General features: G+C 43.9%; 1 protein-coding gene across 4 annotated transcripts; it reads right to left on the reverse strand.

The window, feature by feature from the left end:
- Positions 1-5396: 5396 nt before the first annotated feature.
- On the reverse strand, positions 5397-119593 carry NFATC1 (nuclear factor of activated T cells 1). 4 transcript variants are annotated; one of them, XM_053946963.1, is made up of 10 exons: positions 119461-119593; positions 109545-110643; positions 100269-100428; positions 76167-76369; positions 72878-73050; positions 70784-70924; positions 55654-55709; positions 54284-54416; positions 37878-38564; positions 5397-7935 (listed from the first exon to the last, which is right to left on the reverse strand). In XM_053946963.1, the coding sequence occupies exons 1-10, from the start codon at positions 119591-119593 to the stop codon at positions 7886-7888; spliced, it is 2835 nt and encodes a 944-aa protein (XP_053802938.1). In that variant the 3' UTR covers positions 5397-7885. The 4 variants fall into 4 exon arrangements, with proteins under 4 accessions (XP_053802938.1, XP_053802950.1, XP_053802929.1 ...); XM_053946975.1 differs by having other exon boundaries at positions 38185-38564; positions 119461-119565; XM_053946969.1 differs by lacking the exon at positions 5397-7935 and having other exon boundaries at positions 37949-38108; positions 38185-38564; positions 119461-119565.
- Positions 119594-121896: the final 2303 nt, after the last annotated feature.

Consider the following 121896-nt stretch of genomic DNA (forward strand, 5'->3'; position numbering starts at 1 on the left):
AGAGGTCCCTGGCACTGGGAGGCAAACACAGATACCCTCTTCTCTTCTGAAAACTGCCCTCAAACTGGGGAGGGCCGAATGAAGCAGATGCGAGAGTCCAGATAAAGCACCAACTTTATGTAAAGCACAAACCCCAGGGCCAGGCTGCCTCAGTGTCTTTCCTTTCAAGCTGAGCAATTCAGACACATTAAACTGATACATATCTGCCTCGAAAGAAATGGCCTCTCTGTGTTTTCCATCACCCAGCATGGCCAGCCGGTGGAAGTGACACCCTGCAAAACCATGCTGTAATTGCATCAGGACTGAAATGCATCAGCAGACACATGTGCAGCGTCTGTTATCCCACACTTCACAATGCCGGCTGTGAGGAAAGGAAATGGGGGGTTTTGGGTCAACCACTGGACCAGTACGGAGCAGTGATGAGTGATGTGCTACTCCTGGGCTTGACCACTGCTTTAGATCTCAGACTGTGTGCTTGAGTCACTTGAGTCACCAAAAATGTGCATCCTTCAGCCACAAAAATGTTTTAAGGAGCTCAGCAGCTCCTTAAACAGTGTGTTATATAAGAAGTTATTTAACTTTATTTGTCAATCAATAACTCCTTAGACCTGTAAAGCTCATACAGCTCATGTGCAGTAACAAATATAACAATAATTTCCAATTATTATTTTTAGCACCAAGTTTTATTTCTTTAATTACTGTTTGGTATACACACATATTTTAGAAAGGGTAGGGTATACTAAACATTTTTTGCTGGATCTAAGCCTTTATGATGCTCTTTACTACAGGACAACCTGCTTCACAGACACATCCTACTAATGCAGTGGTCCTGGCCCTCTTGGTCACTGGCAGCAATACCAAGGGGTTGGTCTGCTAAAGGCAGCATCCCCCTCTGCAAGCTGGGATCACTGCTAGAGATGCCTTGGCACCCTGCACCTACAAACATTGCCAAAGGTCTCTGGTGCCTGCCAACTTACATTGAAGCAAGAAGAGTGCTACTATTGAATCATAGAATCATAGAATGGTTTGGCTTGGAAGGGACCTTAAAGCTCATCTAGTCACAAACTTCCTGTCATGGGCAGGGACAACTTCCACTAGACCAGGTTGCTCAGGGCCCCATCCAACCTGGCCTTGGACACCTCCATGGATGTGTTCATGGATGGAGCACTGACAGGTTCTTTGGGCAACCTGTGCCAGTGTCTCACCATGCTCACAGCAAAGAATTTCCTCCTAATAACAGGGAGGTTCAAGCAATCACCTGCCTTGAGGGTGGCCCTGGGACAAGCCAGGTGCTTTTCTGCTGTGCTTCAGAGGGCATGTAGTGCTCGAGGGGAGCAGCCCTCAAAGTATTGTCGCATCCCTCTGCGCCACCCCCTCACATTATTATGGATTAAACCCTGAAATTACTGACTTTCTAATTTGTGAGTGAGAGTTTTCTCATCTCACTTGCCTCTGTTAAAACTGGCTTTCTAAAGCGTCAGTGGCAAAGTGCACTGCAGGGAAAACTGAACCAGAAACTCCTACATGGGTCTGAGTGTTTGTGTAGTATCTTAGTTGTCATTTGCATGGCTGGGGTCACCAGTCATGGGAGGGGTTGCACCAGAGCACACCTGAAAAAACCCAGTGCCTCCTTCTCCCAGGGGCACTTCCTGAAAGAACTTTGCTCTTGAAGACAAAGAGGGACAGGGAAAGAGTGCTGGGGTTCCCCCCCTCCACACCTCCTCTGCACAGACCACACTGCTCAATTGGAAAGTTAAAGAAAATAGATGAATTTTCATACACCCACCTCTGCAGACTCATCCTGCAAGTCAGGCAGAGTTTTTTCTCCCTCCTTCCCACGCATCGCCTCTGCGGCTCAGCCTTGGCCCTGGAGCCCCTTCTTCCATCTCCCCCCTGCTGCTCCTGGGTGGAGAAGTCACCATAAACCCACTTAATTGCTCTGACCAGCATGGTCTCCCTGGGGCACGTCCCAGGGGCACACTGGCACCGGGTTTGTTTCTACAGATGGGCTGAATTGTGGCTGTTCTCAGCCCACACTGAGCCCCGGTGGGGCAGTGCAGCCCGGGCCCCATGGGCTGTGCTGTGGTGGGTCTACCCTCCCTGCCTGGCTGACGGTGCTGGGTAGGAAAGGCTACGGCTCCCGCTGCCTTCTCAAGAAGCTTGCTGCTGGAGCCATCACGATGTGCTGGCAGGGCACATCGGGTTCAGCACCAGAGGAGTGGCTCTCAGTGTGTGGGGTGGGGAAAAAGCACAAGAGTAACTCACTATATACACCAAAAGGTGTAGACTTAATTTAGTGTCCTCATCTGACCAGGGCTGATTTGTTTTGTAAAATAAAATGTACAAGAAACCTGTGGTAAAAAAAAAAAAAAAAAAAAAAGAGAGAGAGATTGCCATCACGATGAGAGCTGGATCAGCTTGGCCCAGGCAGGAGCCCTGGAAAGGGTCCAGGGAGGCCAGAAAGATCCATGAGGAGTTTCCTGCAAAGAAACTGTTCAAGAAATTGGTCAGAGGCAGTGTACATGTGACGCCTGTGCGGCTCTGCTTGGGTGGAGGGGGAGCCATTGTCTGGGAAAGCAGCCCATCCTGGAGATTTAAGGGGGAGAGAGTGGGAAAGAAGGTGCAGTCTGGATCAACCTGATCCAAATAATATGTGGTTTGTGTTTTCTAAGTAGAAAATTAAGAAAAAAAGAACCCCAAAAAAGTAAGTAGAGCAAATGATTTCATGTTGGAGGAAATGTAATTTTTCCTATTAAAAACCAAAACAAACCAGACCAGGAAACTCCCAGATTTTACAGTTAAAAGATTTGTGACATGCACTGAAATATTTTCTGGCAAGGCCCAGAGGTCTCTCCTCCCTCCAGTACCATGAAGCTGGTGTTATTGGAATGTTCCCTGCCTGGATGGGAACACCATCACACTGAGTTTTGAGACCCCACACCATGTGTATTCTTGGAGGTTTTGCAGCTCTGACACCAGTACCCACTGCCAGTGTTTCCTTTGTTACTCTGGTCCCAAAAGCTCTCCATCAGCAGCACTGGAAACAGGATGGGTACAGGACCTGAGTGTGAAACTAATTCAGAAGAGGTGCTGGAAACTGACGCTGATGGCATCTTTGGAAAATCTTTCAACAAGCTGAAAAAAAAGGGATTTCCTAAAATGACTGAAAATGAATTTGCCACGTCTGCAAAGAGTGGCTTGTGGGTTATTTGTCCCTGAAAATAGCTAAGGAAGCACTACAGTCAGCGAATTTTCAGTTTAAATGACAGCTGCTAATGTGCCCATGAGTGATGGCAAGTTCCAGGTACACTAGCAGTTGTCTTAAATCCTGAAAACATAACTGTTTAAATTGTTAAGGCTCTACTAGTTTGCACAAGTTTTGGTCTCTTTGGCCAAAAAAAAGCTAGTTTTGGATTCAAGGACAACCTGAAATTAAAGCCAACAGTTTGAGAATCTGTAATTGATCTGCTCAGAACAAATTATTTGGATACCTAAAGAGAATTAAAACATTTTAATTTTTTTGAAAGAAGCACAAAGAAGAAAAATATTAACTTGTTGAGAAAGAGGAAACTGTATGGGCAAACTAAAACAAGCAAGAGTTTGACCTCCATATTGGGCAACTGTGTGGAAAGGTGGAGAACAGATGACTCAGTTTAGTTTAATGAACAATCCAACTACTGCTTATGACATAAAATTAGACTCTATGTTTGAAAAAGAGCTACAGAAACTAAAATTATTTTATGCCATTGACCTTAACACTTCTCTGTAATGTACTTGACAAGAGGGATTTTGTTTTATTTTTACCGACACAAATTCAATAGATTTACAGTGATGAATTCAATAAAATTATACACATGGTGAAGGAAAGCTTAGCTTCAAGGCAGTAGAACTATGTCCAAGAAACTTAACTCCTCGAAATTTGCCATTTTCAGCTGGAAAGTCTCAAATGCATGACTCCAGCAAGGCTATTTAGTCAAACAGTAACAGATGGATGTGTGGGATTCACCTTCTGCTTTGGTTATGAATGAAAGTAGTCAGTTAGGGGTTTGCTGAAGGCTATTTTTCCTGGAGAAGTCTGGTCAAGATAAGGTTAATGTAGCCGTGCTTGGGTCTGCTGTGCTTTGAGTGAAGGATGTGTGGAAATGGGAGGGAAAGGAAGCTCACAGGAAGCCAGGTAACACAATGACTGAAGTACGTTGCTTGAGTGAATTCAGTTTGTGACATTTTGCTGGGATACAAAATGTCATGGTCTCCAGGAGAATTTGTGACTGAGTTTTCAGTATTTTCCTTTTTCCAGGAACCTCACCAACAATACAGCTCATGCTGTCCATGAGGCATAAATATCACTATTTCCACCCTCCAGACTGGGAAGCAGAGAAAGAGTTCTTTGACTAATCTCTGAAGAGCTGGGCCCTATCTGGGTTTTGATAGGCTTGGAGCATCTGCCTCTCTTTAAATGGCCAGGGGTTAGGTACCAGCCCCTGGGAAGCCAGGTGTGATGGACTAAGCAGGGAGTGACACTTCATATTTACAGGAAGAGAAACCCTAGGCAGAGAGAGGTCTTTCAACATGGACTTCAATGTTATTTGTGTCTCTTTCTCCTTGAGGAATTTTTAAATGGTTTTTAAGTGTTTATGTAAACTCAGACTACTGTGGTAGGCATGCTTGTATAATTTCCAACATGCCTTTGGTCCTGAAAAATTGAAGCAGCTCAGGTTTTCAGTATTTCATGGCCCATGAGGTGTCAGATGTTGGTACATACAGAGGGCACCACCTGATGAGCTGACAGAAGCCCAGAGCTGTGTTCAGCCCAGCTTTGACTAAGCTGACACCCTCTTGTCACCCCTTTACCACTGGGGCAGAGCAGTGAGGAGGTTCAGGGAGTAGGACACATCATACAGAGCAGATCCATTGATCACATCATAGACAGCTGGTGGCCAGAGATTCCCCCCCTGCCAGCCCTGGCCAGCTCTTCTCTCTCAGGGCTACTAAAGCCCTCATCCTAACAAAAATGTCTCTTCTATCTACTCTACTGAAGGCCACAGATCCTAAGCCTACCCTTAGCAACCCACATGTTTCAGAAATAGTTCCAGGGAGGGTAAAAGAAACTGCTGTCCAAGAAATGCGTACAGATGCCAAGTACTTTGTTGCGTGATCTGTAAGGTAGCTTGTTTCACCACTTAAAATTCATCCAAAGGGCTCTTTTGAACAGTCAGAATCATCCATGGCAAAGGTATTTTTGAACATACCAACGCTCCAAGTTCAGAGTGCTGTGGCTTTTTGGTTTTGCTTTGTTTTCAAAAAGGTTGATGAAAATCATTTTCCTAAACTGACAGCAACAACCATAACACATGTACAAAAACAAGATAGCAGTCTCATACAGGAAGTATTTCTGCTTTGGTTTTTATTTTATGAATACATATACAATAGATGCATAATCTTCCATTATCCAGGCTTAAAAGTAACAGGTTGGGGTCTTTTTTTTTCCCAAAATAGCTTAAAGAGGAAAATAAAACTCAGAATGAAGGAGCTGTGACATAGCCAAACCATACATTTGAAAACTTTGCTAAAATAACTGCTGAACTGTGCCTCTGTGTGTATGTGTGCATTGTTCTGCACAGTTAAAGCCTCACCCAAGATATTTAGTAAATGAATAAAAAAATGCTGATTATGCTTTGGCATAATCAGAGATTCCTCCATGCACAGTTTATTGACATTTCTGAAATAATAAGAGAACAAAATCGGAGGACTATATCATATATAATTTCCTCTTATTGGGAGCAATGTCTTTAAATGCAATGGGGAAATGAAGAGGAGTCTGTTGACAAGAGACTTGGTTATATGGTGCAATGGTTATATTAGCAGGATGCAAGCAGCTTCATATAGAAGAGATGGAGAGATATATGTATATAATGTAAAAATGCTATTTTATATGAGAAAAGAAAGTTTTTCAAGATAACATAAAATAAACCACTCTAAGACTAGCTTCCAGCAAAATATTTTGCTTTATTAGTTCTATTTTCTAGCTACAAGTCAAGCTAACATCTGTTGAGCTTTTTAACTTTTCATATGGCAGTCTATAAGAAACGTTTCATGCAACGTCTACAACGCTAAATACAGGGTAAATAATTGGGATTAAACACGTGAGGAATAACAGATTATTATAAGGACCAGTAACAACATATTATGTACATAGAGCCATATTATATTCTCATGTCTTCACAGTAATGTGCAAATGCGACAAATATGGCTTTCATTTTTTTTTTCTAAAGAAAGTAAGACATAATTATACAGAAGAATGTTTTAAAACACTTAGTTGGATTTCACCATTTTGTGAAACCTGTTCAGTCTTCATTGCATCGGGGTTAAGGAGCCACCCCAGTTCGGGGGTGTAGTTCGGGTGTGTTTCCAGGAGGGGGCACAGATTCGTAAGGCACAATATTAATGTTAAACATTTTTAATTTAGTCATGCTATTTTATTTTAGTTTTGTTTTTATTTTTAATTTTTTTTTTTGGTTATATGAAGTAATAGGTCTTTGCTAGTTATATAATAAGCAGTTGATTGTAAAAAATACAATGTTGAAGGCTACACTACATGCCTACCTGTAGCTCCAGGAACATTAGCTAATCTGAAAACACTTTATACAGCGCCGCATGTGAAACCAAGGTGGATTTTTGGTAACATCCTTTTCCATACACGTAACAGAGATTTATAAGGCTTCGGCGGAACAATAATATTATAACTGAACAAATATTTTACATTCTTCCATAATAGTATTTACAGTTACTATAACTCATATTCTGACATTTGGTAAATAACATGTATCTTGTATGCATCCTTCTTGCCTATCTAAAGTGCTTGCTTAACTGCATGAGGAAAGAAAATGCATATCTGCTTTAGGTGCAACAAACCCTCAAAAGAAGTAGCTGAAATATTTGCTGTGGATTTGAAATGCATTCTTAGAAATTGAAATTATTGCTAAATTCAGTGCCCTTACTAGGCAATCATCTATATTATTTGTCATATATAAATATATGCATATATACTAGTATGTATGTACATGCATACACATTCATCTATCATGTAAAAGATAGATTTCAATTTTTTGTCCATCAACCTTTTTTGTTTTGTGCTATTCAATTCGCTTGTGCTATGACAGAAGCTGGATCAAAATCAGAATCTTACTATGTTACTACTACCAACCCTATGATTCATTAGCACGTAATAAAGTCAATATGCAAAAAGAAAGCTGAGATGATGATGAATCAGGAGGCTTTTGAAATGCACTGAGAATAAGGCAATAGGCTGTACATTACAGCAGAGGAAAAACTGAGGAAATTCTGGAATTCATAAACGTGTCTTACTTGAGTTGGGATTGCTCTCCCTACTCTGCTGCAGGGTCCTATGCTTTTTTCCAGTATCATTCTCCAGAATTCAAGCTCTAGAGTTTCTGCATCTACCAACACTTTTAATGGTAGCAAATTCAAAGCTTATTAAAAATGCCCTGATGCCACAACCTGGTAAAATAAGGCACTTCCAGGGCTGTATTCCAGCGGTGCCATGCCAAAAGGATCAGCAATGGGAAGAAGTGCTCAGATTTTGCTGAGTTTCCTAGTTTTGTCCCATGAAATGCGCCGTCTTGGAGTGTACTCCTTCTTCTCTCTTTTGAGATGATTTTATTTAAAAAACAGTTGTTTCATCAGTTGAAATTGAGGAGCAACTTCTTTGTAAGCAAGAGGTAAATCTTCAGTTACTGACATTCATTAAGGTGGAAGATCAGAGTGGTACCAGGCAAGGTCTTCAGTTCATTCAGTATCTCCCAACTCGAGGTGATGTGCCAGCCAAGTCAAAAGTGTGTATTTCATACCAGGCCCACACTGAAAGCTATGAGTGGACGTTGGTACTGGACAGGTCATTCCTTATAATTTCATTTACTGCAAAGAAAGAAGACAAGAAAAGGAACCGATTAGCATCCTGCTGCTGCAGGCAGTTGTCCTCAGTCCACAACCCCCCTGAACTTGCACTCATTCCTTGACAGCTTCAGTACAGCTCTGAACAGTGAGTGTGACATCACCAGGTAGCTTGTACAGGCTGATCACAGTGCAAACCCAGCAGGATTAACCAAGGTTATTAACATGCCAAATACCATGTAAAACCAGGCATCACAAAACCAGCAGCATCCTGGATCCTTGATTGCATCAAACATACTTAACATTTCAAATTGGTTACAGATAAAACATTTCATTTGCTCTAGAACTGCCTCAGAAATGCAAAGCCAGGAACACTACAGGAAATCCTAGAATAACCTACTCCTTCCACAAAAAGAGCTGCTTGGAAAGTATGTTAGCCATGGTAGGTACTGGTGGCAGAAAGCTGCCAGTCACTGAATCTGGGTATGTGCAGCTGCGATGCCTAGATAGAATACAACTTCACATGATGATTTTTTCCACTGTGGGTTGATATTAGGGGGAAAAAAAAATAAAAGAAGAGAGGAAACTGCTGCATGCTTGCCCATTCCCTGGAGCTGGTAACATGTTTAAATACATATCCTCCCATCATGGTGACCAATGCATATGGACATGCACTCTTTTCTTCTTATCCACACAAACAAATGAGAGGAACAAATAAGTTAAAAAACTCCCCTGGCAAGAGTCAGAGGAGACAATAAAAAAGGTCTGCTATCTCAGCAACAGCCAGCCAGACTGCATCTCCACTGATAAAGAGTTGTTTTCTTTATTCACGAATCTTCTTTCTTTCTTTTTCTCCTCCCCTGAAGATCATCAAGCAATACAGTTTCCCACACTCCAATTATGTCCATGTGATTTTTGGCAGATGGACAGGAAATGACTGAACCTGGCAAAGGTCATCAACACAATATCCCTTTTATTTCCACTCCACCTCCCTACAGCAACTGGCACCACCTGATTTACATGGAGATAGACAAAATGCCATCAACAGGACTATCACTGCTTCTGAATTTCTCTAACATTGCCAGGACTGGAAAACACATGCCCACGTCATGGAAGCACCAGGGAAAAGCCTGCATTTGCCTTTCCTTGTGGGCTGCTAAGTAATCCAGATAACTTCATGTGTTTGCTGGAGAAGACCAAGCCTGTGTAAAACCAACTTCCTGAAGCAATTAGTTGGGTACGTTTGGTGTTGGTTTTTATGGCTAGTTTTTTTTTTTTTTTTTTTTTTTTTTTTCCTGCAGACCTATTGCCCACTTAAAAATTGCAGCACACTAATCAGTCAGGATTTGTGTCACAGGTCCTGGCCACCAAAACCAATTCTCCCAAAGGATACACACACCATACTTCAGAGTGGAAATATCACTTGCATTTGTAATTATCTACTTACAGCAGCAAACATAAGAAGTATGGAAATGAGCTGTGAAAAGACAAAGCAGTTCTTCCCCTTGAGAGTGCCATGGAGTTCATCTTTAAGATTACCAAAGAGCAAAAACAAATTCAAGCGGCAAGCCCTGCACTGAGGCAAAGACTGCTCTGCACGCATCCAAACCCAGCCAGAAGTGCCACCCCATTTACATCTGGCCAGACTCCAGAGAGCTTTAGGGACTGAGTCTCTGCCTTGAATGCAAATAGCATTCAACTTCTGTGGAATTCTGCCATGATGCTTTTGAAAAGATCGCTTCTGTGATAAACTTCTAAAGGCACTCTCAGGTCTGCAGCAAAATCACACAGCAATACCTTTGTGTTTTTTATGTTTTAATGAAAACAAACCCTCCTACCGGCCAGAGAGCATCATAGTTTTGCTAACTTTCCCTCAAAGCTTCTGTTAAATCAAATAAAATTAAGACACTAATCAGAACTATTCTCACTCTTTGTACAGTTATTTAGTGATTAGAAACATTAAATAATGAATCTTCACAGTGCTTCTGTAAAATGTGAACATAAAAACCTCACTGGTATTTCATGGGGACAGGGAGGTGGAAATGTGGAGGCCTTCCCCATCTCAATCAGGATTAGCACCAAGGCATCTCAAATCTCTTACTAATGCTGTAGCACTTGTTGAGTTACTGTTGCTTGATTGTTTCAGTAAAACTTTCAAAAGCAACATCCTCAGACTGCCAGCTCACGCTTTCCCCAACTAAAGAATGCAGCAAAGGTATTTTGGAAGCAACTTGATGACATGAGCCAAAGGTCCAACTCCAAAACCAGCTTACACACTCAAGAGGCTGCCCCTTCCAGTCACTCAGGTACCTTCAGCTGATCCTGTCACTTGAGCGCTGTAGGACACGTCTCACTCCAGATATGACACAATTTTTCCTTTCAGCTGGGAGCCCACCTGCCTTGGCTCAGGCCATGAGACCACAGTGCTCCTTGAGTCACACTCTCTCAGTCTCTCAGCAGCCAAATCAATTTGTCCCCAGCTGAAATCACTCATATTTTGTTACTGACTCACAGCAGTTTATTGCTTGTTTTTATTTTATATTACTTTCTTAAGAGAGGTGGACTTCTGCTACCTTGATGAGTAAGTCTGAGGTCCTCATGCAACAACATCTGACAGCTGTTCAACAACAGTCACTAGACAATGTCACCATGTTCTTGGGAGACAGCTGAACCACAACCCAAGTGCATCCATTGCCACCAGACATCACAATCAAACAGGGCCAAAACCACCAAAAGGACACTCAACATCTCTCTCCTCCACAGTGGTCTGTGGACAGTGTGGCTCAGACACAGCTCTCTTTATTTCACTATCTCACTTGCTGTTTCACTTGCTGTTTGTAAAGACCCACTGCAGTGTCAAAAATGCAAAATATTCCCAACAATGCAGTGGAAAAAACCTGCAGAGAAGGACAAGGGTGCATGCAAAAGGCCCAGGTGGGGGAATATGTGGCAACACAGCTGACCTTGCACCAGCAGACTGCTAGCAAAGATGAAAGGGGAAGTGTGATTCGAGCGGGCTTTCCCTCACTGCCCACCCAGACACCTGAGGCTGCAAGGAAAACCCTCTGGTGGGTGGAAATGGGGGAAAACCAGGAGGCAAGCCCATGTGAAGTGTGCTGGTTGATGCTGGCTGGGTTTGCTAGAAGGATGCTCCCCACTACCCCCAACTGCATGGTCCAGCATTCCCAAGAGGACTCTCCACATTTTTTGTTTTTGATTTCTGGAAAATTTACTTCCTTTTAATACTCCAAAACATGTTAACATTTCTGTTGCATGCTAAGAAATATTTTATTTTGCATCAAATGGGATGTCTTGGAATATTTTGTTTGACCCCAAACTAATTTTTCTTTTGTTTGGCAAGAAAACATCAATATTCTTGTTGTAGGCTGACCCAAGACTGTCCTTCCCAACAGCAAATCAAACCTCTGCTACTGAAGTATGGTTCTGCTGAAGCATTTTGTGTGCCCATCCACACCAGTGTTACAACTCCACTACTGTCAGTTCTTTGGGAAAGAGCATAAGATCCAGCACACCTCAGTGGTGCTGTCTGTAGTTTACCTTTGCTCTGTTGGAGGACTTTGTGAGCCAGAGATCTGCATCCTTGCTTCTAGTAGACTTTGGTGAACTTTCTTCCATTAAGTTTTCTAGCAACCTTCTGAACTTGTTCTGGCCTTCAGAGTTTACTATAGCAATGGTTCCGCAGTGCACATATGTGAGGGTGGAAAAAGATTTTTTTTTTCTGTTTTAAATTTGTTTCTTGTAAATTTAATTTATGTTTCAAGTAAATGAGCTGACTGTACCCTGTTCACTATCTCCTCTGACATCTATCCCTTTGGTATCCTCAGAGCTCCACTTGGTCCTGTAAGACCACTGCAGAACTTCCCAGAGAGGCAAGATCTGATCATACAGATAAAGTAATTGACACTTTTCTCTTGGCTCTCACATTTGTAACAATATATTTATTATATAGTTAAGGAGAATCAGCTAGTTGCAGTCTTGAATGTTCAAGTTTTGACTTATAAACCCGCTACTATTACAAGAGGATTGTGCATGCTCCACAGAACAGCATTATTCAGTGCAAGCAGTATTTTGGCCCAGGTTTGAGTTTCATTCCTAAAGCAAATGCTAGTCTTTGATTCCCCAGCTGCTTGGATACACATCCTTTCATGTCTGCAGTACCATTTCAGGAGTAGCTGGGTTTTGAATAAGCACAACATTCTTCAAAGAAAAGTTGCAATGGCTTTACACTAATTCTCAAAACAACATAACCTGAGTACTAACAAAGACCTGTTTTATAACCAGGACAGAGAAGATCCAAATGATTACCTAGCTTGTTGCAGGCCCTACATACAGCTTAGCAGCGGATCTGGGATAGCATGTGAGATGTTTAATCTTCAGTGCCTAGAGTAGCACAACACTTCCCTTAAAGCACCAGGTTGATCCCTATCAGATCAAAGAGCTGAGTACTATGATTTACAGTGCCTTTGTCATCAGATTTTTTTTCACTGTTTTTCTGCTGGCTTTGGGGGGGGGGAGGCCACTGTCACTTTCATAGTTAACACCTACAGTTCCCCACAATGCCTTCTCTCAACTGATATTTTCCATTGTCATGTTCAGCTTTTCCACTAACAGAAAAGTCAAAAAATAATAACGCTGAGAAATGCAGGTAACACGTGACCTCTCTACCTGTCAAGGCTTCTGAAAGAGGAACCTTTCCTTTGCTAAACAGCAGATGCCACAGCAGCAGGATGTGGTGAGCTGTTACCCCACATTTTAGTTTAATAAGGAGATTTTTTCCTCTTGTATTTAATTTTGCTTTGAAATGCCCTTGCGATGGAAATTTCTGCTTTACTAATTAGCAAAATCAGTGTCGTACTGATGCACCAGTTTGGGCTCCTGCATGGAACAGGACAACCAGATATATCTGTACAAATGTGGGCTCCATATATAGATGTGAACTTCATAGGAAATGTAGTATTTTTAACATTTGGTGGCTATACATGGATTCCATCAACTGGCAAGACTTTAAATTTCTGCAGATTTTTGCTTTCCTTGCATCTGACTACTATTGTGGATAACAATGCGCCCTTATGTTTTAATAAAATGCCTGTTCTTCTGAGACAAAGTTCTGCCTTCCAGCTCAGACACTGATCCTGCTCAGAGCAAAGAAGTTGCAAGGTCAGTGGTGCAGGGAGTTGAGAGAGGGTACATGCACAGGGTTTCCCCAACTGGGGAGCTTTTTGCAGATACAAATAAGAGAGTCTGGAAGACTTCATACTCCTAAAGGTGAATGTCTCCCAAGAGTCTGAAAAAAATCAGAAGTGAGCTGAGAGCCATGGTCAAACTCACAATTACAAAGAGCTGAGTCTACAGTTTTGTAGGTGAATGGTAACAGTTTGAAAGCATCCCATTCCTTTTCACATTGCAAGCAGCAACATTAAATCTCCAGTTTCTGGCTAGGTGAAGTTGCTGTCTTGTCACACATGTGGAATTCAAAGACCAGTGTTCCCATGATTTCAATCCATGTCAGCAGGAGCCCAGAAAGGCTTGCACAAGGAGATTGAGTAACTGAACTCTAGGTTGTATTTACTGTTGTGCCCCTTTATGATGCACTCTTCCACAAGGGCACTTTGTGGCTCTTCACTTCAAATCTTTTTTAATACACAGAGAGGTGAGATAAGAGTTTAGGCAAAAGGACACTCAGAGGTTTTCCACTGAGCTGACATGTTGTGATTCACATGCCCCTGTTGGCCTCTAAATAGCAATGGCATCAACTCAGCTTCTTCAGGATGGTTTTTGGTTTCCTTTTCAATAGAAAGTGCCACATGGCATATCCCAAGACATCCAGGCATGCAGGGTCACATAAAGTTTCTATCCACAGCTGACTAGCCAACCTTTGCTCGTTACTTCATGTCCACCTGTGTCTGTTGGGGACCACTGCCTCTAACATGGAGCAGAACTGAAGACAAGAGGCTGAGATGTCATAAACGCTCTCTTGATGAAAATGAACGAACGCAGCCTGCTCTGACTGGTTCACATGGCATGGAAAACGCAAGTAATACCAGCTGCACCTTTCAAGCTATGTGTGTGGAAAACCTGTGGTAAATCACACTCCAATTCTGCCATGTCCAATGGCATGTACAATAACACCTCATCTTTCAGATGGGTGTAGCTGCCCAAGCAGTACGATGCCATGACTGGAGACCTTATTTGGATAGTGTTTGACACTGATCAGACTGCACAGCTTCTGTGTCACAGCCTCCAGAAGGTCTGTGGAAGGTCTGAGCAACCTCCAGAAATAAGTAGCAGTCCTGAAAGAAAAACTGCTTTGGTTTGCCTCTTTGTTTTTGCCTCCTGGCAGAGCTCATTAGCTCAGGTCAAGCTTTACATAAGTACAATTACAGCAACACCCAGGTCAGGGATCTCTCCACACAGCTCATTACACAGTGGGGATGTACCCACAAGTGCTCTGAATTTCTGCTGTCACTATTCAGCACACAAAGAGAGCTGGGGACACATAGATCTGGAGTGACTGTGAGTTTGACACTGACACCACGCTACCTGCAGTAATGCTTTCTAGTATGATGTTCACTTTGCTGCCTATAATTATTGCCCTCGGATTTTTTCCACCAGCAGTGATGCCATATCTTGCTCCATCAGGCTTCTGTGCTCTTATATACGCCCTTCTTTTAGATGAAATGCCACATATTAGAATCACTGAAGAGGAATTCAAAGTTGCAAATGAATGCAGAGGAAGCCGAAATACAGGAGGAAAGTTTTTTTTATTTCCTTATCTTTATGTAGAGATTTTATTTTAAGAGAAAAATGGCTAAATATAGATGCATATACAGTGACTATAAAAATTACGATCCTAGTATAAACCATCCCATGACTAAAATGCTACAGTTTTTATCAGGGTACCTAATTCCTCACTATTAATAAGCATCACTACTTTTTGACATATGAAAGCTGCAGCAAACACCATAGAATTGGCACTCAAATCCCAGAAAAAAATAGGTTTTTCCTACATAAAGTCTTTTTTCAAAGCTAGTAAGCATTGTCCTGTGAGTGAGGCAAAACATCAGAAAAGAGTGATATAAATTCCTGAGGCGCTAGACTGTAATGCAAAACTATAGATCACATGAAAGCTTACTGAACTAAAAACCAAACAAAACAAGTCTTGTGAAGCAGTGGAAAATATAATTTCACACGTTCCACAAAGAAGTCAGATCTTGTATTACCTCAGGTGTCCTGGATGTGTTTAAACCTTAAACTTATTTTTATCTGTTTAATCATAATGAGCCACTACCACAGGGCATGCTATTTTTGAAGACAGAGAATAGGACAGTGGAGCAAGTGAGTGACAACAAGTAGCAGGTTTGAATAAAACATGATCCTCCCATAAGAACATCAGCTTGGCACGATGGAAGGCATTGTTGTGCATGACAGCCATTACCACAGAGTCATTTTCCTACCTGCTTTACCCTCTGCCTTATTTAGTTAACCAACTCCAAGTCTTGCGGGGAGGCTGCACTGTGGAGGGCTAATGGGAAAGGTTCCTTGTAGTATGATGACAGCACTGTGCAGCTGCAATTTAACTGGGACTCTTGAATAGGTGCCCAGACTAAATGAGTCCCATCCTATTGCACCAAAATTTCTGGGTTTCAACTTTTCCCTCCCATATGCAGCCCTGGAAACGCCCTGCATCTCTTGCTCTGCAAACACTTAGGGATGAATTCCTCGGCTGCTGGAAATTAGCTTAAGGATCAGCAGAGCTGCAGTGATTTCCAGCATACTGGAGTCTAAACTTTAGCTTGTTTTTACTCTTAGTCTGAGGATGGCTGCACTCAAAATGATTTGTTCTTTTTACCAAAGAATCAGAGACTCAAGAGGAATTTCAGGTAGCCCTCACTGAGGCCAATCTTGCCTGGAGAGGTGGGATTTGGGCTGTGTGGAGGCTGCAGGATCTGCCCCAGTATGATGCAAGCCTCATCTAAAACACACATACACACACATGTGAGGGTAAGGCTGGGCAATGAACAAATAAACCACATTTTAACCAAAATGATGTGTTTACGTTCCTAAGAGCATCTGTAAGGGAAACAAAACAGACATATTTTATGTTTTACACAAAATTTCCACACGACAGATAAACTACGCAAATGTTACCTAAGGCAGCCAAAACCTGAGGTCAGCGCTGCTGGAAGCTTTGCGGGTACCACTCCGGAAGGAGTAAGGAAGACCATGCACCCCTTTGCCATAGACAACAGGAATTTGCCCCTGTCACGAGCAATACAGTAATGCAAATTGATCTTGGTGAAGAGTTCTCCTTTTCAATCTGGTGCCCAACACTGAAACAGTACTGTCAGATCCTGGCATTCAGAACTCATGATTCGTGCCCTGAAGCATGACAAGACTAGATTCAAAATCAAAACAAATTTTAAGCAATTCTGCATTTGCCTATTTTTCTAGCCTCCAGACTAGACAATGCCTCTGGCATTGTTAAATCCTGAATGTCACCAAAATGAAGCTTCCTTTTTTTGTCTTTTTACTCTCATTTTCCTGATCCCATCTCCCAAGGTTTGCCGTACCTCACAACTAGTTGTCAACTAAAGCATAGATAACACTTGTGACATGAGGCTCTCAAAGCATCCTATGGTTAGAAAAGCAAGGTTAAAGCCCACCTGATGACCCCAAGGACTGGCAGATTCCAAGATTCACCAGCTGTGAATGGAAAAGGGGGAGTGGAACTGGACCGTGTCACAAAGCTCTGGGCCTGATGATGAAGGCTGCAACTTGGAGATTTCATGCCCTGCCAAAGGAGCATCCCATGTGCAGGCATCCACAGCTTTTCTGTGGGCAGCTGACACCAGCCTTTCAGACCTCACATGACCATCAGGCCAGACCTTTCTACATAACACAAGAAAGGGCTTTTCTCAGCATGCTGGAAAAGTGATAGATTAGCTTTGGGAAAAAAAAATATAATTCTGGGGATACAGGAGGGAAAATAGGGAGCAAGAAAAGGTCCATAATCTCTATGGCTTACTGATTTCAGAGTTTAAAAAAAGCCTAATAAAACTGAATTTCTCTATCAATTATACAATTATTAGTCTTTTTAGAAGCTTTTCCAACATTGCACATAATGAGCAATTCATCAAAGCATACTAGGTGCCACAGAAGTTGCATTCAATATAAAGGGGTCATTAAGTTTCTTGTAATTGCACATTACTGAAGGTTTCATTAGTTCTAAATCAAATCAACGGGATGTGCATGTATGCTCTTTATGTCATAATAGTGTGGCCCATAGTGATCCTCAGAAATCCTCCAAAATGAGCCACCTTGCACTGCTGTTCATAAAAAAAAACAGCTTGTGTGCAGCTGGGCATATCACGTAAAGCAAAGAAACAATAAATGGAAGCAAGAAAGAAGCACCTTAGGTCACACAGCAGTATTTGCTGAATGCCCTTTTCTATCCATGGGTAGAGAATGGCCAAGAGACTTCACTCTTCTTCTACTCAACCAGCCTTAAAGTCTGATGGACTTGAGCAGGAGTAACATGGTCTCAAGAATGGAAGCTTCTTGGAGATAGGTTAAAAAAAGGTCTATATGATTTTTTTCTGAGCAAGAAGTGTTTGGTTGTCTTTTTTATATTTTCTGTTTTTTGTTTTAATGGACGCAGCTTGCCCTATTATCATCACCACCTCGTACCTTTATAACCCTTTTCATCAGTGAAGTGCATGCCAAACAGAAAAGATCAGTGCAATTATTCACATCACCCAGCAAAGTGGGCACCTACGCAGGGACAACAGGAGGATGCCACTGTGTAGACCATACACAATGTGCCTATGGCACAGCGGGTGGCCACTGCTGGAACACATCTGTGCCTTGCCCGTGTGAAGGCTGAATCTTGTTTGGTAACCCCTAATCCACAGGGGGTTTGCTCAGATAAAATGTGAAGATGGCAGATAAAATGTGAAGTGACATGAAGTGACTCAGTGAGTGGCTACATGTTGCTGAATGGAAGAGAAAGGCTGGGTGGGGCTAATAAAATTATGTGTTTGATAAGGGAAAAGAAATCCACCTCTGAGCCTGCTGGGACTAGACTGGGAAAGGTCACGCTAGCTGGGGGAAATCCTTAGGTGGTGGAACACAGCTGCTAATCTTCAGCAGTGGGCAAGAACCTGGGCTGGCTCTGGGAATCTGAACTGGTGGCTGCGAAGAGATGGCAAAAAAAATGGCTGCAATAAAAAGCTGTCATGCAATAAATTTGCTTTTGGCATGATGGCCTGGTCACCATCATAATGTGAGCTGTAAGCAATACCACAGGATTTCATTTCAACCACACCAGCATCTGTTGCTGGAGAACACTGCAGTTCAAAGAGAAGTATATGTCCTCTTCCTCGTGGCTCCTTGGACAAGAGCACTGGCAGTGCTTAACGACACTTATGCATTGGCTTTGTACCACCTTAACTAGGGACAGACCTTTTCATAACAAAACCCCCATCCAGCTTGGCTGGGAAGCTTTGATCCAAAGGCTGATTTCAGTGGATTCGCACTGGAGACATACCAGTGCAGCTTGGGCCATGATGTAGAAACTCCTAGGGTGTTGGTGAATGTTGTCTTCAGTGTGGAGACGTGGCTGTGAAAACTGCACCCAGACTGTTCCTGGATTCCAGTACTCCTTGGATGCTAAAACCACCTACAGCAAGCATCTCAGATTATAGCAGCTGGAAGAATACTCTTATTCGTATGTGGTCCCAGTGTGACAGAGCTGAAAACATGACAAAATGTCTTTTCCTCTTTTCTCCTCTCCCACATGCTGTGCCTAGCTGCAGAATGGCTCAAGCTCTGGCTGGACTGACAGAGCAATGTCAACAGTAAAATCACCACATGCAGTTGCAAGAATTCAGTAAGAATCACAGCTGGGCTCCCAGGGAAGACAAAACCTTCCTCCTTGCAGTTCAGTGATTGACACAAGAACCCTGCTGATGCTCAATGCTCCCTACCAGAGAGGAAATTTATTCTGCCCCAAGAATGAAGCACTGTTAAATCTGCAGCCAGCACTAGAGAACTAGGGAAAAGGCAGGTGTACAACACTCATCTCTCAAACACACTTAAGGACCTGAAATTTTACTCAAAAAGGTTGCATTACACTTTTCAAACAACCACTTGCAATGTGCAACAGGCTTCTTTTCTGCCTCGGTTTGAGCACCTGGACTTCAAAACCCTTGCTTCTCAATAGCTGAGCAATGACAGGGTGCTTCCATGGCTCAGGCTGCAATCTCACAGCACATCCAAACTCCAGCAGGAGTTGGCCTGCACTTTTGAGAGGTGCTCCAGGCAACAAAATGAGTGGAAGAACTTTAACAGTAATTCAAGAGGAGCTTTAAAAATTTAATAATGCTTCAATGAAGAAACTGGCTGCTTTCATGAGATTCAGTTAGGTCAAATCAGCTAATTCAGAGCAGGAGGTAAATGCATGGAGACTAACACAGCAGCTTTGGAAAATCCACACAACTACACATTGCTTGAAGGGGCAGGCAGGTCCTTGCTCCCTGGGGAGCTCAGCCAGGACATGCAGACCACAGGACCTAGCTGTGGGCATACAGATGTGCAACATCTGGCTCTCTCTTCAGAAGCAACCCAGCAAGGGACAAGTCTTGCTGAAGACTCTGTGAACCAAGCACTTTTTAGTCTGGAGATTTGGGGACATCAAGGACATTCTACCAATGAGATAAAAGAAAAAAGTGCAACAAAGGTTTTGATGACAGGCTGCACAAATTGATTGTTGTTTGCTCCACATAACAGCCCTTCTGGTGCACCACACCTTTTGTAAAACATAGTTCCATGAAACAAATTATTATCTTCAGTAGCTTCCATCAACACACATTTCTGAAATATTTTCATTCCAAACTGTTTTGAGGGGAAACATTAAAAAGAATGGAAACCTGGCAATTAATCAGATGGAAACCTTTGTTTCCATTTTACAGAATAAGAAAAAAAGAAGAGAGAATTATAAAAAGAATACCCAACACTAACTGCTAAGTAGGGAAATGGAAGATAAGCAGAGGCCAGGGACTCGGACCAGCAGACTGGTGTGCTGCATGCATTTACCTGCGCTCTGATGTGGTTCTAAATGGTGGGTCAGATCTGTGTTTGCTGTTCTCGTTCAAACCCACATAAATACCTAATTTGAAACTGTGTTTTGACAGATGAAAATTCTATTTCCTTAAAAACTCACAAAATAAAAACCTTGAAATTTTTTTTTTAAAGCATGGACAAAAGGCTCTCCTGGTTAAGACACAGAGCAAATATTTACAGGTGCTGGGGAGACACCATTTCCTCCCTTTAGGCTTCAATCTGGTGTCTGCCACATGATTTTATCCATTCAATGAATTTTTTTTCCAGACATCTGCCAAGAGGAAATAACTTTGCTGTATTGAGAGTCTGGGAATCCTAGAAAACAATCTTAAATCCATAAAATAATTGAAGTGCAGTTTTACTGAGCTGTTCAGTTCGATTCTGATTTTTACTACAATGTCAACAGGAGTTTAATTTGTTTTTAAGTTTAGGTTCTTAAATCTGAGTGATATACGGTAGTTTACAGCTTGCTGGCAACAGCTACTGTGGAAAAGAAAAATGGAAAGTGCATATAAAGGCGGTTCTAACTTTGACATTGTGAAAGTAGGGAGCAGTGCCAAGAGCAGCAAACAGCATGGCTTTCCCAATCCTGGCTGGCTTTAGGGACTGCTTGCTATTGACATCAGTCACTATGGGATACATTTCCCTGCTCTAACAAATTTCATCTGGAGCCTGTAATTAAAAAAGAAATGTCTCAAAGTGTAATTTATTTCCCTAAAACATTCACAGATGTTAACTAGATTGCTAATAGTGTGAGATGTCTGTGGGTGGACATCTTCCTCCTTATCTGCTGTGTCAAAAGGGACAATTTATTTATTAAAACTAGTCCTAAAGGTAGTAATTTTTCTGCATGCATTTTTGTGTATGGGGGCGGTGGTGTCTTCTTCCCTAAAATGCTTGCCGAATTAATGATTTGGATGTGCTTTTCTGTATAGTTTTTTTCTTTTCTTTCCTTTCCTTTCAGAAGTTATCTCCACAGTCGGCCTGATTTAAAAGGTACTCAGAATGTCTAAAAACGTCTTTGTGGAGCAGATTAGGAAGTATCCTGTCTGAGCTGTAAAATTATAATAAAAATAAAATAGTTGTAATAATAATAATAATAATAATACTAGTGATGTAAGTTTCCTGCCCCAGTGACTTTCCACCAGTGTCTTTGGCTGGCGCCCCTTGGTAAGTGCTGCTAAAAGCATTTACAGGAGCTGCCGGAGAGCCAGGGTAGCTGATCTGCTTCAGGCACACACCGGACATGCAAGGGGAAGAACATGAAAAAGGGATGAGAAACACGTGTCCCTGGGGAAGCAAGAAGGGGTTTTCTTGGCTCTTGGAGAGGGTGGCAGCCCCAGCTCTGCTATGGAATGCTGCTCCCAGCCAAGCACTCCCCATCCCACATGGCCTTGTAGAGTATCCCACCGGTACCCCGCAGGAGGTGATGGCTGAAACTCTCCTTCCTAACACATGCAGCCCAGACGCAGTTGTCTGCTTGGGCCTTTCTCTCTGCCAACTTCCCCCCCTCTCGCTTTTCATTTTCTTTTTTCAACCAGCTTTGATTGGAGCCAGAGCCTGGGGTAAATCAGAGGAATTTCTAGATTTTTCTGAGTGCTCTGAGCTCTTGCTGTTTTCTGATACCTACTTCCTGCCATATCTAAAATAACAGCAGCTGCAGGGGCCTGATAGAGAAGAGCTCCAGGAGAGAAATTCTCACAAAAGGGGTGGGAACGAAAAAAAAAAAAAAAAAAAAAAAAAAAAAGACTTATTAGGGAGACGATAACACTGAGAGCCAGCATCAGATTAATTGTTGGAGTTGATAGCACCATGGGCTGTGGATGTTGTTGTCAGACGCAAACAAATCCTGTAAAATGGCCATGGGAATGATAAGTCTCTGTGTTTGCTGGGATAACAGAGGTAGCTTTACAGCACTTGTCCTATTGTATGGAGTAAAATTGTATGGAGTAAAATGTCTCGATTAACTAACGTCTCTTAGGGCCAGATAAGCGAGGATGAATGTCCTGCCTTAGAAGCTTTCATGCTTTCTCTTTGGTGTGGCTATCTATGGAGACTTGCAACAGAAATCTTTGTACACATACAGAAGGCCCCCTCTTTAGAGAAAAACATCAGAGAAAATGGAAAATTGTTGAAATTACATTGTTTTCCATGGAGAACACATAGTGCAGTGTAGTGATTGTCTCATTACAGACCACATGAATGAGTACAGCCACTCAAGATACTTCCAAAAAGGGACCTTATATATTTGTATGAGACCTACTCAAGGAGAAGAATGTCTCTGTCCTACTGGCATAAAGGGTGACAGAAACAGACATGGCGCACTCATACAAAATATACTTATGCACCATTCAGTGTGCAAGAACACACTGAGATCTCCTTGAGATCCCTTGCAACTAACGCAAACATTACTTTAAATATTAGCACATCCAAAGAACCAAAGTGAGTGTGCTTGAAGCACTGCCAATCAGTGAAATACAGGCAGCATTTCAGGTTATTGTATCTACCACTCAACTTAACATATTAATGTAATTCTACAGTTACTCTGAGAGCTATAACTTGTGTCTGTATCAAGTTTTGGGTCCTGAAATTTTCACCCAATATTAGAGATTTTCATGCATTTTCAACGCAGGAGTTTTTAAAAGAGTATTAAGTGAAGGTTATCGTGATTGTGAATTGGAGCCTGATCCAAAGAGTGCAGGAGACAAATGAAGAATTCCTATTCGCTTCAATGAGCTTTGCATAAAGTTCTTATTAAACAGACAGACATCTGCAAAGGTAGTCTGCAAATACGCAATGTACTGGTCTGATGGCTTGGCAGGAAAAAATTACCAGTCACTGTATTGTAAACACTCTATTTTGTTTATTATTCCCAAAAGATAATTTGAAATGTTTTAATGTTGATATGCAAAAGCGGCAGGTAGGTGTGTTCTCTTATTTTGCCTGAATTTTGAAGCATGCAAAACTTCCCTGAGGTCAGCAGACTTCTGATTTCCACCACTCAAACAGGGCAATCACATTTTTGTGTCTATTTCAGTGCGTTGTTTTAGAGCATATGCACGTGGGTAAAGTGTGATCCTAAAGCCCTAACCACTTTCTCGGGAATAGTGGAAAACCATGCACAGGGTTTTAGTAGCAGCATGGAGTTTTTATTTTCTAGATTTTAAGCCATTTCTCTAGAACTAAAAAACTTTGCTTCACTTGAGTACACAGCACAGCTGCCAATTTTTAGTTGTTAAAATAAGATCATGTTAAGGTACTTGGTTCTTCCCATCCTCAAAAGAAGCTCCTTAAGATATGAACCATATTTGGTTCATAATCAGGTAATTAAACAAACTGGCCAAGTTTAGACAGACTAGACAATATTCTGGCAAAAAATCATGTAACTGAAACTAGCTAAACCATTTTTTAAAAGTTACTCTTGACAATACAAAGAGAGTGAATTTGTATTCCTGTAGAAGTAGAAATAGTTAGAAAATATGAGGCATTGTCTAATCCTGTTTTAAGCATTGTTATGGCTGTGCTGCATTATGTACGCTTACAGAGCAGTTCATTTACAGTAAACTGAGTAAGGAATTTGGGAGTAGGATTAACAAGCTTTCCTTTCACACTAGACTAGATCAGATCACAGTAGGAGATCAATCTGCAAAAATTCCCAAATTTTCTTCAAGAAAAGCGAGCATAGTGAAGGTCAGAGACAGTCTAAAGAGCAGCATGGCAATTATTTACTGACATGAGACTGGAAAAAACATCACATGGAGCACATCTTGGACTTTAGGTACATAGGAAAGAATGGTTCATTTTATGCCGCTAATCATAGCCAAGGATTAAGATATTTTGGAAAAGCCCTATTATTTCTCATTCTGCAAACCGAGATTTTATTACTGGTAAATCATGAAGTTTATTAAGACCATTCATACAAATTAATTTCCTTTCCTGATTTCCATTGGCATGTGAGACACAGATACATAACAGAAATAAAAATTTGCAAAGGAAAAGAGAAAGATACACAGAAACATCTGTTAGTACTTAAAAGCAAGGTAATCTCAAGTAAGGATGTAGCTAGAAGAATCGTCCCTGCAGCTAGTACACTCATTCTTAAATAAATTGGTTTTGGGTCTGAACAGGTAAAAATCAGTGCAGCTGCACTACAATTAGATGGATCTATGCTGAGTTACTCCAGTTGCCTCTATCAAAAATACTCAATGGTAAGTTCTCCCATTCATAAGATTTTCATTTTGCAGCAATGTAAAATCTAGACGTCTTTTCCATATTTTGAGAAAGATTCCCACCAACACAGAGAAGAATTCTTACAATCATTTTAATGTCACAAGATGTGGGGTTTTCCCCCTTCAGTGGTGCTTCCCCCCAATGAAAGTTTTTCATATGAAATGTAAATCCGTCTTCAGACAACTTTCTGAACACAAATATTTTTCCAAAAATAGGCACAGTGAGGTGGTGGCCACATCCCTCAGGGGATCATGCATGACAGAAAGCATGATACAGCCTCATCTGGCGTCACAAGCATCTGCCAGCTCCTCCCTGAAGCAGGCTCTTAATTTACAGCAGAGAAATTGCATTGGTTGCTGCAGAAATTTAGATTTTATTATCAGAGAAACCATAAAAATAGCCCTGAAACATCAGGTATACATCTGGCTGACCTCTGGCTGGCTGACCAAACGTTTTTAGAGTCACAGCTCACACCATGAGATGTAGCCAGCCCTGTATCTTATCCTCTTCCTCACAAAAATAAATGACAGTAGGTTTGCTGCAAATTTCAAAAGCAGATTTTTTTTCCCTGAATATTCATCTAACAAACAAAGAAAAGGTCCATCCATTTGTAGATTTCTTGGCAGGAAATCTGGCATCTCTATCGAAGTCTGCTCACTTTTCATACACTCCTCTGTGCTAAGTGCTTGAATCCAAAATATTCCTTATAATAATAAAGCCTACCCTACAGTTAGTTAATGGTACTGTTATGCAAGGGCAGGCCATGGTTGCAGCAAAGTAGTTCATGGCAGCAGAAGGTGCTCTGTTTTAAGACGGTGATGTTCCCCATGACAAAATTCAGTGGAAGGGAAGGGATTAGAGAGGAGTTTTCTCTTTTACTTTAGTAGATGATTTTTTTTTTTTTTTTTCAGAAGTATCCAAGAGATTTTGGTCTGGAAACACTTAACATTTGTGATGAGACACCATTCAGTCCAGGTGCTTGTCCTGAGATAATATTAAATATAGCTTTGGAAATCTCAGCAGATGTTCCAATTTTTTTCTAGTTCAAAATTTCTTTTGCTAGTATTCTGTCTTTATGTAAATAACTGACTCTAATTGACTCTTTAATACAGTGATAATCTGTTGTGAATCTTCTGTTAATTTACTTGAGAGTCTATTATTATCTTCCCTTATTTAACACATCCTGTTTTAGAACATCCATCGAAGTTGATGGAAAAAAATTTCATGGCACTTGGATGACATCCTAAATGTAACATGAATGCCATCTTTTGAAAGTTGCAAAGTAAGGGGATTTCCTGTTTTATTCTTCAATTGAATATCCTGAAAGTGAGCTTTTACAAATCCTTAAATGCCTTGTCAAGGTCTGATCACTTCTACTCCTTCTAGCACTACTTTTTCTGGGTAGTTTCCAACTGGGGAAAAGTAAATAGATAATATATTCTTATTTTTCTCATTTTTACTGAATGCCCTGCTACACTCTAAGTCTTAAAACTGATATGAAAATTTCTCACTAAATTCAGGTGATGGGACTATATTTATTCAAAGACTACTTCCCACATGTCCCAGATTGAAAGGCAAGATATATTCCATTTCATGGGAGTCTCCTGCCTTCCTTGCTCCTGCCTTCCTTAGCAGATACCTGTCTTTCCAAGCCTAGACACCACCCCCTTCATTTTTACCATATTTCTGAGGTTTTTTGGTCTCCCTATGGGAGCTTTCTCTCCACCCAGTGGCAGCTCTGAAGCCCTTTCCTTGCCTCTTCGAAAACCTGTCTATAGAACATGGAAATAAGCCATGGGGTTATTTGAAGGTCCTGCCCTAGGGGAGCTGCTCACCAAACCTTTCCACTTGCAGGCAATGCAGCCATCTCACTGCAGATCAATACAGACAGAAAGGCTCCTCTACCCTCTGTCCTTGGATCTATAAAAGTTTAAGGAGCACAATGCTCATTTCATCATCTCCTCTCATTTTTCTCTGTAGTTAAATTATGTTGGGGCTAGGTGAGGTATTCTTTAGACACACTTTTCCATGGCAGTCAAATCCTGGGCTCTTACTACTCATTTGTACCATTTCACTTTTAGACAAACTCCTCTCTCTCACATCCACACTCATCCTTTCCCCTCTTCTTCCAAAATTCATCTAGGGCTTTTTTTTTTTTTTTTTTTTTTAATGTGGATATTATATTTAACCCTCCTCTCATTTCTCTTTTTCTCAGGCCTTCTTTCACTCCAATTACACCATCAGGTAGTTTCACAGCCATACACGAAGTCTGAAACTTTAAAATGCTTGCTGATGGTACTACAGCTTCATGAGGCAGCTGCTATTTTATTTTCCTTACTAAGTTTCCCAAATGGAGTAAATGTATATACACGTATGCACTTGCCTGTACTTGTCACAAAGGGTCCCATTCCCCCATCCTTTCCAATATGCTGAATCCTTTGCAGCCCCAGCTTTGACTGGGGGTCTTGGAGTCTTGCAACACAGATCTGCCTCTGCCAGCAAGCTCACACCAATTAAGCTGAGGGCTGCAGCTATCTCTGGAATTGTGAATTAGCTACTAAAATAGCACCAAGAAGCTGCTTTCATACTAGCATGTCCTTCTAGCAAACCTCAAACCTTTCCTTGACTTCAGCATTGCTGGTTCCTCTTTAAGGCTTTAGTTTACCATTGAAATGGCATGAAATATCTGGGATAACAGATTGCATAAACATAAGTCTGAACCCTCTAACCCCAAAGGCCATGGTCACCTTTATCTCTACAACTCTGACTATGTGCTGGATAGGGCAGAAATCAGTAGCTTGTCTGGTAACAATGGAGGTTTGTAGGTTCCTACCAAGTGGTGACAGCTCATCCAAATGTGAGTCTGTGGTTTAAATAGATGGTAGTGTACTTTTCTGGCTTGTAAAGATCCAGCAGATGTTTCCAGAAACAGTGGGAGAATTCCTGGAAAGTTTTTGGAAGCAGCCATTGCCCCTGGGTTTGTCTGCTAATGCAAAAAGCAGAATCTTCTCTCCGTGGATGATGGCACTTTCTGCCCTAAAATCAGCTTTTCTTCTTTTTCTTTTGTAATGAGGTCTTTCCTCATCCTAACATACTCTCTGTGGGGAAGAAAAAACTAAAAAAAAAATGCCTGAGAACTCTTTCAAAGTTACCTAGGAATTCAGGGTCTGGAATAGAACAGCCATCTCCATTTCTGGTGGCCCTTCCAGAGAGATCTTGTGCAGTGTCTGGCTGAGGTACAACTTGCCAAAACTTGGACTCATTACAACACTCTGCAAAAGTGGAATTTGTGTGGCATCAATTCTAGGAACTTCAGGAAGTTCTAGCCTTTGACTGCTGGGACCGTGCAGTGGTTAACAGCTAATAAGTCAGGGAAGCTTTTCAGAACAAAGAAAACAAAGACTGCAATTGAAAAAAAAAAAAAAAAAAAAAGCAGAACCAGTTTCTCTTTTTATATGGCAAGTTCATACAAAATCATGTTAGATTGAGAAGAACATTTGAACTTCCCAGTACTACTGACCCAAAGACATTACTATAAGGAGAAGATGCCTGGAGAAGTTGTTAATGCCTCATGCAGATAGTCTGAGGTGAAAGGCCTCAAGCCAATAGATAAGTACAAATGCAGCCTGGAGCTTGGTGGAACACAGTGATCACAGAGGAAAAAACATAAGTCAACTAATAGCAAAGAGATTGCCAGTCACTTCAGCTTTCCAAAAGAATAACTGGATAGCAAAAGCTCAGATGCCAGCACTAGTTACAATCACAGCTCAGAGGTGAGCAGCAGTATGGAGCAGCAATGGTTCAGGAACTGACTGTGCACAACAGAACCTCCAAGGGATGGGCTTCTCCACCTGACCTCATGTTTCTAAAAGATTTTTTCAACAGGCACCTGCAGGATTTTTAGAAAAATCAGTCAGGAGTACAAGAGACTTAGATCACTCTCACTCACCATAACTACAAAGATGTAAAAGAATTAGAACGTGAAGCCTTATAAATAATTTCAGACACTTTATCTGTGTATGGATTTGCATATGCAGGATAGAAATAAAGGTCAAAATAAATATTCTTCAGTTTGTTATTTTTGGAGGCTTCTCTTGTGACCCAAAATAGCATTTTTTCTACTTCTTAAGTAATCTCTAGAAGATTTTGCTTATGAGGTGGCACTGAAACACATATTTTCCCTGAAGTACTAGGAAAGGAACTGAGTGCTATTCCCAGGATATCAAAATGGATTTATAATATCTACAGCAATACCTATTCTGCAACCCCAAAGGTACTTTCAAGAGTTATGAAATGGAACAGATCTCCAGCCCTAGCTCCCAGAGAAATCTAACCTCAAAAGCAATCTGGACAGTACAGACATGAAGAATAAAATCTTATCTTCTGCATTCTCTGCAGCAGTATGGCTGCAGAAGAGTCAAAATTAAGTAGAGAGATCATGTTTTAGTTGTGCAAAGACAGGCAAGTGAGGAACATTCTTGCATTTACATGATGCTTAGATAACGAGCTGTAATTACGTAAGGATCAAAGAATTAATCCACTAATTATGGATTTAGATAACCTGTAGCATTGCTTTTTCAGGACTGTCCCAGTGCTCATATTGCAATTTTTGTGTTCAGGAGCAATGCGGTTTGGGAGTTTTGACACACTTGCAGCACTGTCTTGCTCAGCTTTCTGCTATTTGTCTTGCAGTTGGTTTCATGGTGTGCAAAATGTAGAAGACCTAAAAGTGAAGCCTGTAAAGGAGATAGAGGGCTGGTCCAGCTCCCTGGTTTGCTGCCAAACCCAGCCAGGCTGGCCAGTGAGGAATAGGACTGCAGTTTTCCTACTGTATTTCTTACTCACTGATTGTTCCCAGGTATTTTCAATGCCCAGGCTTTGCCGACGTCCTTGGTGACAGAGGAGGAGGGGAACATTTTGAGGGTCTGCTTTTTTTCATAAGCTTCCTCCCAACCTGGTGATAAGCCTGTTGTGGAAGCCTGTGCCCCCTTTGGTTGCAATCAGCATCAGCTCCTCAGAGAGGAGGAAAGACCCAGAGCCAGGTTATCAAGCAGGCTGCTCTCTGCAGCAATGGTCAAGCCACTATCAGGCCCCTGACCCAGTCCCCAGCTGTCCAGCAGACACAGATGAAACAATGAGTGGTGCCGTGAAGAAATCTGCTTGGAAAAACTCCCTCTCTGCCTGTCTATCAGGGACCAGGCTTCCATGAATGCAACTATTATGTGTGCTTTAACTACCAGCCACGCGCTTGGTCCTGTTCCCAAGGAACCCAAAGGGAACGGTGTTACTGACTTAAGTGCGAGCAGGGGCAGGCCCTCCACAGCTTGGGGATCCAGCAGCTTGCCAGTGCCTCTCCAAGAGTGCTGTACGTGAAGTCAAGGAGGCTGCTCCCTCTGACATGGATGTGTTTGCTGGGCTGAGCCTCCAGCCCAGCTCTGCGGAGGCACTGCAGGGGCCCATGCTGTATTCTGCTCCCTTGAGAAGAGGGGCCTGCTACCACAACTTCCCCAGAAATGTTTTGACAGAAGGGGCTCAGGACACGAGAGCACAGAGGCCAAGGCATGAGGCCACACCTGAGCAGCTAATATTGCTCAGCTCAGCAGAAATGATTCAAACAAACAACATATTCCTAAAATAATTTGTGTCGGAACAAAGCTTTCTCATGAAGCTTGTGCTTCTGCAAGCCATGTATTTTCCTTGGCACTGCTCCAGGCTTAAAAGCAGATGTAAATGTTACCAAGGCTCAGATACAGCAACTTCTTCTCTCCCAACTGCCAGGGAAAACTTATGGGAAATAACCACCAAAACCTTAACCATTTGAAATGGCAATGCCAACAGTCATTGATACAGAAATGGAAGAATGAATCGGGCATGTGAGTGAGAAGTGACTTCTTCCAAGCTGCTCTCAGCTGGAAAGAGGGGGAGCAATGTGGCTTCAGACAAACACTTAATAACTCCAAATGTTGACATGAAGGTGCATGTGCAGATGCACATCAACCAAAGGCTGCTTTTTCACCACTGCTTTCTGCAACTTTCCTGTCCCTTGGTCAGCCTCTGTCTCCCTCCACCAGTGTCTGGCAACACTGAATGGGGCTGGAGTCACTAAAGGCTTCTCTGAAGGCACTGGACACTTTCTTGAAAGCCTGAGACTCAAAGAGCTCCCTGGAAATATAAGTGCTGACGTTGAAAGAAAGCAAAGTTCCCTACTATATTTCACAGCATACCACAGCTAAGAGGTAGGCAGGTCTGCTTTGTGGGCACTGCACACCTGGGGCTGCAGAAAACCAGGAAAGACACCTAGTCTGGTCATCTGTGCTTCTGGGGGCTTTCTTCTGGCAGGCCTCCTGGGAGACCCAATTCATCAAGCCTGCTAGAAACAGCAAAATGCATTCCCGTGGGTGTGTGGTTTCGTGTAACAGGATCCCCCTCCAACCCAGACGTGCAAGTCCAATGAAGGTCTGACTTGAATGCATAACTTCAGCCCTCCCTTACTCATCGCCTACAACCCAAGCCCCAAATGTTAACGACTCAGCATGTTCTATCACAGTAGCATGTACACTTTCAATCATCATCAGAGACGAGGAGGGTCTAGGCTCAGGCACCATGCCAGGTTAAGTAAAACTTTCCATGAGGAAAGCTATTTGTTTTCTCACAGAGTTGTGAGGCTTGGCCAAGAGGGAGGAAGGGAAAAGCTCACCCAAGCCAAAGGTGTAGACAGTGTTACTGGACTTTACAGACTACTTGCATGTTGTTCTAATGACATTTGGACTACTGGAAATCACTGGGTGAACTCAGGAGTTTTCAAAGGTGTAATTGTGGCAGAAGCAGACTAAACTTAATGCCTTAAGAGCCAATCACTTTAATCATGAAGCTGAGATGTATGAAAAAGGATACATTTCAGCAAAAGAATAATTCTGTCTGCTATGGTTCCTGTTCAAATAAACTATATCACCAAACCACGTGCATTTCCAGAATATAGAGGAGTAAAAAAAGAACATATGGTTTAGACGCAAAAAACTTTCATATATACTGTATAGGAGATATATGGACTTGTCAGACATCTAACAGTCCAACACTGTAAGCAATTCATGGGAATGACATTAGCAATAGCTCATATTACATCCAGGAGTTACAGCTTTTACTGCAAAAGTTATATTTAAAAGAGCCACGTTCAAAATGAAATGGCTGGCAGGACTGCAGCTTTCAGTAACACTTTACCTGTGGTTTTGCCACTTTTACATACTTATTGGGGGCTTAATACTCTCAATTTACCTTTTCAGAGTAAAATACAAGTTGCAATGAGTGCATTCATTGGCATGGTGCTATAAAACTCACAGCTGTGCAAAGACAATCGCAAGAACAAAAGCCTTCTTGTTTTAAAAAAGATGATTATGTGGTTCTGATACTTTCTGCTAGCCACATATCCAAACATCAGATACCTTCATTTATGGCCTGTGTATTTTCATCTTACTATGCAAAGATTTATACATTTGATCAGGAGGGAGACCTTTATGAAAGAATTCATGTGGACAGGAGGAGGCTGAATTAATATACAAAACTTCAGACAGGAGATCTGTCTTTCAGATGCTGTTATTTCAGTTCTGGCTCCTACACAGGATTCAGGACATTCTGGAAAATTTTTTTTCAACAGCATGTGGAACCCTGGCCTCATGGCCAAGCAATGAGAGTGTGCTTCTGATTTCAACAAGGCTGCCACTGCATCTCAAAAGTTGAGATTAGAAACCAGGCCTTCAGTATTCAAGCACTGAGTAATCAAGTACCTTGATTAAAGAATCCTCCAGGATGCTGCTTTGCTTTCAATTACAAACTGCTTTTGTAAAGTTTTGTGCATTAATATAACAAATAGGATTACAGAATGTACAATATAACTTGAAATCTGCTGAGAATATGTCATACAATTTTTCCTGCTGGTACCAATGTGTTTCCCCCTTGCTTTTTCAAAATAGCTTCATTTTCATCTGTAATGAAAACTACATTCTTTGATGTTTCTAAAAGTAGGAAATAATTTCACAAATGAGTGTCATTCTGCTGCAGGTAAAATATCTAATAGCTCGTGGGAATGCCAGTTACAACCTGAAAAATATTTCTTGGTTGTAGGCAGGGCTAGTGTCCTGGGCATTTGGGACAGATGAAGATGAGAGATCTCTGAAGTCAGGTCTTACAATACATGGTTTATTGCAAAGGGCGTGGGTGTGAGGGCCCTGCTTGGAGCTGCAGCTGCAGCTGCAGCTCCAAGCAGGGCCCAAGGAGTGGGGGCAGGGAGAGGATTCCATGAGAGCATCTGGTCCCCGGGCAAACCTTATCAGGGACTTCAGAGTGGGCGTGGAATAAGACATGGGTCAATGGGGTTACAGATACCTGATGCTTCAGGGGAGGGTTACAGATGTGGGATATACAGACATTTTTGAGGGGTGAGACAGAACATTCCATTTGACCCTTGGATCTGTCTGTAGGTAGAGGGCATCATTTAATCAAAAGGGAGATTGCCTTCAACTGGCTATGCTATTGTTTTCTAGTCGTTTAGCAACAAAGGTTTGGTATCTCAAAGCTTGTTCTCATTTCAATCTCGCTTATAGTTCCTGTATTTTCCAAATCTTTTGCCAGGCAATCATATTTATAAGGCTTTCCTATTTTATCTTCCCCAACACTTGGCATCATCCATCCTGGTGAAATGAAAGACTTGGAGCTCAGTTCTGTGCTTCACACAGGCTACACTAGGTCCAGGAAAGGGAAATAGGGATGAGGAAGGTGATTTCAAGTCACCTACAGCATCTCCTGTTGTGACCCTGGCCAGTTCCCAGCTGCCTGGACATCCAGAAAGCTGTGTGAACTTCCACTCTCCTGCCTCTGGCTTCGGCTTTCTCCTACCACTAAGAAAGGCAGTTAAAATTCTGAAAAATTGCCTGAGCTGCCCTAGTCAACAGAAAAAGAAGATTAGTTCAAGAGCAGACTAGCATACCTTTTGATCCAAGTACTAGTTAGATAACTGCAGAGACAAGCACACTCAAAAGACAAAGATCTCAAAGATATGAATTAGGTAAATTTTCACATCTGGTTCAAGGAACCAGGAAGAATTCTCATCAGTTTGTAGCTTCCCAAACTATCCATCTCTTTAGACAATACTAATTCCACTTCATGTCTCAAAGGGCTGTATAGCAGACACATCAATACCTAAATAACATGTATTTTCTTATAAGAAATTACAGCATGGACTTGTACTAAAGAGGTCCCTCAAGCCTGTCTGTCTAATGACTTTCCATGAGCTCCAGCACCCTAGCACCCCACACTCCTCCCAGGTTAAATCTGAAAGGCAAACATCACTTAACCTTCACTGCCTAGGGCAGAAGTGGCACACGCACATGGAGAGACTGTCAGCCCCAGCATCACCTACCAGGGTGCCCCAGTGTCCTGCAGGTATCTGCAAGAGCTCCTGGTGCATAGGACAGGAGACACTCCCTCTCCCCTGCAAAGGACCATGAACTCTCACAGAGGACCAAAACTAGGCATAAATGTCACAATTTCAACTGCTTTTAATCAAATTTTCCTGTGAAAGCAGCAAAGGTAGTCAGCCATAATCTTTGTTAAGAGGCTGAACTCAAAATTATTTGAAATGAGTGCTGGTATCCAAGCCAGATACCTTTCAGTATCAAGAGCATAGCCATAATATATCAGATATCACTTTACAGCATGAGTTTTAAATACATTCTATATGTGGAATCACATACTCACATGCTGAAATGGACAGCACATTTAATGAGTAGCCTAGGTGGCTACTGTAGATTTTGATTTAAAGTAAGATTGCCAAGACCAGAACTTACTTGCCAAAATGGAATTCTCTTCATGTGCTGCCTTTATGTTACTTCAGCTACCCACCTTTTACCAAAGCAGAAAAATGTTATATAAAGGATCTCTATTTATATAAATTCATTGACTGTTTTTTTCCATCTATACTTTGCAGTGTAAATGGTCTATATTTGGACATATTCCAGAACTAAAGAAATGAATATTACTTTGAACCAATAAACTGAAACCAAATTATTTCAGTTTATACTGGTCCAAAACTGCTCTATGTATATTAGATATACGAATCAAACCTTCCTAAAGTGATTAACAAGCAACCAAAATTTTATCAGTTAAAATCTGGGAAAATCAATTGGATATTTTATTTTTCTGGCAGTCCCCTAAGTATGTTAGATGTCAATAGCTCCCATTTCTTAAATATTTTTAGATAAAAGTGGAGGTATTAAATAACTACAAGATCCTCTGAAGAGATACTTGTTAAAATGAGTGATGCTTTGAGAATTTAATTTTTAATATCATTAAAATATTTCATTAATCAGGGATGAAGAAAAGAGTTTTTATACTCGGAGTAGCAGGCAAGGGAAGCAGTTAAGTACACCTGACCTGTCTCTGGTTTTCATATTGGTCACAAGTACTACAGATATTCCACCCACTCCTCCAACAAGAAAAAACACTTAGAAGTGCATATACTAGTAATTAAAATGGTGATACCTTCAAAAAGCTGCTGTTTTAAAAAAAAGTCAGGTACATGGAAAAACGAGTTACTCCTATCTAGTATGAGCCACTCGCCAAAGCTCATGGTCCCTTGTTCCACTGTTATGGTCAGAGGTGAATGAATGAAACAGTACCAGGCACAAAGGTGCTGCTGCACACGTGCTTTGCCTTTTCCCTGCTGAGCTCAGTGAGCTGCACCTCCTGGGACACCAGGAGCAGTCACTGGTGGTTTCCAGGCATTTACCAGAGTGGCCAAACTGCCCTTTGAGACTGTGCGACGGAGCCCAGACGTCACCCTACCGGAACTGACAGGTAAAGGGGATTTTTAACCAAAACAGGATAAGTGTTTAGATAGTTGCTGGGGAGGATAAGATCACACCAGAAATTACTTCAACTCACACTTGCTCTGGCCTACTGGTGGGCTTCTGCCACCCAGAGTGACCCAGTAGCACCCCTTGACTCACAGCACCAGGCTTCTTGCCCTGCTCTCGAGGGCTGGATCCAGCTAGTAGACATGGTTCCATGAGCTGACCCAACAGAAAACTGTGCAGATTTTGCTATTTCGGGCAGGTTAATTTTCCATTATCCTGCTCTGCTGCTCCATAATCAATTGATATGACTTGAAGGAAGTAGCAAGAACATGTGACAGAGCAAGACAGATGAGACTACCTTTTCCATAGGAGCCTGCAGTTCCATCAGATTAAATGTAATGTGAAACCAATATCTGCAGTGGTGGTGAAAACGCTGCCTTCACTAAATGCATATAGCATATACCTAAACAGGCTTCCAGCCTGACTCAGAGCTTCATGCTCCTGTGCTACGTGTCTGAGGCATACCAGAGATTTGCATGGTTTGAACAGGGCATCTTGGCCAGCACAAATCCAACAAGAAACACTTCCTCCCTTTAGCCCCTCATTCAGGTACTGAGACAAATATAAAGAGGCTGGTAGTCCACTTCAGATATGCATAGAGTGGCTGACCTTTTCTTCAGGCAGTGAGATAAGGTTTAGATAGGAAAAGGCTGCTTATGTGGGTTGAGCTCCATCAGTGTGATCCCTGAGACAAACCTAAATAATCTTTTAGCCATTTCTGATTGACCCCCTTAGAGGGAACTGGTGGTATTTAATTCATTGAACTACAAAGGCTTGGGCTTCTTCCTATTATATACTGTTACCAGGACTGTTAATGTCTTTCTTGGTCTACAGTTGTTGTGGTCAGCCACTAAAGGATTTTGAAAGCTTGCTGGATGCCAAAGGGAAGTATATCTGGATTTGGCTAGCTGAAAAGATCTTCAAAGTCAACCTTGGGTATCAGTGCAGATGTACATGGTGGCTTCTACAATTAGTTCTGGTCATATGTTTGAGGACTGGTGCGCATGCATGTCCAGAGGGGAGTGATGGAACAGAGATGAGGTTAAAGGCAAACCATTTGAACTTTGTCAGAGAGAATGAGCATTGCTGAAGATACTAAAACCTCTCTCTCAGACCACATGGTAACACAGTTCCTCTGTTCCTCCACAAGAAACCTAAAGCAGACATGGCTGAAGAGTTTAATTCATCCTTCATCCCTGAGATATATTCCCATGTCTCCAGTAGGGACCAGCCAAAGGTAGCTTTCATGCTTCTGTCTGAGAAGAGGCTGCTGGATTTTTGAGAGGTAAGCCAGGAAGGCTGCCTCTTTCTTGCACTTTTCTTCAAAAGACAGCTATACACTACGTTTAGATTTATCTAAATTCTCCTCCTTACATATATAAATTCTGTTTTTTCTCAAACCCAAAATGCTGGTAAGGCTTTTTTTTTTTTTTTTTTTGTGTACATTTCTCATTTAGCTTGTTGAAATCATGTTCCTTGCAGCAGAGGTAAGAGATAAAAATGCACTCTGTATGAAGAAAACCTTGTCAAAAAGATGTGTTGTGCAAAACTAGTGACCTTATCTCCTAATTAGGAAGTTCCCTAGACCTCTATCCTGTAACCAGTAACAACTTCTGTGAAGAAAAATAATTTTCCTAGAGTTGAAAAGCAAAGAGCTGCTACTCAGACTCCAGAACATTAATTTGCAATCCTAATTCAGTGAGTAACATGCTGTTTAAAACAGAATGAGAAAATGTCCTTTAAAAAAAAAAAAAACCCAGTGCAATGAATTGTCCTTAAATTCTCCCTAAAGGACAATAACATTCAGATGTTCCTTGGTACCAATTCGTTTCAATGCAGCCATTTAAGTGGAATTTCTTCTTCAACGAGCATGGTATGTTATATAAAGTTTTGTGGCTATTGGAAGGAAATTCCCATCCTGCATTAAGGTAAGGGTCCAGAGTACTACTGGGATACTTAGCAGCAAATGCTAAATCGCAGTTCAGTAAGGTCACATAAGCAAATTCCGTATTATCCCTTTTATTACATTCAACGAATAAGTATTTGGGAACTAGGGTCTTACAAGTTTATCACAGCAATTCAACTTTTCAGTGCTGCATGTAGAATATATATACATACAGAATCTTACAAAACTAGAAAAAGGAAAAAAAGAAAAGAAAAAGCAGCAGCAAGGCCACAATAAAAATGGGAAAAAATGTAGTCTTAAACATCAGATGCAAACAGACTGAAAAGTAATGCTGAAAGATACACCTCCATTTTTAATTTGAACCTTCTCAACTGAAGTAGAGCAGTTTAACATTTAGTTTCAGTGAACAGATTTGCACATCAGACATTTCACTGCATTATGAATGGGACAATGTTAAATATGTTTTCACTGCAGCTCCACGGGTCACTGGCATAGATGTAAGCAAAGAACATACAGTTAAGATTATTACAACATAGCTATTGGTCATGCAGCTAGAGCTCTATGCTAACTAACAACATTTAATGCTTAGATAATGCAGTTTCATTACTGCAAATGAAATTAAAGGGCCTTTTCCTGTATAAAGACAATCCAAGTAAAGTCCACACCTTTCCACCAGGCTATTAATGGAACTTTTTTCCACAAGGATTCAAAAGAAGGGGGCTTAAGGAAACTCATTGATAGAGCGACATGGTGAACACAAACCTGTGCCGTGGAAGACTTACCATCATCCAGGTACATCTGGTCCAATTCCTCAGGTTCTCGCTTGATCATTACAGGAATAGGGGCCAAATTATGATTACTTTCCTCATGCAACTCTGGCAATGACAGTGGTTGGGTTGTTGGAGACTCATTTCTGTGAACCTTCGGCAGTTGCTGCTGCTGTTGACCCATTATGGATGAGTGAGTTGGACTGCAGGACTGCAAATAGGTTGGCTCTTGGGTAACAGATGGAACTGGAGAAGAGGGACTGTTGGGATAGAGTGTTTGTTGATAACCAAGGGGACAGCTACTGCTCAGATGTTGACTCACCTGCGGCTGCAGCATGACGTGAGATGATTGCTCGGGGGGGCTTGGGTGCACAACTATAGACCTTGGCACTTCCTGTATGGTGGGGACACCTCCAGTGGGCTGCTGAAGTCCGAGGTGACTGTGGCCCGAGTTGGGGATGCACTTGTAAGGAGAGGACGAAAGGTCGTGCAGCTTGGGGCTTGCATTGGGTGAAGGTGACATCACAGCGTTTCTCTGCTGACAGGAGGCAAAGCCGGCCACGAGGCACGAACCAGGATCAGGGGGCATCATGATCTGCTGACTGTAGTATGGTTTAGAGAGAGGGCTTAAGTCTTGGTTCATTGGTCCACAGGTTTGAGTAGGCTCATAGTCATCTGTGGGTTCTGTTTTTATAATTGGAACTGTTAAAAGAAAAAGGGTTTTAAATAAACATGAGTTGCGTATTGGTATGACCAAGTTGGCTTGTGGCTAGGATACCCTTTGCAAAACAAACAACGTTGTGAATAAGACTCTGTGTGTCTTTTGCCTAGTTCTCCCACCCTATAAAAAAAGAATGAATGAGTCATCAGCACAAGAAAGTCACAGCTGGTTCTAATATTGAAAAGGACTATTTTCTTTGGACTCTCCTCCAGCACTAATGTGCTATAAAAATCTATTTGCAAATAGCTGTGCTTCAGTGGAAGCTTTGGACCCAAGGGCTCCATGGATTTGTAGTAATCAAGGCAAGAATTTTAACTTGGATAGACTACTGCATTTCTACAGCTACCGATGGCCCATTTGATAAATGTCTGTACATGCAGTAAACTGGAGCATAATAAGGTAGAGATGGGGCTTTTAGAGTTCAATGAAAATAAGGTTGCAAAGATACATGACAAAGTGCTACGTACAAGAAGTTTTCAATTATGAGGATATTTTTGAAAGAGTAGGATCTGATTTGTTTAGTTTTTTACATAATTGCATTTGATTTTTGCTAATAACAGCTCCTAACAAATGTTAGTCAGTCTCTGGCTACCAAGAAAAACTGATTCCTGTTTTAGACCTCTGCTTGCTCTACCCACTGTCCCAAACAATGCCCTAATCGAGCTGTCACGTCTATAAAAACTACCAGAATGTGGACAGAAATGATTGTCAGTGAGCATCAACTCAGTCATGACAAATGCAAATATGCTTTCTCCAATCAAAGAAAGATGCTTTCTCAAATCGAGGTGTCTTTTGAACATTTGCTTTCTTTCTCAAATCAAAAGAGATGTCTTTGAAGCTTCTCCTACAAGAGATGCAGTGCACAGGCAAAATTGATCCACTTTCTCAGGAAAATTACAAATAATAGAACCAAGCTAGACTGTAGATGTATTTTTTTCTAGACAGATGCAACTCTAATGCATACAACGATCATGTATGGATGCATAGTGGCATTTATGTTCTTCCTAGAAAAAATTCTGGTGACACTAGAGAATATTTTTCATAATATTCTAATAACCAACCCATTGTGGCACAAAGTTAATAATGAAACATCTTTTCACAACTGAGCTCAGATACATGTGTGTTGCACGAGGGTCTCTGACTGTATTTTTATTTGCATGTGTTTTACAAAACACACATTTTTCCGCCATTTATTATTTTTGTGTATGAGTCTTTTTGAGCCCCTTAAAACGCATGTGTCCATCTGTACATATAAAACCCTCTTTTAACACTCATGGATTTTGTTGGTGGTAAATGCACTTCACTACCCTTGTTTTACAGTCCTCGAGCCCCTTGTTAACTTTGCTCCTTTTATGTTCTTTTACATGTAGATGCTTGCAACAGTTGTTTCAAGATTTCTAGCACCCCAGTAAAAACAGGTCTATATATGTAACAGATGCACAGGTACTGCTCAAGACAAATAGGCTAGGTGTGATGGACAGTCATTGGATTTCTCATAATCTTATTTTCACCAGCTTGTGTGCTGCACACTGGCTAGCAGGGCTACTAATGCACTTGGTTGGAGAGAAACAGATTCCACTTTCAGACAGCTTTACAAAACCACTATCACACCCTTTAGGAAAATGCAAGACTGAAGAAACCTAGATAAACACAGCAACTCAGATATTGTAAGAAAATACCTTTAACAAGTTCCTGAGCTAGCAAATATTCTCACATGTTTTATATTAGGTTCACTGTGTTAGCACTAACCATAGCACAGCTGGAAATATGATGGTTGTTGAACACTGAATTTTCCCAATAACCACTGTTATAGAAACACCTGTGCTAAATAATTCCACGCTCAGCCACTGGCAATACGACTCCAATAAACCCTAGAGTTGTGTGACTTGTTATAACCCAGGGAAGTATTATAGCCCTGGTGGCAGGCAGGCTGGAGGCTTTACAGAAGGCAAGTTCCTGATCTCAGGCTGGCTTTTCATTGTAGCTCTTCTGCAGCGCACTATTGCACTTTTTTGTCACTTCAGTCTGAGTTTGTCTTTACAAAAGCAATGCCATGGGGTGCATTTGGAGGTCTGATTAGTGGTCATGAATATTGTGAATTTTTTTTGTGTGTTGCTACACTGAAATACACATACTGCAGCCAACGGAGGACCACCAGTATGTCCTGCTCTGCACCAGATGAAGGACTGATGGGTGGCAGGGACTCTGTTCCACACCTGTTAGTCCAAAAACTCACTTGGAGGTGTTGACAGCAGCCAAAGACACTCCTGGTGCCTACAAATTCAGAGGGAAAACAGAGACTGGTCAGGGCTGGTCAGTGTTGCTTTGCTTTGAAAGAATACTTATGGGCATCAGTTAGTTCATGTAATGGGAAACAAATTGTCTTTCAATGGACAAATACTATCTGCAGTTATGCATAGAGCTGCCTGAACTTGTTCAACTGAATTGTCTTCATTACCTTTTTTAATGTGTTTTATCAACACAGTAAAGAAACACATAAAAAGAGCCCTTGCTCTTTTCATATATTTTGTTTGTATGTTAATCTCATGAGTAGAATAAGTATCACACTGGAAGGCAGAAAAAGTATTCCTACTGAAATGGTGAAGAGATTTGTATCTGACTTTTCTGTGTTTTGCCAGCTGCATAGCCATTAACCCTGTGCAGAGTGAGTGCAAGCATCATACAGACTGGGATGGCAGCCACTCAACCCCCTTAAAAAAACAGCAAACGTCTTCATGAGGTACCAGTTTGGAGAAGGGAGGTCTGTAGAAGATACCATTACTAATGATCCAGATGATCAGACCTGTAAAGCTGAGCATGTCAGAAGAAATGAAAGATATTAACATTCCCCCTTCTGGCAAGATCTCAAATTTAGTATTTTACATGAATAACTGTAGCACTTGACTTGTGGAGGACTGTTGTGATGCACTAAATAGTAATTTAGTTGTAGTTTTGCACTGGGTGATTGGGAATTTGCACTGAGTAGTTTTTCTACTGCACTATGTCACATTGGTGACACATCTATTCCAAACACCTTTCCCCTCCCCCTCCCCCCCCCCCCCCCCCACCACCAAGCTCAGGTGTGATGAGCTCTCACTGACCTGCTCTCCCCTCCCCTTCTCCTCACCTGTGTCCCATTGGATGTGGCCCCTCGGCTCTGCCCCACACATTTTTCCCTGGGCTCAAAACACCCCGGGAGAACACTCTCTCTCTTGGACGCCATCGAACACCTCGGCCTCTGTTACCCCCTGAGGTGTTGCCTGGATCTGAAGCGGCTCCTGACAATAAACAGGATTTAGTCACGAGGAGCAGAGCGCCTTTCGTCTTTTACTTGTGTCCATGTAGGATTCCCACCCCGTGATCAGAGGGGACAAAAAGGGAATTCCTACAGCTGGCCCTCCAACGTGGGGCTTCAGGGACCCACGCATAGCAGCTAGAATTCCACCCACGCGTGGATTTCATTAGCTTTTGGACGAGTCAGCTTCCTCGAGAATTCTTGTCGCTTTTTGGACGACGCGGACTCACGAGGGCAGGACCGGCAGCCCGTTCTAGCCCAGGAACGGGTCGGCTCCGGGCAGAGGACTTCCTTGCAGCTCCAGCCAAACCCAGGTCCCAAGGAGGGGTGAGTATACCCGCGGGGACCCCGGAGTGACTCCCGGGAGGAGGGGGTTCATCCCGGCGTGAGGGAAGAGTGCTAGCCCCGGGTGGAGGGGTTTGTGTGTTGAACGTGGTTTTTTGCGGGTTGGCGCGGCGGCGGCGGAGCGGCTCCCAGGCTCCGGGCGACGCGCGGCTCCGAGCGTCGGTTTTCCGCGGCGCGGCGGGAGCCAGGGCAGCGGCAGAAAAGCCGCGGCTTGTGCTTTTTCCTCCCGCGAGCGGCGGAGACCGACGCTGGTCCGCGGGTCAGCCCGGCGCGGCAGCCACGTGGCTCGGGACAGCGCGGCAGCTGCCGGTGGCCATTTTAAAAACCGCGCGGTTTTGCACGCACACGGTTTCGCTCTTGCCTCAGAGTTCGGGGAGGGGAAACTGCAGACACTTCCCTAGTTTAGCTGTGGACATTGTTGCACCTTCAGTTTCTGTTTGTGCTTGTGTAAGGAGGGTAGATAAGCGTGCAGAAAGGATTTAACATCAGAAATGGGTACAAACTTTTCTGCAACACGGAGAAGCATTTATATCCAAGTTAGAGATACCCTAAGTAGTGGAAATGTTAGAATTTCCAAAAGACTTCTGAAACAGTTTGTTCGCTGGGTATCTTTTAATTTCCCTCAGTTTACCCAGGAAAATGTGAATTCTGTCTCAACCTAGGACAAAATCGGAACATTGTTAACAGCTAAGGCGGAACAGGGAGACAGGACAGTGTCTCCATTTTTCCCTGTGTTCCTTTTGACTCGGAAAGAAGTGCTAAAGAGGGAAGTGAAAGGACAGCCACACAAGCCTCCTTTTCTGCGGCTTCCCCTATCCCGTCTTCCAAACCCTCTGCCCCTGAATTGAGAGGGACGTGCGAGGCACCCCGAGAATCGCAGGGTTCCTGGCACAGCCACTGTTTCCCTGGCCTCCCACCTCCCACTCAGTACCCTGGCTCTGACAGTTGTGTGCAGGCTGACAGAGCATCTTCCCTGCCCCCCTTTAACCCAGTTGTGGCTTTCCCAATCTCGCGTTCTGCTCCCCCCTCCGACTAGGTTCTCGGGGGCCACAATGGCGCCGGCCACGTGGCGACCCCTCCTGACTACCTTTCTTCTTCCCACAATCCCTTTCGCCCCCCCTGTCCCCTCCCCAACCCCTTTCCGGTCCCACAACCCCTTCTTTCCCTCAGACACTCCCCCTCCTCCCTCCATGTCTGCCCTCTGTGATGTAATCCTCCAACCACGCCCCTGTTTCCCACGGTTGCTCCGCCCCCCTTTTGTCACTGTTTCCCACGCCCCCCCCGCGCGGGTCCCGAGAGTGTGGGCCTGGGGGAGGGTGTGGGCCCCCGCCCAGTTACCAAGGGGGTGGGGTGCGGGGTGGGCCCTCGCCTGGTCCCCCAGAGGGTGGGGCCGAGGTGGGGGGTGGTTCCCCTGCTAGTCCCCAAGGGGAGTGTGCTACCCCCACCGGGTCCCATGGGGGTGGGGTCGTAAGGCAAAACCCCGGGGATCAAAACCGGAGGGAGGAAGCAATACCCTTCGTAGCTCCTGTCCAATACAATGGTAGTAGAAGTGGCCCAGAAATTATGAGCCCTCCTACCAAACAAAATGAGAAATGTGCGAAGCCCAATTAGATTTTGGAAGATATCGTGAAATTTTTAGAGGCATGCTAAAATCTGCTTACACATCCCTTGAATTTGTCCCAACTGACCTCCAAGATCTCTTCCGGTGCCTGCTTACCCCGACAGAGTTTGATCACAGGAGAGCTCCTGGAAGAGATCTTTGAGGGGACTCCTAGTAGAACTTAAGCAAAGCGCACAGGGTGCCAAAGATTTAGAAGATAATGGTATTACTTATGAACATCTATGTGGTGAGGGGGCATGGGCTAGGCCTGAAGATCAAGCTCGGGTATTATCAAAATGTGTCCTAGATAAGATCTCAAAGGCTGCAGAAAAGGCTTTTTACCAGTTGCCGACTATTGAAGTTAGGGGTAGTTACCTTAACATTAAACAGTCTCCTTTAGAGAGTTTCTTGCAGTTTGTCGACCAGCTCTGTGCACAAGTTGAGAGACAAGTGCAGGACCCCATGGCACAAATGGAGATAGTTAAAGAGATGGCGCAGAATAATGCCAATGAGGTCTGCAGCAGGGTGCTCCTGGGACTGCCCCTCAACCCTCCACCCACAGTGGCAGAAATGATCAAAGCGTGTGCTAAGAAGGCGGAACTGTTTGCTGCACTAGAGGCGTGGGCAAAGTTGATGAACTCAGAGACTGTGGCAGCTGTATCTCCAAGAGTGAGGAGGCAACAGATGTCACTGGAGCAGCCCCAACATGTCATCTGCTTCCACTGCAAGAAGCCAGGACATTTTGCCCTAAACTGCCCCCACAACCAGCCACAAAAGACCATCAAAAAAAAAAAACTGGGACACGAGCGCAAACCCACCCCGCACCATGACATAAATGCAGCGGGCTTCCCCATGAAGAAAACCTCTCTCAAAACAGAAAAGGGGGAGGAAGGGAGGCAGGGTGTGGGACAACAAGGGATTTCCTACAGAGGACACAATACTACTACTTACTACATTACATCAGTTAATGGCTTGTTTATGCTGCTCTGTCCCATTACCTGCTTCTCCCCAGCCTGTGTATCTTCAACAAACAGAGTAACCAAGGCCAAAAATCTTTCCCAATGTTTGTATTTGCAAACTCAACTCAAATTAGCTGTGGGTCTGATCTGGTCATTCTGAAAATATCAATAATAATAAATATCAATAAAATATAAATTCTGATTGTGTCAGAAGTTGGTGTAAATCACCTTATAGTCTTTCTTTGAAAGGGCAACTGTTTTCTTCCACTTTTCAAAGGACTTTAGAGGGCCCAAAGTAAGAGGTATGGGTATTTCAAGGTACACCTCCCCAAACAAATGCAGGAACAGCCTGTAACTGTATTCACTGGCTACCCACTGACCATCTTGGTGTCTACGGTGTTACTCAAACACTGTAATGAGGCTACAAGGAACTAACACACCTTCACCCACTGTCTTATTGATTTCTGGGGGACTGGGATGCTCAGCTGGGCTGGGCAACTGCACCTACCTTAGAACAGGATACAAACCTTAGTACCCACCTTCACCGTTTTCTCCTAGATAAGAAAATCATAGAATACCCTGACTTTGAAGGGCCCCTCAAGGATCAAGTCCAAGTCAGAGCTCTGCACAGGAGAACCCTAGGCAGTTTACAGGGGCACAAGACAACATAGTGAACAGCACTGTTCACAGGCCAGCTGGGCACTCATGTTACCATTTATCTACTGACTCATGCTTGATGAACTGCTGGTCTTTACAAACCCAAGACCAAAGAAGGGGTTTTGAGCCCTGTTATACATCTCTGTTGAGGCATGGTAAGCTAGCTGCTTACCACATCCACTTCCATCATAACTGACTTCCACAAGTGAGTATTTCACAGAGGGAGATGAAATGTGATATAGACAGCACCACTAATTTTCTCAGGATTAATATTTAACAGAGAAAACACTCTTAGTCTAACTTCTAGCTTGAATATTTCAAATCTTGAATGACTTGGTGAAACCCTGTCAGCTAAAAGAGACACTCCTAGTCAGTCACAGAGCAGGCCTGGGGCTAGCAATTAACTGCAAAGCCCTACAGCTTTTCAGAACCTGTGAGCACTTACAGCAGAAACAGTCACTTCTTAAATCCAGCAGAGCCATACCAAACAGCAACAATTGTGCTGTCTCAGAACTGCTCTGTGGTGCTGAGGTAGTGCCTAGCCTTGCAGACTCCCAGCTGGCTAAAATGAAAAACTGTGACTGAATTTGCAATACACTGATATTTGCCTATAATAAACTGCAGCAATGAAGCCAGAATTTGTGAAATTGTAAACAAGAAAGATGAGACTCAGAAGCCACATTATTCATTTAAGAGTGCTGAAGGATCTGGTCCTTGCCGAAAAAGATAAAAAAGAATGCAGGTTTGGTACAGTGAAATTTTAAATGCCTGTTACTTCACAATGCATTAGGTCAGCTGACAGACGGTTTTAAACAGTCCTTGATTTTGAATACTGAAATATGACAGAGGTCACTTTTCTAAATTAGTCTGATAAGCAAATTAAGTTCTAATTGCTTTTCAGTAGTTTGGTGATGCCTTCTTAGACTCTGAACTCATGTCATTATGTCATTTAATTTAATATGAAGTTCTAAGAACCAAACATTGGCAGCAGCCCTAGCTATAAATCAAAGCTTCTTACTCAGAGAGATCAGGGTTATGACATCATACCAAGGCACTGGTGGAAGACAATGGTCCTTCTGTGTGTGTCTGAATCTGGGAGAAATATTCCAGCCAGTTCTGCAAGCCCACATTTAAATGAAAGGCCTTACTAGCAGGTAAAAAGTTAATATATCAAACCTAGAAGAAAAATAATAAATCATGCACATTCAGTAAAGGGAGTCAGAAAGTGCTCAGATAGAAACTATATATATTTTTTGACAATTCTAACAAGTGTGTGTTTGCTTTTGCACTTCAGCAATCCAGATGGGTTTTTAAACTTTTTTTTTGGGGGGGGAGGAGGAATGTTATTAAAATATGTGAACTGAAAAAAAAATATTATCAATTAAACAGATGTTTATCCTGATTAACATTCAACTATTTAATTCCTGTTTCCATGTAGTATTATCAGTGTAGACATTTATGGTACTAAAATATATTTATTTTACCCTTAAGTTTGATTGAACTTATCCAACAAAATAGCTTCCTTTCATGGTGCAGACTATGATGTAGTTCCCTGGCACCTGCACACAGATTTTAGTTAAGAGCATGAAAATAAAAACACTACATTTTTCATCATGTGCACACACACATTTCTTCAACTTCTGGACTAAATGTCTGGCAATTGGTAAGAATTTGGGATGAAAGTTTCAAAGAGAGCTGAGGAGTTAGCTATTTAAATCTCCATCACTGAGTTGAACTCCTTTGAAATCCTTCCTTGTCAGTTCAGGTGGCAGCACACCTTCAGAAGACACTGCACTGGTCACCCCAGCTCCCGTCACTGCTTTCCTGCTGGTTGACCAGAGACTAATTTGGGATGTGGACACATGTCCATGTGCAGTTTAGCCACTCTGAATTTGTGCAAAGACAAAATCCTGGCTGCTGCTGCAGCACTGGCTGGATCCAGCATACTTGAGGCTTCTCCCCTTGTTCTGACTGTGGAGCAGCTGGTGTTGGGGAGAGGCAAGGGGCTGGTTGCCCTCACAAAACATAATCCCTGCTTCAGTAATACCCCAGCAGCATGGCTGAGCAAAACTTTCTGAAATGCACAGCCAACGTATGTGCAGCAGTGGCAACCTCAGCGACAAGGGATAAGCACTCAGTCCCAGGGATCTTGTCAGACAGTCAACTACAGGGACCTGTGCAGATGCTGTTTGTGAACTTGGTATTTTCCCTAGGCACCTATTAAACCAAAACATTTTTAAAGGTCAAGCTGCTATCAAGCCTTTGCTTTTTAGTTAATAAATCCAGCGCATGGTGACTCAGGCACAAAGGAAGCCTCCTGCCATCAAGACACTGCAGGTGCACGTGTGTGTGCAACTTTTATCTGCACAAGTATCCAAACTCACCCTCTCTTGCTTGTACACTACTACTGGTGCTACTCATCAGGAGGGCTAACTCTAAAACATGCCTGCCAGCCCTTTTTGGGTTTTATGTATAGATTTTTACTGGTTCAGATGAATATGTACAGTTTCATACAAGAATAGCTCTGGGGAGATGGCAACCTTGTGCATACACCTCACCACATAATCTCAGACAGTGACATTATCTGATTTGGAAGTGCTTTCCAGCTAACTCATTTGCTAAATGCTTTTCAACAGCTGCTAAACTATTAGGTTATTCTACACATATTTATGAGACAGAAGATTACAGCTTGTTGCATGCCCTTCTAAACCAGGTGGGGAGAAGTAGAAAGTAGGTGGAGGGCATTTTGTGCTGTGCTGGTAGAGAAGATTATTCATTAGCTTTCTTTCAAAAGAAAGACATAAAAATTCTTAAAATGCACAATTTTTCACCATAACACTTTGTCCAATCCTATAGTGTTGAATAGGAAAATCAAGTCCTGTGGTATGTCCACTTGGGCTGCTCTACTGCTGCTTCCACAGCATGGTGCAGCACCTGGCTCCACTGCTGCTGTCAACTGGATGTTTAACTGTGCACAATACCCAGTCTGCACTGGCCAGGGCTTCCTATGTCACCTCTGTCAGATGTTAAAATCCACCGGGCTGAGGTCCTTTTTGATGATGCTGCACAACATTACACCACTAGTGCTGACTTTATCCCTGCTTGCATGTGAAATCACTGGGAAGCAAGGCAAGGAGTCCTCAAAATGCTCATGCAGAGGAATTCAATGACCAAAACTACAGGCTGGGTTTTTTTCACCTGAAGGGGAATATTTGAAAATTGAGGTACTGACAAAAGATAACTTTATGCACTGGAAGTTAACTGTTAGGAGTGATCATTGATGATGGTCAGACATGACCAGGGGCTTCTACAGAGCACTTGTCCACCCCTGCCTTTCTCAGGGCAATCACACAGGTCATGCTTTTTCCTGGCCTTCCAGGTGAAGATGGAGCACCACAGAGAGGCAGTGTTCTTCATATGCCTCTACACAGATCAAAACAGACTCTGCAGGTCAAATGCAGCTGGCTGGGCTCTGTCTGACTGCTGAAAATGGATGTCACCTAGATGAAGTGTGGGCAATGCATGAAGCGTGGGCAGCTCCAGTGGGTACCCAGCACCTGAGGGTGTAATGCTGGTGAGTGCAACACGTGCCTGCTCTGCTCCTCCACAGTCCTCCCATGGCTCCTGGATGGAGTGGAGGGGCTGATATACCCAGTGATAATGAACTTGTGATTGTCATAAATGAGAACAGGACTGACAAAAACTCACCTGCTTTTAGTTACTCTGCTAAATGTCAAAAGTAACAATCAGCCACTGAGTAGCCAAAACAAAATAAACTGTATCAGTGTATAGTATAAAAATGAGTAACTGTGATTCCTATTTTCACCAAAAATAAAAGTCCCCTGGGGCCAACCTTTCACCCCATCCCTTCTGTTGCCCTGTCCTGCTATGTGCTGGCTTTGCAACTGTCCAGATGCTCCTGGGGATGAAAACACCTCCAGCAGGTCCAAGGCTCCAGGCCTGACTCAGCCACGTTCCATCCCCTTGTTGAGGTGCTGCTGAGGGCGTATTGCACCAGCCACCGGTTACGGTCCCTGCACAACACAGGCCCTGCATTGGCCCTGCTCCCCCAGCAGCCCCCAGATCACCATTGTTTTGCATAAAGGACTAGGCTAATAATTTTGCTGACCTCAAGGAGGAAAATTCAACAAATACTGAGAGGTGAGAGGCATCAGGAGACAATCAGCAGAAGCCACATGCTGTGCCACATTAGTTGCAACACTTTGCATCCTCATTTCTGCTAAGGGGGCTGATGTCATCTTTTAACTTAGGAAGTGAGGTGTGGGTGGAAGGGCTAAGGTGGAACAGAGGCATGGCTGCTCAATGCAGCCATGAGAAAAGTGTTGTTGCACCCATCTGTATGGTGGGCAGGGGATAATTTTAGAGCAGAGGCAGTAAGTCAGGAGAATGCTGACAACAATGTGCCCTGGGCAGCACTCACCCTTTTCAGATGTACAGCAAGGGGTGGTCCTGCAAGGAGTGGGGAGTTGGACTTAATAATCCTTATGGGTCCCTTCCAGCTTGAGATATCCTACAATTCTATTCCACAATGTTAAGAGCTTTACTTCTGTGCCACTGAGCTGAAAACCACAATACTGAGGCACATCTAGTCACCATCTAGCAGGCTCTCAGCACAGCTCCACACCCACAGATTCAAAGGACTTCCATCCCTACCAAGTCACTGTGACCAGGTTTTCAGAGGAGTTCAACATCTCAGAGACTTGTGCAGATGACTGCAGGGAGGCAAAGGAACTGCAGAAAAGCTGTATCTATGAGTGAAGGCTGTGCAGTTGGAAATCTGGCCCTGTGGGTAAGGAAAAGCATCTCAAAGTAAAAGTTACCCAGAATATCAACACCATTTTAATAAATACCAGAAGCAATGAAATGGTCTTTTAATAATGCTTTGACAATTAAGAAGCCTGACAGAAACTGGAAATACTCTACCATCAAGTCTTTGCAAAAGTGTATTTTTCATTCTAGTAGAAGCAGCACATCAGCTTTCCTTTTTCCTTTTTATTAAATATTTCCTGGACAAACTAGCCTGTCTTTGGTTAGTCAAATATCACTAAATTCAAAGAAAAACTTTCCTGTGTTCAACATTCTTGATATCAATACTTGTTGGATAACAGAAAACATAGACAGCACTCGCTCCTATCTGCAAAAATAAGTTCTTGAAAACATTTCCTCTATTTTTTTGCACCTACTTAAAAGAAATCTAAACAGACAGAAATCTTATCATTCATTGTTTAAAGTCTTCTGAGCACAAGAACTCCTTCAGCTTTCTTAGATGGAAACACAGGATTTGGAACCACAGCACACACACCTGTGTTCTTCTTCAGACTCTCCGGGTTAGTTTAATCCTGAAACATGGTTTTCCAAAATGTTCTGCTGCACGTAATGGAGCTGCAGGGACCCCTGCATGGAGCCACAGTACTGGGACACTTTAGAAGCTAAACATCCAAGGGTTTGCTCATTGTGCTCTGCTCAGACTCCTGACTGCAGTGTCTGGTCCAGAGTCTTCCTCCTCAAATTCTGATGGGATGTGGCAATGCAAAATGTATCAGTAGTTACCATATAAGCTGCAGGAATTCACCTATGCCAGAATGGTATGGAAACTACTTATATTTCTGTGTCAGACATGTCTGTGGAGGAGTCTCAAGAGCCTACAGCCTGCAGGCTCCAGGACAAAACTGATAAACAATTGCTCAGTGATGCGTATCATTGAAGTAATACTAAAAAAATGACATTACAGTCATTTCTGTACAATGTAAGCTAATGCAGGATTCAGGAGTTGCTCAATTTTAGCAGAACAGTAAATCAAAATTTCACTTAAAAATGGATTATGAGTACTTGGGTTTACAATCTATCCCAAGCCAAAGACTTAAGCATGCCCATTTTCAAGACCTTGGCTCCTTTTGTGAAGCATCTACTTTCTGTTTTGCTATGTTATTTAAACTTTACATTTACAGATCAGTAAGATTTTCATTTTTACAGTAGTTTTTTTTATTTCTGAAGCAGAAATTCATCTTCACCAAGTAAGTCCCTGCTCTGCCAAACACTTGAGCTAACAGAGGAAAGGTATAATCCTGCCACATCTCTGCAGCATGGGAGAAGCCCTGTGGCGGCAAAATAACACTGCTGGAGATGGCAGCTTGTGCTGGCTGCATGTCACAGAGCTGTACTCCATGGAGATGCTATAGGACCATCCATGGGAGGTGGGATGACCAAGGTCACATGTCCCTGGATCCACTGGCTGTTTTCCCCTAGGGAATGAGGAGAAATAGGAGCTACAGGAAAAACCCCCTACTGCCCTGCTGTGCAGGGTGGGAGCTGCACAGCGAGCCCATGGCTCTCCCACTGGTCTGTGTGTGCTCACACCCACCCCAGGAGCACAGCCAGGGGGTTCACACAGTATTTAGGCTTTCATCCACATTTGGTATTTTGCTTTGGCACAGTCCAGTTGAGCTGTAATATATATGTCTGATGTGCATCATGAAGCTTTTAAAAGCTCCCTCACACAGAAATACCTGCAAAACTACAGTAGGCACTGAAATGCAGCATTTGATTAGTCCTAAAGCACAGAAGAAGCAGCAGCTTACAGGATACCATTTCATTTGTGTAAAACCACATCTTATACTTCATGATCACTCTGACATTCGCTTGTCAAAACCCTACACCTTCTCTGTTTGTGGAATTTGTTTAAACAACAAAGTGTTACCTGGGCCAAAATCATGCTTATCTCATCTACATTTTTGTACACTGACCACCCAGAGGTTCTTGACTCAGGTAATTTTTTCTGCATAAGCTAAACTTTGCTCTTCTACAATGCCTTGAAACAGTAAAAGAATGTTGTGACTGAAATCAAGTGAAGCCTAAAATGACTCCTAGAAATACAGCAGCATAAATGACTGATTCAATCACTGTACAAGGTTTCTAAATACATAGTGGAGGTAATTGTATCTATCTTTGAAAGGCATGATGGAAAAAATACCAGCCATAGAAGGGCAAAACCTTACAGCTGTAACAAAGGCATTACAACACAAGCATAATAAAAATATACTATACTATTAATTCTGATGATTGCAGAAGCACATTCCTTTTACCACTGTTATGGGAGAGGCTGCAAAGAATGCAACATGTTTTTCAACTACCTACATGCACATATATATATGTATCAAGAGAATGTGAATGGACAACCAAATAGGAATGGAAAGAATATTTACTAGGAATACCTGCTTTTACCCTACTCTGGTGTTACATTTTTTCTTTCAGTTTTCCTCACGCTGAAATGAAAAGATTTCACTTGAATTTAAATTGGTACAGCAGACTAAACAAGATTCCTAATGTTTTCAACAATTACCATAATTAAAGATGTCTTTGCCGAATAAAGCCTAGGCGGTTCCCTGTTGTCACTAAGTCTGCCGTCACTAGGTATGTATTTCCATCTCTTCACATCAAATGTTCCAAACACAGAATAGCAATAGCATAAACCAACTCTGCAGGAGCGCACACTATTGCCAGGGTTTAGAATACAATGGTAAAAAAAGGCCTATTAAAGGTTGGAGGAAGATGCTGCTAAATAAACAGCAGCTAAGAAGAGGCCTGAATCTGAAATATTTACGAGGGTAACTTGGGTGACAAGGCAATACCTGATTGACTCTACAATGGATTTTAGTTGCTGAAAAGTGTTATGGAAGAGAATAACAACTCTTTTTCTTTCCAATTTAAGAGATGAACAGTCTTTAAATGTACGGACATCCCCGCTGGGAATGAAGTTCGCATAAGTAGGCTGATTCAGTGAAGCATAGCTACACAGAACATATGCAATAAGCACTCCGTTGCCATGTCAGGTTTCCTGTACTCTTCTTTTTAATTTAAGTCCTGATAAAAGTGCACACAATCATAACTGGGTGAAATTCCAAATGTGTACTTTATGGGATTTCACCTACAAAAAGTTAGCATGTCTCTTCAAGTCACGTGACATGACTTGAATATTGCTTTGTTGGTATTTCCCAGAGAAGGATTAATTTTGCTTGGAAAGTCTACAAAAAAGCATAGCTTAATAATTTTTTTCTAATTCCTCTTGCTTCCCAAACAACAACAACAAAACAGCCACTCTTCTTTTCCTACTTTTCCCCAAAGAGTGTTCTTGGTAAAAAAAGCCATTTCAAATAATAATAATAAAAAAATCTAAATTTACTAGCTATTAAAATCTTCATACAAGCCTGCTTGGAATTCAGCTATCATGAGTGACTTTATTGTCTCTTCACAGCTACCCATATAAGCTCAAAAAAAAAAAAATTGTCACATGTTTCTGAACATTTCCCATCCATGAAGCATTTTACTTGGAGCACTCCGATCTCTACCCACATTTTCCATCTCAATTTTCACCCTGTGCAAGGCAGCAAGGTGTGAGATGACTGCAAGGGGAATCCACACACCACCTCCAGCTCAGAACCCAGCATGCTAAAAATATTTTGGTGTGAATTTAGAAATGTTATTTGAATGCAATTTACCCTCTGGGGTTAGAAATAGGGTTGACAGCAGCTTAGCAGAGAGCTCAGTGCTTTCACAAACATCTGAATTCGTGCTGTGGCTCTTCAGCTCCCAAAAGCAGACGCCCTTGTTTCAACAAGTCTCTGCCACCAATGCAAATGGAAATAATCTGCAGAGGCGGTCTCTTGTGTGGGCAGCAGAGACAAAGGCAGCTCTCCTGGATTTATTCTCACTCTCACAGTACCATGTATACTTCCAAAATATTTGAATTACTAAAGAATTATTAGAACCATGTATCATCATTATCTCTCACTTTTACTAGCAGAGATAAGGAATTTGTTTTGTTACCATTAGCAGGAAGATAGGTGAAAAGCTGGTACTGGCTTCTCTTTCTTTTCCCGTTGCAGACATAGAAGTTGACCTGAACAGGGCTGGTAATTCTCTGATTGCGGAAAGGTGGTATCTCAACCACCAATGAATTCTGCAAAAGCAACAAATCAGAAAGTCAAGGCACAACTAAGGCAGTCTAGCTGTACAATAGTATTGAAAAGTTAACCCCAAGAAGGAAGAGAAACATTCTCTGTAGGGAAACTGGTGGGCTTTGTGGGCAAGGATGGCTTCCCACCAACCCCACTGTCCTTGCCAAGGATTCTAGAAGAAGGGAGATTATTTTAGCATGGCTTAGATCTTTACAAAATCACTAGCCCTCACTTCTTCCCTTTGGACAGCAAATATGATACTGCATATGGACAAGGCTCTATCCAGCTTGCCTCTGTCAAGAATCTGGGACAACAATCAAATTGTGGTCTCTAACTCAGCAGCAGAAAGCACAACAGCTCAGTTGGCAGGTCATCCCTGATATATCTGAACCTAACAATATTTCCTTTGAAAGGCATTAGGACCTCATTAGTCAAATATTTCCATTTTCCACAGTAAAATATATTTTTATATAATAACTCAGGGAGTTTTAAGCATGGTAGCTTCTGTGGATGGGAGATTCACTGTTGCAAGCACATCTAGCAACATGAAAAAGGGCTGGAGAATGTGTAGATGATCTTCCACTGTCAGAAGCCAAATGCTCCAGCATGGGGCTAAGGAATGACTTAGCTTCTAGGGCATCAGCTTACACATATGCACAGTGAATCTGCTATGACCATCAAAATCTCCCTTGGTGCTTTTTGAAAGAGTAACAGGGAATTCTCTTCTTAGCATTTGGCCTGAATTCAGCTGAGATCTTTAAATTGTTTGCCTGCAGGTTTGCAAGTATTGCATATTCCTGCAGATGTGGAATAGTAGACGTACTTCCCACTCAGAGTCATGGCTGAGGGAGCCACACTTCTCCAATGTGGAGCTGATCTCCTGTGAGGGAACTCATGTTTCTCCTGCTGAAGATAGAGGAAAGCCAAGGAAAATGATCAGAAATTGCTTTGGGAGCAGAGGAAAGAACTGACCCAGCAAGACAAAAGATCAGCAGATGGAACTGGCCCATCCCAGACAATGAAAAAATATTTTCCAAATGGTCTCTTCTCCTTTTGGGATAGCTTCCAATGAAGGCTTTTTACCCTATGCTCACATTAAAGAAAGATTTCCAGGAGGGGAGGCCTAAGTACTTGTTCTGTTTCTGTGCCAAAGCCTTGGAAATCCCTCTTTAGTAACAGTGCTGGAGAAGGCAATATATATTTTTCATCTTGATGTTAAAATATTTAAGGCAGACTTACTGGCTTGCACATTTCTTTGTCGGTTTTGGCTTCCATTTCCCACACATGATGACCATCTAAAAGACAAAAGAAAATGATATCTAGTTATTTCTTTTTTTTCCTTTCCCAAGCCAAGAAAGGAACAACTTTCACAAAAACAATCTCTTTGAAGGGGCATTGCCTATGTGAAAAGGAGCTCTCACAAGGCATTGCCCAAAGTGTTGCCCAACTAAGAGACCATCTGGGTTACCTGTGACAGGAGCCCCTTCTGAAGGGAAGAACCACAATCTAAAGTGCATGACACCGTGATGGGGGAGAGCCACTGGGAGTTTGCTCTGCCACCTGCCTGGACAAAATATGCAACTGTTTTCCATCTCAATACATTGAACTTTCAGACAACAATACTGCTACTTATGATGCCTTTTGAACACTACCTAGGCTGTAAGTCATATTCAACATTAATATTAAACAATACAAAAAGTAAGGTAGTATTAAGGAAGCTACTCAGCCATGCAGAATTTGATTTTAATATACTCCTACTCTGGCTTGTCATAATTCTGCTACTTGGGTCAAAAGGCAAGGCCATAGGCTGGGAAACACAGCTTTAGACTCCATTTTGAAGATGGTTTTGCTCAGCTACAAAGTGGTCCCACATCTGGAGCTGCTTTTAGTGGTGTGTTGGGTCCTCCAAATTTACCAAATTTCTGTTTTCAAGCAAACATAGATTTAAGCCACAACTGTAACTTTTTTTGTGAACATGTCTTTTGGGAGAAACTGGCTTTATCTGGTCATTTTTTCTGCACATTTCTGATACAGAAATCACTGGAAAACAAGGTGGGCTTTTATTTCCTTGCATATTCAGACTTCAATAGGAAAGAAATGAGAAAAATAATACAGAATGTAAGGTTTCCATTCTGCAGGCCTAGAAAAACTGCTGGGTAAGCTGGGCAGTGGAGACACATGCAGCTTCACGAGTCCCACCGTCAGATGTTACCAAAATGAAAGGGAAATGGAGACTTTACGTCATCTCTTTTGTTAATTTATTGCAGCATTGGGACATGCAAATGCAAATATTAGTTATTTTGAACTTCATCACGTGGACGTGCCTTAGAAAAACAGCCCTCTGAAAGGTAAAAGAGTCAATGCACTTTTTCTTTTCTCTTTGCTTTCATGGCCAGGATGGAGGTGACACATTTAGAACTGCCTGATTTATTACAAATGTCTGTAAATAATATTTTTGTGTACAGCTGTCCTACTGTGAAAGGAATGTTGCTGAGGGACTATTCCTGGCGATTGTTTTAATGTCCAAAACCCCTTTCTTTTTAATGTATGGAAAGAAGCACAACATGAAGGCTTCAGCACAAATACCACAGTGGATTTGGCAGGTCTTTCTATAAGAAAACAATTAGCAGATCTACCCTCAGTTTCTTCCTACATTTTAACTTGTGATGCTGGAAGAGGAATCCTTTTAATTAGTACTGCCACGTTCAGCTGCAGGGAGAGAAGGAGCAGCCAAACTGTGCTTGACACTCCTTAACGATGCCTTTGGAGAGTACCAGAATTGAAGTAGGCTTCTTGGGAGGACTGGTGATCGCAATTTATCCAACAGATGCTTCCTCTGGGCTGTCAGTAGAAAACCCTGACCAAAATTCAGCAAGCCAGGACACATCCCCTGTCTGGGAGCAGCCTCCTTTATCTCCAGCCTCTGTAGTACTCCCTCCCTGCCCCTAATTAATTCAATCCGCTATAAAAGCAACACAATGCTGACACTATCACACATTTTGCGAGTGTAGGAACTTCTGCTTTGGAAGGGGTTGCTTGGCTGTTTTTTTTTTTTTAAATCTACAGACGTCCAGACCAGTAGTTAACATGTGTTCAATTTGCCTTTGTAAATGGATTACCAGAAGTTCAGGTTTTTTGCTATGTTTAATTTGTGCTTTGCAAGACGAATGATCTGATTCAGGTTTCTGGTTTTTATTTCCTGCCGATACTTCAGGAAAATTCAAAATTACTCCCGCTCCAGCTATTCTTCCAATTATTTCATGCAGCACTGCCTTTATGCATTTTTGAAATTTTCATGATGTCAAAAGGAGTTTGTTCAGAAATATTTTAGATGTTGTAAACTAAACTATTAGAAAAATGAAAATCCAGAGCCATGGCTTGTCTTTGGAAACTAGTAAGAACAATATGGGTTTTGCTCCAAGAAATCCCCTTGGGACTGTCCAGACCATCAGCAACTGAGGGGAGAGGGAAGAGAAGGAAGAAAACTCATTAACAGCTAGAGCTAGTGACATTTCATTTAACAAAAACACAGGGAGCAAAAGTTGTTACGAGGCAAGAGACTAAAAAAAAAAAAAAAGAAACCATAAAGAAAGACAATCCCTCATATTATGTCTGGTGAACCAAGAGGGCGGACTGGGACCAGCTCCAGGAGGGAAACCTTAGACCACTACGTCAACCTTTTACAGTAAACATGTTTTTCAGGTTTAAACAGTTCAGCTGAAATTAAAAAAAGAAAAAAAGGGGAAAAAAAGGAGGATTAATAGCTTTGGAATGGTTTGTGGGAACCCTAAGCCTCAAGATGGTCTGCCTATGCTGGAGAAAATGGTTTTGCCCCAATGCCCATCTGCCAGGGAGCCTGGCAAGCAGGCGGGATGCCGCCTCCTGTCAGCATGTGCTGGAGGAATGAGGGCTGCTCACCCACAAAAGTTTCCATTGTATGCCTGCCACATCTGCAGCAATGCGCCTGGTCTGGGCCCGAGGCAACTCCTTCCTGGCCGCCAGCCAACCCAAGTACACCAGAGCAATTTATACCTTTCCAAAATGCAAATAATTCAAATTACAGACATAACACAAAGCTGAAGCAGACACATTTCAGGCATTCCCGTTAAAGTTTGCTCTCTGGAATTACTGTACCCAAATGGGCAGTTGTTATACAGGGATGGGGGGAGATGGAATCAGGAGAGGAAGGAGAGGAGGAGGCACGAAGGAAAAGGGAGAAAACAGCTTTTCCAGAGGTCTTATTTCATTCCCTTTCATTTCACTATTTACTTTTACAAAGTAATAAGAAGTGTCTTCTACAAACAAAATGCCTGGCTTTGTTTTGGCGTTTTTAAGATTTATAGTGCAATATTTTGAAGAGAAAGACAGTTCTTTATATAGCTAAAAAGTTGGGTCAAGGTATTATACTGGTGTCTTATGTTTTGTGAGGGTTTTTTTACCAAATGGAAATAAACCCAAAACATCCATGTACAGAATGGCAGGGCTGAAGCCCTGCAGAGTCCCTGGTGGAGTGCCCTGCTCCCTCACTGCCCGCAGCAACCTGACAGAGCCAAGTATTCAAGGGGGAACCACGCACGAGCTGGATGAATGATCCTCAAATCCCTCCTCCTCCAAAGAGACAGTGGCAGTGCTGGGGAAAGGTGAAGCTGCTCCCACCCGTTCTGCACAGGCTGGAGGCTGTGCTGACAGGTGGCCATCAGCACTACTGCCAGCAGAAGACACCAGGTTGGTCAGGAAGCCTGACATTTACAGACCCATCCCTGTTATTTATAGCCATCCCTGCTCTGTGTGTGCTTCACCACTATCCACTTCTGCCTTGTTTTCTTCATCGTCGTAAAACTCGAAGCACCTGGGATTGCTAATGATGAAAATGCTGTGAACCTACATGCTATGAGGGGTGGATTTTCAGCTCTGCAAGGCATAAACACCCTGTTTTAACATGGGGTAGCTGAACGGTGAATGGGCCTTTGTAGCCTGCTCTTATCGGCCACTCGCTCCGACGTTGAAGGAAACTGCGCACAAGTCCAGAAATAAAAATACTCTAATTCATCAGGGAATTCCCTGCAGTATGAGTCACCAAGTGGCTTCCCCACCACACCCAGTTACAAGATTTCCACATAAAAAGGCACTGTAAAGGTCTGTTCTAACACAGAAGCAGGGCTAAAAAGTAGTTGTGTAAATCTATCAGATTCAGTTATTCACCCATAGAGCCTTGCAGACCATGACATACAAATGTTCCTTATGGAAGAGCAACTCAAAGAGCTGTAAAGACTTTCCAAAGATATTTTTGTAGCATCTCCCCCTCATCATTGCACATCCAGAGAGATCCCCTGGGGTTTCTAGGGCTGGATTTACCTTTGTATCTCAGGGAACTGCAAGCATAGTGTCAGGGGTTTGCAAGCTCAAAACAATCAAACCACCAGCATAACTTTCCAAAATGATGGATTGCAGAAAGGGGGAAGAATATACAAATGCAAAAAAACCCCTAAGCTTGGAAACTCAGGACGGTATAACATCTGGCAACCACTTAAATCTTGCCTCCATGAAATGGGCATAATGGGAACGTTCAGATATATTTAAGTGATTTACTACAGGAGATTAAAACAGTCTATATTCTTTAGTGGACCTGTGTTCACTTGAGATATGAGAAGAAAAGACATTATCTAGGATTTCACTGCCTATACACAGGGTACATTTTATATTCTTCCAGTCTGTGCTTCAACACAGTTTGACTTCACTGGCTGCACTGTAAATCTGTATTTGAATTCATATATTCCAAGTAAAATGGTGAAACAAGCCCTACCCTCCCAAAGAAACCCACTACTTGATTAATGTGTTGTGAGATTACCCTGAACAATAATTCCTGTGTTACAGCCCAGATTACTTTAACATGTCCACAGCAGGCAGGGCACGGATGCAATGCAGTGTCACTTTGAGGTGCCCTGCAAAGGCTGTCTGCCCTCCTATGGGCTGTCTGCCCTAACAATGCATCTTTAAATCCCCGAGGAATGAAGAATATGAAAGCTTTTGACTTGCACTGCTACCGTTCTCCTCTGGTGAGTGCCCTCATAACACTGCAACAACTGATCTGTGAAGATGTTCAGAAGGAATGGATAGGTTTTTGTGCAAAGAAGAGGATGAAGACTATGGCAAAGTCTCATCATTTGGACTTAAGAGTTATTCAGTTCTCTGCAGAGATGACATCAGTTTCCAGGGGAAGGGCAAGTTGGACTGGCAATGAAAGAGGTGAGGAGGAAGCTCTGTTGCTTGGAGGACAGCACTCCCCAGGGCAGTCCTGGGCACGACCCACTGGCACCGTCTCACCGGCTGGCACTTATGGGTTGGCATGGGTGTACTGCAGCCAGATTTTGCAGGGGCAGCAGCCTTTTGGATTTGAGGATACCACATGCAGTCAGGGCAGTTTTCTCAGCTGGTCCTACAGCTGTCTTGCTGGAAACAATGTTTCCCCAGCTGGACACCAGCAAGGGAAGGGGATCCCACCAAATGGGTGGGATTTTATACCTATCCTGATACACTGGTGTACATCTTAAAGACGTTTACAAGGGTCAGGCACTAAGGAGGAACCAACACCACTCAAGCAGTCTGACATGGGATGTACAGGGAAGATGGGGCAAGAGAGCAATGAAACATTCAGAAATACAATGTGTGCTAACAGAAAGCAAGTATCTGCATTGTTAGTGGCCAGGACCTTTATTTGATCTCCTCATTGGCACTTTGCTCTCCTGAGATCTCAGCCTCTTAGGGACCTGCGAGCAGCAAGATGTCTCCTAGTCCCAGAGCCACCTTCAGAGCAGCTCTACCTCCTGGTGCAGCTCCTGCTGGTGCCATGGCCTGCCTACTGCCCAGCATGTTGCCTCTCCAGCCACCCTCATCTCTACTCTTTGCTCTTACACCACTTTTGCTATGAGACCACACAGCTGGTCTGATTTTCACTTACTTTATTTCCCTCTTCCATGCCAGGAAGTCCCCCAGATCTTCTTCTGCCCTCCTCACAGCCTACTGTGCTGCTACAGAGACTTCCCCACAGCTTTGCTCCCCATCCCTGGCATGCCTTGTGGCATGCCGCTGTCCATGCATGGCAGGGCTCTGGCATAACTGACCTATTTTTATTTCCACATCAAAGGTGCTGTATTTGTTGGTGTCTTCTCATAAGCATTTTTGCAGCATTTGTATTTTGTCCACTTCTTCAGCTATACATTTTTGCAGTATTGAGCTGAGTGCCATGTAGACTTAGGTCTCTTTGCCATCAATAACTCTCGAGTTACTTTTTCTCTCTTTTTTACCTGGAATTAACAATATGATGCAGCGAGCAGGTGTAAAAATCCAGCATAAATGGATCTTACCATACTTTGGAGTCAGTGCCAAGTACATGCTTCCTCTCTGGTTGCTCAGCTGGGCAAGCCAGAAGCTGAGGGACTCACTTTGCCTGAATGGTGAGGCCCTTTTAGCTGCCTTTTACCACAGTATGTCTAACAGATGCAATTATTCGGAGTTCCAGTGTTTGCAAATGAACTGTAATTTTAGTCCAGGTAATTAAAAGGAGGCACAGTGCTGACAACTGACAGATCGAGGTTCGTTTTGAGCCAAAACCATTGGAAATACCTGCCAGATACTATTTTCAGCAGAATGGAAGCTGGTTGTGCAATTTGTGCTCTCTGGCACCTCCCCCTATTCAAATTATCGTTGGTCTGAGGGTTTTATTTAATAACTTTAAGTAATTCCAGGTCTAAGACACACAACTTCCAAGTAAAACTGCAGCTTGACATCCCTGAAAAATTTCTCTAGAGCAGGCAGGTCAAGCAAAGCCCACCCAGTGCAGCCACCCACCAGCAATCATGACAGCACTTCACTCTGGTTTTGATTACATTCACGTCATCTCCTTGTCTTCACAATTTTACTTTCCTCTGGGACACTCTAGTAGGCTGAACCTGTGACTCTGCAGCTGAAATGGAGAAAAATATTCCTGGTCCATCTTCTTCAGTCTAATCTGTCTCATATTTTCTCAGACTATGGGAGTAATGAACCTCACAGCCAGTTTAAATCAAGTTCCAAATTTTTCTTTCATGAACAATTCTTTTCCTCTACTTCTGTGCTGGATGCCAACACCACCACCTGTACTATAGCTACTTCTAGTTATTTCTCATCTTAAGATGTAAATTTGATCCAAATGCTTTTAAAGTCTCCTTCTTCATTATTTTTTGAGACACAAACACTTCAACTGTATGACTGCAACTTTTTTCTCAACTTCCAGAAACTTCCCATCATGGCAACTTCTTGTGACTTTTTGGCAGATATTTTTGAACAGCATTTTTACTTTTTTTTCCATCTCATTGTCCCCCTCATATCCCTTTTCTTGTTTCCCTTGTCCAAGAAGGTCAGTCTTAGAGGTCCCTCCTGCTATCCCTTGATTTTCTGCCTTGACATCAGCATCCCAGCAACAAGGCACACTTCGGAAACAATTTATCTCTCTATTCCTCTCTTAAATGTCATTGTATTTTCTTCCACATTGAAGGTGCAATCTTACTTCCTCAACAGACCTAAAAGGAACATGCTCCGCTTCCCTCAGCTCTCTCCACATTTTCTATGCTACCCATCTGAGATATGAACCAATTCTTAATGATGTCACGAAAGCAACACGAGACAAGTTGTCATTTTGCAAAGGAAGTAGGCATTCCCTCAGAAACGGAAGACTTTGAAGGCATCCCATTGTATTGTTTTACTTAGCAAGGTCTGGCTAGTGGTTGTGCTGCAGGTGTGGAGAAGATTCCAGAAGCTGCCCCCATGTCTGATAAACCAGTTCCTGATGGCTCCAGGATGGACCCTGAGCTGCCAAACCTGCCAATCCATCAGCAAAGCTGGTGGAACCTCTCTGCCAACATACATAAGGGGAAAAAAAACTGCAGCAGCTGTGAGAGAGGAGTGAAAATAAGTGAGAGGAACACTCCTGCAGACCTCCCCCAGCAGTGAAGGAGTGGGAGGAGGTGCTCCAGCAGACAGAACAGGAGGTGCCCCTGCAGCCTGTGGGGAAAACCATGGTGAGGCAGCTGTGCCCCTGCAGCCCATGGAGACAACCACACCAGAGCAGAGATCCACATTCAGCCAGTCAGGTCCCAGCAGGAGCTGCAGCCCATGAAGGGGAGCCCAGGCAGAAGCAGGTTTTCTCACAGGAACAATGGCTGCAGGGCACCCATGCTGAAGCGGGCTGTTCCTGAAGAACAGAACCTTGTGGAGAAGACTCATGCTGAAGCAGTACATGAAGGACTGTCTGCCATGGGAGGACCCCACACTGGAATAAGGGGGCAGTATGAGAAGGAAGCAATGGTAAAGAGGAGCTATCATGGACTGACCAAAGCCTCCATTCCCTGACCCTCTGTGCCACTCAGGGAGAGGAAATAGAAGTCAGGAATGAAGGAGAGAAGTTGAACTTGGGAAGAGAGGCAGGGGTAAAGGTGGTTTTCAGTTTTACCTTTGTTTTTCATTATCCTACTCTATTTTTAATTGACAATAAATTATTTCCCCCAAGTGGAGTCTGTTTTGCCTGTGCCAGTAACTGATATGCAATCTCCCTGTCTTTACCATGACCAAGGAGATTTTTCATCTTATTTTCTCCCCCCTGTCCTGTCAAGAAGGGGGAGCGAGAGAGTTGCTTGGTGGGCACCTGGCAGCCAGCCGAGGTCAACTAACCATACTTCTTTCCTCCACTGTCTTTAGGCACTGATTGCTTCATTAGACTCTCAGATTTCTTGTAAGGGCTGTGAATTCCTGTGTGTTTGGACAGACAGTCCTACTGGAACAGTAACAGTCATAAGTATTTGAAATCTTGTGCTAGTTGTAAAAGTTCAGAGACAAAGCTTTGATTGCACAGATACAGCTGCTTGAAGTCACTTAGTCTGGAAGACATGAAAGAATAAACTTGAAACATTCAGCCACATTTTCTATAATAATAAAAATTTTTCAGGATTACTCTGACAAGTGACTTTTGAGACCATGTGGTTATTCCTTATTTCTTTGTTGTCCACAGTAAGTATCTGTGATTGATTGATCTCATTCTTCATTCTGAGAGCAATACCCTGGATGAGACTTGCTGCTGCTAACACCATCTCATGTGTATGGCTGCTGTCCCACTCTGTCTTCACCATTCCCTAGACTAAACAACTAGGAAAAACTGAAACGTGCTGACATTTCCTACAAGCTGCATCACTACTCCTCTGTGTGCGTGAAAGGGTTCCACCATCAAATGACTCCAGCATCTGATGACACAATTTGCCTGAGGATATCTATTTCTGGGCAGTGGCCAGAAACCCCTTCAGCTATCAATACATCTCCAGGATCTAGATTCAAGTGACCTTCACATGAACTCCATGCTTCCAACTTGTATGCCTTTGAAGTTTCCAGTTTATCTAGTTTCCCGAATTTTTAACCTCACTGCACATGAGTCAGCATGCAATTGCTTACTGCCAACTGGAACGTGTGTCCTGAACTTGGATAAACAGAGAGATAAAGACAAAATTAAGTAGTATCTGTCTATCTGACTAGAGGGGTAAGGAGAGTTTTGCCACTTGCTTATTTATTACGTGAGCTACAGTATGATTACTGGTGTGAAACATGACCCCTTTTTGGCCAGTTGCCTGCAAACTGCTACTGGCAATGGAAAGAGCAATGGAAAGATCTCTGAGAATGTGAGATCTTTTACCACGTGAAGCTCTGCCAAGACTCAGGTCACCCATCTCACCATCTCATCACATCACATTAAAACAGACTCCAAACCCTAAGCTCCACAGTGTAACTGAGTCAAACCAAAAAGCCCACATGCTTCCTCAACACATCCGTTCCATTCACATGCCACTCAAATGTTTTGTCAACATATCAGTTTCCAGAACTTTTTGTAAGTTTTGCTGAAGCTAAAGGACTGTGTTTGAATTACCTGCCACATTACAAGGTAAATTCTGCTCACACAACATGTGGGAAACAGAACTGAATTTTTAAGATTGACAATTGTACCTTAAGGCAGCAACTGATTTACTCTAGTTTTGCCAGAGACAGAGAAATTTGAGAGGAACAAAAAACCTGTGAAATGCTAGAGTGGACAGTTACATTCATCCAGCTTCCTTCTTTTCTGTATCACATTTCTCTTGTGCAAAAATTCAGCTGACCGAGCTTTACCACAAATCTAACAGGAGGCAAACTGTTAAGTTTTCCCATCTGAAATACTCACAGAAACTTATGATTTCCTTTGGCATATATATATTTTAAAAATATTGTATTATATTTTAAAAAATATGTATTATTGATTTCACCCAGTTATCTTTCATCTGCTCTAGTTATAACTACTACACATCAACACCTTCATGTTCTAAGAGCAAAACCTGTTCAGCAGAGAGGAGGAACAGTTTTGACAGAAAAATCCGTTTAACAAAATAAAAACAACAGCAGAATGAAGAATTTGAAGCAATAACTAAATCTGAAAAGCTTCCTAATTGTTTGATAATATTCAAAAAGAAAAATCCCTGGAGGAAATGTTTCTTACACGTGGTTTATTTCACCATCTTTCAGGAACTTTGAGTGTCAAAGACTTTGGGTACAATAGCTGAGGATATTATGCCATTAGGTTACAGAACTGTGTAGGTGTAAGGATTACTGTTGAAGTCTGAGTAATTAACAAGTTGTTCAAAACCACTCAAGTTTCTATGTCTGGAATTACTCAAAGATATTGTGAACACTGCAAATGTCCTTCAAAGAGAGTAATGCATCTTCAGGGAGGGGCATTTGTTACAGAGAAGATTAGACACGGCCTTTGACCAGGACAAAATGGCCCTCAACATGAACAGCCCAGAGTCATTAGTATCAAAGTCAGTGTTATTTGAGAAGCTAATCTCACAGTGAAGTTGGGAATTATATTTCTGCCTTTTCACTCTTTAAAACCCTTGCCCTGATCTCTTGTCACTAAGCACAAAAGCAAAGAAATGGCTTTGGAGCTTGACTTAACTAGTGGCAACTCAACCCTATGATAATTAATAATAACACATCCAATGCCCATTTCTGCCCATAAGTCACAAATTGATTATAAAGATTTCATCAGTTTAACCTGCTATTTTAGGTATGCATAGACTTGGCCAAATCTGTGAAGTCTGGAAATACTTGAGCTAGTTCCAGTGTTAAAAGCTACAGGAGTGAGGAGCAATTTTTGAGTAAGGAGGGATTTTCAGGGTAGATTAACTATTTCAGATCTCAATATGAGACTTTTCCTAACCCCCAAAATACTCTTTCTATCCCAAAATATCCTGCAGCATGCCAAGAACTATAATCCGTAATTTACCATAACATACCCATAATTTTCCTGTGCACTGTCCCTTGGGATACTGGGTTCGTGTCTCATCACTAAGCTTTCACTCATCAGTTACAGGATACATTTTGTGAACCAAGGGATGAAAACCAGGATTTTTTCAGTGCAGTGATCAGTTTTATAGATCACTGATCATAATCTGATATGCTAAGAGCCAGCGTCTGGTCATTTCGGTTAGTTAGGGTTTTGTGCTGCTTTGTGTTTAGTAACTCATATTACCTTTAAAAAATTAGCTTTGAAAAGAGTGTTTGCAGAATGCGTTATCAAAAAAAGTCTGCTGATAGATGTGCAATCCCTAAAACACACTCTTCAAGCATCTCTACTTTTTTTGAACTTCCCTCAAGACTTTTGTTGCCTGGTACATTTATAATCTACAAATAAAATAAAAAGTTTAAAAATTTTAAGTAACTAAATCAGTCTTTTGTTATAATTCCACGATCATGATCCATGCAGATGCTCATGTTAACAGGAAGCATTTTCACTCCTAGCCAAACACTTCCTGCTATAGCTAACAAACACCAATTTCATTTCACCTACTTTTGTAAATAAAATGCACACCTTGCTGCCATAGCAACCCCCAGCCTACAGACATCAAGGGCCCTGGCCAGTAAGAAGTTGCAGGCTTTTCAATATTTCACAAAGTACTAATTCTTCTGCTGACAAACAGACAGGTGTTGGCCATCCTCAACGTGGCACTCAACAACCACAACATGCACAAGACACTTTTGAACCTCAGGAAGAGAAATGCATGACTACAAAGAGAGACAGAAAGTGAAAGGAGATAAGAAAATAATTATTAGTGTAATTTTTAACCGTTAGTCATTGTGGGACTCCCCAGTCTAAGGAAATTCTGAATTTAAAAGAATTTAGAATTTGAATTGAATTGAACCTCTTGAAGTACATTTAATATTCATATTTTCACTACTGCTAGGTGTCTTCGACAGTCATTTTATACCACTGCTCATCACTGGAAAATATGGTGTGATGTACAAGCTACAGAATATTGCCCAAAATCTGGCAAAATAAGGCCTCATATCAACACGTAAGAACTTTTTTATGGTACTGTAGAAACTTGAGCACATTTTAGTCCACTTCTGAACACTCATTATTTATCCAAAGGGGTGTCTTCTTCCAGACCTCACCATGAGGGGTTCTCCTTCCAGAGAAGGTCCTCACAGCGCTTCTCCTGTGGTGCTTTCAGTATGTCGTGCCTTCACCCCCTGGATACCTCATTTTCCCTGTGTGATACACAGAGTCACAGGGCTGAGAAGTTTGTTTTGCCCTGTTTCATACGCTTCTTGGCTGAACAGCAGCTAGCAAGGGGTTAAGCTGAAAGCAGGAAGCCACTGTGCCCCCGGCAGAAAGATTAATTTGATCGTTCTTCAGGGATTCCCTCTTCTATGAGTCACTGTTCAGACTGACTCCCCCATCAAAAGAGGCCAGGATAACGCCATTCCTCCAGAGACTACAACAGCTGAGGGCTAGCCCTGAAGACAGAAAGCTTGGGACTCATGCTTGGAAAAACATTCAGCAGACCACAATGCACTCAGCAGACTTAGGAAAAGCTGTGGAAAAAAAGGGCAAACAAAAAGTGTTCTCAAACTCCTTTCATTATCCAATTAAGTATGCAGACTAGGAGGAATTAGACAAGCTCCAGGAGACTGCCTCCCAGCTTGGGGACTCTGTCTGAGTAAGGACTGAAGACATGAGTTGACGTAGTACAATATTTAAATTTTATAAAAAAGATACGTTCTCTTTATGAGCACAATGATCTATTACTTTGATCTATTACTCTGTAATAGCTGTGTTTAGCTGCTACCTACTAGGAACGTGATTAACATTCAAAACTCAAAAACAAAAGTGGTAATAGCAGCAAAACTAATGAATGCCTCCAGCTAATCACAGAAGTTCATAACCAGCTCTCTAAGAAGAAAGAGAAACTATGCTGGTTGCTTGACCTACTTTCACTGATGTTCAAGAGCTGAAAGGGAAAGAAACACCCCATGCTGATTTACAAAAGTGAAGGATGCTAATGCTTGTTCATTTGACATTAAATACAGTGACTCTTCAAAAATCCAGCCAGAGCAGTCTGCCACTAAGGTAATGATACGTTGCTCTTGTTTGCTTCCGATGCATCGAGCTGTGTGAGACAGCATAGCACACAAACCATAGAAGCCTTAGAAATTGCTCAGCCCAGATTAGCCAGTAGCTGTGCTTCTTGTGTGTTATTTCTACTGACACAATTATTGTAGCTCCTGGAGATGCTACACTCTGACTCTAAGGGCTCAGCCCCTGCAGGCTATACTGCCCTGCAACTGCAACAAACCTACAGTGAGACTACTAAAAAAAGGCAGGACCTTAAATTTTGTAATTGAAAGCTATACAGTGAATAGTCTGTTTTTAGTGTACCTAATGTAGTATAGGAATATAGGAGTAGGGAGACAGTGTTCAGATTCACGCTGTGGTAACACACACAGCAAACAGCATCACAATTACAATCCTTCAGAATGCAATACTTAAAAATTTTCCAACTCAAAAAAGGAAGAGGAAAGGAAATAAGTATTAAGGAAGGCACCCTTTAATGTGGTTTCCTTCTTGTAATGAGACAGATCGAGGACTCCTGACATGTCACACTAACCCAGTTCTGTGCAGCAAAGGAAGTTTACAGTAAAGTAGACATTAACTTTCTTCCCCCCAGGAGGAACACAGAGAACAGAATTCAGTTTTTTTCAATTGCAATACCACCTTTTTCCTATTTTTTAAAAAACTTTCTTAAGAAACAAAAAGGATGTTTCTGCTGATGTCACAGCCACATCCCCACTGTGTGTGCTGCAGTGCTTGGGGTTCAGAGAAATGTGCCAACTGGCTCTCCCTGAGAAGCCAAGGCATTACCTCTGCCAAGGCACTTTTGGCAATTTAAACCTCATCAACCCAGGATTCTGTTGGGGAATTTCAGGGGAGTCTTCTGCTTTTGTCCTGAGCTTGCTGAGCCCAAAGACTTGGGTGTCTTTGCCTCTGGAGCCTCCCCTGCTCTCCCTGACATCTTGCCTCATAGCCCAAGTTCCTGTGGTGCCAGTAGGGACTATGGGCAGGAGAGCAGTGTGGGAACCTCGTGGACATAAAGGGTTAAACAGGCACAGTGTCAAAGCTGGTGCAGGCGGCCTGAGGAGTGGCCAAGGTTGTTTTAAGTTCGGGGTGGGGGTGGGGGGCTTAGCCAGCAGCTGAGGAATTCATAGGTTGTGCCAGCGCCAGGGAAACCCTTTCCAAAACAAGACTCAGAACTATCCTTAGCAGTCTCGTTTCAGAGCCTGACTTTGACTCCCAGCTCCACTGCCCCCACTTATTCCCACCAGGGGCATTCACACCCATTAGGCACTGTCACCCTGTGATCCACCGCTCCTGCAGGCCTACCCCAGCCTCAGCTCCCACTTCATGCCATTTTCCCTGTTTCAGCCTGGCCTGCGACTCTTCTCCAGGAGAACCAGTCCCACCACCAAAGCACCGCAGGAGCAGTGCTGGACGAGGGGAAGTTGTGTTCAGTGCTTCCCTCAGTCCTCAAGGTAAACTTGTCCTTCAAATGAATGTATGTGCTCCAAGCCCTCCTCAGCCAGTGCCTTTTAAATGCCACAGGAGACAAAGATGCACACACACTAACAGCAGCAAAAATTACAGAAATGTTTAAGAAGATGCACTGTACTGCAGGCTTTAGGGGACATGGCACCAGAGATTTGGAACAGGTCCTGCCTGCTACACTCATGGTTTGCTACAATAAACAAATGCCAAAGGTTGACTTTCAATGTCTTTATTGTCTACCAGTAACTACAGTAGTCACAGTGTGAAACCTCAGCATTAGGCACGGCTCAGATCCTTTCCACAGCTTTGTCCAGTGACATGGAAAACGTATTATGTGCAGAAGAAAATGTCATTACCATATTTGTGCTTTCATCATCTGACACAGACAGGATGGGAGGAAGGCAGATTCGAGTCTAGATTGAAAAGACATACCTGGAGCTTTCTCCACAAAGATGACTTTGGAGTCTTGCAGAAAGTTATGACCAGTCAGTACCATTTTTTTCCCTCCAGTAACAGGAAAACTGTCGGTACTTTGCTTCTCCACCAGAGGCAGTTCTTGGGCAGATCTCTGAGCTGGAGAGTTATAAAGAAGATTAAAACAAAAAAAAACCAAAAAAACAAGGCAACCAAGAACACACAAAAAAGTAAATACTGCATTAGTAAGTAACTTAATGCTTACACTTATAAGATAAGCTAAGTTTGATACAGAAACAAAGAAAGGTCACAAGGTTTACAGGAAACATGGTTCATTTTCAAGTGCTTTGATTGTAAACAATAGTGTTAAACAGCATCACACAGCGCAGATTCAAAAGATTCACAAAGAACAAGTGTTTTAAAACTCAGCTTGATATGTACTTTATCAGAAAGTGTATTTTTATGGAAATTAATTTATTTAAAATAATTTTCTCTCACTCTGTTTCTAGTATATATGCAGTGTGTTTACAAGGCACACATGACAAGATAATCACACATGTCCAAAATTCATTTCAGTCAATATACATTCTATTGTCAATTCTGCAAACTGTCTTGTAGCAGCAGCAGCAGCCATGGCCCTTGTGATCCAGCAGCAGCTCACACTTTAGAGGGAGTACTTCCAAATTAACCTGAGTGCCCAAGCACACATGGATCCATGTAAACTGAATATGGTATTCTTGTGGCACAAATTGTATCCCCCTTCAACTGTGGGACATGAAGAGAGTACTGCTTCAAGGGACAATGCAACATTTTATCCAGATTATGTAGTTCCTTCTGGTGTCACATGCACTAAGAAATGTATGAAGTTTTTGGCACCAGCTTATTCCACATGCTACACTGGAAATAACACTAGCACTTTTTTTTTCCTTCTCTTTTCCACTTCTTTCAGCAGGCATGTGCCATGCTTTTGCTCGTTACACAACTCTCAAAGCTGCAGCACCCTAACACAAATCCAATCAGCTTCACATTTAGTGGTTCCTTGAGCTTGGCACCTTTGCACAGACCGGTTCAGGATAGATTCAAACTGTGCCTTATCCTTCTGTGTAGCAACTGAAAAGCTCTCATAAACTTAAATTGCAGGATGAAACCATGACTTCTCACATTTTTTGCTTTGCCCTTCAGCATGAATGGTCAGGCCTTCCTCCCCATTCCCTCTGCCAGAGCCCACCTCTCACACACCTGCCAGATGTTAAGTTTCCCCCCTACTCTGTAAACATCAGAAACTTCCACTTTTGTGGATGGAATTCAATAAAACCTTAAAAAATTGTTTCAGTCCATCCAGCCAATCAAAATAGCATTGGGAGTAAGACTGAAATGCAGCTTCCACCACTTATGCTGGACTGTTAAAGCTGCACAAAGAATTTTGTTTTGTGTGGGAGAGGCTGATGAGGCTTAGAGAGCAAAAACTATATAGATATCTTTGAAGGGTGTCCCAGTGTATCTGATAAAATACAGTTGGTTAATTTAAAGAGACCCAGACCTGGTTTCTGGAGGTTTTCTGAAGCTGCAGGCCAGTGTGTCAGCTCTAGCATATTGCTAGCTCCTTATCAAAGGGGTTGGGGTTTTGTTTGCTGTTTTTTTGCTTTATGATGGGGAAACAGAGTGAACAGGACATGAGAGATGTTTTCCAAAACTTCTACAGCAGTTACCTTTATGATAAGGAGTCACCAAAACCAAAGGCCCTGTCACTCCCAGGTCCACTCTACTATTAGTTTAACTGTTCTTTACTTGTAAGTGTGTGTTTCTCTACAGCACTCAATGCACAAAGCTACACATTTTTTCCTAAGGCACAGGTATTCTGTTCTTGATGTAAACCATGTACTTTTGGAAAGCAGATTAAAGTTCACTAACTAGACAGGTAAAGCAATACCAATGTAGAGCATGTTGGCATGAACAGACTGCATATGGAAAGGAAGTGTTAAAAACTGTTCAAAAGGTGTGTGGACATGGCGGTGCTGAGTTAACAGTGATCTTAGACATCTTTTTCAACCTTATTGATTAAAAGATTTTGTAATAATATCCAGCAAGGGGAGGATGTTTGCTTCTACTTACAGCACTCAATGGGGTTGGAGGCTACTTGCAAGGAGAGGGTCCTGCCACTGGCCTGTGGGATATGAACCCTGAAGACCAGACGCACACGTGTGTTCTTCCGACCGATGTCTGTCTCTCCCTTGCGCAGCTCGATGTCAGAGTTTCGGAGCTTTAATATCCCAGCACAGTCAATGCTATTCAAAAGGAAACACAGGGCAATTCAGTTCACTTCAAGAAGACTTCAGGAAGATATAAGTGTGCAATATCCTCTCTCTCTCCTCCATGCTCTTCTTAAAAAACTGCGTCAGGCACAGCCCAATGATCAGGCTGAACACAGCAGACTTTGTTTAGTACTTGCACTCCCAAGCAGCTGAGTTGGGGCTATCAGTAGCAGCAGGTAGTGGCTGCTGTAAAGCACACAAATTTAGGATGTTACCTTGGTTCCCAGAGGAAGAAAATCTAAAAGACCCTTCCTCCCCAGCACATCCTATAAGGATTGTAGTTAAAGATTTACCAAAGCCCAAAGAAACAGCAAGACTAGGAAAGTCAGTGGGATGCAACAGCAATGCAGAAACTGTTACTAACCTAGAATGACAGGCTGCTTACAATTTTACTTGTTACAGCTAATTTGGACAAAAATCTGACAAGATTTTCAATCTAGGGTGAAGTCCTGAAATTCTTATTAAGGAGCACAGCCCTCCCTGAGGTAAGTTCTACTGTCAATTTGTTTGTATTTCAATGAGTTGGAAATAAACCCAAGCTGAGTGCTGAGCTGAAGCTCTGCATGAAAAAAACTAAACTCAGAGTCCTCCCCCAACCTTAGGGAAAAATATGCTTTTCTTCAGATACAACTACTACAATTTCTGACCTCACTCTCTTTTTTAGGTTTTTTAACTTTGGTTTTCTCCTGGATGAGTTTACGAGTCAGGATTTTTGTCAAAGAATATTTTAACAGAATAAGCTCCCAGAGGAAAAGACATATAAATATATGCACTCAAAAACCCACAGCAAAAATACCTCTGCCTTGGCCATGACTACAAAGGCTACATGGCAACTTCTTCTGGGTACTGGTCTCTGGCATGCATTTTATTACATTGAGTATACATAGTTAACTTTATTTTGCATTCAAAGAGTTTAATTCCCCTTCCAGACCTTTGAAGCTCTGTTCTGACGCAAACTGCAAATAAGCACAATGGCAGCACGGTTTTGATCTGCATTTTTTCTAAAGTATGGATTTCAGAATTTAAAAAATGCCCATGCTGATATGATCAAAGAAACAAATGAAAGTATTAAAGATTCCCAACAATGCATACTAGCAGGTGAAGCCGTAAGAATTACAGAGTATTTGTACATGTCAAAATTCTATGCAAAGATCCATAAAATATGGAAGAAATTGTGCATTTCTCCATTTTGTCTCTCCTATAGCAACACTTGCAAATTGAATAATTATTGACATATAATTCATACCCAAATGTTCAGACAAGAAAAGGTATTTAAATTCAAGCTTGTAAAGTCATGAATATTAAAATCTGAAGTCAATGGGAACAGCTAAATGTGCAAAAGTTTAAATGGGTGGATGAGCTCTGGCATTTCACTGAATCAAGGCCTGAATACATAAAGTGTGAGAAAAGTCCTTGGCTCCAAATTTGAATTCATTGGTAGTGCTACATGAGGTTTTAGACTACTGACATGTAAGGCTTATATATGCCAAAGCATTGTGATCCTTGAGTGAGCTATACTACAGTCTGGCACACATGCCACAAAAATATTCAGATTGGCTCCCAAACTGTGTAACTTACCTTTATTTTAGGGAGAAAGATGAATGAAATGGTAATAATGTTCCTAGATGGCCAAAAGCATGAATCAAACTGGATAAATAGAGTGCCAGATATATACTGCGTGAGTACAAATTACTGAAATTTCCTTAACCACAAGGTAGGCACTCCAACTTACGATGGCAGCAAACAGGGCCAATAATTTTGAAGGCTTGTCGTGACTTTTAACACAATGCACCAAGAGAGATCCTCAGGTCTTGAGTGATCACTCTAAGCCCAGCTGGCAATGCAGCTAAACATATTCTGGCTCTTCTGTTTACATGAGGCACTCCAGGGCATGCTGTACATGACACTGCAAACCAGCTTCTAATAACCACAATGTGTGGAAGGACTTTAGCTGTCTGATAGCATTTTCCACTTCATTAAGGCATGGAAAACTGTATGAAAAACAAGGAGTGATATTGTGATTTTTCCCAAGGTATTTGGTTCGGTGGAGGTCAGGATTTCTTGCTTGCTTTCTATCTTCCTACGTATAGACACACAAAGGTGCATGCATCTATCTATATATAAATATGAATACATTTATATTTATACACACACACACACACACACACACCAAGAGCTGTACTTGCACGCAAGCACACAGAAATTCCTCCAAAGGCAGACACCTCAGATAAGTGTTAGGATGATTTGAATGAGGGGGGAGACAACTCAGATAAGGGGCTAGGTTGATTTGAGGGAGGGGTACAGAGAGAACAGGATAAAATAGTGTGGAAGGTCTCATGTATATCACTTACACAGAAGGCTATTTTAACCTTTATATCCCATCCTATAACGATGTTTACAGATGTTTAATGGACCTACAGGACACCTAATTATCATTCAGATATCCAAAGATATCCATGCCTGCTTTTCCGCTTAGCACTAAACTTAGCCCATTTAACAACTCAATCTGTAAACTGCATCACCTTTGAATAAAGGTTCTCAGAGGTAACTCTTCCTAGGTCTGGAAGATTTGCTTGTAAGCAAGTGCCATGCTGAGTTTTATTATGTGAGAAATGAGTGGTTTTATTTCTCTCAGAAAAACCACAAGGGTACTTGGAAATGCTCTCTAAGAGTTTCCTTTGACATCAAAAGATAAATTTTAATCAGCTCTATTCCTTGTGCTAGTGCGTATAGGAGCAACAGGTGTCATATTTAGAAACTAAATGCAGGAGCTGAGGTAGGAGATATTTACAGCTCAGTAACTGAGATACTTATTTTAAATGGCAAATAAGCACATTGGCTGAAACTCTAGAATGAAAGCAAATCAGTTGTCATAAATATTTGTGCAATTCGTTTTGCTGTTAAGCTGATTAGCGGCAATTTGTCTCAGCAAAGTTGTGAAAACCTGCTATCACAGAGAGAAATGTAGGGAAAGAAGAAAGAAGATAGGGAAAAGAAAATTGTGTACAAAAAGAAACAAACCCCAAAGAAATTAAGTGAGGTGACCAAGACGAAACTGCTAGGAGTCAGACATGGTGCCTTGGTCTTACATTGCTCTCATGTTGTTCTCTGGAAGAAGTGGAATTTCCAGGACTTTGGTGTTGGAAAGTATTGTTTCATGGCTGGTGGTGGAAACAGTCTTGCCAGTGATCCGGTGAACCTGGTAGAAGGCATGGGGTCGCAGCAGGCGGTCGTCTGCAGTCCCAATGAACAGCTGCAGCGTGAGTGGCTCGCTTTCTAAGTAACCATGGAGCTGGCAAGAGAACAGAAAACGCCCACTGAGCACCATGCACATAAACTGCTAGGAATCAATTAAACTTTTATAAGCAGGAGAGCCTAATTCAAGGAGAGAACTTGTGACAGGTGCTATGTGTTAAGTTCCCCCCTTCCATTTTTCCTGTAATGTAATATTGGTACAATAAAAAGGTGCACTCACAAAATGTCTCATTATCCTAAAGGACCTGAGGCACTTTAGATGGGCTGAGCTTTTGAGTACTCCTGCTACATCCACAGAAAACTTTGCATAAATTCTGCTGCAGTGTTCAGCAGAGAAACACAATAAACTTGATGTTCCTTCAAAACTGACAGTTTGCAGATGGAAAGGACACAGCTCACCCATCCCCATGTTCCTTGGACATCCCTCATGCAGCAGCAGTCTGCTGCTTGTGACCCGTACCCTCATTAGCTGATTTTTATGCTGGTAAATACCTCCTGGGACAGCACGGAGACAGATCACATATACATGATTAGCAGCTCACCATGTGCGTCAAATTTTTGTTATAATCACACAAAAATCTCATTGAAGCTCTTGGGCCTGGGTTGAACCTCATCCACATTACGGTGACTGCTCTGATGACAACAAGAGTTATTTCTGCCACAGGATGCGAAGGAAGCAGAGCCTGACCTCATCCACACCATCTCCTGTAGAAGCTACTCATGGTTCCCACTGCTGTGGAGTCCCCAGACAACGTCCCACTTGTGGCTGCCACCTGACATGGGGAAATGAATCTCACAAAAACAGTTATCTTACAGGGGTTAGTGGTGAAGCCTTGTCCCAAGGGAAGGGAGGATGTAGCAACTATAGGAGAGAGCAATGTGGGCAAGGTGCACTGTCCCAGGAGACACCCCACCCTAGAGCAAACCTGCTCACTTTGTTGTAGGTTTAGGTTCCTTTCTGAATGGTTCAGGTGGGTTTGGGCGTGAGTTATTCACCATCACTGAATATGGCAGCTCAAAACTTACCATAATTTGGTAAGGAGCAACACTAATTTTAAGGTAGATGCAAGTTCAAAGCTAAATAAAGCTGAAAGCAAGTGGTGAAACCCATATATCAAATGCTGCTTATATTTGTATTTTTGTCTATTTTCACTCTCCTTAAATCTTACAAAGCAATTTCATGTTATCTCTCTGGGGTACTTTACCATCTGATAGCAGGAATGCTATTAAAAACAAAGATCTTGAATCACTTTTACTCCTTGAGCCCTGCAAAATTCTGGTGGGTGCTAACAGGCCCAAAGCCCTCTCGCCACTATCAAGCATTGTGAATGGCAACAGCAATTCATAGTGGCAAAATTTCAGGTACCACAGTGACCAAGGCATGAGGAAGGGAGGACGATGAGCCCAGACACATCTTCCATCACCAATCGAGCACACTGTAAATTTTTCACCCCACACTTTGGTCAGAAAAGCAAAGAGAACAAAAGCATTTTTTGTTTGATTTGGTGCAGCAATTTTTATATCCTTACCTAAGGCACGTGAATGCTGGAAGGGATTCACATGGATAGAAGGAAGAGAAGGCTCATTTCTAGCCTTTCTACACTATTTCATCAGCTCTGCATTCCTGAGACATACAAAGGCAGCTCAGAGCCAGGGGGTTGTGACATGTTGATATGATATGATATGATATGATATGATATGATATGATATGATGGTTCCATGCCAGCATTGTAAAATTGGAAACACATTAGTGGCAGTTTGAAAATCTTCACTATCAGCAAAATAACAGAGAGAGAAAAGCAGAGCTATGCCTGTACACTGCCTTCAGGAGGATGCCATGGGCTGTGAACCTCCCTCCAGCTCCACATGGAACACCCACTCCTATGGCCCCTGACACACATGTCAGCACTATGCTGCAAGAAGTGAGATTCCTGGCTTTCTTCCCCAGAGAGAGACATGCAGCTTGAGCTGCAGGTGGGTGATCACAGGTGTGCTCCTGGTATAGTCAGTGACCACAGGGAAGCTACTGTCCTACTCATCACCACCCTGCTCCCTGCACATGACAGCCTGGCTGCTCATTAATACCAACAGTGTGTGTGAGCAGGGCTGGTGGAGTGACCTGGATTTGTCCCAAGCTGATCTTCCTTGCCTCACCACTTCCAGAGCCTCAGCAGCAAAGCTTAGGTAGGGGAGGCGACACAAGGTATCCCAGGGTATTTTTGGTCAAGACCAGCACGTGGGTTTGCAGGGGGAAAAGTAAGACAGTGTGACATGCCAGGCAAATAAATTTCTATGCATTGCCAGTGGTCACTTCTCCAAGTCGTCATGGAGGATGCTTTTTATGGAGAGTGTAAAATTAAAACAAACACATATTGAGTTACAAGAACACTTAAAATGTAAAAATAGACTAGCGAGTAACTCAAAACTCAATTCAGCAAAAGCAAATTGCACATCAAGGTACCCATATGTTTTACTGAATGTGGGCAAAGAGGACCAAAACTGTTGGTCTTGCATTGGGTTCTGCTATTTTAGGCTTTATCTTTAAATCTGAACTTGGCTGCTGCCATAGTTTGTAACCTATTGCTGAGCCTGCGCTTTTCCCACAGGTTTCCTACCAGGAGGCAAACACCCATAGTCCTCAGTTTTGCACACCTGCCTTCCCATGAAAAGTGTTCACATGCTGGAAAATAAATAATGAGATCGCAGTTGCATGTTTTGCATTGTTTTTTAAGGTTTGTAATTGTCAAGCTAAATTTGTGTTTGCTATTTTTAAAGGCTCTATCCTAGAGCAGAGCAATACTTTATTTTGGATCTATTACCCAAAGTCACTTACTCCCTGACTTAGGAAGTGCCAGAAACATCCAGAAAGACTCATGTAATTTCTACATGCTAGATTTTGCTGCCCTCAAAATAAGAAAAATTCACACTCACGTCACTGTAAGTTTTATGCCGTATTCTGTGTTAGGAAGCATCTGATCTGTAATTTGTATTTCCTTTTGAGCTTTACCCATTGCATCACATTATTTACTTTTATATTATGTCACATAATTGTGTATGCCAACAGAAGCAATAAAAGAAAGCGATGCAAGGATTAACATTTAAAGGGGCACATACTGTGAATTACTTATTTTAGTCTATGCACCCAGTGCATTATTTCTGTGACAGAGTGCTGAGCCTCAGGAGTTTTCAGCATACTGCAGATGTCTGGTGAATGGGCAAGATCCTGCTTACTGGCAGCTGGGTGTAATAAGAATATTTCACCATTCCCTGAAAACATGGGAGACAGGTTCAACAGTGAGGAGCGGTAGCAGTAAAAGCACTGTTGTGGGACTTTTGCCTGTTAGGTTTGCCAGCAGTCAAAGGGAATATCAAACAAGATCAGTGTAAAATGGGATGGGAAAAAAGGGTGACTGAGCATTTTTCTTGGTGAGGAAAGATCTCGCATATGCATATCCATGCATATTTTCCATGTATGCTCTGGGGTACTGTACTAGGTGGAAGAGCGATTCAGTTTCCTGGTGTGCAACATGGGATGCATGCGTCAGACACCCTATTTTTATCTTTTTCTCTGTGTAACACAGTCCAAAGCTCTTAATAACTCAGCGGTTGAGTATGGGTGACAAAGGTGCTCTCAGCTACAGCATTCATGATAAAGGACGTGTCTTTCCTACCAAGCATGCTTTGCTTGGCAATACATAGATCCAAGTAGAAAAAGGTGTACTTTCTCCTGCTGTGAAACTGTAAAAAGAACTGCAAAAAAGGACCAGGAGCACATTTCTGAATGAGTTTCCCTTCCCAAATAAAGGCAGTGATACAGCAGTCATGGGTGTTGTACAAAGGAAAGATGCAGGAAAGACTTAAATATGCAGATAAGAACTGTGTGGCCAAGTGTTTGGTTTTTAAATGAAAGTAGGTAATATTTTCTTGTTCTGACCAAACACTGACTACTCTGCTCTTTTTCCTCTTTGAGTAACACTGTTAAAAATACTTGAACTCATCTCAAATGACATTTTCATTTTTATTGTCTGAAGCTGCTAAGATCAAAATCAGACTTAATTGCAGGCCTATTACACACTCCTCTAATTTTATCAAAAGTGATGCAGTCACTGGTAATTAACACCAGAACAGGACGGATCACAGCTAAGCTCTTCGTCATCTTACGCAAGAGAGAAAGAAAAGGCTGCACCAGCTGAGCCACCGCATCAAGCCTTCCCTGGGATTCCTACACCTCTCCATCATCGCTTTCCCAGCACTTTCTCCCACCAACATGTCTTGATTTTCACCAGTAAATTGCTGCTCAACTCAGTGCAGGGTGCCAAAGCAAACCCCAGCCTTTCCTCAAGGAGATGTACTGTGTGCTGGGGCTGGATGTTTTCATGTGTCCAGATGCCGTGGCACTGAATGTCAGGAATCTTCCTCCAGTGGCCAGTGAAGCGTGAGGGAAACAGGCTTGTCACCCCTCACAGCCATGAGCAAGGTACTATCTGATTCAGCCCTACAGCCATGATGATCTCTGGTTTATCACAGACATGAGCATACCAAGGCTGCCTGGATTCCAAATGTCCTTCTGGTACACATCTATTAAATCTGCCAATTGGAATTGAACAGACTTGGAAAACGATGAGCAGAAGGAGATGAGGTGTTTTGAACATAAGCACTACAAAAAAAAAAGCAAAACCTCCCCAAACCTTGCTATGGTTACCAAATTTTGAGGAAATTTTGCAAATGCCACATCCAATAACTCAAATGCTATTTCAGCTTCAGTGGTTATTCTACAGACAGTGAGGAAAACGTATTATTTAAGCCATGGCATTTATTTTAAGAAACGCAGTTGAAATATTCTGCACGTTCCCTTTCCAAGTGCTTTATGCTTTTGGCATGCCCAAGCATCTGTTGAAATGCTCAGAAAGCTACCTGTCATAACAAGGAGGCCTCAGTCTGGAGAGGCTCCGGGAGGCCACCAAAAAAATGGTCCTGTTCTCATGGGACACACCAGCCAGATACACCATCTGTGCCACCCATGACATCAGTCAGGAAGAAAGCGAGCTATCCTGTGTAAAAGCTTTCAAGTGTACTTACTGGGAGTTTGGGGAAAGGACTGCAAAAACCCTACAGTGGTGCATTCCTCCAGACCTGGACTCTTTTGCAAATATATTAAATGAACATTAGGGTATAATTTAGGGCTTACCCTGTCCCAATGCATTAAAGGCTGAGCTCTGACTAATAACAAAGCAGGGTATGACCAGGGACTTAGTGTTCACTCTCAAAACCAGTCAGCAGCTTGTGCTTGAGACTCTTGAGGCCCATAGAGGCTGCCTCCTTAATGATAATGATGTGCCAAAAAATGCCACAGGGAACATTCATATTAGCAATACCTCTTGTGTGTGCCTGTTTTTTTATGTTTGCTATATAATAAAGACAACAATAAAAATTATGCTTCTAAAAATATTAAGGACAATAACTACTTATCTGACCATGTAACTGATGACCACACTGCTTGCAGCAGGTACCACAGTGCTTATGCTTAGCAATGCCTTACATAGCTATCTGTCCCATTTGCATTCCCAGAACTGTTCAAGGAATACCCGAGTCAGTCTGGTGAGAATCACTGGGGAGACCAACAACCAGTCTGGTTGTAAGGTGGCTTCTTTCCCTTTTATCCCTATCAATGTTTTGGAAAGCAATTGCAATGCTTTCAAAAAAGGTCAAACAGAATAAAATCTATAAAATAGGGACATTTTAAAGTCAAGACAAGTGCTTGTCATGTCTTTAAGCTAATGCTTTGGAGCTGTACACTAAATAGCTTTATTGCTAACTTTTTCAAGCAGCAGGTATTTATTTTTTCAGGAACTGCACATGATAAATGATAAAGGGAAACAAATTGTCATGTTTTAAAAGTGTACCTAATATACAACCTCAACAAAATACCATCAGTGTGTGCTCAGTGTCCTGGTTTTTTAAAACCAAATCAAAGATCAAGCTGTTTAATTTACAAAGAAAGTGCACAAACATTTTGGGTATTGATTTCAGCAGTTAGCACCGAGCATACATAAAAATAGTGTCATGAATCTGATTTTCAAGAAAAAGAATTTACTTTAGGCTCCCACACAGAAGCACTGGAAGACGTAAGCCACTGCATCATGGATTTGAACGGCAGGAGGGAAAAGCTGATCTTGTGGGCAGTGACTGTCATGTGAAGCACAGGCACAGGGGGTGAGGTCAGGAGACCAGGGCATCTATTCTGGTGTGCACTGCAGAGATCCTGCCCAACCTCTGCCTGGGCAGCCACCGAGCTGCCCTGCCACCATGCCTCCAGCTGAAAATGCCCAGGAACCTGCTGCTGAAGGCTCTGGGAGCCAGCAACCTATGCCTCTGGGAAAAAGAGTCAGGAAAAGGCTGCCCCATTTGTTGCAAAATTCCCCAATACCTATTTTTTACCTGGTTTGGCCCTTAATTCTTTTGCTGGGAGAGGTCTGAGAAAAAAAACACACCTCAGATGCCCTGAGGCGGGGGACTGTAATGGCTCTCCTCTCAAGCTCCTCTCCCAAATCTCAGGTGCCATGGGAACTGGTTTATGGAACCCCCCCTTTGACCCCTCTGCTCCAGAGGGAAGCTGGGCAGTTCTCCTGCAGATCAAGGGTGTACTGCATGCTGAAGGGCAGCAGCAGGGCACAAACAGGCATCTGTACCCTGATCTACCAAGCATGAGCCAGGCAGGGGCTGGCAGCCCCTACTCTGGGGATTCAGGTTCCCACAGGACAAGGAGCAAACAGCCCTGGCAGTGCCAGCGAAGCAGACAGGCAGCATTGACAGAGCACCAGCAAACCGCTGAGGCACGTCTCTTGCTCTGTGTGTTGCAGAATCCCTGTCTCTTTCCAGCTTTTTCTCTCCACCTTCAAGCTCACACTCTGCAGGTGTATACATTTCAGTCACTGCCGTGCCACCCATGAGCCCCTTGCTCTTTCCAGATGTCTACACTCCTGCTTCTGTGTACCTAGGACTGAGAGAGGCACATCATCCTGACAGGAAAATCTTCCCTTTGCCAGCAACCAGGCAAGCAATAAAGGGTGCCGGTTTTTTGGATGACATGCACAGCTCAGCTCCAGACACTTTGTCAGTGACTATTTGGGTGCTGAACTTGGTTCGCTTGGACACTCTTGTGAGAGAACATCCTGAAAAGGGGGAGCATCTTATTCAAAACAGCAGAACAGACAGACTTCAGAATGAAAAAATGAAATACAGCAAAACAGAACAACCCCTCAAAAAACAACCAAATAGAAAATAAAATACTTCCTTAGGAGCTGAGACGACCCTCTGGCTGTGACAGATTTTGCTGTACTGCATCTGATGCAGTTAAGCAAAAAAATAGAATAAATTATGCTCTGTGCAATGAAACATGTTACTATTCACTTACTTAAAATTGTAACAGGAATTCCTATGGATTGTTGTGCCACTTTCAGGATTTATTTTTTCTTTCTTAAAGTGATTTTCCTTGGATTTACTCAAACTGTTTTAAGATCCAAATTCTGTCAGAGCTGGTCCACAAATAAAAATAGGATGGCTTGCTCCTACAAGGGGCCAACCCTGGGCCAAGGACTCGAGCTGGAAGGGAGATCAGTGAATGAAAACAGCAGGAGTGTGTTTTATGTGGCACTTTCTAGTGCTGCCACTTGGACCTTAACTCAACAGACCAGCAAAAGAGCAGCTGTTCACATCATGATGAATAAAGATCTATATAAAACTTCCAGCTGTAAATATGCTGAGGAATTATTAATCTTAATGTAATAGAGATGCTGTACACTCAGTCACTGGCTCACAAGTAATTTCAGTCTCTATCCAGGGAAAAACAGCCTTCGTGGCTGCTGGCTCTCAGCATAGCCATGAAAGCTCCTTGTCTAAGCAGCCGCAAGACACTACTCCCTATTTCTAGGAAGGATTTTCCTCCTAAAAATTACATGTACCTAAAACCAACCTGTGTCACACTCCTCCTAAAACTGTTAGACTCACAAAAGAGATGCCCATCAGAAAAGGAGTTACTAATGAAATGGATTTGTAAGTCCTGGGCACCTTATTCACTGGGACACCAAGAAATCATTACTGCTCTCATAACATCTTCTACCACAAGACAATAGAAATGTTCTTCTCCTAATCCTTGCTGCCTCATCACTCTCCAAGGATTTTATAAATCCAGGTCTGGGGGTAAGTCCAACACAACAGTGTCCCTGAAACTACCCAACCCCTCACTCTAGAAACTCAGTAGAGTAGAAACTCAATAGAGTTTCTACTCAAAAGGTTTGCCTTCAGCATCCATGACGGCTTTCAGTTTGGATAGTCATACCCATGGCCATGCATGGGTTAAAAAATATAAATTATCACAAGAGCTCTGTAGAAGGAATTTATTACATGTTCTTAGGCAGATACCCCAGACAAACTCATACTTGCAAGCCTGTCTTTCACCATGCTGCTGACGCACTGCTCGCACCCAGCACGCTCCCGTTTGTGGTGATCACAGGCTGGCCCGGGATCCTCGGGTGTGTGTCAGGTGCCGTCAGCATGATGTCCTTCACCACTGCCCATCCCAGCCATGCTACAGCCCCACTGCCAGCATCCCTTGGTGACTCCTCCAATCCGAGACACACCCTCAATGCCATGTTTTAACTCGGCAGCTCATGAGTGCTTCAGCAACTGCATGACTCTGAATTCTCACCCTTGTGAATTTGAGGACAATGGGGCACCCATCTACTTACAAGAGTTATCTGATTAAAGGCCAGTGCTTTTGAGGTGCATGCCAAGATAAACACTGGCTCATATGAGACAGGGACAACACAGTTTCAGGCATAGAACTTTTGGAGGTCAGAGACACCAATAAGACAATAATAAACTAGAAATGGCTGCCTTTTGCCTCAATTTTAACTTCTCTCCAATTGACATTTATTTAAACTGCTACTGAAGACAGAAAGCTAGGGCTATGTTTAAAGGCTTTATCTCTGCAAATATTTGGAGAGCTATAAATACTGAGCCATATTCATAATACGAATATTGCACTTACTGTTCTGTTGCCATGAAGGTTACTACAGATAGACTTCCAATTCTTAATTTCTCTGATTTGCCAAGTACTTGTTTAAAAAAAACAAAAAAAATCTTATGTGAGACATTTTGCTATTTAATTAGCCAATGGACACAAAAGCCACAGCACAAAGCAGAACTGAAGGCTCAAGGGTGGAGGCAGACAAAGCACATAGCGCAGTAGCATGGTATACAGCTGTATGCCCCAAGTGAGACTTATTATAATCAGACAGTCCATGAATCGAGCCCTGACTGTTTTCTGTGTTTGGGGAAAGGAGGGAGTGGGAAGGGAGGCTGGCTGAAGTTCTGAAATAAACCTCCTCGCTTCTTCTGAAAGTCACACGAATACTGATGGCTTCCAACTTTCACAAGTACTTCTGTCCATTTTTGGCTGGTGTTTTTTGGTTGGTTTTTTTTTTTATGTAGGAAGGAATTAAAAGAAGGAAAATGTTTCAAGGCATTTTATAGAAGTGCAGAGAAAGGATGTCTTAGATGAAGGTGCAGTGAACTGGGCATGGATTGATTGAGTTCCTATATCCAGCACTGCCAGACAGCTTTTGCTTTATCAAAGATCATTATTTGATTAGAGCAGAAAAAAAAACTCAGAACACCTTTTTACATATTTCCAGACTTCTTTGTTTAATCAATCTGTGCTTCAGCCTCCTCACAAAACAGAGACAGTAACTACACTGCCAGGAGACCACTTCTGGTCCTACTCTACTTCCCCAAACCACCTTTGATCCACCTGGTGCTACAGCTCTGATTGCATTGCAGTTTTATCTGAGAGCATGTCTTCCATGGAAAGCATCCAAATGCAGCAATAAAATAGGTCAGGTATATCTTATAGCTTGGATTCAAGGTTTTGACCTTCAGAACAGTCTGAATAAACTACAAGAAATATAGAGAGTTTGGATTCCACACTCTAAGTTGCTTGAGGGTGATGCCATTGGTTGATGCAACTTCTTTTTTTTAATGAAAAAAATCCAAAACCCGAATGGATGGAATAGACAAGACTGACCAATGAGCATACCATGAAGTGCTCTGCCACCAGTGCTACAATGAACTGAAAGGCTTGAGATCTTCAACTGCAAGTAAATAAAATAAGCATGAAAGATTTCTAAAACTTTCTCAACATACAGGGACTATTTTCAATCAATCATTCTAAATATTGTCACGTTGAGTAACATTATTTAGCAACAGCTGTTGCACTAGAATTTCTGACTTGAATACTGACAGGCTAACACCACAACCCTGCTTAAAGCCAGTAAGACAGCCAAGTGCTGTAAATATTAATAGCAGAACTTGCCAATAAAAGCCTTATAGAGTAGCTTATCTGCTGCTGTAAATGGATGAGACCCTGCTGCAGTCAGAGGAGCAGGATGTCAGTGCGTGACTGAGAACTGAGGGGGATAGTGAGGGTTACAATTTCTCATTTGAAGGGAGGTATGACAAGGAGGTGATGTGACCAGAATCTGTGTTTTTACACCCAAATCAGACTGTGTCTCTATCAACCTGCTGACTTCAAACATGAGGCTCTAGTATGGGTCAAGTTCCAAGCTTGAGATAGAAATGCCAAGGTCTTAAAAGGCACTGCTCCTCCTAGCCATATTCCAGCCTTACCTGGGTATCCAACCTAAGAAGTACATCTCAGTCTTGGCAAATTGGTAACACCTTAAAGCCTGCTGAGCACAGTTAGAAACAATTGTTCACAACACATCCGGTCAAAAGAAAAAGGGAAAAGCCAGGTGATTCATGCCACTTTACTTTTAACATGTACAGGCTGGACAACAACAGGGTCTAGTCACCTCAGCTGCCATCACAACCAGAAAAACAAGACAGGCACTCTGAAGGTGTGATTTACCCAAGCAGCGTCAGATGTTCACATCACAATAAAATTAATAGCTCACTAAACTCAATCCCTGATTACAGGGAGAAACCAAGGCAATTAGCTCAGCAGCAGACATGTAACAAACCCTGAAATGTGAACTTGCCCCTGTCACTTGCCCAGGCCACAGTTCAAAGCATGAATGTCCCACAAGCCCAGGGCAGTACTGTGAGGCACGCACACTTTATCTTAAGAGATATGGAGCAGAGCTCTTGGGAAAAGACCTTCCACAGGCAGAGCCCACTCCAGACACAACGCTCTGCACTTCACCAGCAGATGTTTAATTTCAGGCAGCTGCCTACAGCTTTCCACAGCAGGGATACAAGACTATCACCTCAGACAGTGGTACTTTGCAGCCCTTTCCCCTCCCAGAGGGAAAGATCAAAGTCAATTCCATCACAGCTTAAATTCAGTGCTTTGGCTTTTCCACCCTGACTTTGGGGGCCTGCTTTAGCCTGGTCCTAGAGTCAGCCTCAGCACAGGTTGGGCACAAGGCAGTCATGGCCAGAAGACAGACACTTGACAGCTCTCTCTGCAGCTTCCCTCCCTGTTCCTGTGATGGGAGTACTCACTCCTCCCTCCCTTCCTCAGAAGGGTATCACAAAGCAGCAGCTCATTTCCCTGCAAAGACTGCAGCAACCCTCTAGTCCCAACAGTGCTCCTGACCTCTGCTCTGGAGTGCACAAGAAGTTCTGGAGCACCATCACATACAGTTTCAGTGGCCTTGCTGTTGTCATTGTTCCAAAATTGGATGGCATGCTTAAATCATAATAAAAATATAATCCTGCGCCCTATTTCTGCTAATGACCACTTTTTACATTCAATTCAAATGTGTATTACACACCTTTTTCTACTACAAAAAGGGAAAAGAGAATTTAATAATAATTGGAAAACCCAAGGGCCAAATTTCATTATTTTTTCTTTATTTTTACTCAAACTGGAGGAACAAGACTGTTTTTACTCACCAGATAATTTTCCTACAAACATCTGCTATTACAGATAGGCTTCCAGATTAACACTGCCCTGTGATTAGAGCAACTACCCCTGTAAAATCTATTTGAGTTAAGATTTTCAGGGATTTCATTTAGGACAGCAAAACTGCAGAGCCATAGGCCAGCTTCACTATTTTCACTGCACTATCTTGTTCTTTGCAAAGCCTCTCCAACCTGCTTCCATCTCAAATGGGGCTCTTGTAGTCAGCAGTGAGGCTGTGCCAGTTCACATATTTTAAGGTTTTCCTCAAAACTGTGAGGGATTAGAAAATTAGGTTTTGATGTATTCAGGATATGTGCTTGAGATTACTTGTGTACCTATATGCTAGCACATGTGCCTGCAATTGTGGTCTAAATTTGTTTGTCCCTGGAAGCTCAAGTTTGCATCTGTGGGTGGAGTTTGTGTACAAGTCTACAGCTGTATGACAGTTTGTGGTCAATAACACTCTATAAACTGTATTCAGTAACAAGATTTGAGTCTACATTGAAGAATATTATGTCATTGCAGAGTAAGAGCTGCAGCACATAAGGCCCACATAATGAAAACAATATCACTGCAAAAGAGGTGGTTGAAAATGAATTTGGAACCTATTTACAGAATTATTTCAGGATTATTAAGGATTGATTAAAAAATGGCATCTAGAATTCTTTCTTTTTATAACTGCATAATCTGAGCAATTTTATGAGTTCCTGCAGCTACGAAAGAGATTTGCATATTTTATATAGCTTTTTTAAAAATTGTGATATGACAGATATTATCTAAATATTCTTGTATATATAAACAAGGATGATCCATGCTGCACTGTGTTACAACCACACTAAATACTCTTCCCTGAAAAGGAGGTGTTACAAGATCTGAATATGATAATAATATTAATAAGACAAGGCAGGATTTTTTTGGGGTTTTGCCTTTTGTTCAACAAGTGGTATCTTCTGTGGACTTCTCCAGAAAAACCAAACTGACCCATACCAGTTACACTTCTTCAGCACTTGACAACTTTTACACACGCTATTCCTGTTCAAGTCAGTAAGAGTTTTACAGCTAAATCTACCCCTTCATGCTTTGCTGATTTTCTCTGTTGATTTTGTCCTAGAAATGCAGACACTTGGTACATGTATACAAGTGGGACTATATTAAAACCCACAGCAGGTAGAAAATAATATAGCCCAGGGAAGTTTTGTTTTTGACTCTCCTCATAATCAAAGCTATGAACAAAGCACAGTGAGGCACAGTAAATAAAGACATTTCACACAGACAAGCACGAAAATCTTCCAAAACAAAGACAATTAAATTATCTTTCAACTAAAGAACACACTGCAATGAAAGACTAAATGAGCAGTTCTAATTAAAACCATGCTGTGAATCTCCTACTTTCCACCACCAAAAAAATCAGCTAGTATTTGTGCATGTACAGCCACTCTCCAAAACCAGTCAAGCAGCTTTCCATCCAAACAATGCAAGACACAGCAACTCAGAGCTGTGAAACATATTGAAATTATTTCCATAGCAATCATAACAACAAGACGTAAGGCCAGGATATGCAGGGAGGGGGGCTGGCAGCAGGAGCTTAGCCCCTCACTGGCCCCAGTGCTTCCTGCTGTCCCTGGCATGCTGCTGGGAACACCCGCACAGCATCCATCCCCTTGCCCTGCGGCTGCATCCAGTGCCCTGCTGCCCTGTGCATCGGTGCTCGCCTTGGCAATGGTCGGTCTCATCCAAAACAGGCACCCGCATCCCTTCTGTGCCCGTACTCAGGAGCAAAGCATTCCATCCAGGCGGGTGCATGCAGGAGAGCCAAGGCTCTGCTAGTCCTAGCCGCTGGTGAGAACAAGCAGCACTGTGCAAGCCCTGCTCAAGCTTCTTAATCCTGACATGCTGCAACCATCGGATGCTCAGGTGTCTCTGCTTGCAGCGCTAAACCAAGCAGCTGCCTCAGGTGAAAATGCTAAGAGGGGGATGAAAAGTCAGGGCTAACCCTCTGTGCATGAGTTGCACTGGGGCTTCATGCACAGCTCATCTCTGAACAGCTCTCCAGAAATGAAATATGATGTGTCTCCCACTCCACTCCCTTCTAATTATTTATGTTTGTGCAGTCACGGTGTGCTGTGGGCTTCCCAGGCGAGCCACTGTCCTCCCATGGGTGCTGGGCAGAGCCGAGGGGACAGGAACGTGCAGCTTATTTAGCACAGCAAGTGTGGGTATCCATGGCCTGCACAGAACATGCATGCTGATACTGTTGTTTTCATACTGGCACAGGGACAGCAAGCAGCTAAATAGAGTAGACTTCATTGAACAGTCTAAATTGCCGACTTAGATGACATGAAGAAGGGTACAGTTTGCCCAAAGACAGAGGAAAGTAATGGGAAGATTTTGCACAATGATGGAGAGCTTGGCTCCAGTATCATCACATCTGACTTGCTATCAAGACATCCAGTAAAAGCTTCAGAGACTTCATGGCCATTAGATATGGACCGGCAAAATGGTGGCAGAACAAAAACAAGAAGCAGTCGTCCTGAGGGAGCCCAAAATCAAAGAGACTGAAGACAGAGGAAAAGGAGGATCCAGTTAGTAGCATTCATCTGAAAACCATCAAAATGAAGTAGCAATATACAGGGAATCTGCAACTGCTGCCCAAAAAGCATCAGATTTTTAAGTGGGAAAACCTAGTAGGTCTCCTGAAAAGTAGCAAAGAGGCCTGCAAGAACAGAATGCAGCTACTGCAACTTGCTCCCCTTTATCATGCTATTTTTGGGCAGTTCGCAGCCCCACCCAGCCTGACACCCAATCTCTTTTAACACCCGTGGCAAGGCAGCAAAAATGTCTTACGCTAGATTTTGCAGCTGAGTAACCTGAGTGGCAATACGTTGCACAATTAATTGCCAGTTAATCAATGTATACTTACTTGATAGAAAGCTTAAGTACATATTCAACATTTAATCCAACTTTATGAAAGTTTAAGGACATATTTAAGTACTTGGTTTCACTGCAATAGATCAGTGCTCCGCCTCTCAAACATTCATTCCCCTTCTCATTACACAGAACTGGACAGTAGTACTTCTACATGAGCAGGATTGCAAGTGGCAAGGAAGCAGTTCTCTTTCTTGTGACGACTGTGGATTTTTGCCAGGATTCACATTTGGCTGTGACACCACGTTATCAGTGTCCTAAAGAGTAAAACTCATTGAGGAACACTCCAGAGTCTGCAACTCCCCAAAATGTACCCACACTGTGCCTGCAAGTGCTGTTTACTGCATTTGAAACCTAGGCAGCAGACTTTTAAATCCCAGTGTGCATAACATCTGCATGCAAACCAAAAGCAGGAGTTCCCCTGCTTTATTGGGTATTGAAACATTAAAAACAGGTGTTTAAAAAGTGCATTGCAAATCTGTCTGCAACCTATATTATTTTTACCATGTGTAAGTAAACTGATCACTAGCATGTTTCAACTGTTTCAGTGAAAATATGCAACTCCTGCTAAATTATTTCTTAAACATATGGAGGGAGGAGAAAGTTTATTTGATTTCACTGCACTGACAGCATGCAAAAAATTTTATTTCTGTGTATGTATACAGCAGATGCTGTAATGCCCTTTCATGGCATGTATCAAAGAAGATCTCAAGCTATTCTTCACAACAAAAGAAATTATACACCTCTGCTCATAAAGGAAGATGCAATGTACTTTGAGAGAGCATCTGAGTAATTGGACACCATATTTTCCACTGCTTCAGCCTGTAAGTTGAAATAATGACTAATTAAAATAGAAAATCTATATTATAACCATATATACTGATATTCCAGATCACAAAGTGTGTTACAGATGTAATTTTTTACTCTTCTTATATATAAAAATTAGAAAGTATACAACCAGAAATTCCATTGGAGTTAGGTTGGTGTGAAAGGGATCTGAAATATGAACTGGCCCCCAGTATATCTTGATACAGAATGCAGGCAACATAATTTTCATGATATATGTTTTATGTAATTTGGAGTACCAAGAAAAAAAAATTTGTTTCCACTGAGATATTACTTTTAGGAATAGAGGACAGGTGTCTAGTTCCTAAAGTAGACTTGTAAAAAATTAATCGCCTGCCTCATGCAGGTTAGCAGTATTTGGCAGGTAGGTTAGCTCAGCTCATAATGAAGCATCTGGCTTCTGGTAAAGCTGCATTTTAATTTTAACTGTGTTTCATTTCAGATTTTGGGTGCATGTTAACATGCAATAATCTGGCAAGTCTGGAGCAGATTTGCTGATTGATAACTTTGGTGTAGGTCTTCTCAACTGCAACCAAAACTAAGTCAAGTGACAACTGTGGCTCATGCCCAGACCACAGCCTCACATATCACCTGAACCTCCATGAAAAGCTGCTTTAAATCCACTTGTCAACACCTCACTCATCCAGTCTTATTTTCCCAAAAATTGCTAAACTAAGAGTCAGCAAACCCCTAATCATGTGCTTGAATTAAGCAGGCTAAACTGTCTGACTTCAGGAGTATCCCAATATGGCTTTGAAGGTATTTTGGTTTGAGTTTGGGGTTTTTTTGTTTTTGTTTTTGTTTTTTTTTTTTTTTTTAATTTGAGGTCTGCAAGCAAAAGATCTACCCATGTTGTGTTTTTCCTTAGAAAAGTGGGTAGCCATTTCTAGCACTACTGGTAGTCTCTGCCTTCTGATTCTGTGACAGCGCAAGAGACATGGTATCTGCAACTTTTAGCAGGAGTGATACAATATTAAGCACAGGACGAAAAGGATGGAATGGGCAAGAAAAAGTATCACACTCTAACAGTCAAGGATGAATCCTGATTCCTTGCTGAAAAGTAATAATACTCATTTTAGAAGTATGCTTCCAAAATGACAATGAATCACCCTTTTAGACCACATGCAGAAAAAACCCTCTGTCCACAATGAAAACAGTTCACCGAGTTAAAAGAATGCAGCACAAGGCGTGAGGAAAAGTAAATCAGACAGGAATCAGAGAGGACTACTACACTTATATTCTGCCTTTCTTGACCTTGCAGAGACTTCTATCACACTGGTTGTAGATGCTCAGGGGGGCATGTGCTGCTGGTTACCAAAACCAGCCTGACGGCTCTGTGAGCAGTGCTGGAGGTAAAAATGACTCCTCTGCTACCTCTCGAATCTAGAAGGTCTTTGCCATATCAACTGCCCCCAGAGGACAGCTAGAAGATAGCCCACACAGTGACAGCAATGCCACTGACTCCCTTATTGCAAAGAAGAAGACAAAAAGGAAACCAGGAGAGGCCAATGAAAAGGACAATCGGGAGCTGATGTCATGATCCCCTTTCCCAAGGGAATGGAGACAGCACCAGCAGAGGAATGTGAAGGCTTTCCATCTTCTCCTCCCTCAAGGCTATAACCAGCTTCTGCTTTGCCTGCAGCCACTGAGTCCAAACTGAAGGCAAACCTAGGGCTGAAGTCTTCAGGCTGGAAAGCCAGATTGAACATCTCAGCATCCTAACAGCCAGGATATGTACTGCAGCATCCATCATGCTGAGTGTGGGTGAGGTATCATTTTTAACAGAGAGCAGAGTGCATCCCCCAAGTACTGGCTGATGGAAACTTAATTTTTCTTTGTAAAGGGCCGTTGCACCAAACAGCAGAGGCCTGTCCCCAGGATGGCTCATAAATCAGAATTGAAGTTGCATTTTCAGGGTCATGAAATCTTCTCCAGCTGACAGCAGCACACTTTCCAGGATGGCTCCCTTCTGGACTTACCCCTCCTCAGGGGTAAGGGCCACAAGCTAGTGATACAGCTGTGCTTGTGGAGCTACTCTGTGGGACCAACTTCATGTGAACCCCAAAAATGAGAAACTTTCTCCTTTCCAAAATACACTCTCCTAATTAAAAAAAACCCCAGCAACGGTGATTGAAAAGCTTTCAATAACCATTCTTCCATTTGCTGGTTTTATAGAAGCAATAGCAGCTTTAAAACATCTGCCAAATCATTCTATTTTTCAGTTTTGATGATCTGTCTGCTAGTTTGAGGTTTTGCTTTAACTATACAGATGCAAGAAGTGAGAAAGCTGTTCAGCTCAGATTTACTCTTAAGAAGTACCAGCTGTCTAAAACAAGGCTATAAAGTGTAGGTTCCCTGTCTGGTTTGTTGTGTGATTGCATGGCTTTGTGCTATTAATTGCAACCTGGCTAACAGGTGCTTGCCAATATCTTTATATGCCCACCATAAGGAAGGATTATATTTCCATCTGATCAAAGGGGTGATTCTGCCTTCTAAAAAGAAGTTAAGAGTAGCACAGAGAGGAAGTCCACCGTGGCATGATGAGTTGAATCACCGCTTACTAATGAGAATATGCCCTCTGCTCTGCCCCAATATACCCAGAGAGGGAAGGGGAAAGCACCTAACACTATTTTTTCCACATCCTCTCCTCTTGCTCAGGTGTCAGATGGCCATGAGCTGGACCCACAAGGGACTGTTTTTTCTTTCTAATTCCCTTGACTCACTCAGCAATGGTGGCAGCTCTCTTGTTTAAAACAAGCTTGCAGCAGTGGGGACCCCTACTAAAAAAAGCACTTATGAACACACTGCAGGTCCCATATAATGGGACTTGCCAAAGGTTCACTCTTGCTATGCAGCAGCAGGGCATTGCTGCAAAGAACTTCCCTGTCTGGAAGAGCCTTCCTCTTGGCTTCCTTATACCTTCATCTTCTTTCTATCATCAGTAATGAACACCTCTTTCCAGTCTTTTTAGCTCTTCAGTTCTCTCTTGTTCCCATGTAGCCTTCTGGTTATCACAGGACTGTCTGACCTCACATTGTTGGCTGTGTATGAAGCCATGTGTATGAGAGGCGCTGATCAGAGTGTGACGGCCCCTGAAGTTACACTGCTTTGTCAACCAGGTTTTCTATCCCCCAAGGGGTTTGCAAAAGGTATTCATTGCTTATAGGTCTGAAGATGAAAGGGTTCTGGCAGATACCTGTGGTGGCCAGCACCTGCACTCGGACTTTGTGCTTGTTAACCAAAGGCAACAAAACCAACTGATCCATGGGAAGAAAACAATAAGACACTCCATGTGTTGCTGAGGTGCACAAATAACTCAGGGGCATGTTGGTGCCTAATTATGGTGATCTGGAGATGTACAAAAAATACCGAGGCAGTGACTGCCATAGAGGAGAGTATGACACTTGTTAGTCATAAGGGGATTTAAAAATCCCAATGTATGCCTCAAGGCCTTTGAAAATCAGACCTGAAATGCCTACTTGAGATCTTGTCAAGAAAGGACACAGATGACTTTTGAGCAAATCTCCTAGCATAAACAACATTCTGACTATGTAAATCAGCAGACAAATCATTGTGTTTTGCCTGTAAAATGAGGGAGTTCCAACTATTCAGTTCCGCACAGGTTCAGATGAAATTTTGTGTTGGAGCACAGGAGCTAAACTCAACGTCTACCCTCTCACTCTTCACTCTAAGAGGTACAATGAAAGGCAAGGCAGCATTCATTGTATATTCCATAATAACTTAATTTTTCAAGAGGAAAACAAATTCTATATAGTACTGATTACTTAGATAAAAAGGAAAATCCCTACAACTCATTTTCTTTCCTTTTTCTAGCCAATTTATCTACTTCATGTCAAGAGTGATCTTGAAGATAATTCATGGCATATTTTGTGTCAAAAAGTTTAATTATAGTCATGGCTTTAAAAGTGCTTACTAGACTACATCTGTGCATTTGAATATTTTCTTTCACCATTGAGTACAATCTTCTATGGGAGTACATCATGCCCTTTAATTAAACATTCTTGAGTATTTGGATTTTATCTCATAGATACACCACACCCTGCTTGTAAAAATTCCATCTCAGGCAGTCAAAGTGCTTGACTTATTTCAAAGATGAGTTATTAATTAGAATATCTACAGACCACGTATTTATAATCTGGTTCCATCCCTCCCTGGGGAGCCCAAACTTTTATCTGCTAGATTACTTACCTGCAGCTGAAACAGAACCATCACTGGCTGGAATGCACACCCCATCTTGTGCAACTCCTCACCACTACTCTCAAATGAAGAATTGTCAGATAGGTCCAAATGGAGAACATTTTTAAGGTGTTCTAGATGCAAACCCCTAGAATTAAATTCACCTCACTTAATATGTGTCTGTAGCTATGTAATGCTGTGGCTTTCCTAACTAACCCATTCACTTAGTTTTGCGTTGTTTGAAAAATTCTCACCTGAGCCACGAACTCTTGAGAAGGAGTAGGTGCCAGCAGGATGCTAACAAGACAGGATTTTGCTCCTCAGAGTGGTCCCAGGTTTAACGGTCACCTGACACAATATACAGCTTCCCAATGCCTGCTGCCAGCCAGGGCACCATCCCTGTTCTGACTCAGAGGTGGGAGTACTCCAGTCTAAAATCACCAAAGGCAACAGCAACTCACAAAATACTTCTCCAAGCCAAGGGGTGAAAGCCAGTGCCAGGCGTGAGCTCACCAGCACCGCTCCCCAGCACCACTTGCTTGCCAATCCTCTGCGGCATTTTTAGCTCACCAGGCGTGCCGGCTCATCCCACTCTCCAAACGTTTAGCAATCCGGAGCAGCAATAACTTGGATCTGCCATGGCAGCCAAACATCCAAACAGGCAAAAGCAAAATGTGAGAGAGAGGAATATTGTGTTAGCAGGCTCATGAGCCCTCACAGGCAACTTGAAGTGCTCCAAACCATATCGTTCCTAAGTGAAGTGGGAAAGGTGCTGCCATTCCACAGAAGGAAATCCACAGGGAATCCTGCTGGCTGAAATACGCCTGGGAGATGGCCCACAGGAGCTTCCAGTGAGCAAGTCCCATACATGATTCAGAGATGATAAGGAGCAAGTGGTAGACAGGACTGCTGCCACAGGCAGCTCCCAGCATGCACTAGGCTTGCCTTTGCATGGGTCAGTATGAGCTCCTCTGGCAGCCTGCTATGCTCAGCTTTGCCTGCCTCTCCCCATGTTCAGGTTTGGGAGAGAAAAGCAGCCTCATACAGTGGTGGCATTGCGCACAGTGCCAGCTCCTCAGCTATACATGGGGCCCTCTCCAGCTACACAGAAAATCACCAGCCTAGAGGAGCCAAGGAAAAAAATTGGCCTCCAAGCTTGGGCTTTGTGTCATACCCATGAGAGACTCCTGCCCTCCTATGCTACTGCTCTCCTCATCCAGCATGCTTGCCTGAGAAACCTTTGATCTTCAGACATTCCACCTCCTAAAAGAAGAGACGGATCAGCAGCAAGGAAGCTAATGCTGCCCAGGAAAAATAGATAAACCTGCTCTGGCTGCAGAGAAAGCAACCTCCTGGCAATTTTGCTTGGGAACCATGCCATGAACAGTGGATGTTTTTTGGATTTATTTCTCCTCTGCCTTAGCACGCCCAATTTGCGGAGGTATTAATGTGAGAACATCTCCTACTTTGGGAAGCAAGATGCCAATGAGAGGGGGTTTGAAACAAAGAGAGAGAAACAAAGAGAGAGAAAAACTGAGAGAGGAAAGAGACCTCATCCACATTTTCTTCTTGTTGAAGATAAAGGGGGAAGAGCTTTAACAACAGCAGAATGAAAGCAAGTTTCCCCAAAGTACTGACAGAAGAAAGACCTGACTGTCAACATGGGAAAAATGTAACAGAAAAGGGTAGTACAAGAGGTCAAAGCAGTTTTATGAGAGTTTTCCCTGAGTCAACAGAATAGAAAACACTAGAAATATTAAAGAGCAAAAATCTTGTTCCAAAATCTCTCTCCTGAAGACACTCAGATTCTGTTTGACCTTACATCTGGGGTTGACCTTCAAAACTTGAGCTCCTTTCTGTGTAACCCAGTGGGATGAATCAAACCTGACCCAAACAGCTGCAACATCTGGAAATATGTTGATGCTTCAGAGATGCATTTTTCAGGTTTTGCCAGTCACCAATTTAACAGAAATTACTCCCTAGATTTCCTTCTCTTCCATCTATTTGTACCTGAAAAACTTTCATTTTTCAGGTACTTCTTTATTTGTAAGTACTTACTATTTGTCTTACAAAAATTATTTATAAACACTTCCTTTCTTTTTAGAAGTACTTTCAATCCACACATCTATTCAACTCTAGTCTAAGTCAGAGCTTTTATGCATTTCTTCAAACAGATAACTGACCATGATGGCAATGTCAGCTCAAAAAAGCTTTTTCTGCACCTATTTATGTTTCTATTATATTGGAGAAACGGATTTTTGGGTTGTAATAAAAGGACTGAAAAATACATTAATCCTTATTAAGCCGGTAGAGCCAATTGACAGGGCTGGGACTGTCTGCTTTCTCCCCTTTCCCTTCATGGCCTTCCGTAATCTCCTCTCCTCTCCTCTCCCTTTCCCTCTCCCTCTCCCTCTCCCTCTCCCTCTCCCTCTCCCTCTCCCTCTCCCTCTCTCTCTCCCTCTCCTCTCCTCTCCCTCTCCCTCTCCCTCTCCCTCTCCCTCTCCCTCTCCCTCTCCCTCTCCCTCTCCCTCTCCCTCTCCCTCTCCCTCTCCTCTCCTCTCCCTCATTTGTGTTTGGAAGCAGCATGCTCCCTCCTGACAGTCTGGGACAGGGGATGAGAGGGGAAATGTCTGGACATATTTAGTCCAATTAAATGTTGGCATCACATTCAGTCTTTCCAAAATGCACGTAAGAAACTTTAAGTGCTAAGCTGGCCTTTGCAAATTGATACATCCCCATTTGCATTTCCTTGCATCAAGCCACAAACAGAGTAGGCATTAATTGTAAACAAGCATGTCTGCCACATGCCCCTCTTTAATATCATTCACAAATGTTCTGCTAAAACCTTTCAACTTCCCACAGACAGCTTCCATAATCCCATGTCACTGACAAGTTCTGGCAGAGCTAAAGTGTGTTTGCTGATGACAACTCCCCTCACTTTCCTTTTCCAGCTGTGGCAGCAGCACACATTTACACAGCAGCATTCTCTGCCCAGTGTCATCCCAGCCTCCCACCGTTCCTTCCACAGACGTGTTTGCTAACAGGGGCTTACAGCAAATAAACAAACATGCACAGCCCTGCATGTGTGGTCCGTACATCATCTTGAACCATCTGGGCTTTCAACAAGCCACTGCTCCCGCAGCACGGCTCGTGGCACAAGCGCAAGCAGTGTGAGCATGGCAGCAGTGCCCTGGCATCCATGAGCCCTGTGGCATCCGGGCAGCGATAAAACCTGGGCTCTGCTGCACAGAGGGTCACAGCCCTTGTGAGTAGCACTGGGAGTTTAACTGCTGGGTGAGAAAGCAGCAACTGAGGAAGGACAGGCACTGTCTCCCACTACTTTTTCTCTTTTTGTTTTAAACAACCAAACTTTGTTCTTCCTACTCCTGAGCAAAGCCCTTTAAAAATGAATGAGACTACTCATATAAGCAAATTAAGGGTCAGTTTAGAGTGTTATTAAATTAAATGCTTTATACAGAGTAATTAAAGAGCTTGGTGGACTTAATGAAACTAGATTCAGATCTCAGATGCTTTCCAGAGCAGCTGGAAGGGTTTTAGAAATTGAACAGAAGAAACTCTAAAAGCCTTTGCTCAGAACTCACTGCAACATCCAAACCAGCGACATACTTCTACTTCACTGCTACAGCTCTGCACTCCAACATGCATTCACAGTTCTGATTAGATCCAACTGCCAGTTAAGGACTAAATGTACTGAGGCACGTCCCCAGCTGATTTCAGTATGAACTGCATGTCTGGAGTCTGACTGCACAAATAGGTCCATGGTCACCACTTGCCAGCCGAACACTCACTGAGCCCTACACGGACAGAGCAGCAATCCACCCTGTATTCACATTGCTCTTGCATTATTTTCACCAAAGGCTTGGTCCACTCAGTTTAAAATACGCTCTAAGGAGTGGTCACGTGCAGGAATTTCTGAGGACAGGAAAAATCTCCCATTACCTTTTGGTTTTAGAGAAGAAATGGCGCTCGCCACAGAGCACTGAGATAAACAACCTGTGCTGCTTGTTACATGGCTTGGTACCTGCACAATGGGGTGCCCCCCCGCAGATGCTTTCACAGCCCCTCGACTGCCTTCTGTCTCGTAATGAGCTCGGTGGTGGGATTTTGGCTGCACTTCGATGCGCAGTTCGTAAGGTCCTGAGTGAGATGGCAGCTGCCAATCCAGAGCAGGCAGGGATGGGCTACAATGGAAAGGAAAACAAATTAAAAATTAACATCAAGTACACTATTATAAACCACAAGCAGCTAGCACTATTACTTTAGACACTGTCTTGCAGTTCATCCTTCACCATCTTACAGTTAAAATTTAATCTATAAGGATAATATCATGACATAAGTAATTTAGAAGGTATTGACTATTTTAGGAAGATTTACACATCGAGCATATCTGTTGGCTCAGATGCTATCTGATTTGTATCCAAAATTAAAATTTTTTAAGACACAGATTACAAATACCTTATATATTAACTCTCAAAGCAAATTAAAAAAGGCAGAAAGACACGGGGGAGTTTTAGGATGACAATTTCTGCTGTGAAAGTGAATGCCAAACTAGTTTGGCATTTAATGAATCTAATGGGTTTCAACAAATCTGCTCTGTTTACAGGGAGTGGAAAGAAGAAAAAAAAAGCCATTTCCCTGCTTCATTCCCAACACAAAGCATGTCTGACAGCCTTGAAGCAAAGCTGATCTCTTTTGGGTTAATGCACAGCAAAGGAGAAAGATCTGAAGTCAGAACTTGCTTATGATGGTGATGAGCAAGCCTGCAGAAAATGCAGCTCACTCTTCTGGCTCAACACTGACTCTACAATTAACTAAAATACAAAAATACTAAGGACCTATTGCCATCAAGCATCCCGACAGCATGCAGTGGTGGGAAAGTGGCATTATTAGAAACCCTCTTCCAGTATAGAACCACACTTGAAAATAGCTGGAAGACCTCTAAGAAATGCCAAGTTGATGCTTTGAAAGAAAAGAAACAAGGACAGTAGAAACAGCAGCCCTGAGACAGACTTATTAATCTTAAAATTGAAGCAATAAGCTTTACAGTTAAAATGCAAATTTCATGTCCACTCTATATTCTTTCCTTTGGTGAATTTTCTTCACTGAGTGTCCTTCAAAAGTCTTTACAAGTAGTTAAACAGCACAACTGCAACACACTCCCCTGCCCTTTTATGTGAAACTTTATTACTTCTCCCATCAACCTGGAGAAGACAACCAGCAAGCAGAAAATCATGGCCCTTTGTAGGTGCCGTGGGCCAGGGCTCCCTGGCACTGTGAGAGGATTTGTGCCACCACAGCCTGCAGGTTAGAGCTCACCAGCTCTCCCCAGCCTGCAAGGAGGCTGGGAACTGGGGATTTACTGGATCCTTGCCTCACTGCTGCAGCCCAGGAGCTAGGACACTCTGAGCAGCAGGGATCACAGCTGAAAACTTTCCCTGTGAGCTGCCTGAAGAGGAAAGGATGTGCAAGAGCTTCCACACTGGATGCATATACTACAAACACATGTTCAGTTGGAGGCTGAATACATCCCAGTCATCCAAACTCAGTGCTCTTGTGGCTTCTCAGGCATTACAGCTCTCAGCAGCCTTCTTGGCTCCACTGCAGGACAGGACTTTTACCACTAGCACAGGCACTCTTTTGCTTTGCCTTTTGGGCTTTTGTGAGTGCTTACCCAGCCCTGTATCACGAGCATATTGAACTCCTATCTGTTACTGCCTGTGTGTGTATGTACTGCTGAAACCTCAGGTAGTGCTAAGTTTCCCTACATTATTTTTCTTCATTCTTTACAAGTCTGAGCCATGTATCTGCATGGACACACTATACACATTACAGGGGTCAGCTGGAGCCACCAAGTCCCATCCTGGGTTAGGACCAGGATCACCTTTGCTTCCTGGGGCACCTACTCCAGGACAGCTCAGTGGCAAGTTGCAGGCTCCAAACATCAAGTTATTCTGCTCTCCAGCCTTCAGGACATGGAGCCCAATAACAGAAAGGAAGAGAAGTATCCATCCTAGCTCACCCTAAGTGGAAGCTTATCTAAAAGAAAGAGGTTGTCTCTGCAGATTCTGAGCTTCCATGAACATCTGGAGTCAGGAGAAGCCAGTCTCCTCTGGCTCTCCACTGGCAAGATCCTGCCAGGGACAAACTCTGAATTTTCTTTCTGCCCCTCCAGACATGGAAACCCCTGACTCAGCTACAGGCAGGATGTTGTACCTTCTGAGCTCCTGTGCAAGCCTTTCTCCCAAAATGGCCAGGGCCCACTCTGGAGGTGAGGGGAAGCTCTTCTGCTACTACACACTCATATAAGGAACAAGGAGACAGCAGAAAATTACAGACAGATGGCCATTGTATGTAGCCACTGCTCTTTGCCTACCACTTTAGGTACACATATTTTAGTCTGAAAAAAAAAATCTGGATGAAGCATATTTGAGTAATGATAAATGACAAAGAGTAGAGCAAAACAGCTGTGTCTCTCCTGGTGATGATCAGCACACATTTTTAAACAGATGTTTCTGGTTTGAAGTAAATTCTTACTTGATGGATTTTTTTTCTGAGGGTACAACATCTATCAGATTAGAAATTTTTAACACTTAACTAAAAAGGAGAACTCTGACTGACAGCATGTAGCCCTGTGAAGAAGTTGGGCTTTTTTAAAGATATATAGAAGTCATAGTTTTGTAATTAATGACATCTCTTTGAAAAAAAAAGAACCAAAGAAAAAACACACAACCCTCCCCCCTCCCCCTTTCAAATCAGCACCTGAAAATGTTAGTATAATTAAGTTGTAAAATCCATGTTCTCAAATAAAGTATGAAAACAAAAATACGGTTTGCTGTTAACCTCAAATCTACAATCAAAATTCCAAAGCACCACCTGCCAAATTATAAATTGACAAATAAAGGGAGTTTTCCTGATAAAGGAAGCAAAGTGATGCATTTAGCAGTGTCATGGACTGGGGCTGTCAAAGCTATTTCCTATATTAGGTTATCTTCATCATGCACCTAATTTTCTGTGGCTAAACATGGTTAAAGGAAAAAGCCACCAAACAAATGGTGTAGTGGTAAAATCAAATCTGGTTGCTGTAAATATTAATTTGAAAAGGTCCAAACTACCTCATCAAGCCAGTGTCACATGGAGAGGAGAAGAGCCCCACCACAGCAGTCAAGAAGAGAAATAAAAGGTCTTCATGCAGTCTTCCTGTTAAACACACATCAGTCTTTTTTCCTCAGATGACATTTTCCACCAGCTGAAAAGCTGTCCCGTTTCTTTCTGCGGCCTAATAAATCTCACTGTAGTCCTCCTAAATGCTATAATGAGGTGTAGTTGCTTCAAGGCAGGTTCACAAAACCTGGTGCTAGGCTGTAGAAAACTGTCTCACTATAACTCCATTGTACATAAATCAGATTAAAAATCAGATGGATAGTGATTTATTTTGCATACACCAGATACACAATATGATTAAATCAAAAACAGATTATCCAGTCTGGCTGACTTCTGCCTTTAGCAGAAAGATTTATCAAGTTACAAAAAAACAGAAAAAAAGAAGATACTAAGCAGCCCACTGGAATATAGACAGGGAGGAAACAAAGCTAAAAACTTCTGCTAAACTTTGTAAAGGTGTTTAAGCTCCATTTTCACATGACTGCTATCCATTTGGGAATTAAATTATAATTACATTTTCTAAGCTACTAGGTGCCCAAGGCCACTGGAAAAAGATATTCACAAACATTTTTGTCCCAAGCTGCAGAAGGTATAAGAACTGCCAGTCTCACCCTGGGACTAACACTGTTCTTGGCCAAGTACTGCAGCATGGAGTCATCTACCTCAGACAGCTGCCTAAGAGTGGCACAGCCACTGCCTAGAAGGAGAAGATGCTCAGTGTCTTTCAGCACCCAAAGTAAAGTGAGTGACCTAGAAGGAGTACAGCTGAGACTGGGTTTAGCACAGTTTAGCCCTGTGCTAAACTTAGTTTTTTCTGACAAGGAGTTTTCCTATAGAAACAAAAACACAAACTAGAAAAACCACAGGGCTGCTGAAACTTTTACGAAGCTGCTAGCTTGAACCTGCTCCAACTCCGCACCAAATGCAAATATGGTTACGATTTATTATTTATTACTTGTTTCACAATAAAGTGAATGCCTGTGAAAGATCCCTGTGTGTGATTTTGAAAGAGTGAGAGAACAACGGTGATGGCTACATGTCCACCAACTTGATTGTGGTCAGAAAAATACACCTGCTTTATATTTCACCTATGACTTAACACAGGCAGATTTTACTCTCTCTTTTTTTTGAATTTCCTGTCTGACAATTGAGCAATCTGGATGTTGAGCTGTTAAAATAGATGCTGTGTTCCACCCGAGACTTGGCTGTATTTTCTGGCATGTGGAGCAAGTAGCTCCTCTGTGAAGTGCATGAGACGCATTGGAATTCCTCATGCTGAAGTCTGAAAACATGAGTCGTCGTCATTCTCCCACATAATACTTCACCCTTCTGTCCTAAAAATTCACACTCAGATATTGGTTTGCATGGGAAGTTTCACGTTTGATGTCTTAGAGAAAGGACAAGAAACTATTGCTGCAGGAATGGAGATTACAAGTGGCTGGCATCTCATTTCTGCTTATTCTGAATTTAGAATCCTGGGGTGTTAAAATGAGCTGGTGAAGGAGGGCCATTAATAAGATGCTCAGAGGGTTGTTTGAATGAGCTAAAAAACAGTCGGGAGAAAGCGTGGGGAGGATTAAATCAAACAAACAAAAATATATCAGTTTACTGAGACAGGGTTCCAAGTAGTCTTCAGCCTTATGGTACAGCAACCAAATGTAATAAATGTGATGGCAAAACAAACATGTTGAAAGCATCCAAACATCCCTATTCAGTAGGAATATAGCAGAAAAGAAAAAAATATTAGCGGCATTTTGGGCTATTCCCTGTCCACTTCCCAGTGCCAGTCCCTCAATTAACACTAACGAGTCCCAGGAGATGGTCACTGCCACACAGCCACAAGTCCCCACTTCACCGAATCTTGCCCAGATAGCCCTGCCTTTGCTTTGTCTGAGGAACTTCCTCTCGCCTGCCATAAACACGCAAGTTTGCCATGGATACACAGGTCACCAAATCCAGTGCTGCTGCACTGCTGACTCATCTCATCTCATCTCATCTCATCTCATCTCATCTCATCTCATCTCATCTCATCTCATCTCATCTCATCTCACCTCACCTCACCTCACCTCACCTCACCTCAAGGTTGCTGGTACCTTTTTCTTGAGAATCTCAACTTTTCCCAAGTAGGGTTGCCCTCTATCTCATGATCTGGAACAATACACCTCTAAAAAAACAAAAAACAAAAACAAACAAACAAAAAACTCCCGCAAAATCAAAAGCATCTGAAAGGTCTGCAAATCAAAAGAAAGAATAAAAATATCTGCAACATTTTAAAATCATAGTTTGTAAGGAAATTTTATCATTTGGGTCCTCAACTTTTACATGCTTGAGTTTAATACTGTCAGAGTCCTAAAAGTAGAATCCAAAAAATCCACAAAAAAACCCAGAAAAGCTCACTGATGCAGACAAAAGTAAAATGTGCTTTTGCAACTTGCAAAGAGATATTCAACCATACATTCTCTAGGTACAAACTTCAGTCTCCATATGTAAAACTACATAACCATGTGCCTGTGAGGTCAAAAACATACATGCATATTTTTGAGGTTGAAAAAGAGACGGCAGCTAAAGAAAATGTGGCTTTTGACTGTTTAAAAACAATAAACTGTGGAAGAAAACACCATAAGGAGCTTTTAAAAGGTTATTCCTGGAAACTCCTTTTGGTGTGGTAGACCTCATATACACCATACGCCCAACCAACAAACCCAACCATTTCTCCTTCTCTTGAAAAACACTACATTTAGTGCAAGCTCAAGTGTTAAAGGCCAACACACTCCTTGGATTAAATCAATTACACCTGATATAAATACAATGCACTATTTTTCAAAGAGTAAGAAATTGACTCCAGGAAATCTCAGTTTGTGTTTAATCAAATGCAGCAGGTGAAGAGGAAGTCATATAAAATGTGCAAGATACTCAGAAACATAGCACTTTGGTGAGTGACTATAGGTGATTTAGGACCTGCTTATGAGCAGAATACAGAAAGACAGAATACAAAAAACGGGATTTCAGTTTGGAAGTTGTCACTAACAATGCCCCCATAGCCGAGGGCAGAAGTCCAGTCCTGTACTTCCATTTTGGCTTTGACATTTTTGCCCATAAGACATTCTGCATTACACAGCACTTGGAGAGACGGAGAAATGGCACAGAAGTAACACCACTGACACAGCAAGGGTTTGAGAAACAGAGCATCTCCTGCTTGTACAGTAACTGATCAGTAGAGTGCTTCTCTTAAAATTATTTGCTGCAGTAACTCTATCAGAGATATTATGGACAGAAACTTGTTGCATTTGAATGAGACAGCACAATGCACAAATACTGAAATAAAAAAAAAGATCTTGGAGATAAAAGCTGAAAGAGAGCTTCACAAAGACCATCTTTACTTTCTGCATCATGATTTACCTCCAGGGCTTCTTGACGCAGACTGGTATATTTAGATAACTCATTTTGGTCTAGAAAAGGTATGACTCCCTTTGTTACCTCAGTGCTTGTTCCAGTGCTTCCCCTGAAATCTCTGCTTGGTCTTTAAGTATTTTCTACATCCAAAGATTTGGTGCAAGGCCCTGGGCTGCAACCAGAAGACTGCAGCCAAATCCACACCAGCCCTGGGTTAACCTGTGCAGCTCAAGCCACAACTGTGAGGTCAGGCTCTACCCTGCCACCCTGTTCTGTGATCCTCTGCACTGGCGAGCCGAGTCCCCCATGCAGGAACACATGTTCATAGTCTGGAGGAAATGTGTGAGCCCAGATCTGCACCACAGAGCCCACGGCCTGGGGACTGGGCTGAACATCTGAGCTCACAAAACACAAGACTCTATTTCTGTTAAGGCAGGCATTATTATAAGCTCATTATATACTCTTATTATTCCCCTGCTCCAGGATTTGAAAAGCCTAAAGCGGACTGAACTTTAATTATGACAAATTAAGAACATCATCAATTTTAGTAACAATAGTAAAAAGCAGTTTCCTTTTAAGACTGATGCCCACTATAAAACCTTGGGAAAGGAGACAGCACTCAGCCGATGGTGTGCCTGAGCCTGCTCCCTCCTGCTCCCAAAGAGATGGGAATGTAAGGGAGGAAAGGCGTCAGTGATTTTCCAAGGCATGCTGGCTTTTGATGAAAACTGTACTGCATATTCAGGAAGAGACAGAGGAGGTAATCAAATCTCGTTATCTCAAAATCATTATGACTGGGTAGATTTTGGAGCCTGAGTTGTTTGTTGGAATCCACCCCTCCAGCCCTCGCGTTTGAAATAGAACAGATGTGTAACATAACAGGAAAAAAATCCAGCTCTGTTGTGACAAATTCTTAACCAATTTTTTTGGAAAGATTTAAAATAACAGTTTCTCTTGCGTAGGCTGTGATCCTGTTGACGTCCGTGCTCACTTGCCCAGCACTTTCATATACATAAAATTAGAGGTATTTTTGGTGGAAGGAAGCACTGTCAGTGTATCTCATTGGTAAAATAACTTAAAAATCACATTTCAACAGTAACTTCCAACTGCCCTAGAGCACGAGTTAATGAGATCACATGGAAACATATTGCAAACCAGGAAACATATTTTATACAAGACCAAAACAGTGGAAAAAATGTTAAATACACAACATAGTGGGGCTTCGTTCTGTGCACTTCACCTTTCTTGTTTGTGTTAGCACACAGGCACGCCGGGTGCCTCCTGACGGACTGCGGCACAGCGCCTACGGCCGCTTGCTGCAACAGAAAGATAAAAGCTTGTTTGGTCAAACTGTCCTATTCCTGCCCTTGAAGTCGTTGGCAAAATCTGCCCCTGACATAACAGCTGAGGGCTAGCCTCTCTGATGAACGTGGGCTACTTGGCACTGCAGTGGGTGAACACAAAAGGCTTTTTCTAAGTAAATGGGAAGGCTCTGAAAGATTTGCCTGGTGTTAGAAGTCTCCATCCCAGCTCTGAAAGACAGCAAGTGCCTAACTCTGGTGGCCAGACCCAAAGGGGTTGCTGCATTTCCCAGTGCTGAATTGAGCCAGGGTCTTGAAAGGAGCTTGGCAATGCAGAGGAGAACGAGAACAATGAGGAAGGGGAGTGTGCTGCAACATAAAGAACCATGGACCACTCCATCTCAGCTTCAGGAGACAGCACACGGCAGAGAGGTGCTGGCTGAAGAAAGGTGACACTGACAAGGCTGAGAACCAGGAAACACATCGCTAATTAAAACACTTCAGCTACACACTTAGTGCTTTCATTTTGAGAAAATGAAAGAGCAAGAAGCCAGGTGTGCTTGGGGAAGAGGAGGAGAAGGGGTGACCATCAGAACCAGGGACTAGGAACAGCCTACAAACCCTTGGAAAGCTGAACTATTTTCCTGCACCACATGCTTCTGCATATTACAGCTTCCAGAAGATAAAGTCTCCAAAATAAAGTCTATAACTATGTCAGAAAGAGAATGCAATGACTGTAATTCAGATTTCAGCTATTCTGTGCTGCTTCCTACCTAGAGCCCTGTTGTGATAAATAAATTTGATTAACAGATTGAACCACTATCAGCTGAAAAATTAGTTTTTCTTCTTTAAACAGAAGTAGTGGGGAAGACAGAAAAAAACAGAGAATCACTGTCCAGTAGAGCCAGAAAAAGATTGATAAACAGCTTTCAGATGAGCTGAAATAATTTCAGATAAGCTGAAATAATTCACAAAAGAACCATATCCTTAATTAACTTGTATTTACTGTGCACAAAGCATAAATGTAAAAGGCCCTGCAACCACCACCATAATGAGATCATATCTTTGTCCAGCAATATAAAAATACTGAGACATAATAAACTTCAAGTAAAGCCACAGGTTTGTTGGCACCAAATTGTCCTGCTCCCTGAGCTTCTGAATGCCTGATTTCCAGACTTCCTAGCCTGGGGCTCATCCCCTGGAAAGTAGATAACTGGTTACAACCTATGCATAGTCAGCTCCTAGAACAGCCTCTTTTACTCTTCAATGCTTGACTTATGGTCACACCACACCAACAACAGAGGCAGTGTCACAAGACGTAGTTAAGTGGAGTAAGTGGATGGGCAGATTTGTCAGGAAACAGAGACAGGAAGGAGAAGGAGGAAAAAAAAGCATGCAATAAAGATACTACTGTGATTGCCCTCTAAGTCAGGGTTCCTTACCTCATGTAGGATGTTGGAGATAGAGGCTTTGGTTTGGCCCACTGGTAGGGATGCTGTGGCACAGACAAGTACTGCTCGCAGAAGTTTCCTTTCCTGATGTGCTGAAAGCTGGTGAAGTCTTCTGGTGACAAATCGGCAGTTGGTGATATGGTCCCAGGATCCTCGCCAGTTGGTTCAGTTTTGAGAGTCATGGATGGGGTGTGATCAATGGTGGTCTTCCTCGACTTGATGGGAATCCCATCATTCATATCGATGGTGCTGTCAGTGGTGAGGGCGTTGATGGCAGCAACAATGGCAGAGCTGGTGTACTGGTTTGTGTTCCCCAGCCACGTGTCATCTGTGACACTCACCCGCGGTGAGTTTTGTGGAGAAGGAGTGGGGGAGTGGTGTGGGGAATAGGAGGTCTGCCGGCCATTGAGGCTGTACTTCCTTTTGTTGCAGGGAGATGGAGGCCTGGAGTTGCGAGTCCCCAGCCAGCTCTCCTCTGTGATGCTCGTTCTGGGAGACGTTGATGGAGAGTGCCTTGGGGAACTGAGCAAAGTACAGGCCACCATGCTGCGCTGGTAGCCCTCCTCTGTGTCGGTGGTCTTCGGAGAGACACATGGGGACTGCCATGGAGAGGTCTGAGGTGAAGTATATGGATACGAGTAGTTAGACTCATAGGAAGATGCTTCAGAGTTGCAGCTTCTGGAAGACAAGCTACTCGCTGGACTGAGGCAGGATGGGTCTCTGTATGCCTCGATGTTTGGCAAGTTTAAAGTGGCAGTGGAAGGCGACCGCTTGGCGTTAGGGATGGCCTCCTCCACCTCATCATGGAAAAACTGGTTGTTGTTATGATGCAATCCCATGTAAGATGTGATCTCAATTCTGGGGCTCTCCAGCGCTGGAGCTCCATTAGGTCTCATGTTTGGTGGCAGGTAGTACTCGGAGGCTCCACTGTCAATGTGTCCTCCATATCCAGAGGGATGGTTTGTCGATGGGACAACTGAAATGACGGGATTTGATGTCTGCAGGCCATGACATGGAGTTGACAATGAGGAATGTGCCACATTTAGAGGCAAGCCAGCATTTACATTTGAGGATGCATAATTATAGTGTTCTGAAAGAAACAAACAAACAACAAAGAATGACATGTGGTGCTGCACAAATATACTCACTTAGTAACATACCCAGCTGAAATGGAGGGACATGGCACAACACACAAAAGCACAGCTCTCCTTAACAACCCAGCTCAGAGGCGTGCCATGCTGGTCGAGAGGCTGCAGACTAGCATCCTTGAAAATGCTACTAACTGAACAGAACAAGACAAGATATCTTGGGATGGGGGATGTACACAGACAGAGCTGGTCAGAGGACATGGCTCCTAGGTGAACCTTCAAAGCAAAAAATTGAGTCTTCAAACAACATTGCTTCAGGATTCTGGGAGACTGCAGAATTCAGAAATACAACTGAAGAGATGTGTTTTTACATAAGTTAGCCTAACTCCCTCCCTGAAAAGTTGGACTACACAAAAAACTGGACAAAAAACTAAAAGTGAAGGCAGACTAAAACAAAGAAAAAGATCAACTGAATTCTGTTAAAAAAATTATACACAATTGAAATTTCCATTACAGCAAATTTCCAACTGGTTCCAGTTAACTAGGATTTTGGAAAAAGATGGATCTATTGATCTGCTCTGGTTTCTGGGACCACTTTTCCTCCAGCTCAATTGGCAGAGGCCAGGTGAAGGATAAACATGGATGTCTCACTACTCAGCGACAGCTGAAATTCCACTGAAATTGCTCGTTATTGCACACGCCACATCAAGCACTGCCAGCAGTGTGCTCTGGGCCAGCTCTCTGACCATTTAGCAGTACCGGGTGTATAAAAGCAAGAGCAGAGTTGCACAGCCACTGTGGAAAACCTGGAATGTGACAGATCACATCACAGCCTTGTGCCAATGGGGTCCCTGACCAAGCACAAGGAACAACATGCCCTTTGCATGACTCCATCCCTGCTGTTCTACAGGGACCAGCATCTCAAAGCTGGTCCACATGGCATCATTTCTGCCTCGCCTTGCTGTCTGCCTGCTGAAGGGACTCCTTCAGCTCTGCTCCCCTGTCCCAGGGATGCATATGTGACTCTTTTTGCCACCCAGAGATATTGGTGGGCTGCCCATGGGGGAAATGGGTAGCCCTCAACCAAGGACAACATGCCCTGATGCTCTGAGCTGTGGTGGGATGAGGAATCATCATCTCTATTCTTCCTGATATAGGGAGGCTCTGTGTCACCAGGACACATGAGCCACACATGTAAGCTCTAATGCCAGTATCTCTTTATGGGGAAAAGAGAGCAAAATCTTTCTATCAGGGACAATGACTGCTGAACTTTGAGTCTGAGTAATGCTGGTGCACAGGTTCCTCTCAGCAGTCTGGAAATGCACCCAGCTCCAGCCCCAAGCTGTGTTTGCAATGCATCAGCCTTCCCTGAGGTTTATTATGGCAGCAGCATCACTTTCCTGCAGGATAGAGGGAAACTCTACATGCCTTGTGGCCACAGCCAGTCCACATGGGAAACCTGTCCCTTTCCATCCCAAGAGGCAAGTTCCCTTGGCAGTCACCCTGTGCACCTTCCCTCAGAAGATATGGAAAGACTGTGTTAATTACTGCATCTGCTATTACGGAGGCAACCAGGGAGCTCTGCAAATGCAAACGAGCCTCCAAGCTGGTAACCAGCACAGCCAGCTATTCTCTTTCCCTTCTTCATCAGCTCAGCCCTCTCTGGTGTCATCCACCTGTGATCCTACGCTCACCTTTTTTGCTGGCAACGACTCCAAGGCAAACGGTACTTACAAAAAATTAATATGCTATGGCAGCTTCACAGCAACTCCAGATGATGCATGTCATAGCAGGTAAAGGTTGGGAATGATGAGCAACAACACCTTTTGAACTTGCTCTCTAGTCTACCCTCAGATACTGGCCATTTGCTCAGGAAGGGTCATTAAATTACACTGCAGTGTGCCACAAATAACACTGGATTATTCAAAACATGCTGCAGCTTCACACTCTATTCAAACAACCAGGGAGGCAGGAAATACAGCAGAAGAGGTGCTACTTGGCAAAATCCAACTGCATTGGTCACATCAAGGTGCAGATCTGCCAGGGGGATCAGAATTGCCTCCTTCCAAAATCAGTACCCTTTTCTTGCTGCCCTGCCACTTGGCCACACCACCCAGTGTCACAACAAACCTTATCTGTTTCAGAAATTAGCTCAGAGAAAGGGTCTAGAGTGGTGCCTTCAGGGCAACTTCAGCCCCTTCACTGCTTTCTCCAGGTCTAGAGGAAGGAAGGTGATGTTCATGTCCACACTGCTGCTGGGACACTGGCTACGCTCTTCTTCCACATACCCTTCCACAGCCTCCTGCTCTGGCATACAGCTGGAAGGCACTGGTAACATGGCACACCTGGGAATCGCTCCCAGCCGGTCCCTACCATGAAGCCGGACAGCCCAGGCAGGAGACTGGGGACTTGGCAGGCTGCCCCAGCTCTGCACCCAACAGGTGGGCTTTGCCTCTGCTGACTGTAGAATCAGTGCTTTTAGATTTTGTATTGAAAATAAATAGGTAAAAAACCAAAATAACAGGGATAAGTACTATAAGCCCAGCAGTTTGCTCCAATTCTAATGCATGACTAGGGTGAAATTCAAACACTGCAGTTTGCTGGAGATCTGCAGCCCAGGCATAATAGACATTACAAAGCTCACATGAGCCTTTGGAATCCAGTATAAAAAAATTATTAAAAAACAGACTATAAAGACAGTACTATAGGCAACAAGTTCTCTAATTCACATGACAAGGAATAGCCACTTTTAGAACTATTATGCATTTTTTTAAAGCCAACTTTTAAAGGGCCAAGAAAAATAATGTCATACAACTCCTACTTTGTGTACAATAGTACACAAAATAGATGCAAGATCCAAAGCCTTCCAAACATATTTAGGTATCTTAAAATTACAGGCAGCATGTAGAAAATATGTCCGCCAAATATAAAAGCCTCAAAGCCAGAACTAGGAACAAGACAGAGACTTTGGCCTGTGGGCTAAAAACACCAGCAAAAATTTCTGAAATAAACTCATTCTCCAAAACTTCCATATTTACAAAATTCATCAAATACACATCCATAGTCAGCATTTATAAACATGCTGACGTTTTCCTCACCAGGGTGAATGAGACAGCTAGAAATAAAATCCTGCATCACATAATGTAGCTATGTAGGATATATTGACAGTCCTGATGCAGATGAAAGGCAGGTAATGACTTCGCCATGGCATCACTGTTATGACTGTGATTCACAGAGGCACCCAGGACCAGTGTACAGACTATCAAGACACATTTAACAGGGTATTTTAATATCCTGGGCCAAACCCCAGTATCAGATAGACCAGTGCAGGTTTGCATCAGTTCTGTTCCAACAAATCCACATGTTAAGTATAACTAGGACGAGAAATTGGACCCTTTTTAGTTGTAAGCACACCTCCACGTATTACATTTCCCTTTGTAGCAGTTAAAAAGCTCCTTTTTCCCCTCTAGTTAATTTCACAGTAAGAAGTTTTATTCCTTTCTATCATTAATGGGCTGAACGTGCAAGGCACTGAGCACCAGCGTTTTTTATTTACATACTTTAAATAGGAATGCTGAACACCTGCAGCTTGTAGGGTCTTTAGAGAAGATGAGGGCTGCCTTATATTGCTCAAGATGAAGCCACAGCTATGTCTGTGTTTAAATTCATGCTTTCAAAATTGCCTAATGGAGTTAGGTACTTTTTTTCGGACTGGGACTTTGACACTTAATTTGCTTAGGCCTCTCCACTTTAGACACTTAGGTGTCAAATCACTGGAACACTTAGCTGAAAAGCTTGGTGTGGAACTAAAAACTGCCTTCTTCTAAAAGCTAGAAGCTCATAACAACTATTTGGACACCAACATTGTGCCAGAGAGGTGGGCAACTGGGGAGAGCTAGGAAGGTGCAAACACCTTTGCTTATATCCTGGCAGGCTGCGTTAGGCAGACAAGAATTTGCAAACCTGCTAGAATTTACAGGCAAAAAGATAAGGCACAGAGCAAACACAGCCCTACTCTGAGGCAATGTTAAGTCATCCACTTGTACAAGAGCTCTTTACGGTGACCTGCTAGCATCGACACTACAGAGAGTTAACCACACAGCAGGAAGTTGAAACCTTATTTCTCTGCCAGTTCCACCCTTGTTCGCCTCATCTCCACCTCAAGCATTGCTTAAAGCCATAAAAACAGACAGCCGGACCAAGACACCAGAGTTGGGAACAGTTGTGACGCGTGACAAATTCACGCCCGTTATTTTTATTTGTGGATAACCTTCAAGCTAAACCCTGAGCCTAACTTCGGCTCATGGGAGGATGGGGAAAGGGGGCTGAAGTGAGTTCTCAACCGGCCCACCTCTGTCACGGGCAAGACCCAAAGCCAGCGGGGGAAGCTGTGCGAGCGGTCAGTGCAGGGGTCCGGACATCTCAAACAACTCCAAACTTCTAAAAAATCTGCACCGGCGGCCCCCCCGGGTCGTCTCCCCTTGCACCTCGTTCGGCTGCTGCCAGGGACCCGCCAGAGGAGCGCCGGCCGCTCGGGTCAGAACTCTATCCCGGTCGCCGCGGCCCCGCTCGCGGCTTCCCGGAGCGGCTGAGGCGACAAGCGCCGCCCGGGGCCGAGCCAACCTGTCCGGCCGGGATTGCCGGCTCCCCCGCCCCGCTCCCCGCGAAGGAAGGTAGCCTTTTCCCCTCCCGAACGGGGTAGCGCAAGGAGGGCTCCCCGCAGCATCCCGCCGTCAGCACCCCCCGAGGTGCCCCGGCAGCCCCGCCGCGACCCACCTCCACCCTCATCGCTGTGCTTGAACTCGAAGAGGAAATCGAAGTCAAACTCCTGCTCGGCCTCCACGCCAGTCATGGCTCCCGCCGCGACCCCCGCCACGGTCCGGCACCCTGGCAGCGGTGGTGGCGCAGCCGCGGCCCGCCCCGTCGGGCTCGCCCCGTCGCGCCCAGACACCTGCTGCCGGCGGGCCGGGCTGCGCGGAGCCCCGGCACGGCGTGGGACGGCGGCCGCTGCTGCTCTAGGTAACGTGATCTCGGCCCCGACGGGCGGCCTGTCTCGCTGCCGCCGCCGCCTCCTCCGATCCGCCCTCCCGCCTGCTGTTGATGTTTCCGGGTCGATGCAAACAACCGCGGTGGCCGGCCCCCCCGCATCCTCCCGCCGGGGTTCTGCCCCTGCAGCGCAGCCCGTGATCCGTGGGGAGCCCTCGCCCCACCCGGGGGACCCGGTAACCCGGCACCGGGGGAGAGCCAGACCGCCGAGGGCTCGCCGTGGGCGAGATGGGGAGCCCAGGGGTGGGCGGCGAGCGGGACTTCACCTGTTCCCGACCGGCGGTAACGGCGGGGGGCCGGAGGGGCTCCTTCCGCGCTTCAGCGGGAGGGAAGTGGGGAGGGAGGGCTGCTCAGCCCACTCAAGGGGAACATCGGTGTGTCCCCTCTTCGCTGACGACTGATAAAGTTTCTTCCGTGGGTGCCCACCACGCTGTATCTGTGAGCCAAGAGGCTCCGCTTTCATTTATTTATTTTTTATTTCATTTAGTCGCAGCACCCACTAGTGCCAGCTGCTATAAAAAGCTCAGTAAAGCGGGACTCGGAACGCTGCCGGCCTCCTCCGTCCGCCGTGGAGGGAAAGGTCCTCTCCGGGCCGCCGCCACACACCGGGAGGGCACCTGCAAAGGGCTCCGGTGGCGGTGCTGCCACGGCTCTGCCCGGCCAGTCCCTCTTCCCTCTCGTACAGAATACAAATTAAGGAAGAAGTAAATTGAGACTTTCTTTATGTTTCGAAATGCTTTCCTGTCATGTTACACCGGGCCCGTCTAAAGGTCCCCGCCAGGCAAAGGAGCGCCCGCCCCAGCAGCTCGTCTCGGCTCCTCAGCTGCCGAAGCTTCAGGTCGGGTTTCAAAACGAACAGTTTTTTTAAGCCGTTTTGGAAATAGTATTCTCTTAGAAGCTCAGGGAATTCCATTTTCCAGGCTTGCGACCGAAATCTCCGTTCTAAAGTGCCAGGAAAACACAATTTTTTTCCATCTGAGCCCAATATTCTTTCCCCCTTCCTCGCCGGGACGAGCCTCGCTGCAGGCTGGGCTCTCGCAAGAGTCGAGCTGGGCTTTTGCCCTGGAGGGACCGTGAGTGCCGAAGTGCCGGGGCTGACTCATCCGAGTGTGCTAAAGGTCTTGGCAGCTGGGGAACCCCTTCCCCTGCGCCTGCCCCTACCGTGGTCGCCCGGGGTGCCGGCTCAGGCCGCGCCACAAGAAGGAGCGGCCCGCTTCACTCGTGCACGTCCCTCAGCCTTTGCCCCAGCCTCTGGTACGGATGTGCCTCCTGTCCCCTTGTTCAGGGCCTACAGGCAGAACAGCAGCCTCGCCCCAGCCGCCAGGCCCCCGGTTCCACCAGTGTCAACCCTCCCTAACGCCACTCTGCTCCAAATGCCCATCTCCTGGAGTGCCCCGGCAGGGAGGCGAGGAGAAGCTCCCAGGTACCTGCTGCCCTCGATCCTTCGTCTCTCCCCCATATGGTACCTGCAAGGCTGGTGAATTGTCCCACACTATTTACAGACGGCTTGATTTGTTAGTGACATTAGTATTAGTGCTGTCAATGAAATATTTCGATTAGCCCCCTTCCCGTGGAGAAAGAGGAAAGATGTGCCATGAAAAGGTTAGAAACAAAACGATACCACATGTGGGGACAGAGCAACAGTGGCTCTCCTGCTAACAGTCATGTTCGAAACAGTGTCATTGAACTGAGGAGAGTGAAACGAGCGATGGGGAGGCGGTGCACCCTGCAAGGCCATTTCCATGTCACCAGCCACCCTTGCACGACCCACAGACCGATCTACAAGCTCAGCCTCTGCCCACCCAGCCTCTCCTTGGAGTTAACTGGAGTTGTTCCAACTCCATAAAGCACGTTCAACAAGGGATGCATAAGACGGGTCTGCTTCAGCTGCAGCCCCCAGCCTGAAGGGGAATTTAACTTGTTCATGGCATTAAACCTGGCATAACCACAGGCAGTTTCAAAGGTAAAGGACACCACATCTCGCTAACACCCAAAGACAAAAACGAGGTCCTCCCACTGGGACTCTGCACATTTCTTCCCAGACTAAACAAGAAAGAAAGTATTTTCTTTGATTGTTGTAGTTTGGCAATCAAATGGCACCTTAATTTGCAGGCAGCAATCCTGACGCGCAAGGCTCCCCTACGTGTTTCCTGGATTGGGTCATGCTTTCTGGCTGGACTCATTTTCTTAGTCCCTTGCAAAATACACCACCGGGGAAGAGACTTATCGACGAGGGTTGGCACATTTTAACATAGGCATCAGAAATGCCACAGAAATAAAGCAGGGGGATTTTTTTTTCCTTTACAAGAGGCTGCAGAATGCTTTTTATGTCAGCTGCCTCTGGATGTAATTTTTACAAATGGTGTATTCAGTGCCCTTGGAGCCCAGGGCATTGGAAGAGCCGTGTGCGCAGCCCACGGATATCTGAGTGTGCAATTGGCACGCCAGCCACTTCTATTAAATACAGTATAATTAACTTCCATCCCAAAAAGCTCTTCGCTTCGCAAGCAGAACCACAGTCAAAGCCACGCTTGTAGATTTCGCACTGGCAGAATCTTGTCAACTGCAATGACTCCCTAGGGTGAAAACAGCTGTGTAAAAATAAATATTAAAAAAAAAAAAAAAAAAAAAAAAAAAAAAAAAAGAGAGAGAGAGAGAGATGGGTCTTGAGCTCCCTTCCAGCTTTCCGGTGACAAACCCGGGGAATGGAGTCCCGTTGTCCCACGCTGCGGAAAGAACGCGGCGGACATGGACAGCCCCCTCCACCCCCTAATTCGCTTCTTCACAACTTTCTCTGCCCGGGACCTGCGAGCTCGCTGCGCCCTACCCGAGCTCCAGCAGCAGCCGCTGCAAAGCGGCGGCACCACCGGATAGGGAGGAAACTTGGAAGCCGGGGAACAGCCGGGAGGGGAGCAGGGAGCCGTCGGGCCCGCAGTGGGGAGGCAGGATCTGCCCCGCACCTGCCGCGGCGCGGAGGCGTTGCCCGGCGGGGATGCCCGCGAGGTCCCGCTGCCGGGGCCGCAAGACGCCGTAAGCAGCGGCAAGGTCCGAAAGTTTCGGCGGTAGGTGGATTGCGATGCTCCGGGAGGAGAACAGTGTCCCGACTGGCAAGAGGGGAGGGTGAAGTAAGCCAGACGCTACCCATGGCAGGGGCCAAGTTCAGCCCGGAGGAGCTGCGCGCGTCACGAGCCCTGCTCCCACCATCTGTCCCTCTAGAAACCTTGCCACTGTGTTTTCAGGGCAGCAGGGGCAGAGAAAGAAGCCGTGATTCAGAGCTGGCATAGAAGGGCAAGCGTTCCCCCGGAGCCGGGACGGCAGCGGCAGGGCGCCCTCCCGCCGGGGGCGCGGAGTGGCAGAGCCCCGCAGCGCGGCCGCGGCGTGCCCGCCTGTCTCGGTGTGCCGGGAGCGCCGGTACGGCGCCTGGCACTGCCCGGGACTCCTTCCTTTTCCAAGGAACGTCGGTTGGCTGCAACGATGGGCGGTATACTGACCTCCCCCAAATCAAACCCCGGGATGGGGAGGGAATCCCCGAGCATGTGCCCCTGACAGGATCCCAGGCGCCCTCGTAGCCCCTCCAGGAGCGGGCCCGGGCCCAGGACCGGCGAGAAGCGGCCAGGAGCAGCGGCGCGGCCGCCGCGGCGCCGTGCTAGAGGCGAAAGAGACACCTATTGGCAATCGGCCGCCGGCGAGCCTCCGGGCTGCCGCGGGGAAACACCGGGGGACACCGCCGCCCGCCCGCCTGCCCTCCGCCCCCCACAGCGCCGCCCGTTTACCTTCCTCCGCCGCCTTCATGGTGCTGCCGAGCGGGCGGGCGCCGTCCTGCGGGGCCGCCGCCGGCCTCTCTCTCCCGCTGGATGGGTCCCGCGACGGCGGCGCGGCGGCAGCCGGCGGGGCAGCGCTTGGCATCCACCCGGCGGGGCGGCGGAGCCCGGCGCCGCGCCCTGGGCCACTGCCGGCCCCTTGTCGCCTGTCCCGCTCCCCCCCGCCCGCCTTCACGACCCGGTGATCGGGGCCGCGCCGCCCCCGGCGTGGTAGCCGCGCCCGCGGAGGCACAGGAGCTCGCCGCCACCGCCCCCCCGGGGACGGGGCATGGAGAGGAGGGCGGGTGTGCGTGGGGACTTCGTAGGCACTGCCCGCGCTGAGGCGGCGGGACGGGGCGGCGGGCGCTGCCGCCCGCGGAGAGCTGCAGCCGGGGGACGGGGGCAGTGAGTGTGCGGAGCGGGGAAGTCTCGCTCTGACGCAGGGCTGCGCGCCCGGCGCAGCCTTTTTAAAGCTGGAAAACACCCCCCCCCCCCCCCTTCCCCTCCCGGCCCCTCTCCCCGCCCCGGCCCCGTGATGTCAGCCGGGCCCCGGCCCCGCTGCCGGCGGACGGCCAGCGGGAGGCGGACACCGGCGGGCACCGACGGGCCCCGGACACACGTCCATCCACGGGGCACGGCGCCCGCCCAGCCCCGGCCCCGCCGCCACCGCCCGCGGGGTCCCCTCAGCCTGCGGGAGCCGGGTGCCCTCCTGCGGGAGAACAGGCGGCGCGCCGGGGTCGCAAAGTGAAGGTGGTGAAAGAAGGGAGACCGGGGAGCGAAAGAGGCCGGAAGGGAGAGGGGAAGAGAAAAAAGGAAAAAAAAAAGGCGAGTCAGCCCCGCATGCTGGAGTCATTATGTAAAAAATCGCAGGCTTCCCCCGCTGTGGAAATTTGGAAAAGAGCATCAACTGGCAGGCGAGAGAAAGGAAAATCCCATTCTGCTAAATTACTAACAGACCCGCGGACTCGGTTTCAGTCGCTCCAGATTTATTATTATTATTTATTATTATTCTGTAAATATCTCAGCAACACAGTCGTGTCTCATCACTTCGTAGCAGGGAGAAGAAGAGATTTCCATCCCACTGCGACTCCTCCTCCCACCTCCCATCTCCGGGATGCCTCGTCCCGGCCCCCGACGCGGCCGTGATACCCCGGCCGATGCGGGAGCCTCTCGGACGGGAGCTGGTGAGAGGCCGCACCGCCCCGCTCCCAGCCCTGCTCCCCTCGCCCCCCGCTCCCGCTCCGTCCTCCCTCTGCCCCCACAGGTGGCAGGAGGGAACCAAACTTTTGGAATGGGACATGCAGACCAGTTGGAGTGGTTTTGAGCATATATCTGGTGTGTGAAGAAAAAAAAAGAAAACATAAATCTAGTGCCTGACACCCATGTATGGCTGGAAGTAAACCCAGTATAAACGAAATCCTGTCTGCTTCTGGGGAACGAGAGCCCGCGGCTGGTTCTTCGGGGCGGGCTCCTCCACTGAAGAGCGGTGGAAGACGGTGCCCAGCAAGGAGTGCGCTCCGCGCACCCTCCACCGACCTCGGCTGTTCCGTCGGGTGGCAAAACCCCAAAACATGAACCAAAAGGGCGACGTTTTTCTTTCAAGGAAAACTGAAGGGGAGAACAAGGGGAGGAAGCCCTCAGCCTCCGGAGGCCCTTCCCAGCCTCCCGCCTCCCCTCAGGCACGCGGCGCGCGCCGCCCGGACGTGGCGCACGCGGGACCCCGGGGCGCCGCCAGGGGGCGCCGCGGGGCGGGGAGGGTGCGGGACGGCGCTGACTGAGCCTCCCCCCCGCCACCCCGACGGGCGGCGCTCGGGGGACCGCGGTGCCCGGGCCCGCGCCCACCGGGGCAGCTGCCGAAGCTGCCCGGCGCGGGGGGAGGCGGGGGGAAGATCCCGGCTGCTTCCCGAGAGGCATGGGGCGGGGGCGGGCGAGAGCCGCGCTGCTCTCTGCGGGACTCTCCTTTCCTGCCACCCCCGCCCCCCCGCCCCGTTCTCCGCCGAAATGACGGAATCCCCCGTCTGTTTCCTCCTGTTTAATGCCGTTGCCGGGACCACCGTGGCGCCGCTCCAAGGCCCCGCCAGCCGACGCGGGCAGCCGGCGGCGGCGGCGCAGCGCGGGCCCCGCTGCCACCCCCAACTCCCGCCCCAGCCTCGCCGCGCCGCTCCCGGCCCCGCCACCCCCGCGGCCCCGCGGGGCGGCCCCAGGGCCGCCCCGCCTCCGCTTCCCTCGGCTCTGCGTCTCCTTCCCGCCTCCCCGAGTTTGTTTACAGCCGCTACTAGGAGAGACTGTTACACGGAGCTTATTTTGGGAGGCGGTGATGACTAAAGAAGTTAAAAGGAGCTTAGTACAGAAAACAACCTTATTTTTAGACGGCTGTTGTTTCAGTGGATCATTGTAGCAAACGTGCCC

This window comes from Vidua chalybeata, chromosome 1, assembly GCF_026979565.1.
Source record: "Vidua chalybeata isolate OUT-0048 chromosome 1, bVidCha1 merged haplotype, whole genome shotgun sequence".
In the NCBI taxonomy this organism is placed as follows: domain Eukaryota; kingdom Metazoa; phylum Chordata; class Aves; order Passeriformes; family Viduidae; genus Vidua; species Vidua chalybeata.

Coding starts and splice junctions, on each gene's coding strand:
- NFATC1 (XM_053946954.1), bottom strand. CDS start 119,593: ATGCCAAGCGCTGCCCCGCCGGCTGCCGCCGCGCCGCCGTCGCGGGAC. Junction 100,429..109,544: donor TCTCCAACATCCTACATGAG/GTAAGGAACCCT, acceptor TTTCCATTGTAG/CCCATCCCTGCCTGCTCTGG. Junction 55,710..70,783: donor CTTTGTGGAGAAAGCTCCAG/GTATGTCTTTTC, acceptor TTTGTCTTTTAG/ATGGTCATCATGTGTGGGAA.